This window comes from Diceros bicornis, chromosome 1 (genome assembly GCF_020826845.1).
Source record: "Diceros bicornis minor isolate mBicDic1 chromosome 1, mDicBic1.mat.cur, whole genome shotgun sequence".
Taxonomy (NCBI): Eukaryota; Metazoa; Chordata; class Mammalia; order Perissodactyla; family Rhinocerotidae; genus Diceros; species Diceros bicornis.
In genome coordinates, this window is record NC_080740.1 from 24,074,266 (window position 1) to 24,218,444 (window position 144,179).

The following is a 144,179-nucleotide window of genomic DNA, read 5'->3' on the forward strand; positions in this document are numbered from 1 at the left end:
CATGATTTAGGGATAGAATTGGAGCCTATCTTTGTATCCCAAGCTGGTGACAAAGGGCATTTATGCCTGTTACATAACTAGTACTAATAAACGAAACAAATGTAGCAAATTATTTATATTAGAAAAGTTAACATATTAACATTATTCAAGTTATCCTTTTATATCCTTTATATCACTTTTACTTGTTTTTGTTCTACTATTTTTATAAGAAGAGGTATAGATCTGAGTGTCTTTGGGGATAATTTTGAATGTTAATTAATGGGAACTTTTATATTTTGCAGTTATGTTTATAAAATAATTTAAAATTTTAATGTAAGCAAAAATAAGTATATTCTGGATCATCTGATTGATCATTTATATCTGGGAATGGCCCTGTGATTTCTGTGGAGTGTGCATTTATTTTTATGACTTATGTTTTACCCAGTAACGGCCAAATGACATCACGATGTGCTGTATGGATGAAATTTTCACAGTAGTTTAAATTGGGAAAAGTGACTGGAAAATTGTCTTCTTACGTGTGTGATCGTATCATATTAACATTGCAAAAAATCGTATTGTAAAAATCTCTAATTTATTTACCCACCACTTGGAGAATTCTCTTTGTACTAAGAGTAATAGTAAATATACAAAAGACTTTTTAATTAAATAGAAATTTTTACTTTTTAGTGTTGAATGTCAGCACTAGGTAATTGATTGATTCATCAAAAAATGATTGATAGGGGCCGGCCGGGTGGCGCAAGCGGTTAAGTGCGCGCGCTCCGCTGCGGCGGCCCGGGGTTCGCTGGTTCGGATCCCGGGCGCGCACCGACGCACTGCTTGGTAAGCCATGCTGTGGCGGCGTCCCATATAAAGTGGAGGAAGATGGGCACAGATGTTAGCCCAGGGCCGTCTTCCTCAGCAAAAAAAAGAGGAGGATTGGCGGATGTTAGCTCAGGGCTGATCTTCTCACAAAAAAAAAAAAAAATGATTGATAGTTTGAAAGAAATACACTATTTAAAAATAATAGAGCACAGAGGATTTTTAAAGCAGTGAAAATAATCTGTATGATATCACAATGATGGATATATGTCATTATACATCTGTCTAAACCCATAGAATGTGCAACACCAAGAGTGAACCTTAAGGTAAACTATGGACTTTGGGTGATTATGATGTGTCATGTAGGTTCATCTTTTCAGTAAAAAATGTACCATTCTGGGGTGTAGTGGTTAAGTGTGCACGCTCCGCTGTGGCGGCCTGGGGTTTGGATCCCGGGCGCGCACCGATGCACTGCTTGTCAAGCCGTGCTGTGGCAGTGTCCCATATAAAGTAGAGGAAGATGGGCACAGATGTTAGCCCAGGGCCAGTCTCTCTCAGCAAAAAGAGGAGGATTGGCGACAGATGTTAACTCAGGGCTAATCTTCCTCACACACACACGAAAAAACAAAGTACCATTCAGGTGAGAGAGGTTAATAATGGGGGAGGCTATGAATATGTGGGGGATGAGGTATATGAGAAATCTCTGTACCTCCCTCTCAGTTTTGTTGTAAACCTAAAACTGGTCTAAAAAAATAAAGTCTTTAAAAAAATTTAAAACTTCTCCCCGCAAAAAATGACAATAATAACTCAAATGAGGGATCATCATGCTTAAAATCAAAAGAATCAAGTTGAGCATTAGTTATCTATTGATGCATAATAAATTACCACAACCACAGCAGCTTTAAACAACCCACATTTATTATCTAACAGTTTCTGTGGGTCAGGAGTCTGAGCAGGTCTTTGTTGTGTCCTCTGCTTAGGGTTTCACAAGGCTTTAGTCAATGCTTCTGCTTGACTATGTCTCATCTGGAGGCTTGACTGGGGAAGAGTTCATTTCCAGGCTCACTCAGGTTGCTTACAGAGTTCATTTACTTGCAGTTGTAAGATTCACGGCAACTTGTTTCTTTAAAGCCAGCAGTAGAGAGAGAGAGTCTCTGGCAAGATGGAATCCTATATGACATACTGTAATTGTGGTAGTGATGTCCCATCACCTTTGCCATGTTCTTTTGGTTAGAAGAGAGTCACAGGTCCCACACTCAAGGGAAGGGGATTATACAAGGGTGTAATACCAGGAGGCGGGTATCTGAGGCCACCTATAAGTCTGTCCGTCCCACAATAAATGAAGTATAAAACTTGCAAATAATCTACTATTAACCCCAACAAGTGTCATTTATGTTCAGCAAAGCAATATCATCTATCATAAAACTAATATAATTAATAAAGTTTGTTTTTTTTTTTGTAATGACGATCAGCCGTGTGCTAACATCTGCCAATCCTCTTCTTTTTTTGCTGAGGAAGACTGGCCCTGGGCTAACATCCGTGCCCATCTTCCTCCACTTTATATGGGACGCTGCCACAGCATGGCTTGCCAAGCAGTGTGTCCGTGCGCGCCCGGGATCCAAACCGGCGAACCCCGGGCCACTGCAGTGGAGTGCGTGCACTTAACCGCTTGCGCCACCGGGCAGGCCCCTAAGATAGTTTTATCATTGGTAATAGGTGAGAATTTTTCTTCTTTAAAGAGAGATCTGTGTATTACTTAATCTAACCTGAAGAAACACTGTTTTCTTCAGAAGAAAAAGTTCTGTTACTGGGATGATCTATATAGTTATTCTTTAAATTAGCACCTGTATAAAAATATTAGTTTTCTAGGGCTGCTGTAACAAAGTATGAACAAACTTGGTGGCTTAAAACAACAGATTTATTCTTTCAAAGTTCTGGAGGCTAGAAATCTGAAAGCGAGGGCCATGCTCCCTCTGAAGGCTCTAGGGTAGGATCTTTCCTAGATTTTGGTGGTTGCTGGAAATCCTTGGCATCCCTTGGCTTGTAGGGGCATCACTCCAATCTCTGCCTCTGTTGTCACCTGGCATTCTCCCTGTATGTTTCTGTGTGTCTTCTTTTCTTATAAGGACACTGGTCATATTGGATTATAGGGCTGATCTCTACTCCAGTATGACATAAGTTTCACTTAATTACACCTGCAACAACCTTGTTTCCAAATAAGGTCACATTCTGAGGTGCTGAGAAGGATATGAATATTAGGGGGACACTATTCTACTCAGAAAACCCCTATAGTTTAGTAGTACTGGCACCACACGGTAGACCATCTCTGAAATAACTCTCAATGATCCCCACCTCCTGCTATTCACCCCTTGTATGATCCCCTCATCTTTTGTGTGAACTGGATCTAGTGGCTTTCTTCTAACAAATAGAACAGACAAAAGAGGTGTTACTTTGAGATTAGGTTGTAAAAGTCTGTGATTTCCATCTTTCTTGCAGACTCTCCCTTTGGCTCTTCTTACTCGCTTGCTCTGATAAAGCAAGCTGTCATGTGGTGAGCTACCCTATGGAGATGCCTGCATGATAAAGAGCTGAAGACGGCATCTGGCCAACAGTCAGTGAGCAACTGAGGCCCTTAATCCGAGAGCTGGAGAGGACTAAATTCTGCCAACAGCCCCTCTCGAGCTTAGAAATAGTTCCACCACCAGTCATGTTTTAAGGTGACTGCAGACCCAGTTGACAGCTTGATTGCCTTCCAAGATGATCCTCGTGAGAGATCCAGAGCTGAAGGATCCAGCTAAGCTGTGCCTCGATTCCTGATTTGCAGAAATAGTGAGATAATACTGTTGTATGGCACTCAATTTTGGGGTAATTTGTTACACTTCAATAGCTAAGTAATATTCACCATTTCTTCTGTATCATTCTCAACAAATACAATAAAACTTGAGGCTACGTTTTACATTTTCTTTTATTTAAAAAAGTCAAGCAAGTACGGTCTAGTGTAGCTTAATATAGCATATCACTAACAGTGTCACTGTAAGCTTTCTATGGATGATTTAATAATAGATGAAATTCTTGCCTGTTATGAACTCTGAAGAAATTCCCAGGGATTTGATCATTAAGCTTTAATTAGAGTTGATGGGATTAATTATTATAGTCATATCAACAACATAATTGTGCTGTGTGTTTGCTTTTAACTGAAGTGCTGGTGTTTTTGTTCTGGACATCTGAAATAAATGGAAATTTATTTCAATTTGGCCGTTTAGATTAGTTGAGTATTGGGCCAGCCCCATGGCTTAGCGGTTAAGTGCACACGCTCCGCTGCTGGCGGCCCGGGTTCGGATCCCAGGCGCGCACCGACACACCGCTTCTCCGGCCATGCTGAGGCCACGTCCCACATACAGCAACTAGAAGGATGTGCAGCTATGATATACAACTATCTACTGGGGCTTTGGGGGAAAAATAAATAAATAAATAAAAATTAGATTAGTTGAGTATGGTTTTATTATTGTCTTCTAGTGGTTGGGTTTCTAATGAAACAAACAATTAGCCATTCGACATACCACTCTTCTGTTTCTGTTTATTCTGAAAGAACCAGAAAAGCTAATTTTTTTAGCCAAGAAAATTTTTTTTTCTGTTTTCAATCCAAAGGCTACATAAACCTGCAATATAAAGCCTTGGGAAAAGGAGAATTGGATATAAATAAGTTCCATTTTGATTGTCTTCGATTATTCCACTGATATTAATACCTTTGAATGTAAAGACAATGGTAATGAATCTAGTGGTACACTAGGATGTTGAAAACAATTTTAAAGAAATTTCATTGTAATTTTCCATTAATTGAATCATTAAAACTCTTTCTGTGCTATCAATTTTCCCTTTAAGTAATAAAGCATTGATTATTTAATTTTGAAAAATTTCAAGCATTTCTTTGGTCAATTAACCCAGATTTTTATAAATAATTTATTCAGAACATCTCTTTAAATAAGTGTCTGTAGCATTATTAGTTGAATTACTTCGTTTAATATTGAACTTGAATAGATTCTCAACCCATTGGTTGAGGTCCAAATATAAATGGACTTAGGAGAAGTCTTGTAGAATTGGGAGGAGAAAACTGAGAATGATTCCTTGAATTTATATGGTGAGTTTTCTTTTAATTCAAAGCATTTTTTAACCTATATAATCTTTTGTGAGACAGGTATTAATATGCAACTGGTTTATTATTACAACAAATTAATATAAGAACTAGAACTAAACTGCTGACATGAGCCAACCCAAAATTGGTTGTGCCCATAATGGCAATTATCACATTTTTTCATCCTATTAGAGCCTTCCCAAGAGCTCCTATGACCTTCAATGTCATATTTCAATTTTATACCCATTGCAACAAAATAAATAAAATGTTGTTCCATTAATATTTATAATTTCTTTGAGACTGAATATTCTAGATATTTTAATTGCAATCAAATGGAAATTTCAGTGACACTAAATACAGACATAAGCCAATATTATATCCTATATATATATTATTTTTATGTATAAAAAATAGGCCAATTTTTAATTTTCTATTAAGTGTAGTGCCCAAATAATAGTTATTACCTGTATTGCTTCTGTAACCAAAGACAGGACACTTCTACTTGTGTAAGAGGTAGTGGGTCCTAAGATAGTGTTGTTGGTGCTGAGGTGAATGACTGGTGTGTGTGTGCTGATGTCTGGTGTCCATAGCCTCCAGCTGAACCTCTTCAGAGAATTCCTGGGCTACCAATCCAGCGAGGAAAGGGGTGTTTTTTCCATATGTTACTCTCACCTAAGGCAGAGGTTTTAGATCCATGCTAAATTTAACTGAAATCTCAGCTCATGGTCTAATCACACATGAGTATATGAATTATGTAGCCATACATTGAATAGGGTAAACCACCTGGATCTCTAAACAAAAGGTATTTCTTTTTTTTGCTGAGGAAGATTCACCCTGAGCTAACATCTGTTGCCAATCCTCTTTCTCTTTGCTTAAAGAAGATTAGCCCTGAGGTAACATCTGTGCCAATCTTCCTCCACTTTATATGTGGGTTGCCGCCTCAGCATTGCTGAAGAGTGGTGTAGGTCTGCACCTGGGATCTGAACCTGCAAACCCAGGCTGCTGAAGTGGAGTGCACCAACCTTAACCACTACACCACAGGGCCAGCCCCCTGCAAAGGTGTTTCAAGTGAAACACTTGTATATGTTATTGTGGTAGCTGGCATGAAGACGGCCCCCCATGATCCTTACCTCCTAGAATCCATGATCTTGTGTAGTCCCCTCCCACATGATTCAGGGCTGGTCTGTGTGACCAATAGAATTCGGCAGAAGTGAGAGTTTGGGACTTGCAAGCCTAGGTCATAACGCGCATTGAAGCTTCTGCCTTGGTCTTCTGGGTCTCTCATTCTGGGGAAGCCAACTGCCAACCCAGGCAGCCCTGAGGAGGCCCATGTAGAGAACAACTGGAGTCTCCTGCAACAGCCAGCACTAACTTGCCGGATAAATGAGTGAGCCACCTTGGAAGTATTGCCTGCAGTTCTAGTCAAGCCTTCTAATGGCTGCAGCATCGGTTAACATCTGACTGTGCCCTCATGAAAGACCCTGAGATAAAACTATCCAGGGCCGGCCCTGTGGCTTAGCGGTTAAGTGCGCGTGCTCTGCTACTGGTGGCCCGGGTTCAGATCCTGGGCGCGCACCAACGCACCGCTTCTCTGGCCATGCTGAGGCCGCATCCCACATACAGCAACTAGAAGGGTGTGCAACTATGACGTACAACTATCTACTGGGGCTTTGGGGGGGGGGAAGAAAAAAGAACTATCCAGTCAAGCTGCTCCAAAATTCCTGACCCACAGAAACCAGGACAATTTTTCTTGCTTTGAGCCTCTAAGTTTTGGGATGATTTGTTACAAAGCATTAAATGCTTACCACAGTTATTTATTCCCCTTCAATATGAAGATGCAAATATCTGATATGAAAGGTGACCTTTGGTGTACATAGCTCATAGTAGGTACTCAAAAATATTAATTGAATGAATTAATGAATACATAAATGTAAACAGTTAAAAATATAGCACTGGAATTTAGCTAAGATTTCATAAATGAATTTGCATTCTGATGACCAGAGAAATATCTTTATACTGTTAAAACATTTAGCCTCATGGCATGGGAGGAGATACATAGAATATGTTGAACAGTAGGATGTGACTATAATCTCCCATCGTATAGCAGAGATGTTTATTTCCACAGCAATATTATGAAGAGAAAATACGAAAAAAGGGCATTTAATCTGTGGCAGAGATAGTGTGATGGTTAGTTTTACATGACAACTTGGCTAGGCACGGGTATATGGTTATTAAATCAAGTTCTAGTCTAAGTATTGCTGTTAAGGTATTTTATAGATGTGGTTAACATCTACAATCAGTTGACTTTAAGTAATGTGGGTGGGCCTCATCCAGTTAAAGCCCTTAAGAACAAAAACGAAGGTTCTCTAAAGAAGAGCTCCTGCCTTAAGACTGTAGTATCAACTTCTGCCTGAGTTTCCAGCCTGCTGGCCTGTAGATTGCAGATTTACTGGTCCCCACAATTGTGTGAGCCAATTCCTTTAAATAAATCTCAATCTCTCTCTCTACACACACACACACACACACACACACACACACACCCTTATTGGTTCTTTTTCTCTGGAGAACCCAGGCTGTTATAGATAGTTACTGCTCAGGGAGTATAGATGTACTCCCTTACATCTTATAAACTCACCTGAGTTTGATGCCAAGTGATCAGATTGCTCAATGGGCTATGAGCAGTAGTGACCTGTGTCATATTTAGTTCAAGCCACTGAGAAGCCAGAATGCCTTCGCCTTCTCTCCCTTCTCAAACTAGGAGGGCCTTGGAAACTATGCACCCAAATAATATACCTATGCTGTAAAAGAAGGCAGCACAACTAGTATTGGACTGTGATGTGAACAAAATTAAATCTTTGTTGTGTTAAGCAACTGAGATTTCATTTGAATTTGTTATTTCACCAGAATTTATCCTATCTTGAATAATACACTATCTAAATGGAAAAAAATCAGGTCATGGGCGTATTACTTAGAGGTTTGTTGGTTGTAAGTGAATGAAAATCCATCTCAATCCATTTTTTAAAAAGAAAAGGAATTGCATGGCTTATATAATTGAATGATCCAAGAATAGATCTTCAGATTTAGTCACAGCCAAATCCAGAGAATCAAAAACAGTCATGAGGATTTGGGTCTCACTCTTAACTTACTTTACACTTTTATTCTTTTTTGTACCAACAAGGTCTAGGGAATGATTCTGATTTACCTGACTGGGTTATGTCCCTAATTCTGAACCATTCACTGTGGCTGGGTCACAGACTAGTCTCATTGGCCAAGTTGATTCATATGCCTATTCTTAGAGATGAAGTGGTTGGGGGACTGGTAAGATCAGACCCACTCCTATTACAAGGACTGAAAATGGGTTAGGGGAGATTCTCCAAAGGAAAATTGGGCTGCTGTGATTAGAAGTGGAAAGGAAGTCAGGCAGGCAAAAACAATAGATTTCTACTGCAGGGGAGTAGAAGTTTACATGCCTCTTATATCAGGAAAAAGGAAACTGGATCGCAGATATAGAAACACAAATATATTTGCTGAACATGGTTTTTAAAACCTCAGTGTTGTGGTAAATGAGCGGTAAGTTGGCTATGAGACTGACAATGGGGAGAGCAGCTGTTGCAATGTGATAATTCATTTTAATCAAAGATAAAAGAGAATTCGCCACATCAAGACCATGCATGTCAATAATACATCTATCAATGTACAGAAGATGTCACATCCGATTGAAAGCAATAGAAGTTATATTACACCTCTTAAGAAATAAAAGCAGAGGGCAGGTTATTCCGTATTGAAATCACACCCACAATTATTCATTATTTAGATAATAATGACACATTTAGAACTTGTTCAGAGAGCAATTAACAAGCTGACTGTTCAGCCACATCCTAATCTATTTTATATAATGTGAATAAAACTAGTCAAACAGAAAAATTGATTAAGTGGAAAGCTCCTTTCTTCTCAGTTCTATTATGGTATTTATATGAATAAGTGGCTAAGAGGGTATAAAGCATCTATATAGGAGTGTGTGTGTGTGTGTGTGTGTGTGTGTGTATCCATTATTGGTCTAGTTTTGTGATATATGTACTTCCATAATGAATAAAAATAAATAGAACTAAATATGAGCACAATTATAAATCTCATATATGTAATAGCACACTGAATATTTGCTAAAGACTTTAACATTTATAAGGAATGATTCATTTAAGAGATTCAAGAATAGTTTAATCAGCAGTTTGGATTGGTTGAGTGCCATAAAGAAGCAAAACATATTAAAATAGAGGCTGGCCCGGTGGCGCAGTGGTTAAGCGTGTGCTCTCCGCTTCGGTGGCACGGGGTTTGCAAGTTCAGATCCGGGGTGTGCACTGAAGTGTCGCTTGTCAAGCCATGCTGTGGCAGCGTCCCATATAAAGTAGAGGAAGATGGGCATGGATGTTAGCCCAGGGCCAATCTTCCTCAGCAAAAAGAGGAGCATTGGCATTGGATGTTAGCTCAGGGCCAGTCTTCCTCACACACACACACAAAAAAATTAAAATAACTTTTTTCCACTATCTTTTGCTTTAATTTTTTTAAAGCAAAAATATTGACTGCAAATATAGAAAACAGCGTCTACTAAAAGACTAGGGGAATGGTGAAATTTGGTACATGTTAATTTCCTGCCAAGTTTCAGAATCATGTTCCTGAATTTTAATGGGCACGACAGAACTGGATTTGGTAAGATCAAAATCTTATAGAAATTTGGAAATCAACAGAAATTTGGTAAATGTTGCAGAATATAACAAAATATACATACAAATATAAAAATTATAATAAAAGGTTAAGAAGCATCTGCTTTCAAAGCAAACCATGGTGAAAAACCTGCACCAACACATAATTCTTTTCCTGGATCATTTTCTTCAAGAAGCTTGCTGTGATGTTTTGATTTGTTGTGGCAGATTCTTTCCTAAGTTTTTAAATCAAGCTCACTGCACCTCTATTCAAAGTACGTTCATCTGGTACCTACCACGTCCTGGGCATATTACATACATTTCCCAAAGAAGCGGGAAGAATTCAGACCTGCCTAACTCCAAACCCCATTTATAGTTTCTCAATCTGCTGTGACGCCTCACCTGTCACACATGTTATGGGGTGTCATGGTTGTGCCGCCCTGTTCCTGATGATACTCTGTTCACTCCTCCCTATCATGCATAGGGCCCCCATGGATCACTTTCAGCCACCTGATCTCTGGCCCCCTGCATGGTTCCCAAAACTACAACATGAATCGTGCTTCCTAATACTGAATCACCCTGGCTCCTTTAGTCTCACAGGAATCAGAAAACCTGTGTTAGTATTTCAGTTCTCTCATACTCGCTAAGTGATCTTGGACAAATGGCTTAAGCTGTTAGTGCCTCAATCTTCATTCTTTTAATTCTTTTTTTTTTATTGTGGTAACATTGGTTTATAACATTGTATAAGTTTAAGGTGTATATCATTATACTTCTATTTCTGCATAGATTACATCATGTTCACCACCCAAATACTAATTATAATCCATCACCACACATATGTGCTCAATCCTCATTCTTTATTTCTCTCATTTACCCATGAGATTCTCTGACCCCTTCTCCCAGCTTTGTGGAATTTCTGATGATACCAATGAATTTGAACTCATTTTAAATTATCATGTATTTTCTGTCATTTTGTAATTCTTGTGTATTAGGTATGACTTTGCTCTGCAATTCTTGGGGAACAATATATAACATTTTTTTTTTTTTTTACAGCTTGAATGTGGATTTGAGCCCCCTACTTTTAGTCTAATTTTTTTTTTTGTAGGGGAGTGGTAGACTACTACCTCTCTTTAAGGTTGTGCAAATATTCCAGTTTGTGAAAAATGGAAGAAGACCCTGGTCCTTAGTCCACTGTGTTGGTTTTTGTTTAATAATCCTTCTATCAAGTGATGCTGCTGGGAAGATCTGGTTCTCTACCAGTATTCAGGCGCTGCTGCTCCAGAAGGACTCAGATGCCTTCACACAGGTTTTCTGTACTGACTTCAGGCTTCGTCACAGAGACTCTTTTCTCTGTGATGAAGAATCTCAGGACTTTGAGGCCAGGATTCCACAGAAGTCCAAAAGCTTTCAGTCCTCCCTAGTATCCGCCATCAGGACCAAGGGTTTGTGAATGTGCACCAGATATGAAAACCATAAAGTCCTCCTGTGCCTTCACTAGTCTCTCAGAAGCTATTCTTTCTTTTCTAGGATGGGCAATTTTCTAAAATTACTCCAAGCACAGCCTCTTCCCCTCTCCCCACTGGGATTACTCAACCTAGTAACCACAGGTGCTTTGAGTCCCAAACAAAAGCCTAAAAAGGAGTTGTCTCCTGGATGCCAGACAATCTCTGTTTCTGCCCCTGAAACCCAAAGCTGTTAACAAGCCTGAACACTAAAGGAAATTGGAGTACAATGCTGGAAGCCCCTATTTCTAAGGGTCTGGGTAACTGTAATGAAATTAAAGTTGCATTTCCTGTGAGAGTCTCATAGAGGAGTGGGAATAAGACAGAAATTATTATCTCAATAAATTATCCTGTAACATTGTTCTTCATGTATATTTTAGAAGGGTGTCAACTTAAAAATCTGGAGCAGGGATGGTGAATGCATGACTTTTGCAGCCACTGCTTTCTGTCTCATCTATGGCCGACATAGCTAATTAATCATTTCTACCAATGGTCTACACTTGCTTGTTAATTCTCAACATAATGGGTAAGACAGCCAGTACTAATGAATTTGAATCAGAAATTGAGATTCAAATACGCTTACCATCTGTTCCCTAAAGATTGTATAATGTGGAAAATTCTGGAATGTAACTATGATGCCAATGGGGTGGAGTGGAGTGGAAAGATGAAGGGTGGGGGAGAAGGAGAGAAGATTCAGAGAGGTCATATGGAGCAAGTACTCCATGGGAGCCCACCTTGAAACTAGAATTTGCTCTTTAGCCTTTGTTGTGAGCACCTGTGAATTGTGAATCCATTCAAGAACAACCAGGTTTTAGGAGACAGATACATTCTAAAGAAACTGATTTATTAATCTCACAAATCACTTGGTTAAAAATGAAATTGCTAGATGAGAAGTCTGGAAAATACATGTTCAGTGGTCTACCTATTCTTTTACTGTAACAGAGACTTCATGTGAAATCAAATTAATATCAGAAAGTTAATAAAAATATTTAAAGAAAATAAAAAAGAGATGGATATTCCTAAAGCATAATGTCTTCAGGATAAGATAGTGTTATGGACCCTTCTCTAAAATAGGAACGTATGTGATGAACAGACCAGTGAACTAATGTTGTGGATGGCTAGTATAGTAGGGTTCTCCAGAGAAACAGAACCAATGGGTCATATATATAAAAAATAGATTTATGATGAGAAATTGGCTCACGTGATTACAGAGGCTGACAAGCCCAAGATCTGCAGGGTGATCAGCAAGCTGGAGACCCAGGAGACCTGATGCTGTAGTTCCAGTATGAGGCTGAGGCCGGCAGGCTTTAGACCCAGAAAGAGCCAATGTTTCAGTTCGAGTCTGAAGGTGGGAAAAAGTTGAAGCCCAGCTTGAAGGCAGTCAGGTAGGACGAATTGTCTCTTCCTGGGGGAGGGTCATCATTTTTGTTCTCAGGCCTTCAACTGATTGGATGAGCCTGGCCCACCCACATTGGGGAGGGCAATCTGCTTTACTTAGACCAATTTAAATGTTAATCTCACCCCAGAACACTCACAGAAAGTCCCAGAATAATCTTTGACCAAATATCTGGGCACCCTGTGGCCCAGTCAATTTGACACATAAAGTTAACCATCACACCTAGGAACTCTGTTTCCTGAAAGGGCTGAACTAGAGACAAAGGAATTTTTACCTTTTGGGTCTAGTTTTTAAAAATGTCATACAGACTGCAGGTTATTTTTTTTTTTGTATTTATTTTTTTGTTTCCCTGAAAGGATTTTAATAGACTATTAAAATGCTAGATAAAATGCTATTAAAATGCTAGATTCACTAACATTACAATTACAAATGTTATTTCAGTGTGTTACTTATCCAGATAACTAATACTAATTTAATAAAAGCATATTCAATTCTAGTTCAGAAGATGACATTATCTAACCTAATTCCAAGAGGCAGCCTATTCAAAGCCTACAAACACCATTGCATTAATCATAGGTTTGCAACTTATTTACTTTATCTTATGTATCTCATCAATCTATCTAATTGATGTTATTTAAGGTGTGTCAGAAATCCACACACAGGCACTTGTATACACACATTTAAATCATGCAGTGAATTTTAAAGTAAAATTCCCCTGTAGAATTTTCCATGTGTCTGTATTACTCCTTTATGACCATTTTTTCTTTTCCCCAATTTATTTGAATGTCAGTTGAAAACTAACTTCATATACTTGGTAACCACGACTAAGATTTTTGGCTCTTTTTCCCCTTTATTTTCTAATGTAAAAGAAAGCAGCTGAGAGAAAACAGAACCAAATTTGGTTGGCACTGATACAAATTTCAACTATTTATACTCCACAGCTACCAACTAAACTTACTTTTAAGAAAATATTAACACCCTTAGCCACAATCTAAATTTGATCGTATCAGCAAACCTCATAAACTCTGAAATCACAACTAATTATAACGAGTTAAATCTAGTTTAGTGGGCATGTGAACTTACAAAATAACAAAAATCACAAGATAATTGTTACTTTTTCCAATTCATTTCTGGAAAATACATTATAAACACATTGCATTTTCCCACAGGAACCTAAAATTGCAATTGCATTCCTGCTCAGTTACTCACCATCAAATAAGTCAAGATTGTAACTAGCAACATTATAAAAGCAAAGATAAAATGATAAGCCTACAATAAACTTATTAATCAAATTATTTTATAAGTGCAATAAAATTAGAAAAATGTCTTCTCTATATTTTTTGAGATTCTACTCAAAAAATTCTACTCAACTTTAAAATGTTGGTAAGTCATTTAAAATTTAAAAAACACACACACACACCACAGTAGAGTGGTCAAAGAAAGCATATATACAACCCTATTGGGTGTCATTTTGTAACTTTCCTTGCAGTTCAACCTTCGACTTGAAAAAACAAACTGATGCTTAACAAAGTTAAATAACTTGTCAAACATTACACAGCAAGTCAGAGTAAGAGTTGGGACTAAAATTCAGTCCTTCTAAATTTAGCTAATGTTCCTTCTATGTCAGGGAGCGAACACTTGGAGATGCACTTTGAAAAATGGGTAAGACTGTGGGAAGAGAGGGCATTCTGGGCTGAAGGAACCCCCAGAGCAGGGCTTCACGTATCATGCAATCAGTGAAACCAGGCGATTTCTGAAATGTGGCAGGAAAATGAACTTGAGCTTATGAATGAGGGGAACCAACCATTCATTTATTTGCTTTCCACAGGCGGTGCTGCAGAAGAGGAGCAAGACAGGTTAAGGGCGATGAATTATGACCGCTGCTCACGACTCCTGCTGCGTGGTCTTTGTAATTCATTTATTCAAATGCATTTGTTTAATAGCTGCTATATTCTACATACTGTGGGGAGTATCAATGTAAAGACATGTTTTCTGACATTCAGAAATGGAAAAAACATAAAAAGTAAAGTTAACACACATTTGATATAGATAGAATCAAGATGCTAACTACAACAGCAACAAAACAGTTTACCAGTAATGTTGATCACCTTCTTAGAATGTAGCTGGGCTTTGGGGGCTGATTGGAACGAGGCAGGCAGCTTAAAAACTGTCCGTGAAGTTTTACTGCTGGCTTGTTTCTGATCAATTTCCTTGTCGCAAGTAGAGACATTTTAAATTATGCTGTTAACCTTACTGTATGCTTGATATTATGTTTGTCGATTTAAAATTTAGACAATGCAGCATTTAAACACTTAAAGGCATCATTGAGCACTTCAGTCATGGTGGGTGGAAGAGAGTTCCCATCTTACTCTTCTTCTCTTTGTTCTATCATTAGGCCTCTTCTCTACACTCACTTCAACCATGATGGACAGCTTTGAAAGGGAAATATTCAAGGAGGATTTGTTCAAGGGGAGACAGGCAGCCCCCCTAAGTCATATACAAACCGTTGCACAACACAGGACTTTCTTTAGCATAGCTGAGAGGTCTTCCTGCTGCTTTTCTTTCCCTCCTGAGCCTGGAGAAGATTTGTTAGACTTACCTTCTATGGAAACCATAGACTAGACTAATTAGGTAAAGGTGATGGGAAATGAAGTTCAAGTGTCAATTAGGCAGACTTGAATAAGCAAAGTCTTGAGTGTACTGGACAAAAAAGAAAATTGTGTCTGGTACTGTTTCCCAGTTGACAATTAAAATTATTCAGATTTTCCACTATATCTTCCAAACACTCTCTATTTTTAACAAGAGGAATTTTTCTTTTTCTATTTTTAACAGGCTTTTCTACTATAATAGACCCTACTTCATAATTACTGAGTTTGTGCTACTATCTATTCATGTATTGGTTTTAGATAAACATAGACATACAGTAATTATCTTTTTTTAGGTAAATGACTAATAGTTCCATTTATGTTTTCTGATATATGAGAAATGTTGATTTTCTCTGATGCAAATCCTAGGTTTGCATGTGAATTAACCACATGCCATATCCTTTTGTACATACATAATACTGAAGTGTCCTCATTAGATGATCTTTTCTCTGTCTGGGATTAATATAACATAGTGATTTGAATCCTGGCTCTGCCTCTTGCTAGCTGTGACCTTAGGCCAGTTACTTAACATCCATGTGCCTCAATTTCTCCAATTAAAAATGGGGATGATATGTGCAACTGTGACATCCAACTATCTACTGGGGCTTTGGGGGAAAAAAGGAGGAGGACTGGCAATAGATGTTAGCTCAGAGCTGGTCTTCCTCAGCAAAAAGAGGAGGATTAGCATGGACGTTAGCTCAGGGCTGATCTTCCTCACAAAAAAAAAAAAAATGGGGATGATAGTAATAACAATTTCTTATAAATTTTTATAGGAATTAAGTGAGTTAACATTATAAAACATCTAAACAGCACCAGACACATAAGTGCCATATGCATATTTGTTAAATAAATAAAATACTTTTCCCTATTTTACATGTATATGCAAATACCTTTCTAACTCCAAATTTCTTTTCAACTAATAGACTATTTACCTTCTTTTCGTTCTCTTCTTCTTCCCACTATTCTCATATTAGGCTTTAGAGGAGAATAAAATAAGAAATTACCTGGAAAGATTGGCCTGTGTGTGCCACCTTTTCAAACCTGAAAATACAGATTGTATCAGCATACTTTGGAAGTATGTAACAGAAAATTCAGTTCAATCCCACTAGTTTAAATTGGCTCACAAAGTAACATAGAAAGGCAGGATGGGTTTCAGGGCTGGCTTAACACCATGAGTACAACTCCTTTTCTTTGCAGTTTCCTTGGCTTTGTTCCTACTAGAATGATGGGATTTCCTTAGGCTGATTTGCCTCATGGTGGTATTGCCTCTAAAAATGCCTTTTAGAGGTTCTAGGCTCCATATAATGGAGAAGATGAAAGTACTCTATTTTGCTTCTAAAAGCTAAGAAGCTTCTTATCAGAAACATCCAGAAAACCCTCCTTCATGACTCATTGGTCCTTATTAGGTTACAAGCTAATTCCTGAACCAATTTTTGAGGCTAGGGGACTACCATGAACTAATGGGATTAGCTGAACCAATCTCTAGCATGGGGAATGGGATTACTTTTAGATAAGTAAAGCCCAACTCTGGTGCTGGGGTCCATCAAATTCCTTTTAAAAACATTGGTAATTGGGGCCGGCCCTGTGGCGTGGTGGTTAGGTGTGCACACTCTGCTGCTGGCAGCCTGGGTTCAGATCCCTGGCGAGCACAGACACACCGCTTGTCAGGCCATGCTGTGGCGGCATCCCATATAAAGAGGAGGAAGATGGGCACAGATGTTAGCTCAGGGCTGGTCTTCCTCAGCAAAAGAGAAGGATTGGCATGGATATTAGCTTAGGGCTGTCCTTCCTCAGACACACACAAACACAGTAAATAAATAAATAAATAAATAAAATAAATTTAAAAACATTGGTGATGGTGCGAGGAGTAGATGCCTAGGCAAGAGTGGGATTGTGTTAGAAAAGAGGAAGGAGGAATAGATACCGTGTAGACAACCATGGTGTCTACTACATAGGTTATGTTCTCTAGAGGAGGAGGTTAGAAATGCATCAGTGTCAGTAACAGATGTTGAAACGAGGAAACAGTTGTGGCTAGTGCACCTTCAAATTCCATCAAGTGGTCTTTTAACTTATACACATCTTTTTTGGGATTTGGTTATTAAGAACCAGGCATAATGAAGACAACATAATTAACCTTGTCTGTCCATGGTGCTGACTTTGGCACCAGAGCTACACAAATCTAACTGTAGTTTCTGGGTTTATTTTTTCAAAAAATTTAATCACAGTTTTGAGTGTTTTTATTTTAAAATAATTTTAAACTTGTAGAAAATTTGCAAGAATAGTACAATGAACTTTTTTTCTCTGAACTATTTGAAAGCAAGTTACTGACATAATGCCCGTTACGCTCCAATACTTAATGTGTAATTGCAAAAGCAAGGACATGCTCCCACCTAAATACCATATAATCATCAAAATCAGGAAATTAACATTGCTACATTACTTCTAGATAGTTGCCTACCCCCTCATGTTTTGGAAGTTGTCCCAATAACATGCTTTATAGCAAAAAGATCCAGTCAAGGACCACATGTTGCATTTAATTGTCATTTCTTTTTAATCTCATTCAATCTTGAATCTCAGTCATCCTTGACTTTCATGACCTTTACAGGCCAATTATTTGGTAGAATACTCCTCAATTTGGGTAGGTCTGATGTTTCCTTAGATTCAGATTATGTTACGTGGCAGGAATATCACAGAAACACAGAAGCGATGGTGTGTTCTTTTTATTGCATCCTATTAGGTGGTCTATGATTTTAATTTGCTCCATCATTGGTGATATTTAGTTTGAATCCATGATTGAGGTGGTCTCTATAAGGTTTGTCCATTCAAAAGTTACTCGATTCTCTTTATAATTAATAAGTATTTGGGGAGAGTTTCTATGCAGAGGGTAGATTAGACTTCAGGGCTAGCTTAATGCCATAATTATCTTTTTCTTTTTGCAATTTCTTTGGTTCTTTTAATATGTAAATATCTTATTCTTTGTCAAACTTTCACCCATTAATTTTAGTATCCGTTGATGTATTTTGGCTGAATTAATGGTATTATTATGATAATGGTTGCTAAATATTTGATTTTTCTGATTTAAGCATTCCTTCTATATTTACTAGTTTCCATTATAGTATAACATTCTCTTCTCCCTATTTATTTATTTATTTTTATTTATATGGATTCACAAACTCCTATTTTATAAAATGGGCTGTAATTTGTTGTTATTATTTATTTTGATGCTCTCATTGTTCTTGATTTGGTCAGTGGAAGTTCCTTTATATTGGCTTCTGTGTCAGTTTGACGTGTCCTTTTCATTCACTGAGTACTTTATTACTTTCTGGCTCAAAAAGATGTTCCAGACTCATCTTGTACTTTCCCAACTCCAGCCCCAGAATCAGACATTTCTCTAATGGGTGCTGCTTCTTTTAATGGAGAATGGTTTTAGAAAACAAGATTTGATTGCTAGATGTGCTCATTGTTATTGGGTATTGGGGTATCACTGTTCCTGGGATCTTTCAGTAGTCAGAGTAGAGAAAATATTTAAGTACAAACCAATATTTTGTTTCTCAATTCAGCATACCCCAAATCTAATTTTAGCTTTGTTAGAAGGAAAGTTCTCTTAATCATGTAGAGGATATTGGAATAACACACAAAATGCTTCCATGAAATGTCCAACTATTATTTTCATTTTTTTTTTTTTTGGTGAGGAAGATTAGTGCTGAGCTAACATCTGTTGCCAATCCTCTTCTTTTTGCTGAGGAAGATTGGCCCTGGGCTAACATCTGTGCCCATCTTCCTCTACTTTATATGGGATGCCACCACAACATAGCTTGATAAGCTGTGCGTAGGTCCGCCCCTGTGATTCGAACCTGTGAACCCTGGGCTGCTGAAGTGGAGCGTACAAACTTAACCACTACACCACTGGGCCAGCCCCAACTACTATTATTTTCTAATGGCTGCTATAACAAATTACCAGAAACTTGGTGGTTTAAATAACGCAAATGTATTCTCTTACAGTTATGGAGTCCAGAAGTACAAATCACTGGGCTAAGTCAAGATGTCAGCAGGGCTGATTCCTTCTGGAGGCTGTGGGGGGAGAATCTGTTTCCCTTTTCTAGAGGCCACCTGTATTCTTTGGCTCGTGGCCTGTTCCTCCATCTTCAAAGCTCATGCCTCTAATCTCTGCTTCCCTCTTCCAGTCTCTGCATCTGGCTTTCTCTCTTTCTGCTCTGACTCCTCCTGCTTCACTCTTATTAGGACCCTTGTGAATGCATTGGGCCTACCCAGATAATCGCCTCATCTCAAAATTCTTAATTTAATCACACCCACAAAGTTCCTTTTACCACGTAGGGTGGCATATTCACAAGTTCCAGGAATTAGGACATGAATGTCTTTGGAACCACTACCACACCAACACTCAGCTAATCTGTTTCAACTTTCTAACTACTTGTGTATAATAAATTTCACTTTTGAATTGCATTAATCAGGACACTTTCATTTGCAAGTGTTATTAAAAAAAACTCAATTTGGCTTAGACAAAAAAAGGGGCTTTATTGGTTCCCCTAAATGAAAGTCGAGGGGCTATGTTCTATAGACCCTGTTGTATCCAAGGGGTCAAAGATGTTGACAGGAATTTTTCTCTCCGTCTTGCAGCTCTGCTTTCTTTCGTGTTTATTCTCAGCCCGGCTCTCATCTTCTATGGGCAGGATGGCCTCTAGTAGCTCCTGGATTTATTCTTCCATTTTGGAACTCCAGGACATAGACAGATTTTTCCCCCTATAGTGTCAATAAAATCTAGTTAGTGAGTTTCATTGATCCAATTTTAATGAGACTCTGTAAATCAAAATGTTACCTGTTCTTACTGAAACTGCAACCATTTTGTATATTTTTAGTTTATTTACCACTTGATATACTATTAGCTTATTTGTTTATTTAAGGTTTTTCTCAACTTCTCCTCTTTTGCTCTATCCCCCTCCTTCTTTTTTCCTTCTCTTCTTTTTTAATATTCTCCTAATTTCAAAAAGAATCAGGTAGTATACCTATATAATTTTTTGTTGTTTTTTAAGTTTCTCTTTTAACATTTTTTACTTGTTTTTGGAGATAAAAATAATTTAGCAATAAAATATGATTGTAAGGTTTATTGCAGTTGATAATTTAATTATTTAATAATGACTTATTAATTAACTAATTTAATTGTTAATTATTAAATTTAATAAATTAGTTTTTGTTAAAATTATTTTTATAATAATGCATTTAAGTAAATTGTTTAAAAAGTCCATTTCTTATCTTGTGTTAGTGAACCCTGAGGTAAGAAAAAAATGCATAGTTGCTAAAGATATTTAGAAATATAAAAATATATGAAAAATATGTTTATATTAAAGAGGTTAAAAGCATCATATGCTGTTAGCAGTTTCTGTGGTGTTGATTTCTTTGGTTTTTATGTTGCTGTTTTCTTTTGTTTCTATAATTGAAATATTTATGAAGTGTAAATAGATTTGGGCCACCTGCTGATTTGAATAAATTAGATATGGTATCTTTACTTCTAGCTCTTTTTTAGGATTTTCTAGTATCAAATATCCTATTTTTTTAAAAAATAATTTTATTTATTTATTTTTCCCCCAAAGCCCCAGTAGATAGTTGTATGTCACAGCTGCACATCCTTCTAGTTGCTGTGTGTGGGACGCGGCCTCAGCATGGCCGGAGAAGCGGTGCGTCGGTGTGCACCCGGGATCCGAACCCGGGCGGCCAGCAGCAGAGTGTGTGCACTTAACCGCTAAGCCACGGGGCTGGCCCCTCAAATATCCTATTTATTTTCAGGAATAAGCACATGTCAAATTCAAACAAACCCAAGCTTATGTGAGTAATAAAACACACATTTTTAAAACTCAACTTTTCATAAAGTAAGCTTTCTTAACCTCTTCTAATATTCTTTTTTTTTTAAATTTCAATATCTGTATTGAACTTTTAATTGGAACCAGATCTTTTAAGTGTTTTAATGCTTCTTTAATCAGAATCTTTACTCCTTTGAGGGGGAGGGAAAGAGAAATGGACACATAGATGGAGCTTAATCAATACCTTTAGACTGATTGATATTCATATTATAAAGCTGAAGTCTGTTACTTAACAATGCCTCTTTAATTGAAGATCCATAATAAGAACTTGCCTTTTTCCTATTGTGGATATCCAATTGTTATTTGACAGACTATCACTGTCATACTTGATGCATTGTAGTCTACAGATGCTATTATATTTTGCCTAATAAAAATAACACTTTTCTTTTGGTTTAGTGTAGAATCATTATATTGAAGTAGTGGGACACAGAGGGAGTGTGCAATCATGAAGCAACTTAATTTTCATCTCCCATTATTCTATACAACTTTTTCTATGGGGCCAATTCTCCTCTTGCTCCATGGATAAACTTAAAGCTAGTTTCATAACTTTTCAGGTTACTTTTTGGTCCTGCAGACAATCTCAGGTCATTCAAATATTTATTTGCATGAAATAGAATTTTTAAGTTCATTGAAGTTAAAGATTCTCCCCTTCTTTAGATTGGCCACCAGCTGTGGAAAGAGGGGCCTAGTTAGCTTCTTTATTTCTCCACAGAGTGCTTCTCCTCCTTCCCCACTCTTGAGGTTGCCTCTCACTCTTTTTCTAGAGTTGAAAGAGGTGTGGGGAAGGCAGATATATTTATGGACACTACTTGTCTGGCACTGATTTGTGTTGGTTTCCTCTGGCCATGGCAGATGTGTAAAGTCAACTTTTACTGGCAAAAGTGTTCTGTGTGCCCTTTGGAGAGCACTGCACCTCCCCTCCTCCATCGTTGGAGATACTGCACCTACCTTTCCCTGAAGCTGATGAATACATTTTCTGGCTGACTGTGTATAGCTCCTCCTTTAGTTCTTAGGAATTTAGAAGGTTTACTCCCTGCTGGATTATCTCATGTGGGAAAACAATCTTCTTGAGCAGGACAACACCCAGGCCAATTGTCTCTTGTGTCAGGAACACATCGACTACAATGGAACAATCTCTCTTGATTCAGTCTTCAGAGAGATAGGCCAGCCATGGTCAGCCACCAGGCCAGGCAGATTTATCAGGCGTGAGTCTGATGTCAGGCAGGTGTGATCCCCAAATTCCAGAGCAAATATCTCAAGGTTTCTGACTACGCCATCAATGCCCCTCTCCACAGGCTTCAGGGTGGTGTTAGTGAATGCATAGTGGTCCACAGCAACCTCCTTCCTTCTCCTAATCTCTTCTAATCTTTGCCTTCCGTTTTCTCTTCAATCTCATTTTTTTTTTTTGGCTGGAGGTGACAGATTGGCTAAGGGGTCTGTGTGACCCCACATGATCCTGGGATGGGGGAGCAAAACAGTTTCTCGGATACCTTATTTGCATATCCAAATCCTGCTTAGGATTTGGTCCTGCTTTAACCTCCCTTTGGAATGTAGGACTGGTGCCATCTATTCTCCAAATCTGAGTTATCGAGTACTATTTAAATCCTGTCACATTCAAAGAATCACTTACTAGTTAAGAACATGATCCATTGCATTTTCCTATTCAGGGGCCAGTTATTTGATAGCTGAAATATGATGTGGGAAAATCTAAGTTATGATCGGGTTTTTTTCTGCCTATTTGACTACTGAGTATTAAATTTTGTTTGTTTGTTTGTTTTGTTTTGTTTTGGTGAGGAAGATTAGCCCTGAGCTAACATCTGTTGCCAATCCTCCTATTTTTGCTGAGGAAGATTGGCCCTGGGCTAACATCTGTGCCCATCTTCTTCCCTTTTCTATGTGGGACGCCTGCCACAGCCTGGCTTGATAAGTGGTGAGTAGGTCCGCACTCGGGATCTGAACCCATGAACCCCGGGGCTGCTGACGTGGAATGCGGGAACTTAACTCACCACCAGGCTGGCCCCCTGACTATTAAATTTTTGTTTCTCCAGTTCCTTCATTCATAATATTCCTACTTATCTCATGGTGAGATTACAACAATTATAGTAGTGTAAAGCGCCTGGAACTAATGTGGGGGAATCTAGTAGTTATCTGACATACATCCCATCATTTTTCTGCCAGGCAGCTATTATACAAGTGCTAACAAGTGATAGTAATCTGTATCTTGTCAATGGAGACATTGAGGCTAAAATGAATACTATTTTGGAATAACAGTGTATCAAACTTGGGATTTGGTTCCTAGAGCACTTACTTTCCAAAGTAGCTACAAAAGATCTGTAGGAGAAGAGAAAGAATAGCTTCATCCTCAAGTAAATATTTTTTGCATCAAGTAGTCTGCTCGAATGTTAAGGCATTTGCAAAATAAGTGGTTGATCAAGTTCATTCTGCTGAACAATTAGCCATTATTGGTACTGTAGTTTCATTCATCAACAGTTTGTAAATAACAACAAAAACAGCTTGTTTAAAAAATCTTAAAATGCACAATTGTTAGCAATAGTTTATTAATGGATACGAGGAAGCTGCAAAGAAAAATTGTCATTTTAACCATTACTTGAGTGAAAGGGGCAAATAGAATTATCAATGTACACTTGACTCCAAGATCAAGATAATCGCTTTTAAAAAAAAATACCTAGGTTAGTATGTTGTGAAATTTGTACATTATTTCTAGAATTTGTCATTTTGTATCAAACATTTACATCTGTATACCTTTTAAGTGAGCCATTGTACCTGTAGAAATTTTTCCTTAAAAAAATAGTCAGATAAGTATGATGTGTGTGTGAGTTATTGCCTTATTTTTTTAGTATAAAAAACCAGAAGGACCTGAATGTCCGTGGCTAGAGATTAAATAATAACCAGATTTATGATACGATAAATATATATAATACAATATTATACAACCACTAAAAATTGATGTATATCTTTATTTATTCACACTTAAATTACTTCTCAATATATTGTTAATTGGGGAAATGTCTACAATTGATGTGCATAATATTATTCCATTATTGTAAAAAATAGTATGAATATTTTTATACATACCTAGAAAAGTCTGGAAGCATATACACTTAAATTTTTGTAGTGGTTGCTTCTGAGTGGTGGAATTCATCTACATATATATTTCTTTAATTGGGACTGAGCATTATGCTAGGAACTGGGGATACAATGTAGAAAAAGAGGAAATTGTTGCTCTCACAGTTTATATTCTAGATACTAAACCGAATAAAAGTAAACTAATTAAAATTATTACAGACTGAGGCAGAGAGTATTTTATATAGGCAATAGCTGTATCTCATAAATTTCGATATGTTGTATTTTAATTATTTCAAAATATTTTATTATTTCCCTTTTGATGTATTCAGAACTGTGGGATATTGAGAACTGTGCTATTTAGTTTCCAAGTATTTGGGGATTTCCAGATATCTTTCTGTTATTGAATTCAAATTGAATTCCACTGTGGTCATAGAATATGCTTTCTATAACTTGATTCACAGCTTTTTAAAATGATAAGTAGTAGACGGGAATTAATCCTATTGATTCAGCTTATTTTCTTCTTAAAACCTTCCCTAACTCTTCTGGCCTTCTTGCCAGCTTGCTTTCTTCTCTTAAATCATCAACAAATGTTTATTCTTTTCCCATTGTTCATTCACCCAAGTAAATGGCTATATGTCCCTTTGGGGAAAGGCCTGGGAAAATCATCACCAGTATATAATGCAGGGTCTTCTTCCTAGGGGCCTGGCCATCTTTTCAGCCAATGGGTTCCAATTCTGGTCCTGAAAATCAGCTCAGGTCTGGAAACTGAGCAAGATTGTAAATTTTTATTGGAGCAGTCACCTTCAATGTGATGTCCTGTTCCTCCATTCTTGCTCCCCTCTCCCCTAACATTAGAGATGTTAACAGCACCTTGGTTGGCTGGGTGTCAATTTTGCTTTTTGGTTCACCATTCTCTATTTTTTATTCCCCCCCCCCCAAAGCCCCAGTAGATAGTTTGTATGTCATAGCTGCACATCCTTCTAGTTGCTGTACGTGGGACGCGGCCTCAGCATGGCCCGAGAAGCGGTGCGTCGTGCGTGCCCGGGATCTGAACTGGGGCCGCCAGCAGCAGAGTGCGTGCACTTAACCGCTAGGCCACGGGGCGACCCTCACCGTTCTCTATTAACCGTCTCAACTCCTTGCAGGTCCAGTAGCTTTGGCTACCCCTCTGACCTTGCTGGTCCTCATAGTAATTGTAGCCTTGTGGGTCCAGCAGTTGAGCATCACACCACCTGACCTCAATTACTTCAGGATCCCAACATCTCCTGAGATACAACTAGCCCAGTTCCGTGAAGGCCTTTCCTGCCACCATACCTGGTCTGCGAAGAGAGTTGCCACTGAATTTCTTAGTGGTGCGGGCGCCCCTCTCACCAGCACATTCCTGATGGCCTTGGTGAACAGTGTGGACTCTGGGCCCTCCCATGGAACATAATCCTCTGGTAGTTTTTCTGCCCTCACATATTATTCCACTTCTCCCAGTCTCTCTCTTCCTTTCTCTATTTTCTGCTAGGACAAATCAGGCATTTCCACTTTGTTGACAGTGGCTGTCATTTTTTCCAGCCCTCTAAGAGTCATCCCAGCAGTGCATTGGCCATTCCCTGGAGCCATTGCTAAGGTGCTAAATCCTGTGTCCCAAGAAAATGCCCCCATATCACTGAATTATTGCTTTTCCAGTCTTATATTCTTCCTTCACTTGATCAAATACCTCCAAAACCCCGTCCTAGGAGTTCTCCCTGAGCTCCTGCTGGCAAATGCTGACTAATTCTTGCAATTCTTTAGGTAAATCATCTCTTTCCTCTCTTATCTGATCCATTATGTATCCCATCTGGTTCTGCTGGGTTTTACCTCTGGTAGTTATCAGCCTGGTAGATCAAATAGGAAGTTCCTGAGAGGAGCACATAATGCTTTGTGAGGGAGAGCCCTCTGCAGCATGTTCTAGCAAGGCCGAAGTGATAGCTCTTATTAGGGAAGTGTGGACCATTTGTGTAAATCTGTAGGTCTCAGGGGTTGCAGAGTCAACATCCTCAGGGTCATCCATTCGGGATGTTTAAGGGCCCTAGGTTTTCCTACCAGGAAGCTGACTTTTACATAACACACCTGCCTTGGCTGAGCATTCATACATCTCTGCACATCCTTCTAGTTGCTGTATGTGGGACGAGGCCTCAGCATGGCCCGCGTCTTTAGCTTACTGCTCAGCTGTGTCTGTCTGCCCTTCTTCTATTTGAGATAAGGACATCCTGTGGGTTATTAGAGAGGACATAGTGCTTTCCCATTTAACCCTTAACGGCTTGTTAACATCTCTTAGTCTTTCATTATCCTTCTGCAGTGTGTCAAAACAACTTGGCAATGACTAGGATCATTTTTCAAATGCCTATCATTGCACATGGCATGGCATTCTCCTCCATTGGGACATTTCCCCAGGTTTCTACAGTTGAAATTTTAACATTTGTGCTGCCACCTTGTGTCAAGGACAATCTGTGCCCACCCTACTAACCAGATGACATCCTATTCAACTGCCAGGTAGCAGGGTAACCAACCCAAATTTTGATCTTACTGCCTTTATCTTGGTTTACTCTTGGTACAGCTGAGGTTAGTTTGAGTCATTTAAGAAACAGACACCAAGATAAGGTTAAATGTAGAAGAAATTCATTAATTAGGGAAATGCCTGGCCTCCAGCATGGCCTCAATAAAAATGTGATGGTTTCAGATTGCTGCTGGGGCCCTGAGTGAACTGACCGAGTTATACTGCCTGCAGGCAGAGATCTGAGAGGCCCATTCTCATGGCCATCACATATGCCAAATGCTAGAAGAAATAAGTTCTGGACATATTTTTATTTGAAAGCTATACAAGTGATACTAATATATATGTCTAACTTAGATACAATGGTGAATAATGAAATGAAGAAGGTTCAAAGGTAGAAAAAAATTAATCTTGGGTGACATCAATATTTTAGGGATGGTAAATTAGGAGTCACATGGAAAAAAAGAAGTGGCCAGAAAAGTCAGATCAAAACCAGAATAAAGTGGCCTCCAGCTATGTCTCTTCATCTCCATCACCACCAGCCTATTCTCAACCATCATCGTCTTTACTTGAACTATTACAGTAGCCTCCTATGTCGCCTGTCCACACTATCCAACCTACCAATGTTTTCTCCTGACTATAGCCAGGGTGGTCTTTAATAAACTATTTATATCACATCCTTCCTCAGTTTTCATCCTTTCTTCTTAGGATAAAATCTAAAGTCTTAAAAATGGTCTGCATTACCTAGTTTCTACCTATCTTTCCAGCTCACCTTCTGCTATGCTTACCCCTACTATCTATATTACAATCACAATGGCTATCCTTTAATTCTTTGATTCACTTCCCTTGTGCCCTGGAGTCTTTATATATATATATATATATATTTTTTTTTTCTTGCAAGCTTTCTGTTCCTTTTCCATTCCATCCTTCTCCAACACAAAAGCCAAGGAAGGAAAGAGTATCAATAAGATGATAGCAATCAATTTTTTGTCAAAACCAGCTCAAAAGTCCAGTAATTCAAAGCTGAGAAATTCCCATTGGGATTATTGATAAAAATGTCACTGGTTAAGTGGGCGATAATTATTTCAATGGCATAGAAGAAGTAGCAGGCACAGTGGAGTAGATTGAAGGATAAATAAGAGGTCAGAAAGTGGAGACAATTATTATAGACTGTCTTTGAGAAGTTTAACTGAGAAGAGATAGAATGGTGTCTATCTAAGTAGGACATAGAGTCAAGAAAAGTTTGGTTTATTCGTTTGGTATTTGAGAGACTTGGGATAGTCACATATATATATATCAGAGGAAAAAATCCAGTAGAAATGGAGATATGAAGACAAATAAGAATAGGGTATCATTGATTAAGTACAATTCCTGGGAAGTAGGATTGGATAGGATCTAAAATAAAGATGAAGGATTTGCCTTGGGAGAAAGGCACCTACCCTTTCTGTTACCCAATTTGTGAAGAATCAGCCCAGACTTGGATTTTTTTCATGTCTTCTCCCTCTTCTCCCTCTTAACAAGAGTCCTGGCATCTGTCTAAGAGCAAAAGGTTTGGGTCAACATACAAGTGGCACAACTTTGGGAAAGTCACTTAATACTCTGAGGCATGATTTTCTCATTTCTCGTTACTCTACACATGTTTTAGGGTAATTTTGATGACCACATGAGTGGTCTTTTGATGTAAAAACTCTTTTGAGAGCTATATAAATAAAGGGCAATGTTATGACCATTGTCACTTCAGGTGGGGGGAAAACTCTTATTTGCATTTCCTAGATAATTGATTACATTGTATTACTTTTGCCAACTCTCTTGATGAAGGTCTTTCTTCATTCTTAATGGGAGAAACATAGTTAAGAGAGAATAGTTTATAGGTCTCTAGAAAAAAACAGCAAGTTTATAATCTGTGTACGGTACGGAGAAGTTGGGCAAAATTGGTCTTTATATATCCAATTTTCTCACTAATAACCATTGGTAGTGGGAAAAGACAAGTTTACAAATTTTTTAAATAGACTATATTTTTTGGAGCAAGCATTCACAGTAAAAGTGATGAGAAGGTGTAGAGATTTTCCGTGTATTCCTTGTCCTGACATATGCATAGCCTCTTCCATTATCAACGTCCTCTACCAGAGTGGTGCATTTGTTACAACTGATGAACCTATATGAACAAATCATCATCACGCAAAGTCCATAGTTTACATTAGGGTTCGCTCTTGGTGTTGTACATGCTATGGGTTTTGACAAATGTATAATGACATGCATCCACCATTGTAGTATCACACTGAATAGTTTCACTCCTGTAAAAATCCTCTGTGCTCAGGTTTATGCATTTTATATATAACTTGCTGGCATAGTGTGTCCTTCCTAGCTTCATAAGATCTCTGCCAAAGATGTTCTTGAAAACATTCAAGATTTGCACTGAACATAGCTTCTTTTAGGAGGGCTGCACACCAGTTTTTGCAGGGCCAGCCCCAGCATACAACAAACCCTGAGTCTTGCAGATGGGAGAGGAAACCCCTTCACCGGCTCATCTCATTGGAATTGTCTCCTCATTTTAAATTTTTGTTTCTGAGTTCCATACTTGCCTAGCACTCCCTCTATTGACAGAATTCATGAATTTCACATTTTCCCTGGGTTCGATTTTTTTCAATGGCCTTGTCCTGTGATTTGTTCTACTTGTCCTAGGGATGTAATGTTTACCCAGCATCTTCATACCAAAAGAGAACTTATAATATGAATTAAGGCAGTGGTTTTCAAAGTTTTAAAAACAATATAACTCTTTATTCAAACAAAATGTCAACACATAAAACTGACAAAATCATGAGATAGCTCTGTAAAAGAAGACGTACGGGAGAAGTAGAGACTTACCCATGCACCTCATATTCTAGGAAGTTTCTAAGATACGGTTCCAGAAGCTGCAGGATTCCATGGACGATGAAAATTTCTGTACTAGCGTATACTAATATGATTATTGTATCACATGAATTAATGTATCGTGCTCCTAATTGAGAAATTAACATTTGTCTTATAAAGGGTCTCTTGGAAAGAATACAATGAAACTAATTAGAGAACATTTTAGACAGTGGTAAAAATATTTTAAGGCTAGTGGGCTATACCATTTAGCTTTTTTCAGTGTTTGTAAGATTGCTCTATCCCTTCAAAGAATTTGAGGACCTCCTTTTCTTGTTTAATTTTAAAATCAGATGGAGAAAGGAGATGATACTATTTCTTACTTCGATATCATAAGCCCTTCGTCTCCCAATAGTTTTTCTCTGATTGTGATTCTCTGGTTTGGAGTAGTAGACAGAGAATTAGATTTAGAGCTGGGAGACATGAGTATAAGTCTTGGTTCTTCTATATGGTCCACAACTTCTGTCTAAGCTTCAGGGTTTTTTCTAAGTTGGGGAAGATTATGACTACATCCCCTGCTCCCCCCAAATGGGAAAGTCATATCTACAAATGCATGACTTTAGTGAGAGTGACATAGAACAATGTACAAATAGGACAAGGAGTCTGATTTTCACTGTTAATCATAGAACAATGTTCATGCAAACATACACATACTCACACACATGCACAAATGCACACACACATATGCATACGCCATCTTTCCAACACATTTTTACCACTGCCTATTCAGAATGACCAGAGAGGGGTAACTTCAGATTTGATGCATCTCAAGAAGCACAATTTTTAAGACTCTTTTATATGCGGCAAGAAAACTAGATTAGACATATCTACTTGGCTCATATCATGTTGACCAATTGATATCCAGGGAAGTTAACACCTGGATAGGTTGGTGTTAGGATGGGATTCCTTTAATTAATATACACCCACCAGTCCATTCAGTAAGAACCACTTAGTGCAGTTGGTAGACAGAAAGGCCAGCAAGTGAGGCAGTTTCTCATATTTGACTCCTGTTTGTTTTGAAGTGAAAACTTGAATGGCCAGCTGATATTCTACAGGGCCACTTTCATCCTGTAGCTTGTTGTGTATCCATTTTAATCAGTAGAGTCTTCAGGAAATGTGTGGAAATCATCTCAGTGGCACCTCCACTTTGCCTCATTCTCCTTCCTCACTGAAACTTCAGCCTATGTTTTTACTGGCAGTGGAATACACTTGTTAATCTCTGCAAATGAAACAATTATATGTTTCAGGTTTGTTCTTCAACATCTTTACACGTTTCTTTTTTACATCTTTTTAAACAATAGCTATTACTAAAGTTACAATTGTATTTTGATACATAATGCTTTGCACATCTCTCATGATTATTGAGAAGATGGGGTTAAATATGGTCTGAGGAAGTGCTGTTGACCTAAGTAATCAGAGGGTGTGGAATTGGCAGCACGAGTGGGCAAAATATAGAATGATGGGTCAGAACTGAAAAGAAAATGACAGGGGGTTCATAGATGAGAAATGAGGTCTAGAAAAATTGAGATTCAGGAAGGCAAAGCACATCATGGAAATATAATAACATGTTGAAAAGAATGTGAATCTTTACAGACAGATAGGCCTTGTTTTGACTTTCTCTTCTGCCACTTATTATCTGTGTAACCTTGGGCAATTAACATCCCTTGGTCTTAGGCTCTTTGACCAATATGGTGAAATGGGGATATCTATCTCAGAGTACTATTGTAAAAAATAAATGAGACAATACTTTATAAAAATGTGCTTGTAAGTGAGTAGACACTCAATAAACACTAGTGTGGGAGCCAGCCTCTGAGATGACACCCAATGACCCCACCTCCTGGTGTTCACACCCTGGTGCAGTTCCTTCCTACACTGTGCCTGTGTTGGTCTGTGTGACAATCAAATACAGCAGAAGCATCACTTCTGAGATTAAGTGATAAAACGATTGCGGTTTCCATTTGAGGTTCTCTATCTCTCTTGGTATTACTTGCCATGGGGGAAGCCATGTTGTGTGCAGTCCCAGAGAGGCCCAGGTGGCGAGGAACTGGAGCTTCCTTCCGATAGCTCTCTGCTTGAGCTTGGAAGCAGATCCTCCTGACCCAGTCAAGCCTCGGATAACTGCAGCCCCACCTGACACTCCGACTGCAGCCTGATGGAGAGACGATGAGCCAGAACCATTGAGCTAAGCTGCTGCCCACCCAAACTGTGAGATAATAAATACTTCTCTTTTAAGTCACTAAGTTTGGGTTAATTTGTTAAGCAGCAATCAATAACTAATACATCTAGCTATTATTTTGTTAGGATTTTTTTTTTTTGGTGAGGAAGACTAGCTCTGAGCTAACATCTGTTGCCAATCCTCCTCTTTTTTTTTTTTTTTTTTTTTTGCTGAGGAAGATTGACCTTGGGCCAACATCTGTGCCCATCTTCCTCTACTTTATATGTGGGACGCCTGCCACAGCATGGCTTGATAAGCGGTGCACAGGTCCACACCTGCGATCTGAATCTGTGAACCCCAGGCTGCTGAAGCAGCGTGCATGAACTTAACTACTACACCCCTGGGCTCGCCCCATCTAGCTATTTTTTTTTTTTATTTTTTTATTTTTTTTTATAATTTTATTTATTTATTTTCCCCCAAAGCCCCAGTAGATAGTTGTATGTCATAGCTGCACCTCCTTCCAGTTGCTGTATGTGGGATGCGGCCTCAGCATGGCTGGAGAAGCGGTGCATCGGTGCACGCCCTGGATCCGAACCCAGGCCGCCAGCAGTGGAGTGCACACACACAACCGCTAAGCCACGGGGCCGGCCCTAGCTATTATTTTGAAGATCTGGGAAGTGAGGTTTAAAATCTAAACTAAGTTGGGGCTAGTGGTGGGAGTGAGAATTTTAAGTGGATTTGGGAGTGAGAAGGAAATTTAAGCCCTGGTATCCTAAGCCAGTTTGTAGTTTGTCATCTAGTGGAGGACTCTAAGGCAGGGCTTTCCAACAGGTATGCTGTGAATTGGGTATAGATATTTGGAGATATTGATTCTTCTCAGTCCTTGGGTTGTTTGGTGGGGTCTGGGGAGGCTGGGTTCTTGGGGCCGGTCACCTCTGGTCTTGAGAAGGTTTCTTTCTTTATGCCTGGGTGCCATGCAGTATTATTGTTTTCTATATGTGCCATCCTGTGAAAACAGTCAGACAGCACTGTCATTTACAAAGCTAGCCTCTTTGCTTTGAGTACAGAGATACGAGACAGACAATTTTATATAAAATGTGAATTGTGAAGGTTGGTCTAAGTCAGAAATTTTAAATCTGGGGTCCTATGGTCCCCTAAGATCTATAAATGGGATTGAGAGATTCCATAAGCAACACAAAATTTCATGCGTAATCGTGTGTGTCTGTTGCTGTGCCATCATGTGTGTTCATGCATTTTTCAGAGGACAAGTTTTATTCCTTTTAGCAAATTTTCAAATAAGTCTGTAAACCAAAAGAGATTAAGGAGCACCAGATTACATGTTCTCCAAGGCCCTGTCCAGCTCTTACATTTCTAGAATTCTAGATCTAATAGAATTGGGCTGTAGGAGATCTCTATCTGATTCAAGGTTATGCAGGGAACCTATAATTCTAGGATGGACCCTTTGGGACCAATTTTTGGGCTTGTTATGTTTTCTCATAATGTGAGATTAAGAGCATGAGCTGTGGATCCATACCGCATGGATTTGTACCTTCACTGAGTGACCTTGGGGAAGTGGCTCAATCTCTCTGTGCCTCAGTTTCCTTAATTATACTAGCAGTTTTATCCTATGCAGGATTGCTGTGATGATTACGTGAGTTATCCCATGTCAAGTGCTTAGGACTGTGCCTGCCTAGCACATACTTGGTGCTCAATAACGTTTGTCATGATTATTATTATTGCTCCTGCCCCTGAATCCAAACTTCCTCCTAGCAGCTTGAATGCTTGGAACCAAGCTCGGATTAGATCTTCCTGTATCCACAGCAGAACTGGGTTCTTGTGGCCCAGAGCTGCAACTCTGCTGTCCATGTCCCTTCTCTTGCTTGAGGAGATATGTCCCTAGAAGATGAGTGTCTCTGGGAGTTATCTGTTTGTTTCACCCTGACTTGGCAAGGACAGGTAGAGGCTCTTCTTCATCTCTATGGGTCTCAGATGTCTTCCTTGTAAAATGAAAGTGCTGGACTATACGTCTTCTAAGGTCTCTTTCAGTCGTAATAATACATGAATTTATGAATAGAAAGAATGCACAAGTAAGTGACATTAGGGTGAAGTGGAGTGAAGGGTTACCAGTCCAACTGCATTTTCAAGCTTTAAAAAATTACTCTGAACATTTAGATAAAAACTTGTCTTCCAAGGGTGTCTAGATATATATTACATATGAAACAAGTCTAGTTTCTGGAAAAATGAGAAATTTCTTAATAATTATGTTATTAAAATTTTATTCGAATTTGATACTAAATTCCATGTTCTGTGTCATGAGGATGTATCTATATCTATATATACACACTTCATCTAAATATATCTGTATGCAGCCACTATGTCAAATAAAAATGAAGTCATTATTCACGAACAAATTTAATTTGCTTTAAAACATTAATAATATTAAAATTAATATTTTCATCCAATAGTCTTACTTTTAATGTTTTTTTTTAAAAAAGTAAAGCAACTGTTGTGGAAATTAAAGACTCAAATTGCTGAAAGTGTGGTAGAACCAGTAATTAAAGCTTTAGGAAGGCAATTAAAGGATTCTAAGTAAAAAGGAATACTTCAGATTAAAGAGAGAGTTTCACCTTTCCTCTTGTCAGTATTATGGTTTAAAAAAAAATAATGCCTCAAAACTGCCAGCAGAGGTCCTCAGTCCCATAGTTTATCAATTGTATTTACTGAAAAATCTCTCTCCTTGTGGTATATAGCAAACTGATTTCAAGGACTCATTTGTTTACTTCAAATAACTAATCATAATGAATGGCCTACAGGTTTAAACTATTAATGCAAAAGAATACATTTATATTAAAAATGCAATTAATATGTACAACAGTGCATAATGTGTTGGAAAACATTATACAGACATAAAAGAACTAGAGAATAAAAGTGCAAGTTACATGTTTTTAAATTGATGATTTTCAGAAAAACTCAGCAGATAAAGGTGCAGAATGGTGAGGAAAAGAGTCAACTATTATGTGTGGGTCTAATTTTTTTTTAATCTTTTCAGTTTTGTTCTTTTCTCAGTTTGAACTATTCTACTTCTGGGAGAAAAATAAAAGAAAAGGATTCATATAGGATCTCCTCTAGGTAAAAATTCTGAATATTCTATATTTTTTTCATTAAAGATGAATTTTAAAGAGGAAATAAAACAATCAGATATAGAAATAAGTAGTGGGAGTTTATTTCATCTGAAATAATTAGATAAGGCTTTTTGAGTTGCCAGTCTTCCTCATCTCTGTTTCTTTTTTGTCTTTACACTGAGCTATCCCTGTAAATTCTTTTAAAAAGGAATAGTTAATAAGGTGACTGCCAGAGAAACTTGGGTATGTGTCTTGATAGAGCTTATTAGCTCCCTGGTGTTGCGTTAGAGTTAGTTGACAATATGTGCAAAATATCAAAACTTTACATTTGATCATAAGAAGACAATTAAATTTCAAGGCAATGGCCAAGGCTCAGTCTCTCTGGGCCTCAGTTTCCTAATCTAATATTCCTGATCAATTTCCTAATGCCTGAGGGTGTGGTCGTGGTTATGGAGGGTCTGTTTCAGGGAGTGAAGGCAGAAGGGTGTAACTAAATGATCTGACAGACATAAATGCTAGGCAGATTAAGTAGGTATTATCTTGTGGCCAAGAAGTAATATAACGGAAGTTAGATAAAGAAAAAGGAAAGATTCTAAAGAATGAAATTATGATAATCTCAAAGTAAAAGAAAAGAGAAAGACACTTCTAAGTCATTGTCTTTTCGTTCTTTTTAATTCTTCTTGAGTTTGCCTACGTTTTCTTTTTTTCTGATATTCTCTGCTCCCTACCTTTTTTTGTGGCCCCTGGCTGCCTTGAGAATTAGAGTCTTTTGAAATCAACCTAGAGACAAGCTAATGGAATATGAGAGACATTCTTAGCCTTTCTCAAGAGTTGATCTAGGAGACTCTAAGTATCTTTGAAAACTAAACAGCCTTTTAATATTTTTTTTAAGGCTTCTGCAGAGAAGGGGTGGGTGGCACTTAATTAAATTCATGGTAGCTTCTAGAGCAAGTAAACATCTTTGGAGAAGACTTGTTTATCTTCCTTCCTTCTATACCTTAACCAGCAAGAATGAACTGAGTGAGAAAGAATAACCAAAAGGAATGCTATTGTCATTTTTAATCTGTTTGTTGAGTGTGACTGTCCATTTTCTTTCTAAAAAGCAGGCTCTCAGATATTCTCAGTGCTACACAGAATGATTTGAGTAACTAATTTTCACGTACATGATAATAAAATAGGCATAGACATGCATAGAGGTTTGCAGAGCTAGTTATCAAAGGCTTTGGTATACATAAAGATGTTTGGGGTATATGTAATGTTTTATTAATTCAAATGTTGCATGTACATAGCACAGCATCTTTCCAGTGCATTAAAAATGCTGTTCAAGTGTATACATTTTATTAATCTTTGTCTTTTCTTTTCTCATAAAATTCTTTAAGTGCTATACTTTGAGGCATTCCATTATACCCAATATTTCTATGAACCACCTCTGAATAGTAATAACTATCTCTAAAATATTTGTTGACCAAGTAAAATTATTATATAACATATTGCAAAGAGTTATATAGAAACTCATAAACACATCTGTTTTATATACAAATTAGATCTTAAGAGCATATCCAACCATATTATAGAACCCTTAAAATAACATTTTGTTAGACTCAAGCTTTTATGTATTGTTTTGCAATTATACTCATATGCATTCTTAAATTCTCTCCATATAGGAAATGAATCTGTAAATTTCATGATTCACATTGGTAAATTATACTTCAATTCTTTGGCTGTTATCCTAGTCTGATTTGGTGTTTTTCTGTGACTTGATGAAGTTGAGGGGGTTGGATTTTATTTTCTCATTTCTCTATCTCTAAGCAACAGCAAATATCTTAAACTATGGATTAAAAAAATTTGATCCCCTTCTTGCTAACTAAACTCAAATAATATAAATCAGACTACCCGTTTATAGGGTAGGGCATTCGTTGTTCAAGAGGCACGAATGTTCTTTCTTCTGTATTTCTTAATTAGTGGGGCTTCCAATCTAGTGTGGTGTTTACTAGTCTTTAAGGGAAAAGAAAAGGCAGGAGAGCTGACCAGTGTCCCTAAGGGACTGGCATTGGAAATGCACTAAACATTGGCCAGAGCGTGATGAGAGCAACTTATGTTTCCTTCCTTACGCATGTAAATGTTACAAGACACATCTGGACTGTAGTATAATGGAAATTCTGAAATTAGTTTTAAGAAATGAGTTTAGAAGCATTATTTTCTTTTAGTGCTTGAAAATGTAATCTAGAATACCCAAGGAGTACAACCGTTCATTTCCACATATTTCAGAGCCATTTTGTACTCATTTACTCCTGTTTAGTTCCTAGGTGGTGAGTTACTCACAGTCTCTTAATCTTTCTCATTTCGTTAGTTTTCAGTTTTGCTCATCAAATATCTTCAATGATGACTGCTTCTTTTCCATAGAGAAATGCCGATGTGCTCAGGCTGTTACAGAGAAGAGTGGAAGGGGGAAAGAAATGGAGAGAAAGCTAATGGACAATTTCTCCCCCAAGGCCACCTAATTGGCAAAAGGATGGATTGGTTCCTAAGTCCCCACATTGGGGTTAGACTTTGGCATTCTAAAAGAAAGTGATAGTGGTGGTGCGGGAAAATTTGATCTTCTGGTTATATTAAAAATAGAAATAAATTTTAAAATGAAGTTTGAATTTTTAATTTTCACATTAATATTTGTTGCCAGTTCCCTTACATTAGATGGGCAAGAAGAATTATTCTGAAACCAAACCAAGCCAAACAGAAACCAAGAAAACTTATGTTTTATGATTGTGCTAAGAACTTTTACACTGAGATAGAGACAAATATCCTGGGCCAGTATCTAGTCCTGATTATTATTATCATTATTATTTTAAATCATATTTTTATGTCATTCTATCAGTAACTCAACACAGGTATGTGTGTGAATAAGGAGATTGTATTGTTTTTTTGATAAAGAGACAATTTGTAAATCTTCTCCTGCTCCTGAAATCATTTACTCCTTTTGGGTATTTATTATTTCTACTTTCTGAAAAAAAATATGAATGATAATCTCTTTCCAATGTTGTACTAACTTTGCCAGGATGGAAAAAGGGTTAAATCAAAGAAAGGTTAAATTTAACATTTGTTAAATAAGCATCAGATTAGATATGGTGGCATAGGGGATGAGCTGACTGGTAGGTATCCCATTGCTTCTGCTTTTATTCAGGTCTTGTTCCTAATATATGGCCAATAGTGGCAGTAAGACTGAATCTCCTTTTCAGCATTTTTTTGGTGGCTGTGGTGGGGGAATCTGGGAGGGAGTTTGTCCGTCTTATGATCAGACTGTTAAGGTTGGTCGACATTTACAGAGCGAATGAAAAGTTCAGAAAGGGAAGGTTCTGGTGGCCGTAAAAGATAAGAAGGAAGCTCATACCATATCAGTCTATATATTTGCCTCTCTCTGTAGTTTTGCTCTTCTACCTTTATCTAAAATGTATGAAGAATTACTTGGGGCAGAATACTGATAGGTCTATTTTCTAAATTGATTATTTTGTAATGCTAAGGCTTAAAAAGTAATTAAGGTTGACAAGGGGCTGGTGGAAAAGGATATATTTGTTTGTAAGCTCTTTTCTTCAAGCTTCCCTATTCTTTTCATTTTAGAAAATATCATGATAAATATTTTCCTGCACACTTAATTTTTTGTTATTTAAATGTTGTCACTATTAACATATAAAATATTTTATTTCAAATTTCATTAATTATGAATGAATATTAATTTGAAGAGGGGCTTAACTGAAATTTACTTTTATGTTTTCAATGAAAATTTTGCTAAGAAAATTAATAGTAAGTGAAATTTCAATGGCATATCTACCTAATTAGGCAAAATAATTATTTTCAGCCAGTTTAGAAACACTCTAAACTTAATATAGTATAATTGCTATTTATAAAATAAGTATATAAATTAGATTTCAGGTACTTCAATAATTTAATTAAAATTATTTTTATCTATTCATTAAAGTAGGACTTTAATGTTGAGTAGCTCAGTTAATGTAAACAACTGGATAATAAAGCCATACACTTAAAATTATACTATATTTATAATTAGATATATAATAATGGACACTTTTCATTAGATAAGATAGTTTTTTTTACAATTAATAAAAATTCGATGAAGTTTTATAGTACCAGTTTTTCAAAAGACAGTAAAGGACAAGGAAGATTTGGAAACACATCAGTTTATTCTTTTGTTAACTCCTTACAGTTAAAAAGATTACATTAGAAGTTACTTCTACATGCTGAAGTATAATATCGGCAAAATATTTTAAAATATCCCTAGAGATTACAGTATTGGTCATGTAAGTAATTGCTGGAAGTGTGAGTACTTTGATTAATTTTAATAGAAAACACTGCACAGTATAAAAATAGTATCAATGCTGTAGTAGTACAAAAACTGTATAATAGTACAAAATAGTATTAATTCATCTTGCGGCATTGATTGAGTCACTAAGCATCTCTGAGTCTCAATTTTCTAATCCAAAATATGAAGAATTTGGACTGAATGATCTCTAGGGTTACCTGTAATTCTAAAGTAATCTATATCTATAATATTACTATCACATAGCCTCAAAGAACGTCAGTGTCATGTAATTTTTAAGGATGTATTTATTTAAAACAGCAAGACTTCTGGGATATGAGTTTATTCATAAGGTTAGTTTATTAGATCAAAACATTTCATTTTGAGGAGATTGCTGAGATTGCATGATTGTTACTATTCAAGGAAAAGCTACTTTATTCCCTGGCAGAGGGAATGATATGCTATCTGGAAGTTTCATTCCGTTGCTGGCACTCACATTTTAGGGACACCTGGAGAAAGCAAAGTGGCTTTTTCATATTGGTTGTAGTTGGTACTGATGGTACCAAAGGATGTAATCAGTTATTTGGAGTGAGATGTTCAATACTTTCCTTCCTGCATGCAACATTTAAAAAACCTTGCTTGGAAGAGAAGTTTATTTTTCATACAGGAGCTGGTGATCCTTTTGAAATGGAATTATCTTCTTGTTGTCATGGCAACATGGGATTCCATGCTTCTGCTTTCTACAATGTGTATTTCTCTGAGTCTGGTTGTAAGTGTTTTATTCATTGGTGGCAGTGTGTGGTACTGGCATCAAGAAAATAGATCAGTCAGATGACATCTATAGTGCCTGTCAACTTTGTTTTTTATTGAAGCATAGTTGACATACATTATTATGTTAGTCTCGGGTGTACAACATAGTGATTCGACATTTAAATACATTATGAAATGATCACCACAGTAAGTCTAGTAACCATCTGTCATCATAGGAAATTTTACAATATTATTGACTATATTCCCTATGCTGTATATTTATATCCCCGTGACTTATTTATTTTATAGCTAGAAGTTTGTACCTCTTAATATCCTTCACCTATTTTGCCCAATCCCCCACTTCCCTCCCTTCTGGTAACCACCAGTTTGTTCTCTGTGTCTATGAGTCTGTTTCTGTTTTGTTTTGTTTGTTCATTTGTTTTGTTTTTTAGATTCCACATATGAGTGAAATCATACAGTATTTGTCTTTCTCTGTCTAACTTATTTCACTTAGCATAATACCTCTAGGTCTATCCATATTGTTGCAAATGGCACGATTTCATTCTTTTTTATGGCTGAGTGATATTCCTTGTATGTATATATATATATACCCCACAACTTCTTTATGGTATATAGAAGTGTCCGTCTATCCATGGACACTTAGGTTGCTTCCATATCTTGGCTATTGTAAATAATGTTTCAATTAACATAGGATACATATATCTTTTCAAATTAGTGTTTTTGTTTTCTTCAGATGAATATCCAGAAGTGGAATTGCTGGATCATATGGTAGTACTATTTTTAATTTTGGGGGGAATCTCCATACCGTTTTTTTTTTTTTTTTTTTTTTTTGTGAGGAAGATTAGCCCTGAGGTAACATCCCTTGCCAATCCTCCTCTTTTTGCTGGGGAAGACTGGCCCTGGGCTAACATCCATGCCCATCTTTTCTTTACTTCACATGGGATGCCTGCCACGGCATGGCTTGGTAAGTGGTGCATTGGTGTGCGCCTGGGATCCAAACCTGCAAATCCTGGGCTGCCGAAGTGGAGTGCATGAACTTAACTGCTACGCCACCAGGCCAGCTCCCCTCCATACTGTTTTTGATAGTGGATGCACCAATTTACATTCTTACCAAAAGTGCATGAGGGTTCCCTTTTCTCTATTTCCTTGCCAACACTTGTTATTTGTTGTCTTTTTAATGCTGGCCATTCTGACATTAAAAGGATCATGCACCAGGATCAAGTGAGATTTATCCCAAGGATGCAAGGATGGGATCAATATCCACAAATCAATCAATGTAATATACTTCATTAATAAAACAAAGAATAAAAATCAGACGCTCATCTCAATAGATGCAGAAAAAGCTTTTGACAAAATTCAACATCCATTTATGATAAAAACTCTCAATGAAGTTGGGAACATACCTCAACATAATAAAGGCCATATATGACAAACCTACAGCTAACGTCCTACTCAAGAGTGAAAAGCTGACAGCATTTCCTCTAAGATCAGGAACAATGCAGGATGCCCACTCTTGTCACTTTTATTCAACATAGTATTGAAAGTCCTGGTCACAGCAATTAGATAAGAAAAAGAAATAAAAGGCATCCACATTGGAAAGGAAGAAGTAAAACTCTAACTGTTTGTAGATGACGTGATACTATATACAGAAAACCCTAAAAGACTCCACCAAAAAACTATTAGAACTAAGAAATGAATTCAGTGAAGTTACAGGATACAAAATTAATATACAGAAATCTGTTGTACAGGATTTCTATATACTAATAACCATCTGTCAGAAAGGGAAATTAAAACAATCCCATTTACAATTGCGTTGAAAAGAATAAAATAGCTAAGAATATTTTTATCCAAGGAGGTGAAAGACTTGTACTCTGAAAACTATAAGACATTGATGAAAAAAATTGAAGACGACACAAATAAACGAAAACACCTACCGTGTTCATGGATTGGAAGAATTAATACTGTTGAAATGTCCATACTACCTAAAGCAATCTGAAGATTCAATGTAATCCCATCAAAATACCAATGACATTTTTAAAAGAACCAGAACAAATAAGCTAAAGCTTATATGGAACCACAAAAGACCTTGAATAGCCAAAGCAATCTTGAGAAAGAAGAATAAAGCTGGAGGTATCACACTCCCTGATTTCAAACTATACTACAAAACTATGGTAATCAAAACAGTATGATACTGGCCCTGAAACAGACACATGGATCAATGGAACAGAATAGAGAGCCTAGAAATAAAACCATGCTTATATGGTCAATTAATTTATGACAAAGGAGGCAAGAATATACAATGGGGAAAAGACAGTCTCTTCAATAAATGATGTTGGGAAAACTGGACAGCTACATGCAAAAGAATGAAACTGGACCACGTTCTTACACCATATACAAAAATAAACTCAAAATGGATTAAAGACTTAAATATAAGACCTGATACCATAAAACTCCCAGAAGAAAACATAGGCAGTAAACTCTTTGATATTGGTCTATGTAGGCAGTAAACTCTTTGACATTGGTCTATGTTGGCAGTAAACTCTTTGACATTGGTCTATGTAGGCAGTAAACTCTTTGACATTGGTCTATGTAGGCAGTAAACTCTTTGACATTGGTCTATGTTGGCAGTAAACTCTTTGACATCAGTCTTAGCAGCATATTTTTGGATTTGTCTCCTCAGGCAAGGGCAACAAAAGCAAAAATAAACAAATGGGACTACATCAAACTAAAAAGTTTTTGCACATAGAAGGAAACCATCAACAAAATGAAAAGGCAACCTACTGAGTGGGAGAAAATATTTTCAAATAATATATGCGATAATGGGTTAATATCTAAAATATATAAAGAACTCATAGAACTCAATATCAAAACAAAACAAACAAACAAACAACAATCCAATTAAAAAATGGACAGAGGACCTGAAAAGACATTTTTCCTAAGACATACAGATGGTCAACAGACGCGTGAAAAGACGCTGAATATCACTAATCATCAGGGTGCCTGCCAACTTCGAATTTCCAAGATACACTAAGCATTCCAAAAAAGGTGATTACAGTGTCTCTTTTAGGAAGGAGGTGGAATACTAATTTTTACTTTCTGTATTAGTCAGTGTATTAATGCTAGTGGCTGTAACGAGCAACTCTCATATGTCAGTGGCATAGCACAACACAGGATTTTTTTTCTTGCTCATGTCAGATGTGGACAGGGCAAATCTCTACCAGAAGATGACTCGTCTTTGTTGACCCTTAGAGGCTACTGGGAGTCCTCCACTGTATCTCTTTCATCTGCCTGGCTAAGAAGCAAAAAAGAGAAAGCATGCAGAATTGTATAGGTAGTTTTACAGCTAGCTTTTGAAGTGGTGCACATCAATTCTGAGCACATTCCATTGGCTGGAACCCAATCATGTAGCCCTGACTAACTGCAAGAGAGGCAGGGGTACGTAGTCTTACCAAGGCCCAGAAAGAGAAAATAGGATTGACAAGCATCCTGTCTCTGCCATAGTGCCTTTCTGTTTACAAATGTTTTATGTTTAAATGGAATATCTTTGGAGAAATTTAGATCTCTCTATTTAAAATTCACTCTGAATTATGAACAGGTGGTAGCTGATATATTAATTAAAATTTATCCTTGTTGCTTTTTCATGAAAGACTTATTCACTTTTTTTCCTTACAATTTAGAGTATTCTGAACATAACCATTAAGTTATTATTTTTATATTTATTGCTACCTTAGGATCTCACTTTAATTATCAAGCTCTTTGCTTCTGTTGAAGAGAACTCCATAACTTACCAAGTAATAATCATAACAGGAATTTTGTAATTCCTTAGAGGCCAGATGAACTTCATTTGAAGTAATTTAAAGTAAATTATTTTGTTCTGAAATATCACTTTTAGTTTAATTATCTGGTAATACAAAAAAAATGTTCTTAATGATCTCTTTGCTGTTCGTTACATCTGCAGTGAGTGTCTAGCCGTGTGTGGCCAATTAAAGGTGTTCGCAAATTCTTTGCCCCTTCTCCATTGAGAAGAGGAGTCCATGGCCTCTCCCCTTAAATCGGGGTGAGCTCTGTGACTACTTTGACAATAGAGTATGGCAGGGTTAGTACTGTGCCAGTTTTCAGGCCTACACCTTAAGAGAACAGCAGCTTCTACTTTTGATCTCTTGGACTAGACACTCTTGGAATAAAGCCACCTTACTCCAAAGCTTAAGCCACTATAGATGCCGTGTGTAGGAGCTCTGGATAACAGCTCCAGCCGATCTCCCATCCTGGAGCCAGTATCAGTTGTCAGCCATGTGGGTCAGCCATCTTGGATGTCAGTCCAATAGAGCTTTTAAATCAGTTCTGCTTGCTGAAAACAATCAATGAGAGACTCCAAGCAAAAACTGTCTGGCTGTTCCAGCCAAGTCAGAAATGTGAGGGGTCATAATAAATTGTTTTATGTGACAATAAAATCCTGGAATATGCTATTTTTCTGTATTAAGATTTTACTCCTAAAAAGCTTTCAGCACCATTCAAGTTTTCAATAACCTTTGAATATAGTTGAACAGCTTTTGAATTTGGAGAAATGAACATGAATCACTTTCCTATCTATTATCTATCTGTCTGTCTATCTATTATCTGTCTGTCTATCTATAATCTATTATCTGTCTATCATCTATCTATCTGTTTATGTTGGTTGCAATCTAGCTGGCAGCTGGGACAAGTGGGTGGAATAATATTTGAGTTTGAGTGACACTGCCAAGGACTGGGTTCAGTAAGTTATATTTCTCAAGGTTGGAAGTAGGCAATGTTCTTACAGTTTTCTGGGTCACTGTCATAAACTAGATTTCTAAGAACATAATAATTTAGTTTAAAGGAACATCAAGCTCACTAGTTTGTCCCTGGTGACAGTGTCAAAGTGTAGTTGGGGGGGAAAGCTTTGTCCTCAGGGGAAAACTGCACACTTGAAGCTGTGCAAGACGTAGGGGATGAAAACATTATCGTGTACATGTGAATGCACAATAATGCATGTGAATGCAAGGAGGTCAGGCTCTATGTAGCTTATAATGAGCTGATTCCTTATATTGGATGACTTGGAAGAACCGGTAAGGATCAGATTACCTTAAGTACTTCCCTCGTATAGGAGTCTAAATCCTGAAATATAGCCATTATAGTTTAGTCATTTGTTTTCTTTTCCTCCAAAACCACCATTAAAATGTCAATATTCTTTGGAGAATATTACTGGAACAAACTATATTCAGATATTAGGGATTTTCAGATATGATCTTTCTGCTTTGGGGAGAAGACTCTTCAAAGAGTTGGTGTTCTCCTTGTTTAAAGAGTCTTTCAACAGCTGGTGGTGTTCTTGGGAAGATGCTGAGTATTGAAATAGAGAAAAAGGAGAGGACATATATTGCATACTTCAAAATTGTATCAGAGCTTATGCTAAATGCACCGTGTACTTAGAATTCTACATATGCTGCATTCTGCTGGTCTCCTTTGAAGTCATATGCTCTTTGAGGAAGGTTCATATATTGTACATATTTTATAAAATAGTAATATAGTAAGTCAATAGCATTTATTAAAACCTACTGTTAACTGATAAACCTTTTATCAGCCTTATTCCAGGGCATATGTAAATTTTTGGAAAATGGCAATGTGAATTCTGAACAGACTATGACAGTGCTTTCTTCAACAGGCACGTGCTTAGAATTATAATTCTTTTGGCAGTTCCTTAATGTGTTATGTATAAATGGAATAATAACCCGAGAGAACAGTTTCTCTGGGTAGTACAGCTAAAGTAATTTCACTGGCAGACTCCCCTTCCTCCTACCATTCCATTTTCTCTTTCTTTGGGAGCACATAGCCACCTAGCTAGAGACTACATTTCCCAGAATTCTTTTGGTCAAGAGTGCCCACATGACTAAGTGATCGCTAGTAGAATGGGACTAGAAGAGATGTGGACAACTTCTGCCTCATTTGCTTAAAAATAAAAAAAATATTCTGGATTTCCTCTCTTTTTTCCCCCTTCTTGTGAGTAGGAACATAATGTGTTTGTGATCCAGCTTCAAGCATGCAGATGAAAATAATATTTCAGGGAAGTGATAGAGCAACAAGACGAAAGGGATCTATAATCCTGAAGGACTTTATGTATCAAAGCTGCCCCAACACCCTTGAATGCTCTCCTTGGGATTGTTATATGAAAGAGAAGTCAATTATATCTTATAGAAGCCACTGTGGTTTTTTCTTCTTTTTGAGGGAGATCAGCCCTGAGCTAACATCCACGCCAATCTTCCTCTTTTTGCTGAGGAGGACTGGCCCTGAGCTAACATCTATTGCCAATCCTCCTCCTTTTTCTCCCCAAAGCCCCAGTAGATAGTTGTATGTCATAGTTGCACATCCTTCTAGTTGCTGTATGTGGGACGCCGCCTCAGCGTGGCCGGAGAAGCGGTACATCGGTGCGCGCCCAGGATCCGAACCAGGGCTGCCAGTAGCGGAGCACGCGCCCTTAACCGCTAAGACACAGGGCCGGCCCGCCACTGTGTTTTTTTCCTAATCTCTTTGTTAAAGCACCTTACCCTTTACTGTAACTAAAATATCTTACCTTTTATGGTTAAAATAAATATTCTCTTCTATGAAAGAGTTCAACATATACCCTATGTGGTGGTTAATTGCCTCAGTAACACAATGATGTTAAAAAAAAGTTCTGAAAATGATGTACTTGGTTGAATGCTTTCATAAATGTAGTCATAAAACAGTATGTAAGTGACCCAATGAGCATATCTAATTCAGGATGTAGATCCAGTGGGAAGGCATCAAATTTCTTCCTGTCAAAATATTCCTTACTTTTGTTGTTCACTTATTTCTTTAAAACTTAGACTTCTATAGCTGCTTAATAAGTATCTCTTTCCTTCCCTTATTGTGTCCTACTTTGTTTTAAGTACTAGAGAAATCAAAGAAGTATTGGCTCTGATTTGAAGGAGAACATGCCCTTGTATGTTTTGATAAACATCATCTCCCAGAACTCAGAACAGTGCCTACCATGTAGGATACTTGACAAATATTTGAAGACTGAATAAATATAGTTGATGAGAAAAGATATATACGGAAAAACTTAGCAATACAAGGCAGGACTGGAATGATAAGTGGCCTTGAAATAACAGCCATGGAGTTTAGAATAGTGAGAGTTGACCATAGAAGTAGAAGTTCTGAAGGGTGTATGAGATTTTTCTGGAGAGAGTTCATGTTGGTTCCTGGGGATGGGAACAGATAGTATGCACAAATTTAAAAGCAGTATAGGTAATCTCTGTCCAATCGAACTTTCTGCAGTGATAGAAGAGTTTTATATCTGCACTGTCACATGTGGCTACTGAGTACTTGAAATAAAGCAAAGGTGACTGAGGAACTGAAATTTTAATTTTATATAATTTCAGTTAATTAAAATGAACATTTAAATAGCCGTGTGGCTAATAGCTACCATAGTGCGAGCACAGGTATAGATAATTCAAGTATAAGGGTGTATGAATAAAGATTTAGATATGAGAATGAGCCAGGTAAGGTTTGGGCTTAGTGAGTGTCTGAAATCACTAGCTAAAGTGCCTGAAGTGGGAGTACTGGAGTATAAAACTTAAAATAAGGCTGTAGAGCAACGAGAAGGATGTGCAACTATGACGTACAACTATCTACTGGGACTTTGGGGAAAAAAATGGAGGATTGGCAATAGATGTTAGCTCAGAGCCGGTCTTCCTCAGCAAAAAGAGGAAGATTAGCATGGATGTTAGCTCAGAGCTGATCTTCCTCACACACACAAAAATAAGGCAGTAGAAACGTACATGTCTTCAAGTCCCGTCTGGAAACTGCTAAGTTTGCATCGGATTTGCCGTAGTACTCCCTTAGTTGTACACTCACACACAAACACAGCCTTGAAATGAGAGTGATATATTGAAAGATGCTGAGAAAACTAAAGGAGATTGTCAAGATTTTTAAACCGAAGTCTGTGCTTTCTCCCTTTTAAATTCATTACTAGCTTTTTGAAAAATATAATTCTGAGATTGTGTGCATCAAGACATCTAAATTCCAATTACAGGAGTTTTCCTAAAATTATTTATTTCATGGAAAGCCATGACATGCTAGCTTACAGCATTCTTTTAGTCTAAATATTTTCCAGGAAATTATGGTATGTGAAAATAGAATCTAAAATACATTCCGTAAATCTAGTATAATTTATTTGAAAGTTGTACGTTATTGGTGTCAACTTGCCTAAAGAGATGTTTTTTATCCATAATAAGTGCTGGTAGTTAAAATTTAGTGAACACAATTCTGAAATATATTATAGTATGTTTAGTTTTGTACATTTATGTAAGAAAGAGAGAACTGAATGAGAAGGGAAGATAGAAAGGAAGAAAGGAAACATGAGGAAAAAACAGAACAGGGAATATATTTACTAATTTCTTTGATGGGATATTTACTTATATTGAATATTTGAGGCCAATTTCTCTCTTCTCTAGATGCATGCAAGTGAAATGAAACAAGAAGACCTCTCTAAACTGAGAAGTATCAGAATGTGATAAATCTCCCTCCCAGCTGTCATGGTGTACTGCATAGTATAAACAATGTGCAGTCTCTGTGATATGGGAAAATAGAAGCTGATGGTAAAATAGAGAGAATATTTTTTCTTCCAGATATTGAGGTCATTTTATGAGATGTAAAGACAGAAATGTTCCTGGGAGGCATTCTGCTCCCTCCCAGAGAGCTTTTTTATCGATCTACTGTAAAAAGCCAATTTGTACTTTCATATGTGTAGAACTCCTATTGAGGTTAAAGGTAAAGGACACACTTGGATCCAAAAAGGATGTTTTAGCTTGAATTTTCAGAAATAAATTTCAGCAGGAAAAAAGTTAGTATGAAATATTAAGCCCAGAAGATTCATTCCACACAGTGATATCTCTGTAAAGTTTCCTCCCTCTGCGGGAAACTTGATCCACTCTATATTTGTTTTGAATTGCTCTGTCCAACTATCTAACTTCCAAAGATTACCTTTATTCCCCTACTCAACTGTTTAAGGGAAAAGATAGAAAAGAAAAGGTCTAACACAAAGGCTGCTGGAAACTTGAGTTTTTAATGTCTTGCTATTTGTTTTACTGTTAAGTACTAACAGTTGAGTAGTTTGGGGCAAGGTACTTTCAACTCTTTGGTATTCAGATTTAGCAGCACTAGATTGGGCGTAATGATCCCTGTCAATTGTTGGCGAACGAATTCAATAGGGATTTTTATGTTGCTGTTTTTAAAAATATAACATACATGGTTTAAGCAAAGTCTCCAGATGAGCTTCTACGCCCTTCTATTCGCAAATTGCTTTCATTTATGTTAGGACAGTTATTGGGTGCTTACTCTGTTAAAGATATTCTGCAAGTCCCATTGGGAAGAAAAGTTTTGGGATTGGAATACAATCAGTTTCCTTAAGAAGCCCTAAAAAACATTTTCGGTTTATTGAGTAACTTTCTTTTTCAGTGAAACACATTTCTGAATATTTAATTGATTTCCTACATAAAAATTTATTCCCCACCATGCTGGAACATTTATATTTCTTTAGAACCTAAAAAATTTAATCCTATGGCTTTGGAATCTTGATAACTGATTCTTTAGCAGACAGTCCATCCCTGACCTATGGAGTCATCTGTTCCAAGATCTGGATCTGTAGAAGGGCTGTGGACATCCTCAGGATAATTTAATGTTGTAGTAATGGAATTACTCTCTCCTGGGGACAGTTATGATCCCTTTACTCTAAGCCTTCTGAAAAGTCTGCTGGGACTCTATATATCAAGGCTGAAAGCAAAGGGCCTTCTTGGTATTTCTGATAAAATTGGGGCTGTGGCATTATGTGCAGAATCAAGAGTCCACTTGAAAGACTGGCTAGGCATGTGATTTATGACTATGATGATTCACCTTGTTATCTCCTAAGCACAAGTTGGACTTAATCAGGTCTAAGGTACATCCCACCATAGTCTTGCTTCATTAGTCATCTTCCATTAGCAAGGTGCCATTGACAAGGGCTCTTCTCAGCATTAACTGAGGGGTCCTTTTGTTAGTGAGGGTATGTGTGTGGATATGTAAATTTACACCTTCTGTCTTCAGTTAACCAGCTGTTTTCCTCTCTATTGATCTATTTCATATAACCTCCCAAAGCCTATATTACTCAAAATTTGGAACCATTTAAAACAAGCCAAAACTTCCTTGTGTCCTTTCTTTTTCTCCCCAAGTTTCTTTGTTAACAATTGATTTTCTATATGTATCATTAAAGGGTAATAAAAATATTCAAAGCCGTTTTAAGAAATGGGACAGGTTAATTTTTTACATATATATTTAATTTTCTCGAAATGGAAATTCCCATATATACACAAAAGAAGGGAGAATAGTGTAATGAACTTATACCTAGCTTCAAAAATTATCAACTTTTGCCAAATGTTTTATCACTTTTTATCTTGCTGGTCTGTTTTAAAGCCAATCTGAAATATCATACCATTCTACATATAAATACACTGACATGTATTTCTTTTTTTTTTTTTTAATTTTTTGTTTATTGCAGTAACATTGGTTTATAACATTGTATAAATTTCAGAACAACCCAATTAAAAAATGGGCAAAAGACCTGAACAGACATTTCTCCAAAGAAGATATACAGATGGCCAACAGACACGTGAAAAGATGTTCAAAATCACTGACATGTATTTCGAATCTCTAAAGAGAAATTTAAAATTTAACTATCATGCAGTAATTATCTCTAACATGTTTAACAGTTATTCCTTCATATCATTTATATCTGGTCCTTATTTAAGGTTTTCTGATTATCTCAATGTTGTCATTTTGCTGTTGTTTTATTCAAATCAGCATCAAACATGGTCCATAGTGACATTTAGCTATGTCTCTCTTTCATTTTACTAAAGTCCTCCCTCATATACCATTTTTTTTTTTGATAATTGATTTGTTGGAGAAAGCAGTTCATTTGTCCAGTAGAATGTTTTACATTCTGGATTTGGCTGATTGCTTCCTTGTGGTCTTATTAAATGATTGCTCTATTCCGTTTCCTGATTACTATTCATTAGAACTAGAAGCATTATGAGATTCAGAACGGAATTTTGAGGGAAGAATACTTCATAGTGGCTACTGTGTGCTTCATATTGCATCACATCATGAAGCATATTCTCCTTTGTTGACTAATATTTAATGACAGTAAGATTGATCAGCTGGTTCAAGTGGCGTCAGCCTACACCATCCATCACAAAGAAGACCATATGGAAGCTTAAACTATAAGATACTGTATTTACAAGATAGACACCATATAGTTTTAGCATCCACTGTTGATTATTGTCTAGAGTCATCATTTAGTTGTGACTGCAAAACGGTGATTTCTTTCTTCTTTATTAAGTTTTTTGAATAAATCTTAAACTTATAGAAAAGTTGGAAGTATAGTGCAGAAAATTATTTTTTCATATAGTTCTGTAAGTTTGCTGATGATGTGATGCCCAACCATCCCCTAACACTTTAGCGTGTGTTTCCTGAAACAAGGACATTCTCCTACATGACCACAACTCGACCACCAAAATCAGCAAATTAATATTGACACATTACTGTCATCTACTCTTAGATCTCATTCAAGTTTTGCCAAATATCTCAGTAATGTCTTGCATAACAAAAGGCCCAGTTCGTAATCATGCGTTGTCTTGAGTTATCATGCTTCTTTAGCCTCCTTTGATCTGGAATAGTTTCTCGATCCTACCTTGACTTTCATGCCTTGGCTTTCTTGAAGATTGCAGGCCACTTATTTCTTAGTATGTCCTTCAATTTGCGTTTGGCTGGTATTTCCTGATGATGAAATTCAGGTTATGCATCTTTGGCAGGAATATCACAAAAGGCGTATCGTGTGCTCGTTGCATCCTCTCAGGTGGCTCACGGTTTTGCTTTGTCCTATTACTGATGATGTTCACTTTCATCACTTAATTAAGGTGGTGTCTGCCGGGCGTCTCCCCTGTGAAGTTACTCTTTATCCCTTGTAATTACTTGATATTTTAGGAAGAGGTAATTTGAAACTGTTTAAATATTCCACACTTCATGAAATTTTCAATTTATTTGTTGTTATTGCAGTACGGTATGTCGCAATCTCCTATTTTATTCAATGGGTTATAACCCACTAATATAATTTTTAATGTTGACACTCAAATTGATTTGGCCAGTCAGAGCCCCTTGAAAGTTGGCTCCTGTGTCCTTTTGACATGTCTTTGAGCACCTACCTACTTTCTGATACAAGATGATCCAGGTATATCATGACCTTTCATTGCCCAGCCTTGGCATTAGCCATTTATCCAAGGATCCCTGGTTTGATTTTGTGGAGATTATTATTTAAAAACCAAGATCTGGACACGAGGTGTGCTCATGGCTATTGGAATGTCACTATTCCCAGGCCTTCTCAGTGGACAGAGCTACATAGAGACATAGATGTATACACCCATATTTACATCTATATTTATTTCTCTGTGTATGTAAATACACTGAAACTCATTCCATTACTCCCATTGTCATCTAATATCACAGGAGTCATTCTAATTTTCTCCCTAACTCTCTTCTCTGAATGGGATTTTTTTCCCTTTTTTGATTAATCCCCTTGTATGTGCCCAGTTGCACCCTATTAACCCTTTTCTGTGCAGATGCTCTCCTCTCTCTACTGGTGCTCTGACATCTTAGCCAGTCAGTACCACATGGATATCTTCTTCACTCTGCCCCATCTCTGACACCCCTTGCCAGACCATCCCTCCACAAGGACACCTTTCTCACCATATTTGAGTTGTGACACCCCATGCCTCGCCATCCTTGGGGGTGAAGCTGTCTTCACAACTGTTCATGCTCTGACTCTCTATGCTGGTGTACCCCAGTGAGTGGATGTCCTCTTCTCTGCTCAGGCTCTGACATCTCCCCAGCGTGAGGATGTCTTCTTCACTCTGCTCAAACTCTGACATCCTCTCCATGTGAGGATGCCCTCCTCACACTCCTCAGGCTCGGACTCCCTGCAGCAAGTGCCTCACCTGCATGGAGTTTGGGTTCTGACACCCCAAACTTGGCAGCCCTCTTATATGAGCATATTCTTTATTGTGGTGGACATACTCCTAAGGAGCCCTCATGATTCCACCTCCTTGTATCTCTTTCCTTATATTATCCTCTCTTCTTGAGTGTCGGTGGGACCTGTGACTTGCTTCAAACCAATAGAATATGGCAAAGTTGATGGGATATATATTATCATGTGAATATGAGTATATAATTACATTATATAAGATTGTAGGGCCATCCTGCTGGAGTCTCTCTCTCTTGCTGGCTTTAAGTATGCAAGTTCCCGTGTTGGGGAACCCTGTGTAAAAAGGAACTGTGGGAAGCTTCTAGGAGCTGACGGTGGCCTCCTGTCAACAGCCAGCAAGAAATTGATGCCTTTGGTCAGATTGTTACAAAGAATTGAATCCTGCCAACAACTTGAGTGAGATGGAAATGAATCCCACCAAGTCAGATGAGACCACAGCTCCTGCTGAAAGCTTGATTTTGGCTTGTGAGACCCACAGCAGAGGACCCAGTTAAGCTCTGCCTGGAGTCCTGATGCACAGCAACTGTGAGATGGTAAATGTGTGGTTTTAAGTTTCTCAGTTTGTGGTAATTTGTTGTGTAGCTATAGATAACTAAAACACTTAACCTGCCTAGGACATTCCACTCTGGAACACTATGGTCTCCCCCTGCCCTCAAGCCTGGGTGCCTACTTGCAATGCCCATCTAATGACTTTGGGACCGAATTGTTTGGAAAGAAAAAAGAGGAGGAGGATATGAGAGGGAAGGGAAAGACAGGTGAAGTGAGAGGAAAGGGGGAAGAGAAAGGAAAGATAAGAGGAAGAATCAGAAAGATGATTTTCTGATTTGGTTATGACTCCTCTATTTTTTACCTGGAATTTTTCTTCAAAGAAAAGTATTACCTCAACTACTTTGTTAACCAGAATACTATCCGTACAGGAAAAATGATTAATTTTTCTTCTTTATTTGTCAATTTTCAGAATAAGAAGTTGGTGCCCTAGCAATATCTGATGGTGACCAATGAGTTTGTTTAAAAAAATACAATTATGAACTTATGACATTTTGTTTTTATATTTGAATTTGATGTGTTTCACTTTGATGTTGTTATTCCTCTTGATGTTTAAATTGTCCCCTTTTTAGGATGTTGTGGGCCCTTTTATGTTGGCTTCTATGTCCTTTTGACATTGACCCCATTCATCTTTGATAGCTTTTTGCTTTCTGGCACAGCAAAATGATCCAATCTGTGGTGTATGCTTCTTGTTCTAGGTATGGAATCAACCAAGAAGCCTAGCCAGAAGTGATATTTAAAAATCACAATCTGGGAGGTAGAGGTATTTGCTGCCACTGGGTAGTCATTGCTTCTAGGCCTTTTCAGTGGATAGAGTTAGGAAATGTATAAAAGTTATTTTTTAAGAGTAAAAAATCATAAATTCATACTTATGTTTTTGATTCAAATTTAGAATTTACGAGTACTCAGAGTTAGCTAAACTTGAGGCTAAAGGCACAATCATCCAGACTGCCAAATCTGCCCAAGACTTCTGACACTAGCTGCAGGTTTAGGGGTTCCCAGAGTCACCCTGACTTCAGATCAGCTGACTACAAAGTCGGAGTCCACATAGACTCTCTAAGGTTTGATAATTTGCTAGAACAAATCATAGAACTCATGAAAGTTCTGCACTTACGATTATCATTTTATTATAGCAAAATACACAAATCAGAATTGGACAAAGGAAGAGACACATTGGGAGGAATCTGGGACTGGGAGGGTTCCAAGCTTGAAGCTTCCTCAGTGACACATTGCCCTCACAGCATCAATGTGTGGCAATACACACATGCAGTATTGCCAACCCAGGAAGCTCACCTGAGCTCTGTGTCCAGAGTTTTTATCGACCTTTCATTACGTAGGCATCATTGATTGAATCATCACTCACATGGTTGAACTCAATCTCCAGTCCCCTCCCCTCCTTGGAGGTCAAGCTGATATCATATGGCTTTCCGATGTGGCTAGCCAATATCTTGAGTCATCTCATTAGTGCAATCTATTTATAGGCTCACCATGAATCTCCTGGGTAGCATAAACTATCAAGTGTGGTCTGGATAGCAAAGACACACCTATCATTCAGAAAATCCTAAGAGGTTAGAGGTTACCTCCCAGAAGTTGAGGTAGATCTCTCTTCGGGTAAACTTCATTCTTCACTACACGACAAGGTTTTTACTTAATGCTTTTGTTTTATGATCGTGACTCTTTTATGCTAAAACTCCTAGCTCAGGCTCAGGGATAAGATTATCTCTAGTTTAAGGAATGAAGGAGCTAGGAAGTGCAAGAAGGCCACCTATGAAACATTAAACCAAAAAATGAGGCCACAAATAAGTGTTGTAATGTACGCTATAATGTACAAGTGCTCGACGGGTGTGAATGAGAATGACCACAAGTGGTTTGATGGAAGAGGCAGATTAGGGTAAGTTGAATTGTTTTAACAAATGGAATCCCAAATGTAATGGTTCAAGCTTATTGCTTGCTCATGTAACAATCCAGGGGCTTCTTGGTTGGTAGGGGGATTTTGTTCCATATAGTCGTCAAGAATCCAGGCCAGTGGCAGAAGTTGTAGCTTTAACACATGGCTTCTAAAGTGGATCTGGATATTACCATCCTGGTAGCAGGAAAGAGCAGGAAGCAGTGGGTGCAGCACTTTTTGTGAGTTATGCCCAGGGGTGGATCATACTACTTCTACTCACATTCCATTGGCTAGCACTCATTCTTGGGCCCCAACTAGCAACAAGGGAGGCAGAGAAATGTGGTAAAGCTATATTCCCAGCAGAAAGGTAAGAATTAATTTGGTGGTTAGTCGGCAGTCTCTATCACATGGGGCTTGAGTTGAACTTTGAAGATGAAATACGATTTGGAGAGAGAAAAGGGAAAATGTGTTGGGGGACGCTGGAGAACAGAAAGCGAGGCAGACCAGAGTCAAGTTACACAATTGTGGAAAAGTAAATTGTTGGAAAGAGCTAGAGGAGGGATTCAATATGTTGTTCCTCAATTCACAAGGATTCATAAGTATTTGTTTACAAATTAGTTTATCCAACTAGACTATTACCTTCTAGCACACTGTCACATAGTGTATATCTAGTTAATGTTATAAAATCAGGATGCTAATTTGGATTACTTAGACACTTAGTTTAAATCAGAGCAATGCTCCCTTTGAGAAATAATTTATCTGTCATCTTCAGGACAGATCACTTTTAAAAGGGAGCTAATCAACTAATACTCTAATAGTTTTTTTTTTCAGCAGAGACTCTAGTATATTTCAGAATTATCTTACCTTGAGTTACCAGCTCTCTTTTCATAGTGTTTATTTGCTCTTCTGTTTATATACATTGAATTCATGCCTTTATGAGAGGGGTCAAAATTATCTGCATTTTACTGAAAGAGGTTGAAGTAAATTTTATTTACTGAAAACACAGGTCTTATATTTATGTATAGTGAAGGAAAATATCTTTAAAATGGTTAGAATACAAATGAGGCAACTTGAAAGAGGAAAAATGTGGAGAAAATGGAAAAATGGTGAATGATAATGAAAATATGTGAGATAAAAATATCTTTTTTTATTCTTATCTCTTTATTTAGCTAGGAGATGAAAAATCATTCTGAATAAAAGTACTTTGATTATTTTATTTACCACTATTTTTTAATCTACTGATGTGAGTTTTATCCTTTATTGTACTCAGGGCACAGAATTTAATAATAAAGCACAACACTAATAAGTTGCACTCTCAATACATAGCTTGACTTGCTTCTTAAGTATCTGCAAAGATGTAGGAAAAGATATTGTTAGGGAGAGGAAAAATATCTTTTCCTGGGAAAGGATATTTTGTGTGTTGTTTGGCCTGTGCATCTGACTGAACCCATCTATGAATGGGGGATTTCAGTTACTGTGCAATGCTTCTGACCATTCAGATCCACCATCTGTCCTTCTCTACTATGCACTGTACCCTGAGATGCTAAACTGGATAGACTGCATGGATGGGGTTTCCTGTTCTCTGGCTTCTGTTTGGGTTAGGACATGTAGTAGGTCAGATGGAGAGAGGAAAAATTTATTCGTCTAGTTTCTACCCTGTGGTATCTTGTCACAAACTGGATGCATCCTTTGCCTAAAAGTCATAGCTCCTTTCAGGTAGCCCTCTCCACACCATGCTCCTGTGCTCTCTCTCTCAATCTCTCTCTGTCTTTCTCTCTCAATCTCTGTCTTTCTCTCTGCCTCTGTCTCTGTCTCTCTCTCTCTCAATCTCTCTCTTTCTGGGTTTTGGTAGGCACTCCGGTCCCTCGTTGCTTCAGGCTTGGAGATGTTAACGTTGCCCAGTATTAGTAGCCCCAGGATACTGCACTACCCTTTGTGGCTTCTTTATACCTTGTTCACACTTTTGTAAACAGATCCATTTATGAAATTCTTCTCACATAACAAATTTGAGACTTCATTATTTTGGGCCAGGACCTGTCTATAGTAATTGGAACCGGGGGTAGGACGGATACTGGGAGTGAATTGCTCACAGAGTTCAAGAGAACCTTCTTGCTGGGGGGCATAGATCATGGATAATTATTGGCATGCAGTGGCAACATGATCATCTCAATATCCAAAGTAGCAGCACGGGATTAGGTGCAGGTAGAAAGCAAGGCATTGAGAGAGAACTGTGAAGTTAGTTGTTATGATGTCTAAAGTGATTATAAAAGTTATGGTCCTAGAGAGTGTATACAGGAAAATTGAGAATTTTAAAACTTAAAATATGCAAAGAAAAATCAAACAGCCTCAAAGGTTATTTAGGAGTGCCTTATTTCCTATTGTGGCAGGGCAGATATAGCTGAGGACAAAGAATAGGACCTAGCTGCAAAAGGTGCAGAAATTCAACCACAATTAAATGTTTAACGTTGTCAGGTCTATTATGCTAAGAGCAGTAAAGGGGAAGCACTGGGACACTGAAATATGGGAAAGAATCATTTGGGCAGACATAGACAAGGTTGAGAACTTGAGCACTCAAATCCCCCTGAACCTCTTATGCTGGTAGAGGCAGAATCTCTCCTTTGTCTGAAAGAACCAGCCTGACCCTGTAAAGAAGATTTTTGATGATGATATCTATTGCCCACAAGGAGATGTTCTGTAGCATGGGACTTCCTCTTACCAAGGCTGACCTAACAAATGCTACTGCTGTGTACCCATTCTGGACCATTCTCTGGGGTAAAAGGCAGTTACCTTGTGGAAGGTTGATTACACTGGATCCCTTTCATCGTGGAGGGGACAACTCTTTGTCTTTCATAATATGGGTATGGGTTTGCATTTCTTGCCCTATGTGCTTCTGCTAGCACCACTATTAGTGCATTTACAAGATGCCTTAGCCACTGCCTTGGTATTCTTCATGACATTACCTCCAATTAGAGGACTCATTTGATGAGAAAGGAAGTATAGCAATGGGCTAATTCCTACAGAATTAACTGGGTTAATCATATGCCCCATCAAAGAGAAGTAGCTAGATTATACAATGGTGGAATGGCTTGCTAAAACTCAGTTACAATTCCATTCGGGAAGTAATAAAACCCAGAGATAATGAGTCCTGCAATACTGCTTTATCCCTTATGATTTCTCACACCTCACCTTTTATCAAACTCTCTTTCACTTATCACATTGATTATGCCATCTATTTCTTTCCAGGATTGGCAAGATTACACAAGTTGGTCCCTTTTTACTCTTATTTTCTGTCTCTATACACAGCTTAATTTGTAACTGATCAGCTCAGATCAGGATGCATTTCTTGGGACTGATAAAACTAAACAGAGAAAGGGATAGTCGTGGAAGTTGGCTTTTTAGCTATAGAATACTGTGGGTGATTAACTACTGATAATTAGGAAGGTACTTCTAGGACAGCCCCAAATTCAATCTGAGAATTTGAGCTCAACTGATAAATGGAGAAAATTGTCCAAAGTGTTGTATCTTTGTTATTTTGACGTCAGGAATTTTTTTAAAAACAAAATTCAGATGAATTAGGACTTCGGACGTGTGGATCAGTGAAACAGTGATTTGGGACTCCACAGCTTTTGATCCCTATTTCAGAGACGGGGTAAAGTAGCCTCCCCAAGCTGCTTTTGTATGGTTTTTTGCTAAATCCCTGTTTCTTTTGTCTAAGCAGGAGTCAAGTTGGAAGGGGTTACAAATGCCTGGGTCTCAAATAGCAACCTCCATATGGGAATCACATAATTTTTCTCCTATTGGTGGTGGTGACAGTGGTGATGGTGTGGGAAATTGAGTTGTGTTGGTGGCACAAGTTCGTGAGGCTAAACTACCTAGGCTTGAAGGTTTATTTAAAATTAAAAAAATAATAACTTTCTGAAGTCAGTGCTGAATCATACTTTCTAGCCCAGTACTCTGCAACCTAGTCAATTTTGTTGAATTTTATGTACTTCTCTTAATAGGTGCACTCTTTTTTTTTGTCGTTCTATTCCTTTTGTTAGAGTTTATAACACTTAATGGTATCCCACAATCTTGAAAATTGTAGTTTTGAAAATCTACCTAACAATTTCTGATGGCCCTACAAACTTTATACTTTTCTCACATACAGGTAGAGCTGGGCTGGCTCCCTCAATGGCTGCCCTTTTACATACATCAACTCGAAATGCCTGGCCACTAGTGGTGAAAGTCTGGAGATATTAAAGGATAGTTGCACTTACAGCCCTAGACAGAGACCAACATATGCATTGTGTATTCAACTCTTAAAAACCAGGAGAAACTCTCCTGATCATATTTTACCAGAGGCTGTTCTCCTTGCAGCTCGTATTTTAGAGATTTGTGCAAGTCATTGACCTCTAACTTGAATGTATTCTTTTGTATTAAATTGATGCCAGGTAGAGTACTGATAAAGGCCCAAATCTAGTGGGCCAGCAGTGATGGACATATATGTCTTAGTGCAAGGTCCTGATGCTATCCATCAGACTCTGTAGTCCCACAGAGCCAGTTATGGTTTTTGCTTTGAGACATTATGCTCTCATTCCTTTCTCCCTTTAGCCTGAAATGTCCTTCTTCTTTTCTTCCTTCGTTTTGCAGATCCCATCCCATGGAATGCATTCTCCAATGGTTCAAGTCTGTGGCAGGTGTTCATCTAATGTGCCCTCATAGAGTGCATCTACTCTCTATTTTGCAGTTGACTATTTACTCTACTAAATTATACGCTCCTTGAGAGAAGGAACTGTCATTATTTATATTTGTATTCCTAGAGTCAGTTAATGGTTATGAGTATGACTTTTTCTGTCTGTGAGACCTGGGTTCAAGTTCCAATTTGCCATTCCAAAGGTACATGACCCTGGATGAACTATTTATACTTTTTGAGCCTTAGTTTCTTCATTTAAAAAGTGGTAAAAATAGTAGTACCTAATACAAGTATTTTGAAAATGAAATTTTATATAGACAAAGCACTTTGCTCAGAGCCTAGAGAATATTACACGCTCAATAATTATTATAGAGCATTCCCAACGGATGTAGAATAAATCTTTCGGTTCCCATACATACCTATTGGACTTGGATACTGACCAAAAGTGGAACTATGTAATCATCGTGAATCATTGACCCATAGGAAAAAGTGTTAAGCATGAAGCAGGTGAAAACGAAGGGCAATGAGCAAAATCTGACAGTTAGTTTTGGTTGCCATGCCATTGCAAACATTACCCTACTACCTACTCACATATCATCTCAGTGAATGTTATAATATTGATATACAGTTGCTTTCAAAATACTGAAATTGAGAGTTGTTGTAACAGCCTGCCCTGAGTAGTAAGGATATTGCTGAGAGAATAAAGTCCAAGCTCATTTTGATGGCACAACGATTTTTTCACGGTCCTTCTTCCATCTTCCTCTCCTACCCTAGCTCTCTGTGAGCTCTGTTCTACATTTTTGGGCTCCTGTCATATGCAGTTTTATTGTAAACACACTCATCCAATAGTTTCTGGTTCTCCCCATTTATATAGCAAACACTTAATCCTCTTTCAAGATCCAGTTCAGAAGTTATTTCTACTAAGAGTTTTCCAATATACTAGTATGTAATTTGCCATTTTATTTTTTGTGTTCCCACAATACCCTATAGACTTCATGGCACAGTTCTTCACATGACTATGTCTCCCTGTTAGACTATAAACCACATGAGGGCAACCATGGTATATAGCATGTACTTACCATATCTAAGCAAAGGAACAAATGATATAGTAATCAAGGCATTTTAAGGGACATTAGTAATGGGAATGCTTACATTTCAACTCAATGGAAACACAATGGAAACGTGGCCTCGCCTGTTTTGGTTGCTTCCTATATCTCCCCTGTGTTTGAGATGCAGATAACTTCTCTTTCTCCTGATCTGTCTTATCTACCCTCTCAGCCCTGATCGTATGAGCAAAGCTGAGTTATGGTTGCCTGTTTTGAAACACTCGTGTAATTGCTCCCTGCTCCTCCCCTGTCCAAGGAGTTGTTCACATGTGAAGGTTGAGACCTGAATTAAGTCCAGCCTCTACTCATTAGCAGTGTGATCTTGGACAAGTTTCTTAAACTCCTTGAAGCACAGTTTCTGCCTTTGCAAGATGAGATTACATCTCTTGACAGGGTGTTAGTGAAAACCAAATGGTAGAACGCACATGAAAGGAGTAAGTAAACTGCAAAACACTACACAAAGATGAGTTCAATGTTATAAATCGGTGGTAGACTCTGACCACCAGTAGGCAAGGACTGTCTTCTTTGCCTCTACCTCTCCAGTATTTTTCTTTTAAGGGTGGTGTTGGTAGAAGGGACCTGTTCTGTTACCACAAGTGGAGAGAGAGAATGTGAACTGGGGACATGTCATGTTGCCGTCCACTCACTGAACCACATCTGGGGTAATAGGGTGTCTGTAGACCCACATTTTCTGTGTAGCTGAGGGTTTAGTCTTTTAAATCTCAACACTTTAAAAATATTTCTTGATGGAAATATTTTGAAAATGTATTTAATGGGGAAGGAGCTAGTGAAGAAGGAGAGATGGATTATTTATTGTGAACAGAAGGAAATACAAAATATATTCTGCCTCTACCTTATTGCCTTGTAAAGAGCATACTCACCATAATTTTACATTTTATTGGTAGTTCAGGGACATCATTATGAATGTTAGTTATACTCTCCTTTAACACTATGATGACTTCAGGGAATATGCTGCATATTGGGTTGCTTTTATATCAAATAATTCCAAATTGTTGTGTATTTTGAAATTTGATTGTTTTTATAATTTTTATTTCCTCCTCTGCTGTCACTTTTCTTCGCTATGGGGCAATATCTATACTAAATATTTTCTCCCTTTTATTTGCTGCTTTCTCATAGAAGTCAAGAGTCAATGTGCTCCAAATAAGCCCACCTCTGTGTAGGACTCTCTCAGCGGAGGCTAGGTGGGCACTCCAGGACTCTGAGTATCCTAGAGGGAACTCCAACCTCCTCCAGCCCCATTTGACACTCAGAACCTTTCCCCTACAATGTGACATAGGACAGTCAAGACTAATAACTTTCCAGGAAATAGCTTTCAAAGAAATAACTCATTTCCTGAACTTTACTACTCTTTGTCCAAGATGTTTCCTCTTTGGCCCCATCTCTCACTCCTGCCCCCTCTTCTGAATCTCCTCCAACGTGCCCTCTGGAAGTCATGTTCAGTGAAGGAGTCAAAGTCTGTCTGGGACTGAAAGAGTGAATATCAGCTCAGACTGAAAAGAGAAGAAAGCATCCCTGCCATTCATCAGGCTGGGAGGACAGACAAGGATAAAGCCAGCTACAAAGTTAACAGGAAGTAGTATTTCTGCAGAGGTTATGCAGCAACTGTAAAATGCCACGAGGCTCCCCTCTTTGAATGATTACTGCTTTCTTATGCAGGACATCCTAGACCCACTTTGCTATACTCAGCTATTACTGGGGACACATCTCCAGCGGGCCTCAATGCTGACAAATTGTCTCACCCTATTCTCAAATCCATTTTACTCTCTCTCCTAGACTATTCTTTTATACCTTTTTCTATTTTTTCAAACCCACAACACTTCACTCTCAGCTGTGGCTCTTGCTTTCTATATTACTGAGAAATTAGAAGCAATCAAAAGAGAACTTCTATAAGATTCCACTGCTATACATGTAACTACCAATGAACATTAGCACCAATATACACTGTCTTCCTACTTCACACTCTCCATCTACTTTGCACCAGCTCACATCCCTTTTCATTATTACTCAAGATCATTCCTATAACAATTGTTCTCTCTTGCACACATCAGCAGGTTTCCTCATCTATTAGACCTTTCCCATCAATACACGACATACTGGAACTTCTCTTATCTTAAAAACAACAAAACTCTTCCCAATTTGCTTTCCATCCTACTACCACCAATTTTTCTTCTTACTTTTGGTAGTAAAACTCCTTGAAAACTTTCTCTATCCTTGCTGCCTCAATTTCTCTTAATTAGTTCTAATCTGTCTTTTACTCCTACCACTCCAATGAGACATCTCTTATCAAGGTCAGCAATTGATTTCCAAATGAGTAAATCCAATGAACACTTCTCAGTCCTCATGTTACTTGACCGGTCAAAAGCATTTGGCTCCACTGATCTCCTTCTCTTTGATGTACTTTTTCTCAGTTGGCTTCCTGGACAGCTACTGTTCCTGGTTTTTCTCCTATCCCACTGACCTTTTCTTATTTGTCTTCTATGCTGTTTTTTCCCCTCATTTCTCTGATTTTTAAATAATAGTGGGCCCATGTCCCAGTCCTTGGTCCTCTTTTAATTTCTATATAAACCCAACTCTTAATGAGCCTTAAAGATCTTAACAAGTCTCATGGATTATATGTTGATAATGGTCTGATGACTATGAAATTTATTTCCAAGATGATCTTTCCTCTGAATTCCAGATTTATATATTTAATTGACTACTTGAAACTTCTACTTACAGGTCTGATAGTTATCTCACACTTAGTGTGTTCCTAACTGAACTTTCCATGTTTTTTCCCAACCTTACTGCTCTCCTAATCTTTCGCCATCTTAGTAAATCGCAACTGCATTCTTCTAGTTGCTAAGGCAAAACATCTTGGAGTCATCTTTGATTTTTCTCCTTCTCTTACTACCTATATCCAAGCTATCAAGAAATCTTACTGGTGTACCTTCACAAGATAACCACAATCTGACCACCCTACATATCTTCTTCCTTCACCTCCTGTATGTCTTTACTCCAATGTCACTTTCTTTTTCTTTTTCTTTTTTTTTTGGTGAGGAAGATCAGCCCTGAGCTAACATCCGTGCTAATCCTCCTCTTTTTGCTGAGGAAGACCAGCTCTGAGCTAATATCTATTGCCAATCCTCCTCCTTTTACTCCCCAAAGCCCCGGTAGATAGTTGTATGTCATAGTTGCACATCCTTCTAGTTGCTGTATGTGGGACGCGGCCTCAGCACGGCCGGAGAAGTGGTGTGTCGGTGCACGCCCGGGATCTGAACCCGGGCCTCCAGTAGCGGAGGGCGCGCACTGAACCGCTAAGCCATGGGGCCGGCCCCAATGTCACTTTCTCAATGGAGGTCAAAATAGGTCACATTGGACCCTCACACCCAACCACAAGAGTCTCAATCCCCCTTTCCTGTTCTGCATTTATTCTTAGTCCACATTACTGTTTAACATACTGTACATTTTACTTCCGTACCTGTCATATTGTCCATGACAGCAAAGGTTTTTGCTTGTTTTGTTTCCTGCTGTATCCCCAATGCTTAAAACAGTGCCTGACACATAGTTGGAATTTAATAAATATTTGCTGGGTGAGTGAATAAAAAAATGAGTACTGAGAATTAGGAAAAGTAAGATATTTAGAGCCATATCTACAAGAGCAAATAGGCCCTTGGTTATTACCTCCATGGTTTTCCTGTGAGTAGAAGTTTAGTTTTATGAAGTAGCAGCTTAATAACAATAATAACAACGGAGTACTTATTATGTGCAGAAGCCATCCCACATGCTTTATTCACTTCTTATTTAAGCTGTACAACCATAAGAAATAGCTATCATTATCTCTGTTTTACAGATGAGGCTAAGCAACTTGTTCAAAGTCACCTTGCTTCGCAAGTGATTATGCTGGGATTCAAAATCAGTTCCATCTGACTCCAGAGTTCCATTTTTTTTCACTATAACACATGGCTTACTTTTTGGCTCTTGGCTGGTGTTTTGGTAAAAGGAGGTATTAACACAGGCCATAAACTAGGAAGAAAAACTGAATGATATGCCATTAAGCCTATTGAGTTCATCATTTTCTTTATTACACAAATTTCAGTATAATGTAATTTTAATATCTTCTTTATTTGTGGGGAGACCTGAATAGTCAAAATGTAGGGCAAGCGTTGTTCACTTTTTTAATTGAAAATTAAACGTTGCCCTGTATCAAAATGCATGCATGTAATACTAGAAACAGGTGCGCCTGACCTTTCTTAGTGTAATATTTGGTTGTTAAAAATGGAGTTTTATTTGGTTTGAATATCTTTCTTGCATATAGGAGGCAATAAAAAAGCCCTCCTGTAGCTAATTTAATAACAGCAAATTCTCGCAGGTGTAATACAAGTATCTGCTGTGAGGCAAAGCCTGCTTCCTTTTATGTATTTAGCCTGCATTCATTACATTGATTACACTGTTACGGAATTCAGGGACCCTAACAATGGAAAAGAAAGTTGGGTAGGTGTGTGTGAGAGAGAATTAGTGGACCATTTGTCCTGCATTCAGACCAGACATTGTGATTTTTGTTTTGAGTTCTGTAACTCATTCACTTTGAGATCATAAGCAACACAGATCTCACTCAATTTTGCAATGTAATTTGGAAGAGTTTTTTTTTCTTTTGACTTATTTTTAGTTATGTGATAAAATATGCTGATAAATTAGTCTACTTTCATGTATAAAACTTTGTTTATAGATCAAAGAAAATGTTCATTGTAAATCACACATACTTGAGTAATTTAACGGTTTAGGCGTTAGAAGAACTGATTCCTAGCTCCAACTTGTACATTTTCTTGATATCTCTCTGCCTTGATTTCTTCCTCTGAAAAGTGAGAATAATCCTCATCTGGTTTATTTTATGGACGCATTGAAACTTTCATCAGGTAATTTATGAGAAATCACTTTGTAAATTGGAGCCCCTATGTAAATGTTAAATGAGAGTCATTTTATTACTATTGTATGGCTTAAAGAGATTATGAACTGTTTTGTCAACTTTATACTTTCTCCAAAAATTGATGGTTTGAGATTATAACATTCACCTGTTTTGATTATTATTATTATATATTTATTTCCTTTTTGTGAGGAAGATCAGCCCTGAGCTAACATCCGATGCCAATCCTCCTCTTTTTTCCGAGGAAGACTGGCCCTGGGCTAACATCTGTGCCCATCTTCCTCTACTTTACATGGGACGCCGCCACAGCATGGGTTGACAAGCGGTGCGTCGGTGCACGCCCGGCATCCGAACCTGAGAACCCTTGGGCCGCCGCAGCGGAGCGCGTGCACTTAACCACTTCGCCACCTGGCCAGCCCCTGATTATTTTTTAGTTAACGCAAAATTTCCTGGAGTATAAGGTAAGCCAGTGGTGGATTTAAACTATAGTACTAGTAACTGATCAGCATCCTAACACTTATTCAGATTATTTTCTTTTTCACTTTCATTTTTCCTTTGTCACTAAAATAATTAATATTGATATTTATGTTGTTTCTAGTTTTTGTGGTTATAAATAAGGCAATAATGCACATTTGAGTGCATATGCCTTTGTATGTCTGTATAATTTAATCCCAAATTTTCTGGTTTACATGGTATGTACTTTACAAAGGCTTTTGCCTAGATCCTATCTGTGCTAAAATGGAAGGCCCTTTTGTTGGCCTCTCCCAGATTCTTCGTTTTAAATCTACAAGAGGATCATCTGAACATCACATTCCACAATATATGTAAGTACCGAAATATAAGCAATTTACGTGTCAAAAAAAGAAAAAGAAAAAATAAGACTTTCTGTTACTGATTTCTAATTTAATTCTATTGTGGTCAGAGAACATACTTTGTATGACCTGTGTCCTTGGTTTTAGGGCCCCAAATATGGTCTATCTTAGAAAATGTTCTATTTGTGCTTAAAAAGAATTCGTATTCTGCTGCTATTGGGTACAGTGTTCTATAAATGTCAATTCGGTCAAGTTGGTTGATAGTGTTGTTCTAGTTTTCTGTATCTGTATTAGTTTGCTAGGGCTTCCGTAACAAAATGCCACAAACTGAGTGTTTGAAAGTCTGAGGTCAGGGTGTTGGCAGAGCCATGCTTCCTCCAAAGGCTTCATTCCAGGCCTCTCCCCTAGCTTCTGGTGGTTCCTTGGCTTGTGGCAGCAGAACTCCAAACTTCACATAGCATTATCCCTGTGTGCTTGTCTCTGTGTCCAAATTTCCCTTTTTTATGAACCAATCCAATCCTATTGGATTAGGGGCCTATCCTATTATGGTATGTCCTCATCCTACCTTAACTAACCTCATCTGCAATGACTCTATTTCCAAATAATGTCACATTCTGAGATACTGAGTGTTAGGACTTCAACATGTGAGTTTGGTGGGGGGACACAATTCAACCCATAACAATATCCTTCCTGATTTTCTGTCAGCTTTTCCATATATTATTGAGACAGATGTTGAAATCTTCAACTCTAATTGTAGATTTGTCTATTTTTACATCTCTTTGGAATTCTATAGGATTTTGCCTTATGTATTTTGAAGCTCGATTATTAGGTGCATAAACTCTTAGAAATGTTATGTTCTCTTGATGAATTAACTATTTTATCATTATAAAATAACCTTCTTTATCCATAGTAAATATGTAATATTTTTTGTTCTGAAATCTACTTTGCCAAATATTAATATAGACACTCAAGCTTTCTTTCCTTCCTTCCTTCGTTCCTTCTTTCTTTTTCTTTCTTCCTTCGTTCCTTGTTCCTCCCTCCCTCCCTTCCTTCCCTCCCTCCCTCCCTCCCTCCCTCCCTCATTCCTTCCTTCCTTCCTTCCTTCCTTCCTTCCTTCCTTCCTTCCTTCCTTCCTTCCTTCCTTCCTTCCTTCCTTCCTTCCTTCCTTTCTAGGAAGATTAGCCCTGAGCTAAAATCTGATGCCAATCCTCCTCTTTTTGCTGAGGAAGATTGGCCCTGGGCTAACATCCACGCCCATCTTCCTCTATGTTATATGGGACCCTGCCACGTCATGGCTTGACAAACAGTGCACTGATCTGCATCAGGGATCTGAATCCGCGAACCCCGGGCCATGCAAGTGGAGTGCGCGAACTCAACTGCTACGCCACTGGGCTAGCCCCTCAAGCTTTCTTTTGATTTGTGTTTATCTATATCTATGTTTATCTATGTCTTCTTATAAGTCATATTCTCTGTTTTTTTTCTGCTTTCTCTGATTGGGTTTATAAGGTATGGATTCGTGGAAGTGTCTTGTCACACAGGCCCTCTAAAGATTTGGTATAAAATGTTTCATAGCTTAGGGGGCGGGCCTGTGGCATAGCGGTTAAGTGTGTGCGCTCTGCTACTGGCGGCCCGGGGTTCGGATCCCGGGCACTCACTGACGCACCACTTCTCCGGCCATGCTGAGGCCGCCTCCCACATACAGCAACTAGAAAGACGTGCAGCTATGACATACAACTATCTACTGGGGCTTTGGGGGGAAAAATAAAAATTAAAAAAAATATATATATTTCATAGCTTAAACACTCCTCACTGTGTGAACAGACTTACAAACCTTGCTTAGAGGCCTCATCTGTTGTTCTGAGCCGGACAGTGTGCATGTGGTGCATAAAGGACGGACCTGGGATGCCACGCGAGATGGCTGAGATCTCTCCCTGCTTTGACTGTGCTTCTTGACTGTACGTATCCTCGAAATTATTCAAGTTTGATGGTGAATAAGATCTCTGCTTTGTGGGAATCTGATCCTTTTGACGATGAGATCCTTTGTGTTGGCTCATACACTTAAACATTTAGACACATCTGCAAAAAAGAGAATTTCAAATTTTCTAAAACAATTTTGATTTCAAGGTCCCATTTTTCTTGGGAGAAGGCTTGGGGGATAGTAGGAGCACATAAACTTGCCAATTAAAGATTTATTACTCTCTTCACATTTAAAACAGATAAATAGTAACTTTAAAACTCATAATAGTTATTCCATTCAAAGTTCTAATTCCTAATAAGTCAATGAATTCTCTCCCCCTTCTATATTCTAATGTGAGTTCTGGAGGCGGGAAGAAGTTTACTTGCCCTCAGTGAGATGAGGGGTGATTTGTCTAAGTGAAGGTCCCTTGCTGTTATCTGAGTTCTCTCGTCTTGCCCAGTCAGTGTGCATTTGCTGGCCTATGCTATTGCACTATTGCACTGTGAGCTGGTGACACGCATCTTCTGAACCATCTGCAAAGCCAACAAACAGCAGAATGGCTGTCTCCGTCTGCTGACCTGGCCTCATCTTGGAACCTGCTGTTCCTGCAGGTTCTCTGAGACTCAGCCATGTCATCCCGCAAGCCCCAAGGCCTTGAATCACCTCACCCCACACCATAATAACCCTTTGGCAGACCCACTGGCTTTAGAGCATGTGTGAATGTCTAGGTATTTTTCTTAACCCAGGGAGCCAAAGGAGTCTTCCTCTGACCCACATTTTCTCCACACAATTTCTATTTTGCTGCAGTTGTTCCACATTGTGGTAGATGATTTTCTTCTAGAATCTCTAGTGGTAAGTGGGGCAAAAGCCTGTCTGATTTCAACTTTACCCTCTCTCGCGCTTTGATGTCATTGCCTCTTGCTAATTAACTGAGGGAGTAATAAGGAACCTGGCATCCTACATTTTTGCTCTGCTCTTGGCATCTCCTGTCCCTTTCAGCTTATCTCTGGCAAGCTCCTTCCTTGCTCTGCTGAATGGGAGTTTCCTTAGACATAAATTTTTACTCTTTTATTTCATGCACTTCTTTGAACCTACCCTCATCTTCCTGTTGCAGTAAACATCAAGGCTGAGCAGTGTAGGAGGACATGATTTATGGGGTCATGAACTGTATATTGGTTTAATATTTCCATAACTAGTGCCCCATTATGTAAAGCAAACCAACAGCAAATGAAGTTAACTGAAGATCAGATAGTATTCAGATTTTACTAATAATATTTCCAGGGGTGTTGGAAGTGGATGAAGTTGCAGGGACAAGTTACCATTTATCGAAAAAAAATTGCGTAGATGGGGAGCCAGAGGAAGGTGCAAAGGATAGGGCAATTAAATGAGACACCAGGGTCCTGCTGATCCTCTCTATGCACAAGACACTTCTCATAGCTTATTCTATAATGCTTTTATTAACCTTGTAAGTTAGATTTTTTTTTAACCTTCCTTTATATATGAAGAACGAGAGAAGAAAGTTATAGCTACACGTAGCAAGGACAGAATGTGAGCCCACAAATGCCCATTTTGTGAATCCCAAATCTGTGTTTATTCTATCAAATCCTTCTATAGGTGCTAGAAAAGACCCAAGGCTCGTGTCTGTAGGAACTACAGGCAGTCTGTAGTCTACCCCTACTAGCACCAACACAAAGGAGTAGTTAGGCTGTTATGCCCTTTGTGAATTTTTTCCCATTAAAGTTATACCTGTTCCCACCTATTTCTCCGATTAAAATCTTGTCAATAGACACATAGGTAGGGAGACTATTTTCGAATGCTGCATGTCTCTAGGAAAAAACCGAAATCTATAAGTGAGATAAAGTTTAGGATTCGTAAAAGAGATAGCTATAAATGTACACTGGTGTTTTGGGAGAAACAAAGCGAAAACATTTTTAGCAAAGGGTATCTTGGATGCTTGAAAATATGGCGCTACAAAAACTTAAATTGGGCTCAGCAATTCTTGAGACTTTGATCTAATCAAAAGGTTTTTGGACAGCTTATGGATTTTTTCTTCCCTGAAATTGTTGGAAGCCATCGATTTGAAAAGGAATTTGACACAGATATGATTATCACAGCACTGATAAACTGTTATCTCTAGAGAACAGAAGTAGGAAAGTCAGTGTTTTGTGGGACCAGGTTCCTCAGCCATGGAGAAATCAGAGGCTGGTGTGGGAAAGCTGCACTGAATACATGGGATATTATGCATGTTAAAGGGTCCACAATGAAATCTGATCAACATAACTTCACCAAGTCACTTAAGTGAAAACAAGATGGTTTGATATTGAATGGCTTGGAAAAGGGAATTTTTGCTCTTTCTCTACCAATTTTAATTTAACTAGAAAATATAGCTATGCAAACTAAAATGTCATCATCTGAAGCAATCATTTCCACGTTTTTCCAAATTGCATCTCTTATCAGTAAAACATTTTAAAGCACACTTCTCCAAATTAGGTATCTTTTGTTTATTTTTAAATTCTACATTGTGTTAATATACATTATAAAAAGTATACACAAATGGAAATTTAAAGCACAAATAAAATGAAATAAATAATGTTTAAAAATTAAAACATTTAAAAGGTATAACAAACTTTTTGCTTTTATTTAAAATACTAGTATCATTATTAATATAAATATAATTGAATGTTTCATTCTTTTTGAAAAACTTGGTTTAACACTTTGTAATCCAGTTATTTGAAGGCCTAATCCTAATATCAGTTTATTTCAGTAATTTCTTTTAAAAAATGTCACAGTGGAGCTGGTCGCATGGTGTAGTGGTTAAGTTGGACATGTTCTGCTTCGGTGGCCTGGGTTTGTGGGTTCAGATCCTGGGCGTGGACCTGCGCCACTTGGTGCAGTGGTGGTGCTGCTGCGCTGTGGTGGTGCCCCACATACAAAATAGAGGAAGATTAGCACAGATGTTAGCTCAGGGCTAATCTTCCTCAAGCAAAAAAGAAAAAAAGAGGAAGATTGGCAACAGATGTTAGCTCAGAGCCAATCTTCCTCAGTAAAAAAAAAAAGTGTCACAGCTGATAAAGATACCTCCCAAAGACAAATTGAAATAGAAGAAAGATATGTATCATTGGTTGCATTTATTAATCATGGAATTCATCTACCAATTTTGCAAGCTTTTATATTAAAAAATATTAAATTTCCATATTCCTTGATATCAATGCATTTTTTCTGACATATCAATTAACAGATGTTATTCTATATTAAAACAAAATAGTTATGATTATGATTTTGAAATCATTTCAGCTTTTTTATTTGCAAAATTTCAAAACACGTTAGAAATTTGTTTCTAAATTTTTGAGTGTGAAGATGTGACAGTTTTTTGTGATATTCACATTCATCACTTTTAGCAAGAAAATCACTTAAGCATGAAAACATTCCCAAGCATTCATTTTCAAAACGTTCCATTTTATTTTGAAAACAAGTTGGTCTCTCGACTATTGTTAAAACATCAACTTTATCTTGAAAGGACCTATTAAGTTTGTTTACTTTGTCAAAATATTTGCTAGATACAGATTATTGAAGGCCACTTATCCAGCAAAGGTGAGAAATTTTGGAACTCTCTTTTTTTATACAAGAACAATGCTTAACTCGTATTTAATTTGGCAAATCTTCTTAAGCACTTGGCTTGCACTAACCAGTGACTCTGTTGTGGTAGAAAAGAATTTTCTGGTTACTGCTCATATCATTACAGAATATTATAACTATTCTACTATTTAATATGCTTGTTTTTATAAATGCAACAACAGGATGACATTCCAAAGTAACTACAATCGCCCACAGAGGCTGCCAGTCAACGAATGTGGGAGGTGAGATCGTCAAATGCTCTTTGATGTAGAATTTACTTTTCCTTCAGTTTACTTCACAGCAGGGTACCTGGAATAACCAAAATATTAAATATGAGCAAAACTTTCTTTCTTATTTTTAGATTAAAAAATACGTAATTAAGAAGTTTAAATCCCAGTGGTTTATTATAAACATTAAGAAAGTACCCACTACCTGGGAGATCATAGAGCTGAAGTATTCTCAAACTTTAGTGTGTATAAGAATCATTTGGAAAGAGTACTAAATTGTATTTTTTTTTTTTTTTGTGAGGAAGATCAGCCCTGAGCTAACATCCATGCCAATTCTCCTCCTTTTGCTGAGGAAGACTGGCCCTGAGCTAACATCTATTGCCAGTCGTCCTCCTTTTTCTCCCCAAAGCCCCAGTAGATAGATGTATGTCATAGATGCACATCCCTCTAGTTGCTGTATGTGGGAAGCGGCCTCAGCATGGCTGGAGAAGCGGTGCATCGGTGCATTCCCGGGATCCGAACCCGGGCTGCCAGCAGCGGAGCACGTGCACTTAACTGCTAAGCCAGGGGGCCGGCCCCAAGAGTACTAAATTGTAGATGTCTAGGCCCCACCCAGAAAGATTCTGGTTTAATAGGTCTGAAGTGTGACTCGGAAATCTTACCAAACGTCTTGGATATTTCAAATGCAATTCCTTAGAAGACTGCACTTTGAGAAACCCAGACTAAAGGGACTAAAAGAATTTTGCATATTTTCCTCATGGTATCATTCTTGGTTTAAGGTTGGTAGTATAATCCTTGATTATTAGCACATCAAAGTTCAGTTTGAGACTTTGCATAAATACCTAGGGAATGAAAAGCAGTGAATGGGTAATGGCTCTTTAATATGTTTAATTAGAGAGCAATAATTAATAAGTAGACAAGATTACCAACATATACCTATCTAATATGTGCATTGTGAATTATAACCCAGATGCCAGCTAAGAATCCCATCCCCTGACTCCTATAGATACAATTTCCTTGAGCTTTCCTTCATACATTGTGGAGGAGATCCAATGCCAGAGCTAGATTTCTGCGAATTCTCGAGCAATTTCCAAGTTTTCATGATCACTTCTGGCTTTAAATTCCTATTCTTGTTGGGTTTCATTTCTAGTATTTGATCTCTTCACTCTGCTTTGTGTTCAGTGGAGAGAATCAACAAGTTTTCCTTTTCTTCAACCAAGCTGCGTTGTACTTATGCAATGCATTTGGATGTTAGACTTCCCTGCTCTTAAGTGTTGTTTGGCCATCCTGACATCAAGGCTTTCTCATTGACCACCTGTGCCCGGGCTCTAGCCTCTTACCAGTGGACTATTTTCTTTCTCCCCCGAAAATCCTTCTCTGATTGTTGTGCTTGGTAATTTACTGCTCTGGCTGCCGCTCACCTTCTTCCATCTCCAGTTATACTTCAGGGTGATTTGTTGTGACAAACCATTAGCCACACTGAAGAACTTACAGAGACTTTAACTTTCTTTTCTTTCTTCCTCCATCATCCATCTCTTAAGATGAAAGGGAAGGGGACCTAGACTCAGTTTTGCACTCTGAATGATGCCACTAGTTTCAGAAAGCAAAAACAGCTACAACCAGCCCATTTTAAAAAAAATTTTGAAGTTCACCTAAGTTATGAAATTCACATAACATAAAATTATCCCTTTTAAAGTGTGCAATTCAGTGGCACTTAGTACCTTCATAATGTTGTGCAACCACCACCTCTTTCTAGTGAGAAAACATTTTCATCACCCCAGATGAAACCTCATTCCTGTTAAGCAGTCATTCTCTATTTCCCCTTTCCCTCAGCCCGTGGCACCAATCTGCTTTCTGTCTCTATAGATTTACCTATTCTGGGTATTTTATATAAATGCAATCATATAATATATGACCTTCTGTGTCTGGTTTGTTACACGTAGCACAATGTTTTGAGATTCATCCATGTTGCAGCATGTATCAGCACTTAATTCCTTTTGATGGCTGAATGATATTCCATTGCCTGTAGATAACAATTTATTTATTCATTCATCTGTTGATGGACATTTGAGTTGTTTCTACCTTTTGGCTATTGTGAATAATGCTACTGTGAACATTTGTGTACAAATATTTGAGTACAATTTTGGTTTTAAATAATTTTTTTCATTCTTTAACACTAATTTCCCTTTTGTACATTTAATAAATTATTGCAGTGATCTGACATATGTTGGAGTATTTGAATTTTATACTGGTCACTATTTTGGCTCTTAATTTAGGTTGTTGACTTCTGTTTTAGCTTCTGGTGGTGTTTTCCTGGGGAGGCAGTAGAGACTAGGTTTGGCCAGTGATTTGTGTCCTGGATCAGCTTGCACCTCAGTATGTAAGTGGTGATGAAGGTTGGGCTGCCAGCTGAAGACGTGCTGTGTGAAGCCAATGCCAAAAGTGGTAATTTGAAGGAAAGAGCCAAGGAGTACTGGGCCTTGAAAGTTGAAGAAAAGGGAGCATTACATTAAAGCCTGGTTCTGGGCTTCAATGGACATGATTTAAGACAACGATACATTTCTGCCACACTCCTATATTGTTTTAGTGTGCGTGTCACATCTTTTTGTGGCTTGCCTTGTCTTTCTTAGGTTGACTGTATTCATCAGCTAGAGGTTGAGTGTTATATCTTCTTACCCCATGAATCAGAATCAGGAAACTACTATCATCACTTTTGTTAGTGATCAGTCATATTGAAAAAAAATTTACTTAAACTATGTCAGTTTTAGCATAAGGCTTCTTCTGTCCTATGTTGGATGAACACGGGGATAAAAAGTAAGAAGCAATTGAAAGAAGGCGAGAGCATTATTAACACTCAGTTACAACTTTTGAGTTAGGAGTTAACTGCTTGTCTACAAATCTTTGTGTTTTTTTCCAGCTAGTCAATTCCTCCTAAATCTTCCAGCAATCGTATAATCAATGTGGCTGCTTAAACACTTAAGGCAGACAGAGTCAATAAGATTTTCTAAAGAAATTGGAATTAACTCTGTGTTGCCTTTTATTATTTGGGAAAAAAGTTCCTGTTTATTGTCCATTTGACAGGTTTTTATTTGCAGGTTATTTTTAGGGAGTCAAAAATTAAAGAAAATAGACATTATTAAAGGAGAATGTTGCTTATAGTGAAGATTAAGAATATTAAGTGGATTATTTTTGTTGGTTGCCAATTTCTTTTGTTTTTTTTCCCAGCTTTATTGAAGTATAATTGACATAAAATTGTGTATATATAAGATGTACATGATGGTTTGATATGCATATTCATTTTGAAATGATTAGCAGAATCAAGTTAATTTACACATTCATTGCCTGACATAGTTACCTTTTTTTTTGGTGTAGTAACAATTAAGATCTACTCTCCTAGCAAATTTCGTATATACAATGCAGTATTATTAACTGTAGTCACCATACTGTACATTAGATCCCCAGAATTTATTCATCTTGTAACAGAAAGTTTATATCCTTTGACCAACATCTCCCCATTATCCCTACCCCCTATCACCTAGTAACCACCATTTTATTCTTTGGTTCTTAGTTCAACTTTTTAGATTCCACATATATCTGAGATCATACAGATTTGTTTTTCTCTGTCTGGCTTATTTTGCTTAGCATAATGTTCAATCCACGTTGTTGCAAATAGCAGTATTTCCTTCTTTCTCAAGGCTGAATAATATTCCATTGTGTATATATACCACATCTTCTTTATCCATTCATCTGTCAATGGACGCTTGGATTGTTTCCACATCTTGGCTATTGTGAATAATGCTGCAATGAGCATGGGAATGCAGATATCTCTTTGAGATGCTGATTTCATTTTCTTTGGATATATACCCAGAAGTGGGATTGCTGAATCATATGGTAGATCTATTTTTAATTTTTTGAGGAACCTCCGTACTATTTTCCACAGTGGCTGCACCAATTTACATTCTCACCAGCAGTGTACAAGGGTTCTCTTTTCTTCATGTCCTCATCACTCCTTGTTATCTCTTGTCTTTTTCCTAAAAGCCATCCTAACAGTTGTGAGGTGATATCTCATTGTGGTTTTGATTTGTATTTCCCACGTGATTAGTAATGTTGAACATTTTAGTTGACTGCATGTGTGTGGGTTTATTTATGGGCTCTTTATTCTATTCGGTTGGTTTATGTGTCTGTTTTTATGCCAGTCCCATACTGTTTTGATTACTATAGCTTTGTAATATAGTTTGAAATTAGGAAGAGTGATGCCTCCAGTATTGTTCTTCTCTCTGAAGATTGCTTTGGCTATTTGAGGTGTTTCGTGGTTCTATACAAATTTTAGGACCTTTTTTTTTTTTCTATTTCCATGAAAAATTCCATTAGAAATTGGATAGGGATTGCATCGAATCTATAGGTTACTTTGGGCAGTATGGACATTTTCACAATATTAATTTTTCCAATTCAAGAGCATAGGACATCTTTCCATTTATTTATGTTTTCTCACCTTTTTTCTTCAATGTCCTGTAGTTTTCAGTGTAGTGGCCTTTCACCTCCTTGGTTAAATTTATTCCTAAGTATCTTATTCTTTTTGATGCTATTGTAAATGGAATTGTTTTTTAAATTTCTTTTTCAGGTAATTTGTTGTTAGTGTATAGAAACACAACTGATTTTTGTGTGTTGATTTTGTATCCTGCAACTTTACTGAATTTGTGTATTAGTTCTAACAGTTTCGTGGTGGAGTTTTTCAGGTTTTCTATATGTAAGATCATGTCATCTGCAAACCGAGACAGTTGAACTTCTTTCTGATTGGATGTCTTTTATTTCTTTTTCTTGCCAAATTGCTCTGACTAGGATTTCCTATGTTAATACAAGTTGCCAATTTTTTTTAAAACATCTCAATTGAGGTATAATTTGCATATCATAAAATTCACATGTTTTTAAGTGTGCAATTCAAGGAACTTTGTTCGATATACAGAGTTGTGCAAACATCGCTTTTCAATTCGGTTTTAGAGCATTCCATCATCCCCAAAAGATTTCTCAAGCCCATTTGCAGTGAATTTCCACTCCTAACCTCAGCTTTAGGCAACCACTGAGGTACTTTCTATCTCTATAGATTTGTCTTTATGGAAATGGTCTATAAATATAATCATACAACATGAAGTATTTTGTATCTGTTTTTTTGTACTGAGCTTAATGATTTTGTGATTCATCTCTGTTATAGCATGTGTCAGTGTTTTTGTTTCTTTTTATTGCTGAATAATATTCCATTGTATGAATATAATACATTTTGTTTTTCCATTGGTGGATATTTGGAATGTTTTCACTTTTTGGCTACTATAAATAATGTTGCTATGAACATTTTCATATAAGTCTTTGTGTTGACATATATTTTCATTTCTCTTGTGCTGGTTCCTAGGAGTGGAGTTGCTGTATCATATGTAAATTTATATTTAATATTTCAAAAAACTGCTTTTGGTTTTCCAAAATATACCATTTTGTATTCCCTGTAGCAATGTATGAGGAGATTTCCAGTTTTTTTACGTCCTTATCAACACTTGTTATTATCTATCTTTCTGATATAACCATTCTAGTGAATGTGATGTGGTATCTCATTGCAGTTTTAATTTGCATTTTCCTAAAGACTAATGATGTTTTGCATCTTTCCATGTGCTTCTTAGTCATTCTTATATCTTCTTTGTGAAATGTCTATTCAAATATTTTGTTCATTTTTAATTGGGCTGTTTTTCTTCTTATTATTGAATTTTAAAAATCCTTTATATAGTCAAGATATAAGTTCTCTATTAGATATATAATTTGAATATTTTTCCCAATTTGTGGCTTGTCTTTTCATTTTTTTAATGGCGTATTTTGAAGGGTAAAAGTTTTTAATTTAGATGAAGTCTGATTTATCATTTTTTTTCTTTTATGAACTGTATTTTTGTTGTTGTATTTAAGAGATCTTTGCTTAACTCAAGGTCACAAAATTTTTCCCATGTTTTCTTCTAAAAGTTTTATGATTTTAGCTTACATTTAGGTCTATGATCTATTTTAATTTAGGTTTCCAATAATTTTTGTTAGGACAGAAATTATAATAGAAGCCATTGGATGTACTAGTTATACTGTTTTTTTGTTGTAAGAAGCGTAAACTCACTTAAGTGTTTCAAGTAAAAGCAAATCTATTGAACACATACTACAAAATCTGATGGAAGGTAGTTTTAGGAAGTATAGTCAGGTCTCATGAAACTGGACAGTCATCAGGCATCTTCTCTCTCTTTCTCATTTGTTCAGATAAACTCAGGTCTACAAGGCTTGTACTTTGGCCAAAACTTCCCTTTTCTTTACAGCCCTAGAAAACCAGGTCTGTTAGAGGCATTTGCTGTGGATTACTTCCCATGTGCTCTTTATTTTCTACCTTTTCTCTCACCTTCTTGGCTTCCAGATTATTGGTTTGGTATTCATTTTCTTATATGCCTTTGCTTTGTATACTTTTCTGATTTAGCAGATGTGAAACTTTAGTGAAAAGAATTCCTTTTCTAGTCTTATTCACATGGTTTTGCAGGAGCTAGATTAGCCCCATTACTTTCAGGTGAAAATGATCCAGATGTTTGCCAATTTTAAGGTGATGAATCTTAAACTTGCTTAAATTGTTAAAAAATGTTATCTTTTAATTGATGCACTATCATTAAAGAAGAATTAATGTGACTATTTCACAATGAATTGGCCTATATCTTGTTTTCCAGATTGACTGAACTTTTTTTTTTTATTTAAAATCCTTTATTCTCAGCAAAATCAAACATATCATTGAGTTTACATAGAAATACAATTTTCAACTGGATCTTCATAAAAATGCACTGGTGAAATAAATGTTCATAATTAATGACCAATTATGTACTATTGAATCATGCCAATAGCAGAATTGATTACCACTAAAAATTGGTAATGCAACATCTTAAATATGCAAATACCATCTTACTACACTCTATTGTGTTAACCATTGATAATAAATGGCCACTAAGTATATACCTATTACATAAAGCTTTTTAAAGTACAATAAAAATACAAATTCTATGTGTTAAAAAAAGCCATTGATATGGTTTCTAAACATCCTCATTATACAAATTCCGAAATACTATATGAGAAACAAAATTATAAAGACTCTTCTTTATGAAACATATACTACCCTCTAATTAAGGTACAACTTAGCAGATAACAGAAAACAAACAAGAAGGTTTACATATACCATACAATACTATGAAGATACGTACAAAGATAATATTGCATAAGCATATTTGATTTCTTTCCTAATGAAAATGTGCCTTTAGCACTTGATGAAAATTTCCATGAGTAAAAGAAAAATCTATTTTTGAGATCTACTGTGAATCCAAGCTCACATTTTCATTAATTTAATTTATTTTTCATATAATGTGATGAATCACATTATAAATTTGACCATACATTTTTGTTAGAGTGAGTACAAATTACAGTCTGTTACATAATGGGCAAAGGTATAGGAAACAAACATTTTTAAGGGTCTGGGTTTATCAGCACATCTAGAAATGAAGGGCAAGAAAATTTTATCGTTGATGTTAGACTAAACTAAGCAGCAACTTGATTTTTTGTGAGAAATGAGATTCTGACTTCAACAAAACAAATACAAATTAAATTTGCTGAGTATTGTTGATGATTCATATGGAATAGTTGCCATAGATTTTAAAGTGTCAAAACTAATGGAGCATCACAAAATAAGCTTTGGTGAGAAAATATCTTTATCAAAGGAGAAAATATTGGATAATCTTATTCAGTGAGAAAAAAATTTGGTAAAGTAAATATGGGTAATAGACATTGCAACTATAGACAGTATATATTTCAAGTGTTTTTTAGGAAACATCAGATTAGGTGATGTTTAGATGTTTAGCAATATAACTTATCTCATTAGAAATTAAATTTTAAGTGTTTTGTAAAAAGAAAATTTTCATTTTTTTCCACAATCTTTATTTATGAAATAAATAAAATATTTATAGTATAACTCATAATAACTAACATTATTACTTTGCTTTTACTAATAAATACTCTAAATATGTTTGGTTTAATTTTTATTGGAATTTGTATTTTTGTTATTTTACCTGCTGAAAATGACCTGGTGGCATTATATTCAAAGTTTACATTTTCCCAATGATATGAACAACATTTAATACATAAAATGACACCTGTCTAAGGAATGGTAACATGTTTATTGGTCTCAATATAGAATATATTTATTTTGATATTGGTATATCTCCTCAGGACTTTAAAAGATATCATTAAAGTATGGCTTTTGGGAATCAGTAATAAACTAGCAGCCTGGAGAATGAACACAAATTTCAAGATGCTATTATTTAGAACTCAGACACAAGGCAGATACTTGGATAATTTGTCTTTCGGTTATAAATTCACCTACAATGGAAACAGAAAGGAACATAAAAGTATGATTCACTTACAATAAGTTGTTTTTAAAATAAAACAATATAGATCAACAGTGAATATATGAGGAAATTTTACTGAAATAATTTTCAAAAAGTTAGATATTCCAAAATATATTGGCATATGTATAATACCTGTCATAAAGTAATAAAGAATGATATATATGTATATAAAACAAATTTATAAATCAGGATCTCTGATTCTTGGCATCAGCACCTGCTGTCCACTGGGTTGAGACAAAATACTGTGCCTTCAGGAGTTAGTCCCATTTTGAACCCCTCCTGCATCTCACTTAATTTTGATCAAATATTTGGAGGGAAATCCCCTGCTCCACAGTTGAATGGGTCAAAAGGTTCTGCTCCAAACAGGTCCCGTTTAATCTCAGTAGATCTAGTAGGTACCAGAGGTGGCTGTGTGCCATTGCGAGTAGGTATTGAAGACTAATGTGATATTTGAGGAAATGGAATCATATCAAAGATGTCAGTGGAGGGTGACTTAGATGTCACACTGCCTGCTGCGATAGTATAAGCAAGAGGCCAGAAAGAAGGTGCTGGTTCCATCAATGTCTCATTTTTAAAACCCCAGGGAATGGCACTGGGCAAAGGTCAGAAGTATCAGTGCAGAAGCAGGGCGTTGTCTCTCCGCTGAGGGAGCTCTAAACGTGACTGAACTTTTTAAACTTCCATTCAGAAAGTAGAGTCTGGATGGCCCTTGTCACTATAACGTGTTATATAGTGACTATAATGCTGGCCAGGGCATAGTTTAGGCATTAGATGACATATTTCTGTTGCAAATGCTAAATTCTTAACTCCAGTTTTAAGCCCTTAACTGCATTGGAAACTTTTTACAAACTTCCATGGTGGGCTGGCCACCTTCCATTTGTCCTTCTGGCTCTATTTTCCGCTCTTCTCCACCCTGCTTTGAGCCCCCTAAAAGCTGATTTACATGGATTCTATAAACAGTTCCCTAGATCTCTGGCTTTCAGTCAGGTTTGGCCATTTGGAAGTCCTGATGAAAGATGGGTACTTATCTTTTTTTTCACCACATAGAAAAGTCTGATTTGAGGCTACTGCTCTTTTCTCATGAAATCTGTTGCTGCATATGATCTGCTGAATGGTTGACGCAAAGCTGTTTCTTGTAAAGAAGTATCATCCATCAAGAATGCTATTGGCATTTTCTAGCAGACTATGTTCATCTTGCTATTGCTTCTTCTCCTTCTTTTCCTTTTCCTCCTCACCTTTCTCCTTTTTTGTTTTCGAAGTTGTGCCATACTGTGTACATAGAATTACCCATTGTATTCTGTGCTTGTGCTTGCCTGGCTTTAGCTCATCAGAGAGAGTTGTGCTGATTTCTGATTGTGTATCATTTTAGTCGAATGTGTGAAGAAGACCTTTCCTGCCTCAATTTTTACTAAGGCATCAATACAACTGATTTCCAATGCCAAAGTGAGTATGAGCTAAATCCTTGTATTCAGATATCACAGAGAAAACTATCAAGAAGCGTACTCATGACTCTTGGATCCCTTGGCCAGATCAAGGATATAGAAAGAAGTCAAAGAAGAGTGAGAAGGGCTTTGTGAGAAAATTTTCTCGGTAGACTGCTGTTGTCATTCTGTGAATCCCTACCTACATCCCAGACAACAAGGGGAAATATGAATTGAGGGGGCTGCCTGATGCATCGCTGACAAGCTAATGTAGCCTATAATTGCAGAATGGAAGTCAGCTTTTACCCAAAGTTTAACAGAATAAAGGAATTGTGAGTGTTCCCAGTGGTCCAGAGACCCTCTTATTGCACAAGAGAGAGAATGCCAGAATAAATCTGTTTTTGATCTTTTCCAAGAGAGAGAGTAAAGGGATTCATTCCAATGGTGAGAGTCTGTGTAGAGTGACAACCACACAACGAGGAGCAGAGCAGTGATGCAACAGAATATATCATCCGTGTCATGGGATTTGAAGTCAGAAGGGCATAGTAGAGGAGTTTCTGATGGGCTCGAGAAAGCATCCACAGGAGAAGGAATCAGCTTGAGATATCTGTCATGTATATTGCAGCTTAGTATGCAATACATTGTGAAGTGTTTTAGGTAGTATTTTCTGTTTGTAATATATAAAGTTAGAAATAATATTTTATCCTTATTATTATTGATTTCCTTTATGCCACTTATTTTTATTTACTTGGATTAACGTAAAGAATCATATGTTGAAGATTGCCATTCAAATTGTGTTTCTCCTTAGCTATCTTTGCATCTGATAGTCTTTGCTTTATAACTTGATTTTGTGAGGTTGTACATGAATGTTCAAAACTGCCATATCGTAATTATAAAAACTACTAAGATCCCAATAAGTAATTGGTAAAGGATGTGAAAAGCCCATTTATAAAAGAGAAAAAATAAATGCAAAAATGCATGTGCAAAAATGTTAAACCTGACTAATAACGAAAGGAGCAAATTAAAGTGCTCATTCAAAAATATCCATTAGCAAATATTTATTGATCACCTATTATGTGCTGACCACTGAACTATACGTGAGTAATATCAGATATGGTCCTTGTTCTCATTGTACAGGTGAAGAATAATAGTAGGTAATATTTTTGATATATTTTTATTCTGCCTATCAAATTAGCAAGTATTAAAAGATTATAATGCATAATGCTGATAATGCATACTTTTAAACCCAATTATTGTATTTCTAGGAATCTTTGCTAAGAAAATAATAAAAAAGAAGTTAAAAGCATGAAGAGCAGTTTTTGTTATAGCGCTATTTTATTACAGCAAATTTTTAATTTTTGGTGAGGAAGATTCGCCTTGAGCTAACATCTGTTGCCAATCTTCCTCTTTTTGCTGAGGAAGACTGGTCCTGAGCTAACATCTATGCCCATCTTCCTCTATTTTATGTGGGATGCCTGCCACAGTATGGCTTGATAAGCAGTGCGCAGGTCCGCGCCCGGGATCCGAAGCCGCAAACCCCAGGCCACTGAGGCAGAGTGAGCGAACTTAACCACTATGCCACCGGGCTGGCCCCTACTACAGCAAGTTATATAAAACTCCAATGTCTATATTATGGAATGCAATGATTTTTAAAATGCCTTTGATAAATTGCTAGGTAAAAAGTATAATATGAAATTGTATATGTAATTTCAACTATATAATATAATATATCTGTAAAAAATATAGAAAGAAAATACATTAAAATGATAACACATGTTAGATGACAAACTCTCCTTATGGTTTGGAGGTAGTCATGTAGACTCGCCTTCACTTACTAAACACATCTTTTTAAGATTTCAGTTATGAGGACTGTGAAGGAGGCATAGTGAAGATTCCACTCTGATGAGGGTGGGGAGACCCTCATGGCAAAGACACCACCAGCTTTCAGAGGCAGTAGAGGCAGGAGTCATAGTTCAGGGCACATTCTTCTATGAGCATGAGTTGTGAACTTCAATGTCTGTGTCCTGGGACGGCAGTGGAAGAGTCTCTGCTGAGCAAAGTGGCAGTACAATACAGGTACTGTTTTTTATGTAGGCTCCAAGCTCGATTCTCTAGCTCAGCTTGAGGTTCTACGGACTAAATATAAATATTTATTTATGTTATAGAGTGTATTTTATATTATAAAATATAAAACAGGATAATGGGATAACGATTAATGGAGGAGAGGAGAACCATTTTAGCCAGGGTGCTTAGGAGTTGAGAAGGAGGTGACATTTGCGCTGAGACCTAAATGATGAGAAAAATGTATGTTGTGGGCAGTATTCTAAGAGGTTCCTCAGGATTTCTGGTCCCTAGTGTACATACACCTTCTTCTGGTTGTTCAATCAAATGCAAATCTAGATACTGCTGTGAAGGGATTTTGCAGATGTAATTAAGATCTCAAATTAGTTGGTTTTAATCTACAGCAATTATCCAGGTGGGCCTGACCTAATTACATGAGCCCTTTAAAATTGGACCTAGAGGTCAGAGACAGAGAAATTCAGAAACTTGAAACTGCAGAGACATTTTCCTGCTGGCCTAAATGGAGTAACTGCCATGTTGTAGAGAGGGCCACATGGCAGGGAACAGTGGACAATATTTAGGAGCTGAGAATAGTCCCAGTCAACAGTCTGCAAGAAAATAGGGACTTCAGTCCTACAACCACAAGGAACTGGATTTGCCAACAACTTTGGAAGAGCACTCTAAGACTTAGATGAGATCATAGCTTGGTCAACACTTTGAGTTTAGCTGTGTGATGACGATTGAATTGGCCAAGGGTTGTAGCACTGAGTACAGTGAGAAATGGTTGGATTTGGGGGTAGAGTTGATAGGACTTATTGCCTCGCCATACTCTAGTTGGGTATGACTGAAAAGAAAAAGAGAGCTGAAAGGGAGAAATCAAGGATGACTCCTTGGTTTTTGGCTTGAGCAACTCGGTAAACGGTAGTGCCATGTACCGAGATGGGAAAGATGTGTAGAGGAGCCAGTGTGGGTGAAGGGGCAGAAATCAAGAGTCACATTTTGGGCCTATTAATTTTTAGATGCCTATCCAAATACAGATGTCAAGTGTAAGTTGGATAGATAAATTTTCAGTTTAAGCAAAGAAGTTAAGCCTGGAGAAGAAGACTTGAGGATCCCTGACATGTAGACAGAATTTAAAAAATATATATAGACCCAGAATAGCCAACACAATATTGAAGGAAAGAACAAACTTGGAGGACTAACACTACCCAACTATAAGACTTGCTATAAAGCTACAGTAATCAAGACAGTGAGTGTGGTATTGGTGCAAGAGTAGGCAATAGATTAATGGAACAGAATAGAGAGCCCAGAAATAGGCTCATATAAATATAATCAACTGATCTTTGACAAAGGAACAAAGGCAATATGATGGAGAAAAGATAGTCTTTTCAACAAATGGTGCTGGAACAATTGGACATCACATGCAAAAAATGAATCTAGACACAGACCTTACACACTTCACAAAAATTCACTCAAAATAGATCATAGACCTAAATGTAAAATGCAAAACTATAAAACACCTAAAAGATAACATAGGCGAAAATCTCTATGACCTTGGGTTTGGTGATGACTTTTTAGATACAATATCAAAGGCATGATCCATGAAAGAAATAATTGATAAGCTGGACTTCATTAAAATTAAAAATTTCTGCTCTGTGGAAGACACTGTCAAGAGAAGGAAGAGACAAGCCAGAGACTGGGAGAAAATACTTGCAAAGACATATATGATAAAACAGTATTATCCAAAATATACAAAGAACTCTTAAAATTCAGCAATAACAAAACGAATAGCTTGATTAAAAAATGGGCCAAAGATCTAAACAAACACCACACCAAAGAAAATATACAGATTAGGGAAATGCAAATTAAAACAATAATGAGAAAACACTACACACCTATTAGAACGGCCAAAACTAGAGCACCGACAACACCAAATGTTGACAAGGATGTGGAAAAACAGGAACTCTCATTCATTGCTGGTGAGAATGCAAAATGATACAGCCTCTTTGGAAGAAGTCTGGCAGCTTCTTACAATACTAAACATGCTCTTACTGTATGTTCCAGCAATTAGGCTCCTTGGTATTTACCCAAAGGAGTTGAAAATTTCTGTCCACACAAAATTCTGCACTAAGATGCTTATAGCAGCTTTATTCATAATTGGCAAAACTTGGAAGCAACTAAGGTGTCCTTCAGTAGGCAAATATATAAACAAACTGTGGTACATCCAGACAATGGAATGTTATTCAGTGCTTAAAAATAAAAAATGAGTTATCAAGCCATGAAGAAACATGGAGGAAACTTAAGTGCATATTACTATGTGAAAGAAGGTAATTTGAAAAATCATACTAGTGTGATCCCAAGTATATGACATTTTGGAAAAGGCAAAACTAACTATGGAGATAGTGAAAGGATCAGTGGTTGCCAGGGGTTCTGGGCGGGAGGGATGAATCGGTGGAGCACAGAGGGTTTTAGGGCAGTGAAACGATTCTGTAGGATACTATAATGATGGATACATGTCATTATAAATTTGTCCAAACCCACAGAACGTACAACACCAAGAGTGAACCCTAATGTAAACTATGGACTTTGGATGATAATGGTGTGTCAATGTAGATTCATCAGCTGTATCAAAGGTACCACTCTGTTGGGGGAAGCTGATAATGAGGGAGGGTATGCATGTGTGGGGCCAGGGGTTATTTGGGAAATCTCTGTACCTTCTGTTCAATTTTGCTGTGAACATAAAACTGCTCTAAAAAATAAAATCCATTATAGAATATGTATAAACTAGAGCCTCTGATGAAGTAAGTCTGGTTTTGTTGCTTCTTATTAATCTGTGGAGCTGGCACTTAGTCCTAAGTGTCAGATTTCTTTAGAATGTGAGGCACCTAATACCAGTTTGTCCTCAACTTTGGGGCCAAGTGATTTATTCCTGAGCAAAAGAAACATTTTTTTTTTTCAAAATTTCATTACATTAGTATTGTAGGAATCTATTTTAAAGCTATTTGCCCCCCTTAACAAGTTATTTAGTTTAAGGTAGATAATATATTCCATAAATCCATTAATCACGCACAGGTAAACTTCAATGCATTTAGCTAGGCTGTAAGTGGGGGTTTAGTACAAGTGAAGCCTCCGTTATTCCCTTCAGATATTTGGGGTGCACTCTGTGACTGTGATTATATGTCTGTGGGCCAAGTGGGAGCACCAGTGCCTAATGATTTATTAAATATGAAGTTTGTTTCTCATTTTAAAAATAAAAATAAATCTAAATGAGAAGTTTTGATATTTTCTTCCTGCACTCCTGTGGATCATCTTGCTCATCCTTAATGAGGACAAATATTGGAGAAGATAGGCAGCAGATATGGCTCAGAGATCAAGAAAAATGAGAATGAAGAGTTGTTCACAGGATTTAGCAAAGGTAGAGGTACTGGTGACCCTTTAGGAGCCATTCAATAGAGGGGAGGGGAGGAAACACTGAATGGAGAGAGTAGAAGAGGGAGTGTGAGGAGAGACTGAGATAAGTAGTATCATTTTTGAGAGGGGGATTTTCTGTGAACAGAAAGTAAATAAATGTATCAATAAGCTAGATGGGGTGTGAGGGGATCAAGGATTTTATTTTTTAAATATGTGTGAGATATAGATACGTATAATGTCTCCTCTATCTTCTGTCTATGTAGCCTATTTGAGAAGCAGTTTTAGCTTCAAATTGATGCTCTGTAGCTTGTGTCATCACGTTGCTGAGAGGATTATAGTAGACAGGCACAACCTTCTAATAGATCATTTTCAATTTCAAATGATGTTGAACTAGGCTTTGTCCTTCTCATTTTTCTTCACATACTTATAAGTTGCGTACAAGTTACTGCTTTGCTATAGCCTTTCGGGTGGCTTGATCCATTCTCAGGGGCAAAAGCAACCTGGAAAACAAGTATCTCCCTCCATGCCAATAGCATGGTTCATATTACTGTGGCATGATCTCAGGAACATGTCGATACTGTTGCTTAACTACTGCTAGAAATAATAGTTTAGGTTGGCAAACGGTAAAGTTGTAATACAAAATAGCCCTGTCTGTAGTCAGCTTGCTGGGGGACATTTTGTATCTAATGGCAGTGAAACTGACGGGAGGTGGTGCTATTCCAAAGCAGAGAGATGTAATCCTGAGACTTTTCCCTTTGGAGGTGGATGTCTATGACAGCTGCTGTTCTTTTTCCAGGTTAAAACCATTTCTCCTACGTTCTAGCTGTAGAATTTGGGTCTGTACTTCATTTGTTCACTTTAGACACTCTGGCAGACTCCATTTAGCAGTTTTGAGTCACTGAGGAATGCTCAGATAATATATAGGTCATAAAGTAGAAAATTGACAGGTTACACAAATATGGCACTAAGCTGCATTGTATGCTAAAATAGAAATTAAACCTGCAATTTTAGTCATTGTAACATCTAGACATTGCTTTGCAGATATTTCAAAAAGCTGTATACGTAGTACTATGGAAAATACAACAATTGCTATACTGTAGAGACAATTATTAGATAGAAAGAACTCCATTTATTGCTTTAAGTCAGCAAGAAAAATGTTCGAAAAGTGAATGTGATAATACGACTAATGTATAACTTGGGAATGAGCCTTTGAAACCAGTGAATTGTAGTTTGATCAACCTTTTTTTTTCTTTTTTGTCTATTACCTGACTTTACTGCTTAGTGAATATCACCCAAAAGAAAGCAAAGGGCGGAGAAAGAAAAAAAAGAGGTTGAATAAATAGCATATGGAAAACTGCATTCTTATTTAGGTATACTTACTTTCATATAGATGAAATACTAACTATGCCTTTATGTGTTCATGTCAAAATTATTAAACTTTTCAAAATTCCGAGGCCTCTCATCATAATTTTATGATATCTAAATATAATAAAAGATATCAAAGTGAACGTATCATCTGTGTACAATTAAATGTTTCACAAACCCTACCTGCTGGCCTAGTCATTTTAAACAGCATTCAAAACAACCAAAACTAAGATGTCCTAGATAACTAGGACAAACTAAGATGACAGACACTTGAGGTATATTTTAATGTAATGTAACCAGAAGCTAGTACTAAATCTCACCTCATTTGCTTGCTATTGCCTATTCAAAACTGTTGCCTTAACAGAACATCAGACATAGTCGTGACTGAAAATAAGGACATGGTAATCTGCTCCCAGAGCTTGAAGTGTAAGACTGTTAAGAGTGAATGCATAATGGATGAGATTAGCCAATTGAGGATGCCATCCAAGAAAGGATTTCTAAATATGTAGCTGGGAGACTTGGGGTTACTGGGGTGTAGAGTCAAGAAGGCATGAATAAGTGTGAATGTAACTTGGAAAGCTGAAGCCGCAGTCAGCTGTACTCTCCTGCAGTCAAAGGAAAATGAGATTAACAGACAAGGAGAAGGTTTGCTGAGAGCCTAGAAGAGAGGAGCTCAGACTTTCTGTTTATCTCTGCCTGGGACAGGAGAGAGTCCTGATAACCACCCAAGCATTCTGGTCGTCTTAACCTCTACCTCTATGTCAGGGATGCCTGCTTTGGCTATCACAGCTCAGTGGCTTATCAAGCAGTGAATCGTCTTATTCTGATTCTACAATTGTCAAGCAAAGTTTGTAGATTTAATTATAGAATTTTTATCAGGGAGACAAGTAACAGATCTTCCCTCCCCCAATATAAAAGAAATTAACTGAATAATTAGACAAATATTTATTGAGTATCTGTTTTACATCTGTGTCTAGATCTATATTACTCAATGAAATAAGCATAATCTCTACCTTCATGAAGCTTAAAAATATTCTTATTAATGGTTGTTTATCATTATTAAAAAATCTTTGACACAGTACTGTACTTATTGGGATTCATTTTTATTTATTTTTATTTGGACTCATATTTTGCTTAGCACATGTTAGTCACTCTAACTTGCTACTCTGTGAGCATTGTGAAAAATAAGTTTTTTGAGATGCAAGTGAGAACAGGATTCTTGACTGTAATGTCCCCCAAATGGTCGTATAGAACAAAGATATCTCTGCACGGCCAGCTTGTCACCTTCAATGATACCTCTACCTTCTTTCTTCCTACTTGAAACAAATAATATTTTCAGAAGTGGTCATGAGACAAGATTTCAAATGAAGTATGTCAAAAACTGAAAATGATCTCCACGCCCCTATTTCTGAATAAGGATAAGGTAAGGGAGAGGCATTAATAATCAGATTTCTTACACAAATTAGAATGAAAACAAGTTAAGTGACATTTTAAGTGATCTAATTTGGTTAAAAAAAGATACATTATTTATCCATTTATAAAATCAAAGCACAAATGTTACTTTATTTTATTTTATTTTTTTTGTGAGGAAGATCAGCCCTGTGCTAACATCTGCCAATCCTCCTCTTTTGTTGCTGGGGAAGACTGGCCCTGTGCTACCATCCATGCCCATCTTCCTCCACTTTATATGGGACGCCACCACAGCATGGCTTGCCAAGCGGCGCACGTACGCTGGGATCCAAACCGGAGAACCCCAAGGCGCCTCAGAGGAGCGCGTGCACTTAACTGCTTGCGCCACTGGGCCGGCCCCTACAAATGTTACTTTAAAGGAGTTTCTTTAAAACATCTTTGTTTATAATGTGAGATATTTTGTTTGAAATATATTTTTTCTTAACGCAGCTAAATATTTCAAATTAATTTTAATTTTTTAAGTAGATAAAAAAAGTTAAAATTATTTAAATATTGAAGAAAGCATACAGAACTAAACTAGAAAGACAAATAATAATGAAAACTTCTAAGAAAAGCAAGTAAATATTAGAATATAATAGATTTTGGAGTCTTTGATATCAACTCAAAATATCAAAATCCATGAGATATTAAAAAATGCTTCTATATACCCCTTTTCAGAACTATTTATTTTTGCATCTTCTGAACCTTGAGAATAGTGTTTATTTAGTAATTTTGAAATTTGATCTTCTATATATAAAATGGGCAAGAAAAATAAGATAGAAAGCATAGACAAATTGAGGATATTTAATTTGACTACGTATGTGTTAAAATTTGTTTTTATGTTTGACTTCAAATATTTAAATTTTAAAGCTTCAATTTTATATTGAGGCTTGCTCTAAATATAAAATAAATCTATATATTACAATTAAAAATCTATAAAAATAAAATTCTGATTCTGTGTCTAGCTTCTTAGAAAGGTCTGAACACAAATATAAAAAGACTTTAGAATAATTTGTTACCTATCCATGGTTCTCTGAAAGCTGCACTCTAATCTTGAGCTGCTGTTTACATTAGGGCCTCTGCATTCATATTTATAGCTTTCATTTCAACAACAGATCTCAATTCAGATTGTCCTTGGGGCAATCATGTCAGTCATTTGGGTGTTCTGGTGCCATGCACCACAGCATGCCTTCCTGTGCCTTTCCTCACATCATTCTTCTCTAGACACCCCCTTCCTCCCCTAGCCAGGGATGCCCTCCTCTCTTTGCTGTTCGTTTCAGGTCCTAGCCCAGAACAAGTCACATTTCCTTTTAGGAGCTTTGCTTGATCCTATCAACTCAAGAGATTTTGCTTTCTTTGATGAATTTCTGTAGAACTTTTTGTTATTACTACTGATTTAGAATTTGGCGTAAGTTAAGTTGTTGTACCTATTGATGTATGTCCTATCTTCTGAAATTAAATAAAATATTTACCAATAAGAGTTCTAATAAACTGTTCAGGGAAGTGAGAGACTGTGGTATTGGTGGCCTGAGGAATCTGGTCCTGATGAGGGGTTAGCTGACTCAAGGTTTCAGGACATTTCTCTGCTTTCCTCAGAGATTTCGAGATTCTAGACTAAGCTGTGTTTTGCAAACACCACTGTATCTACTGACTGCTTAGAATTGCAAAAGAATATTCTTATTTTAATTTCTACGTATTTCTTGTGTTATAATAGAGCAATATCATGAGACAGGAATATTAGCTTTATTTTGGCGATGTAATAAAGTACTACTTGTCCATCGATGAAAGTTCCTATGCTTTAATCCGCCTGCAGTTTTTCACTTAGGGCAGTTATATGACTAGCGAGGCAGATGAGAAGAGGGGGGGAAGGATGTTAAAAATGATGTTGGGCCCCCAGAAGAGCTCCTGTTGCTACTTCTCTCCCTCACGGTCCTGTTCTGGTGCTGCATGGCGTTGATTCCTTTGGTTTTGGTTTTTATGCCCGGTAGGCTTCAGCATATACTGACTCAGTTTGAGTCCCCTGAGGTAGAGCTGGAGGCCAGGACTTGGGTGAGGATGTTTACTTGTGAGGTGATACCGGAATTCAAGAGTAGGGAGAGTAGAGAGAAAAAGATAAGTCAATATAGGGTGTATTATGGAGATTGTTGCCTCAGGCCACGGGGCTTTGAACTATGAGAAGTCTATCTGGGAAAGATGCAGATGGAGCATTTGTCTTCCACGGCTTGAGGGTTGCCTGGGTGCATTAACTCCCTGCACATTCTGGGTTTCGCTTGCAGGCGGATTTGGTGCGCTTTCACAATGGTGGAAAAGATTCTGGGACTTGGTAGGAACCTGGAAGTGTCAGGTATCTGAACTCTGTCCCACAACTCTAGGTTAAAGGGGGATGTGACACAGGCCTGAGAGGTGTTTGCTGCATATTCCATTGAAGAAATCAGTGGTTTCAGATTGATGCCTCTGAGAGGGAACTGGCCCAAGCAGTTATAGTTTGGTGAAGGAAAGATTGAGAGCAGTTGTTTTTAACCTGTTCTCCTCGGAGTTCCTTCTGAAGGTGTGGGACAAAGGAGTAAGTTTAGATTTTCAACCCCTCACTTTCATTCAGCCAAGCCAGTCTGGTTCAAGTTTATCTATTATACATATTGAGCTTCTGAATGAGCTTTTTTTCTGAAGCTAAGAAAAAACTTGAAAACCACAGAGGGTGTGATTAAGAGTTCAGACTTAGGCTACAAGCCTGGGCTCCACCACTTAGCAGCTGTATGAATGTTGGCAAGTTATTTAAGCCTTAGGTTTCACAACCAATGACATTTAATTGCCTCATAGGCTTGTTGTGAAGATGACTTGGGATAATGCATGGAAAGGGCTGAGCATGGGGCGCGGTGCAGTGTTAATCATGCAATAAGCTGAGTAAGAAGCTTTGAGCAAGGGAGGCAAATGGAAGGTCTGGGGATCTGATGGGTAGGGCATCAAGGCAGGTAAAAAGCAAAGTAGAAATTTTACTATTAGGAGCTGCACACTTTGCTTCGGAGTGACACTGATTATGGGTGTCTAAGCGTTAGAGATACTGAAGAATTTTACACTTGACAAGTCAATGTCCATAATTTATATGTACTTTATAAACTTTGAAAAATGTACAGCCTTTTAATAATACTGTTGGATTCAATTGCTTTCTTCAAATATTATAATCATTTTTAATATAAAATCTCTGCACATTTCCTTGCATAGCTGTATATATATATATATATATATATATATATAGCTGGAGGAGAGAATTCGTTTTGGTGTATGTTGATGGTTATACAGTCAGTTATTCCATAATATTGATTAAATCTTTTTTGCTCTGAATATGTATTTAGCACACTAGCTTTCATTTTATACCAATTGTAATCCCATCCGAACCAAATTGAGGATAAATTAATATTCAACATATGCAAACTCATTTGGACAAAATGGCTTAAAAAAGACATTATTTTTTGAACACTGAAAGCAGACTTGAATATGTAACATTAAAATTTTTATTCTTCTAATTTGATCTTTGAATGTTCCTTTTATTTTTCCAGCTTTGGGATTGTAGCCATAATTTCTACTTCCTAGCTTTCATATGTTAATTGTAAGTTTCATTTATAAGGAAGTAATGCACTATTAAATATAGAAGAAATTATTAAATGTCTTCCTTATATGGAGCAATACACATAAAATAAATTGAATCATAAAACGTGTTTTCATTAAATAGATTAATATGCATATAGTTAACCATTTGTTCCTGTAATTAGGGATGGTTGTATAAATATTGAAGACTTGGGTTGCTGGTTGATACAGAGTTCCTCACTCTTCTATACTATCACAAAATCTCATATAATACATTTGCTACTACATACATACATCTAATCTTTGAACTATTTTTTTACCTATATTATCTCATTAATACAACATTCTTTGCAGTAGGTATTATTTCACCCATATTTAAAAGAGGAAATTGTCACACAAAATAATTAACTCAATGTCAGTCACATTGATGGTATCTGACAAAGAAGAAATTAGAACATAAATCTATTTGGCTTCTGAGCAATAACTGTGGTACACATCTCCAAAAGAGAAGAGATTCAATTTGTAAACCAACTTCAATATTTTTTGAGGTTGCTTTGTTATAGCCATTCAGCATAAATGAACATCCTTTTACTTTATTTCCAGCTGATTTATTCTTCGTGTGAAAAGAAATTTCAGACCATTCAGTATACCAGTTTTGGGACAATTTTTAGATCAGAACATCTTAAGCATATTGTCTATTTCACTTACTCATTATGCGACCATCTGTTAAATACCTCCTGTATCAGGACCTGTGTGATTGCTCGGAATATAAAGATGAGAGATGTATCCTCTGCCATACAGGATTTCACACTATAGTGAGGGATATGGATAAGAAAGGAACCAGACCATTGTTCAGTAGGTGGCAACCCTTATGATAGAGAAATAAACAAAGTGTGATTGTCAGATGTATACAAGGATGAGATAGCCTATGAAAAATTATTTTCCAAAGACAGCAATAGTGTAATGTGGGTTATTCAGCACTGTCCACTTGAGGGGACATATGAGTATACTGGAGGATGTCACCGTGTGGCAGTTCATAATGTTCGGGAAGATAATGGGGCAATAATTCATGTCACTTCTGGCTGATCCAAGGGCATTGGTGGAAGGCAGTCACCCGACAGCAGCTAGAACAGCTAAGATGTCTCTTTATCACAGGACAAGCGATGGGCGCTTTGTAGGTTTTGCTTCTACTAGCACAGATTTTCCTGGTGTGGATTCTGGATGGGGCTGGAAGTCTCTTATTGTAATTTCCTTCTTCCCACATACCTGCCTTCCCACTGCCACCAGATTGTGACTGTCCTAGAACTCACAACCAACCCAAATCCCCTTTTCCCTCCTAGCCAGATGATCTCACCCGGCCTCCTGGAGAAAGGCTCATCTGCCTTTTCCTCAAACTCTTTCTAGACTATTTTTATGACAAAAACATATCGGTGCTGACCTTCCATCCATGCCTTTCCTTCAACTCAAGGAGCTTTTCTTTCTGTCAACAAAAACATGCATTTTGCAAATCAAAAGCTTCACATTTGAAACTATTCTTTCTGATAATGGCTTCAGAAGCCTATTTTGAGGATGCCTCTGATGAGTACTAAGAATAGAAAGAAAGAGAAACAGAACTATAAATATTTTTTTGTTTTTTATTTTAGGAAAGTAATTCCTGTACATATTTATAAAATCGAATAGTTTTACAGGTCTTATGATGAAATACAGTTTCTTCTTCCTTCCCTCACCACCCTAAGTTTTTCTCTGGAGGTGCAACCGTTGTCAATCAGTTCTTTTGCATTTGTCTCTATATTTCAAAATAACATGCTAGATTTTCAGTTTTACATATTGTGATAGGCAGAAAATTGGCCCCCAAATATGTCTATATTCTAATTCCCAGAAACTATGAGTATGTTGTTAGTGGCAAGGAGCAATTAAGGTAATGGATGGAATTACAGGTGCTAATCAGGTGGCTTTAAGATCAGGAAATTAACCTGGGTTGTCCAGGTGGGCCCACTGTAATCACAGGTTCCTTTAAATGTGGAAGAGGGAGGCAGATGACTCAGCGCTCAAGTGATGTGTTGTGAGAAAGACTCACTGGCGTTTGCTGGCTTTGAAGCTGGAAGAAGGGGGCCGTGAGCTAAGGAATGGGGGTGGCATCTAGAAGCTGGAAAAGTCAAGAAAACAGATTTTCCCCTAGAACCTCCAGGAAAGAAGGCAGACGTGCTGCGCACTTTGGTTTTAGCCTAGTGAGACCCATTTTGGACTTCCGACTTCCAGAACATTAAGATACTAAATTTGTGTTGATTTAAACTGCTAAATTTGTGGTAATTTGTTTCACCAGCAATAGAAAACTAAAAGAGATTTTTATCAGTAGATTTCGTACTATGAAAGATAAACATTTAATTTTCTTTCATTTCCCCTTCTCAATTTTCACATTTCACAATATTGGTTAAATCTAAATTCAGTGTTTACATTTTTAGGGCCGCTTCATACTTTCACAGGTGAACCGTGTAATGTCTTGGACCAATGCTAATTTTCCCTGTGGTAATTGCTGCAGTTTTTCATTTCCTTTGTTTTTGAAATACCAGTACCTTTCTGAGAAAGCATAAATGAGAAATGCTTTTTTTGGGACCTGGAGTGTGATAAAAGTCTTTACGTTACCCTCGTGTTTGACAGATGTTTGGTTTGGTATAGAATTCTATATTAGAGAAAGGATATTTTTTTCACAATTTTGAATGCATTGCTTCAGCTTGCTCTGGTCTGTTGCATTTGTCATCACTTGTCTGTCTCCTTTGCTTTTAGCCTTTAAGTAATGATTTAGAACACACAGAAAGGAATATAAAGCATTCATGTATAGTAGAATAATTTAAAAGTGACAGTGGTTTAACCACCAGTCGGGTCAATATAGAACATCGCTGGATCCAAAGAAGACCTTGTATATGCCTTTGTGATTGTACTGCCTTCTCCTTTAAAGGCAGTCTCTCTCCCGATATTTTTGTTAATCACTGTCTTGCTTTTATTTGCATGCTTGCTACCTATGAATGCTTCTCTAAGCAATATGTTTTAGTTTTGCCCCCGTTCTGAGCTTGATATCAATGGAAATAGATTATATGTAATCATTTGGGTCTTACTTCTTTGCTGAATATTATCATTAGATTTATTCATGTTATGAGTTCTCCAGTCCATTTCATCAATTTCACTGCTGTGGGAGTATGCCATGGCTTGATCAGACCACGATTTATTTTTCTTTTCTGTGTTTGATGGGCATTTTGGATTGTTCCATGTCCCTCTGCTTTTTAGCTTCCAAAATCCTGTTTACTTTTCTTTCTGCTCTTGACTTTTCTTAATTCTCTTTGGTTGTCTATCTTAAATAGAATTCCTTATGCCTTTTTTTTCTTTTTAATGTTTTTTAACTTTCATTTTAGTAGGGGTGGGGAAAGATGGTTGGGAGGTAAACCCTATGTTTAAATGAAGCCAGGATTGTTAGATTAATATCTTACCTGGTACAGTAGCTATGGAGATTATTTTAAATACATTTTTATACACTTGAGTTCTCTGGTTCTTTCTGGTGTTGTAAAACCAGACTGACAACCTTGGGATTATGTTGAAGCCAAGTTTTGAAAAACCTAAAATTATGATTTGGTTAAGAGAGATATCTTAGTGTGTTCCATGTGGGATTCTGCTGCACAAAGAGAATGGAAATAGCTGCATCCATAAGAGGCAGGGCCACCACCAAGTATTTAACACTTGCCTTTGAATTTGTAATGTCTTCTAATCTCCAGTATCTTTTTTCTCTAATGTTCCCTTAAGAAATATTACCTGGAATGATTCTTTGTCCATGAAGAAATATACATTCTGCAATGACAAATATAAAAAAAAAAGGATATTTTGTTTCTTTCTTTTTGCTATTCTCTGACCTGCAGTGCATTTCAATATCTTCTGCTTTCAATGAACAGGCAGTTCTTTATCTTGATTGCTGTACCTCAATAGAGTTGAGCATACACAATGACCAATGGATGTTTTGGCCCTGGATAGTAATAATATCTGAGTACAGACCCAGATATAAAAATATTAAAAACATATATAAAAGATGATTTATTGTTTCTAGGCAGTAACACACAGCAAAAGGGAAAGTCTAGGCAATTAAATACAAGTTATATAAACATACTTTAATCTCTTGTGGCTAAATATATCACATGTATCATAAATTGAAAGTTTTATTTTGAAAAGAACAACCTAGTTATTTCTAAAGCTTTTTTTTTTAACCCCAGTCATGACCTTGGTGATTACACAGTTAAAGAAAGCTATATTTGAAGGAGTGTTTTTCCTTGTAAGGAGTATCTTTTTCACTGGTTCATTAAAGTCACTGCAAAACAGTTTTTCCTCTCTCAGATTGTTGAGATAATAGTAAATATATCTGCCTTAACATAAGCATCAATGGTTAATTGAAAAATAAGTTTGAACTCGAGAAAATGTGATACCTATTATTTGTAGGAGTGGTTGTTTTTTACTTAAAAATATTATACACAAATAAAGAAAAAAGCAGGTACCTTAAGGAAGAGCAAATCTATAAACTAGGAACTTTACCTGTTATATGGTGGTGTTGCAAAGACCATTTTTTATGGTGTCTCATACTGTCTGATATGGAAAGGAAAGTATTATCCTGTTGTCTTATTTACAGAAAAATAGGGTTACATGGAATCATGTTACGTCTACAAGAAAGACAGTCACCATCTTTCTTTCCATAGAAACGAAGAACTTTTCAGAATTTTGAAAGGATTTTCTAAAGCAGAAATCTTTTTTCTTGGAATGTTTTAATTAAGTCCAATAAGATCTCCTCTAGAACTTGAGACTTGGTTATTCTTTTTCTTTCCTTTTCTTTTTGGATGAATGGAGCCGGCATTCCTGTGGAGAACAGAAGGTGGCACTCTTCCTTCTATCTTGTGATATTTTCCACTTGAGTGTTTATTTTAATTCTTCTGTTAGGATTCGGAGCAGCACTCTGTTGGTGAGCTGATTGTTTCTTTGTGGTTAATGGTCACTTTTTCACTTATCAAAAGTCAAGGCCACATCCCATGAAGTGTAATATTGAATGTGAGGCACCAACTGTCATTGGCAATTCAATAGTAAACAGTGGTTAAAGTTTGACAAGGTCTCTTACTGTTTACTTGCCCGTGTGAGCAACTTGTCTCCTGAATGATTTTCTCCTCATTCTGTTTTATAGACATGGGTGATAAAAACATTTAAGTGTAAAGAGCACTTGGAAAAGATTTACTTTCACATGTACTGAAACTGATGGTTGATTAAATGAGCATATAGTGATGTAATCTGTGACCTTTCAGCCAATTGTCAGCCTTAAATTAAACTTCTTTTTGAAACTTGAATCTTGTTTTATTTTCATTGACTTGGTATCTAATCTAGGCTAGTTTATGAGGGTAAAGTTGAGATTACCTCATTGATGGCAATAAAAATCAATTTGATTGTTTTCCTTTGTGTTTCTGTTGTATTCTTTTCCAAAGGCGTGAAAGCAGCTACAGATACTCACCGTGTTGTCTAAATGATGTTACCTTTTAGTTAAAATTAATATATTCTATTTGTTTAATGTCATCTTTTTCATAATGCATATAAAACAGACGCAGATTTTCCTAGTGAGATCTACATATCAGGCTTCATTGTCATCTAATTAATTTTTTTTAAATAATTTGCTCCACTGTTTATATTATCAGTCTCAAACTAGTATATTTGAATTATAAACATCACTGTGTCCTGTTACAATATAAACTATTACGACATATGTGTTAGGAAGTTGTTAGTTATAGAAAGTTGGAGTCATGTGACTTGGTTCTATTTTTAACATTCTGCCTGGCCTCAGCATAGAGCCTGAAACCTGGCTTTGCTCAACTCCATTAGATATGGCCTTTGGAAAACTGCCCCTAGCTAAAGAGCATTAGGAAGCTGTGCTGTTTCTAAGGGCTATATGGGCATCTGGCATGATTCTACCTTTCACATCCAGGTAGCTGTGTTATTTCAATCACAGCACTCACTCTTATTAGCTAAACAGTTGCAGACTTACGCCTTGCTTCCTTGTAAAAGCACATCTATTAAGGGAGCAAACTGAAGTTCACAGTCAAAATAAAAAGCATTTGTTCCTTTATAGGAACTAGATAAAAACCAGTGAAATTTGTTCTGTTAGTGAGATACTGGACTAAAGTGAAACATGAAGATGGTATCTTTCAGTTTATGCCTGAAGTTATGGCTGGTAAGATATAGGAAAGGAGCAACAAAGTGTGGTTCTGATAACAGTGCCCCGAGAGAGTTGCTTGGATGTCATGATAATCATCTGTCTCCTAGCTTCACTTCCTTCATTGATAAGTGATAGAAAGAAGGGGTTGCAGAATTTAACTATTCAGATGACTGCCCTGTACAAACCCCTTACAGAATCTAGTCCTGCAGAATAACAGAGCTGTATAACCGAATCTTTGAATCAGGAATTTGGGAGCTACAGAGTCCAGATACCACTGTGTAACTATTCATTATATTGGGGTCCAGGGCATCAATGCAGTGGAAGTCCAGATTTTCCCCAATTGGAAGGCCAGTGATTTCGTTTGCAGGGCCTTTGAAAATGGTAGGTCCAGGCTGTGTAGCTGGTAGTCATGGTATGTTTTGCATGTGTCTAAGAGTGGCAGCAGCAGCCTCCAAGAATAAGGTCATGAAGCCTAGGAAAGTTTCCTAATGAAAATATTGATGTTCTATAGCAGGGGTCATCAAACTTTTTTTGTCAAGTGCCAGGTAATTAACATTTTAGTTTTTCTGGGTCAAGAGGCAACTCAAGAATATTATGTAGGTACTTGTATAACCATTTACAATGTAACCAGTACAATGTAATCATTTCAACCTAGTAGGCAGTACAAAGATAGGCAGCAGGCCTAATTTGGTCTGCAGCCCATAGTTTGTTCATCCTTAGAGGATTCAAACATTTTTTGCTGTGTCTACATTATTTTTAATAATTCAGGCTAGCATCCAAAACATTTGATTGGTCAGATATACAGGAGCACTGATATTCTTAGAGCTCTACTGTTTGTTTGGGTTTATAGAAGAACTGTGGCTGATCAGACAGACTAAAATTTTGGTTTGGTTGACTTGCCTGCACTTAAAGACAAAATTACATCTGGCAAACATAAAGTCAGATCCCCAATAATCAAATGGCATTTATTTAAACTGTTATGGAAATGTCAAAAGTCCCACTAGAGACAAGGAATCATTACAAAGGTTCTGATGTTTTACAATTCTAGGCTTGGGAAAGAACCTGATCTAGTTTAATAAGTTAAATCATTCAGGAAAATATAAGATATTATTGATTGAAAAGGAAAACTATAAAAGCATAGTTCAGGGATAAATTTTGTCTTGCAGTTGCAGAGGATCTTGAATGATTCCTTGGTCAGTACTAAGCCTTGGAGAATTTGCCTCCTATGTAACTTGTGGGAAAACTTCCGACAGATGGGCTGAAGGGCTTGTCCAGCAATTGAAAGAGTTGTTAGCACAAAAGGAAATCAGGTATCCAATCAGACAAACCCATGCCCTTGAGGCCCTGCACAACTGCTTCTCTGGATGGGAGATAATCCTCAGGCCATATGGGAGCTTTTAATGTCTGGCTGATAACTCCAGGAAGAGTTCAGTAAGTTGAGTCAATTATAGTTGGGCTAAGTCTTCCACTGTTTATTTGTCCCAAAATATCATTCCTTATTGGGAAATAAGGCTTAGACTCATCAGTGTCTCACTTGCCTTACAGAACACCTTTTTTCTTTTTTTGAGGAAGATCAGCCTTGAGCTAACATCCGACGCAAATCCTCCTCTTTTTTCTGCTGAGGAAGATTGGCTCTGGGCTAACATCCATGCCTGTCTTCCTCTACTTTATGTGGAACGCCGCCACAGCATGGCTTGACAAGCGGTGCATCAGTGCACACCCGGGATCCGAACCTGTGAACCCTGGGCTGCTATAAGCGGAGCGTGCGCACTTAACCACTGCGCCACTGGGCCAGCCCTCATTTGCCTTACAGAGTTCCCATGGCTATGAGCTGTTGCTCGCCTTAGGTTTGTCACCTATGGGAGGTGCTGTTGCTCTCTTCGTATCATGAACAGTGATTCATGATAATGAGGATACTTCTCCATTAGTTTTGTCCTGTCCATGCTCCTCTAGGGATGCAGTACATGTCTAGCATTTCTATTGTAGCTGATATATAACCAGTGTTTTTAGTTACTTTTAAATTTCATTTGTATGACAGAAACTATATGAAATTTAGTTGGGGACAAATGATGCAAAAGTTTAGCAAGTGCCTTCACCAAAGAAAGCAAACTCAGCATTTTTCTACTCATAGATCAGAATTCTAGTTCTAAAAAGTAACAGAGAAGTTTGTTCTAATTAAAATTAATTAACATTTACTGAATTGCTCAGTAAACATGTTTCAGCCATATGAATTTGATTTCAATGTATATTCTAGTTAGCATTTCTTTATAAGTTATGTTGGTATAACTTTAAGATACCGATATAAGGTCAAAGCCCTTTGAAATAATTGTCTCCAAAAATATACATCTTATTTAGGGAAGACTCTTATAAAGTCTTTCCCAATAATTGACAACTGGTAAGTCTTTAGTTAATCTAGAGAACATTTTATTATAAGGCACTATCATATTGCATCAGTTCTAAGGCATATTTTCTTTTTTTCACTTTTTGATGTCTTTGGAATTGGGATGTATCCTATAAGTGATAGCATGTTATGATATAATTGACAGTGTAGAGATGCTGAAAATGACAGTGCTTCTTAAAATTGATGGTGTCTTAGATTCAATGAAATGATTTCTGAAGTACCTTAGAACAAGCAAATAGATAAAAAATCATATAAAAGAATAGAAACAATCGTCATTGGGGATGTGGAGCTCAACTAAACAATAATCCAAAGTTCAATTGATTCTTAAAATGAGTATTCATTGGTGCCTATATTATGCATTAAGCTAGAAAACTAAGGAATATAGAGAAGGTATATGACACAATCCTGATCTCTAAGAAATTAGAATATATATTGGCAGATTCAGGACAAAGAAACATGAAATAGTGAAACACAAATTTTCTAGCCATTTTATAAATATTAAAAAAATTTATGTATATGTCTCTGTGTATATGCACATGCACACACACGTACACAAACACTATCTTGGGCTAGATTTGTTGAGCCATTTGGAATCTTCATCAACTTCACCATCACACCTAACGTTGATTGAGTCCATACTATAGATTGTACCAGGAACAGTGTAATGTAAGTTGTAAGTTTAGATCCTGAAAAAAGACTAGAATTTATCCAAAAAAAGACTAGATTTCTACAGGTCAGGACAAAAAGACATTCCAGATGGGGTGAAATGGCATCAAAAAATATCTTGAGTCAAGTTATGGGAGTAAACGGTTATGGTGACAGGAAGATGTGATTTTATGAGGTTCGAGACTAATGCTGGAGGCAGGGGCAATGAGGTTGACGAATAGGCTGGTACCAGATGTTAGGGAAAACTGCATGCCAGGATAGAGAAGGCCCTAGAAGCCATCAAGGACACTTGAGTGGGGGAAGGACATCTCCTTCGTCTTGAAAAAGCCTTCTCCTGCCTCTGCTGTTTCCTGTAGCTATTATTCTATTTTTTCATTCACTGCCAATCCTCAAAAAAAGGTCTCTATTCACTCTGTAACTCAGTGTGTTATACTTCTTAACTCCTTATACCTCACAGCTCTTTTCTTCCCCATTCTTCTGAAGCTGCTTTCAAGTTTCTGTACATGAAATCCATTTTACTTCAGCAATGCCATTTTAGGTACTGTTCAAAACTCCCATTTTAAAGATGAGAAAAAATGATGCCCATAAAGTTTATTTGACCTGCCCAAGGTTACTCAGCTCTATGTGTAAAATCTAGTCCTAAAACAAGACCTACTGACTCTCTTCCAGCTTTTTACCCGCACCAGAGTGCCTTTGTTTGCATTCACATTGCTGCCTGCCCAGGACTCTCAAGATCCCACTGAAGTACCGACACCTTGAGAGAGACCTAAGCAGAGAAGTCATTCAGTCATTCTGCCCTTTTCTTTACCTCCTCATAGCTATATGTTGACATCAAAATCCAAATAAAAGAGTTGGATCACGATATTAATTCTTATTGACTTTCCTAAAGCCTGAAGTACTTGAGAAAAACAATTACATCCATTTTTACAGTAATCCCAATGGGTAGATGTTATGTACCATGCTACAAAGGGAAAACAGGATTGGAGCTTTAAATAACTTATTTAATGACTTAATCAAACCAGTGGAAGCAGTTGCTAATGTTCTGTATGTGATTCATACTATTGCTCACGGATATTCTCAACAGAAGCTCTGTTTCAGTGGATGGGATCAATAAAGGTGAGCCCTAACTCCAAAGATTTTGATCCCTGTGTTACCTTTGTGTTTAATGTCTTAACCTAGAGGACACAGATTAAGAATTCTATTAATAACCTGATCTGGTAGATACCACTCTAGGAAAATTTGTTTTATTAAAATGTATAATGATTAAATGTCATGCGTATATCTTCTAAGCATGAAAAGCATAATGTTGTGTTAACATATTTATCAGAAACCCCAACATTGATATTTCCACAAGATGCCTGTGAATCCAGTGGTTTCCTTTTCCTCCTCAAGTCCTCATCCTTGTCAGCACTATCACTTCACTTGAGGTGACTCTAGATGACAGACTTTTTTTTTGTTTTTTACACAGCTTCTCTCTGCAACTCAACTCACTTTTAGGAGAGAGAAACTCTACTCTAATTAGATTTGGCAAAATTGGGAGTTTATCAGCTCCATAACCTAAAAGTATGGATCCATATGCTCAGTTTATACTGTGAAGATTCTGCCTATTTCTGTCTCTTGGGCAGGTGACAGTACTTCTGGTTTATCTGGGCTAGCCCAGATTTGTATTGTTTTCCTGACAGTCTGTTTAGCATTTGTCCTGGACAAAAGTGTTTTTTGTTTTACTTAGTGTGACCATATAATTTATTATCCAGTCTGTTGGTCCTTGAATTGGTCTTATGCATATGTCCCCTGTGGAGGTGAGGTGGGGTGTGCCTCAGGAATTCTAGTCTTAAATTGTAATAGCTCATACCAGCTTAGTCATCATGGCAGAAATGCTTCCTATGATGTGGGTCACGTGCCTTCCCTGAAGCAGTTATTTTGGTTAGATAAATGGAATGTGCTCATCAAGGGACCACTGCTCTTGTTGAGGGTGAGGTGGGGATGGTTTCAAACCATAAAGATGAGATATAGGAAAGAGTAGTCCTTCAAAGCACAATTTCCCCAAAGGTGATGTTTCTGGGGGAAAGGTAGACTGGACACTAGGTAAGAAAAAACTATATTGCTTCTTGAAAAAAGGAGATTTTTTTTCCCCCTCTGGACCAGGATTACCATAGAAATTTTCCTTAATAGTAACTTTTTACCTAGTTCTCCTAGTCTCCAGAGATTATGTGCTTCTTTTTGTGTTACTAACCTTTCCATATTGTCCTCCTTAAGACATTGCCCCATCAGTCACCTTCCTTCTCTATCTCTACCATCAGTTATTTCCTCTTGCTGATTATCTCTATCTTTTCTCCACTAGTTACTTTCCCTTAATTTAAATACATATTCAAAATTTCACATTATTAAAAAAAAAAACAAACCTGGATTTAATGTCACATCTCTCTTAACTACTTGTGGTCTCCTCTCTCTACTCGTTCAGCTTCTCAGTTAACTGGTGTACAATTTCTGTGTCTCCTTTTAAGTCTTGCTTTCTCTCAAGTCATCAATAAATTAATTGCTTGAGAATTTGGGCCTTTCTCCTGAACTTGGCACCATGGGTCACTTTTTCTCTACAGTGAAGGCAAAACTTAAATGCCCTGCTCTTTCTGTTCTCCTTCATCTTCCTGTTTATTCCATTTCCGAGTCCTAGGTGAGTTCCTTTTCCCTGGTCTTCCCCTCCATGTTGGGTCTTTGTTCCTGTGCCTTTCTTACCTATGCTTCCTACTAACTTTAGATAATTTCATCTTCTAATATTTTTATCTTTCATTTATATGCTATTTCCAAACTCATAAGCCTAGTCCAGACTTTGCCTCAGAGCCTCATGTTAATATATTCAACTGCTTACTGGAGATCTCCACCAGAATACACCTTTGATACCTCTAGTCATCATTTTCAGACTAAACTCATTATCTTCCCTCCTACATTGACTTCTGAGTTCTGTTATTGTCTACTTTGTACTCAGGTGCAAACTTGCAATACATCATTGAAATCTCCTTCTTTTCTCCTACGTTTAGTCAGTCAGGACTGTGATTTTTACCCTTGTGTTTTTTCTAATTCTCCCTGACTACTATTATTTCTAATTATGACTTCTTTATCTTACGACTTCAACTCTTCGACGCTACCACAATCATTTTCACTTTGGAATCCTTGCTTCCAATTTTGCTTCCTTCAAATCCATCTTCCACATGGTTGCTAAAGTCGTTTAAGATGCAAACCTAAACATGTACTGCTTCTCCTTCAAACCCTTCAAGAGCTCCTCATTGCTTGCGATGAAAAGTCCTAAGTCTTGAAGAAGACTGTGCTTTATCTGGCCTGAATACACACCACTCTTACCTTCTTGCTTTTTCACATGCTTATCTGTTTATATTACGTGAAAAATATGGGCAATAAGGAGCATGAAAATATATAGGCATTACCTGATGGGATGGGAATGGGGGGAAATAATTTCCTAGTCAATTATTTGTGACTGTTTAAAGATAGATTATAGATGAAGTCTTTCACAATTTATTTGATTCAAGAAACAAAGGTTTGGGATATAGACATCAGGTAAGGTTTTAAAAGGAAGTTAATAGGGCATTTAGAAATAAAGTGCCTTTGGAGTCAAAGCTTGGAGAAAAGAGTATCATCCCTCACTGAATAAACTATTGACTATATTTCCAGAAAGAAGGTAAGGAAGTGATGTTGCTCATGGGAAAAAATAAGAGATTTTAAAAAGTTGAATGTCAGGATTTTTTAGTATGTTAGACCAGGATTAGTCTTTAGCCGGTGTCTATTTCAATGTATTAATTTTACAATAAAATATATTTAGGTAGAAATATATGCAGATACCTGGATTTCTACTTTCTCTTCTAGTATTGCCAAGAGGGCTTGTAGGGAGGCAGATAATGCCCTGGTTTCTATACTGCTGTGTTGTCCTCCCCCTCTCTGTTCTAGGATTTTTTCCTCAGCTAATGGCACTCCTAAGTTGTTCACATGTTGTTGAATTGATTCACGGTAACCAGACTCTGAAGAGATGGATTTGTAAACCAGACTCTGGCTTATTTATAAAGGAAGATCCATCTAGTGCTATCTATAATGGTACCAGCTGTCCTCTCAGCACACCACTTTTTTGACATAAATATATGTGGGAAACCCAATTTGTTAGTAATAGATGGCTTTGGTAAGCATAGAATCAGCCACAGCAAGGGGAAAAGGATGGATTTAAGGGACATCGTTAAGTTGAGATAGAGCCTGAAGGAATTATATCTCCCCGTAATAAGGATAAATGCAATGGCTAATCAGTGCCTGTCATTCAGAGGCAGTGTCTCTGCTCTCCAGGTCAGTTCCTAGTAGACACTGGTAAAGTTCTTGTTCTTCCTGTTCCCAGCATTCCCACTGATCATAATGGATTCGTATTTTCTTATCCCTCCCCACCGCCCTCAGGACTGGTCCTAGGCAATATTGGGAAGTGGATAAAATTGTCTTTATGTATTTTGAATAATTTCTTCCTAAATCTCTTATTATTTGGTTTTAACTTTTTATTAAAGTATAATACAAAGGAAATCATACATAAATGTGCAGCTCGTTGGATTGCCAAAACATGAACACGTCTGTAAACGGCACTGAACTCCTACTCCTTTTTAATAAGTCCCATTTCGCATGTGATCTGTTATCATTTGATCTCCATCCCACCCTTTGGTTTTTGTATTTTAAAACAAGATCATAAAGAACACCAGTGCTTCACCCAAGGTGGTGAATTACTGAAGATGGAATGTCCTGCATACCAGGGAAGATAAATGCTGTGCAGAGTTGTCCAGTGTTTGCTTTGGACTGAGTGCTGGGAGGTGGGGAGGAGACAAAATACAATAAGAGTTGGGGAAAATTTTATGAAGAAATTGGGAATGAATCTTGAGTTAAGGGTAGAATCTATCTATTAGAAGGTAGGGGGAGAAAGAGTGCATAGAAATGAAGGGAACAACACAGTGTGGCACACTGTAGACATGGATGAGGGGAGAAGGACGGAGGCAAGCCAGGGGGACTGGGGTGGGGGATTCATGTCACGGCAGAGTAAGAGGCAAAGTTTCAGAGGTACAGACTCCAGCAAAAGGAAAACATTAAACACGAAGCAGAGGCTGTGGACTGAATCATGGCTTTCAGCAAGAAGGACAGTGGCAGACATGCTTTAGGAATAATGGTTTGAGAGCAATATGTTGAAGGGCTTTGAGGGGAAAGGAGGAAAGTTGAGAACAATGAGATTGTTGCTCTACCTAAGGTATGGTCTGATTTAGATTTGAACTATAGGAATGAAGAGAAATGAACAACTCATAGATATTTTGAAATAAGGATCAATAGAAAGGTTACATATTGTATAGGGGGTGTAGATATCAAGAAAGTAAAAATTAAAGATTTCAAGACTGTAGGATTGATTGTTAAGAGGAGTTGTTTTGGGGGCTAAGAGGATTTTAGTTTGGGATCTGATAGGTTTCCACAGCTGATAAGACATACAAGTGAAGGGCTCAGGTGAGCAGTTGGAAATGTGGGATGGAGGTATAAGAGGTTAAGATTAGAGCTGCATTTGGGAATTATATGCATGGAGAATTATGAGAGTGCATCAGCTGCCGTTTGAATGGTGAGATGGGCAGGAGAATATCCTAGACTTTGGGTCTAGACGTTGAAGACAAGATGCTTTAGGCATAAGAACTAAAGAAGTAAAGATTTATTGCCCAGTTTTTATATGCATGTACTATTCTAAGCATTTCAAGTGTGTTAGTTTATTAAATCCTCTTTATAGGAAAGGAAACTGAAGCACTAAGAAAAACCAGAGTGCAGAGTCTTAAAAATCAAGAAATTTCAAGTTTTCTATTTCTGCTAAATGCTACAGGAAAGTTAAATGACTAAGAAAGATCATTGTTGCATCTGAGGTAATAGTTTCATGAGTATCAGTACAGAAAGTAAATTTTAGAGAAATAAGTGGAACATATTTAGAAGCAGTATGAAGGGAACCTATATGCAATAAGTCTGGCTTTGAATGGAAGAAGAAAAACAGAATGAGGGCAAAACCAGAGTCCTTAAAAAGGAGAAGTTTAAATATAATTGAAGGGAGATGGGGAAAAAAGGTGTACGGAAGAGAAAATATTGCAGATCCATTGAGGGAGCCATTGTGAAAGGGACGTCCTGGGAAATATGAAAACAAATGGAATCTAGTGTATGCACGGAAGCATTAACTGCAGGAATAGGAGATGTGTTCTTGGTTAGTTTTATGGGAAGACAATGTGAGGGAACCTGGTAACAAAATAATCCTGTGATGACTCATTACATGAAGAACTCACAAAAGGGCTTACGCTGTCTTCATCAAGTAGGAAACAGAAGCAGACAGTACTGTGAATTAAACAAATAACAAGTATTAAGGAATGAAGGAGAGGGTAGGTAGGAGGAGGAAGCTAATGTTCATTGAGAATCTGCTTTGTGCCAGGTACTGTGATGAAAAACTGAGAAATCAGTTACTGTGAGTCTTTAATGCATCAGTTTTGTAAAATTGAATGTCTTCCTTCAGGTTATCTACCATTTTTCAGTCTTTACTTATTTTACTTGAGACAATTTGTTCTCTTCCCTCTTCTTCCTATATAATCTCCCATTGACTCTAGGCTGACTTATTTTATTCTGTATAAATTCTTCTCAGAGTGAATTCCAGTTTGGATGTTCTATGTACAAACATAATCTTGTGTACCAGCAATTTCCGTGTATATGAAGCTTGCATAAATAGTCACACTTTTGGGTTCTCCATCATCTGTTGAGTAGAAGTCTTCAATCTCCTTAATGCAAACTTTAAATTACTTTATGTCTGTTGAAATGTTCTTGTTTTATGTAGAAGTAGATGAGTTCTTATTCTTAGGAAGACTAAAAGAATTATGCTCTCAGGAATAAGAAAGAAATAATATTAAGTTTATTATGTACTTAACAGAATTTTACCTGGTATCTTTATCATCTTGAATATGATAGAATATTCAAGAGCTTCTCTTTTCTCTTTGATAAAATTACACTAGGCTGTAAAAATACAAAAGACTGCATTGCTGTATAGTTAAATTCATATTGCTTTTCTGTCTTTCACCCTTTTTTTCTGGCCATTGAGCACTGGTGCTTCTCCTGTATTTGAGCATTAAAAATGGTGTAAGCTACATGGGAAAGACACAGGTCAATAGTAGAGAGACTGGTCTTCAAATATCAATGAAAGGATTTTTAATGCTCAGTAACAGCGTTTTTTGGCCAATTTTTTCTCTTCTAAGCCCTGGAAAGCAAGTTGAGGGTAAATTTCTGCTCTTGTTTCTGCACAGGTTTTCCCCTTGGTATTGTCAGCAGTGATTGCTCTCTCTTGTGGATGTGCCCAGAGTCCTCAACAGCAATTTAAAAACATTTGCTTTTGGCCATAGAATTATCAGAATAGTGTTTGTAAGGATGAATATAAATCCAGTAACAACTATCCTAAGCCCCCCCTACTGCTATGAGATTAGCAGGAGCATTTTTACTAGGCAAGGCACAGGATTTTTAAAAAGTTACTCTGGTATGTATCAGAATCACAAATGTAGGCTCCGCTCTTAAAGATTCCTGTTCAATATATCTGAGAAACTTTGAGTATGCATGTTTTGAAAGATCTTCCTTGCTAATTTTGAGGTATTATAATTATTCAAGTGAAATTTTATATTTTACAATTCAGAATTATTGGACATTTTGTAAATAAAAATTTTAACTTTTTGATAGTTTTTTTAGTTTTCTAGTTGTCATGATACATTTCCTTACTTAGGCAGTTAAGTTGTTTAACTGATATAAAACACTTTCTTATGGTATCCACATTTGTGTGTGTGTTAATTTTTGGAATTTACTCACTAGGACTTTTTCTTTAAATCCTTAGAATACTAAAAAACAGTATAAGAAAAAGTAAAACAATTCTGATAGATAGCGTATAAACTGAGTTGCTGAAGAAAAGAAAGTAAAAAATAGTGACTCAAAGAAGGTAGAGACTTATTTCTCTCTCACGTGACAGATGAGAAACTATCCAAGGCATGTAGATGGTTTTGATCCAGAAGGGCATTCAAGGACTAGGCTCCTTTTGTTTGATGGTTACATCATTTTTCAGGTTGTTTGCCTTGTCTGCATGGATGAAGCTATCTCACCAGCACTGTATCTGCATTCAAGGCTATAGGAATGGGAAAGAGAGAGATGGGAATTCCTAAAGAGAAGGTGATCTGGAAGTTGCAATCACCATTGCTGCCCATTTCCCAGTGGCCTTAACTTAGTCACATAACCACACCTTGCTGCAAGAGAGTTTGGGGAATACAATCCTTTGCTAATATGGGCCATTAGCCCATCTGAAATTTATGAAGTTCTATTTCTTTCCTTCTTTTTTTTTTGGTGAGGAAGTTTTGCTCTGAGCTAACATCTGTTGCCAATCTTCCTCTCTTTTTGCTTGAGGAGGATTAGCCCTGAGCTAACATCTGTGCCAGTCTTCCTCTATTTTGTATGTGGGTCACTGCCACAGCATGGCTGATGAGTGGTGTGTTCACCTGGGATCTGAACTAGTGAACCTGGGCAGCCGAAGTGGAGTGCGCTGGACTTAACCACTACACCACGGGGCCCACCCTATGAGGTTCTATTTCTAAATAAAAAGAAAAATAGTAATGATAAATACTAGGGAGCACCTAGTAGTCTCTTCCAAAACACTCGGGCAAATTAATAACAACCCATGGACAAGAAATTTTGAAGAAATGAGAAGACATCAAATCATGAGGGGGAAAGTAGACAATTTTATAAATAGTGTGAAGCTTCAGCTTTGCATTAGGATTGTAATGCAATTTATCAGAACTCTTATTGCTCGGCTATTTGTAAATTAGAGAAACGCAAGAGACAATGTTAGCAGGTAGTGTTTTTTTTCTGGCTTTCAGGAAAAAATAACAATGCTGAAAAAGTAATTTTACAATCCCTGCCTACACATTTAGAGAAGACTCCTCAGTGCTTAACATTCATAACCTCATTTTTTCTTCCTTCTGACAACGTGCTAGACTCTGCTTTCATTGTGCTTCTAATCTGTCTGAATCGTAACAACTGGAAAACATTTGCAGTCTTGCTCAGTTCCTTATAAAGGCGGAGTGACAACTCTGACAGTGTAAGTTTAAAAAGCCAGTAAAAATTTCCCATAAAGCAATACCTGCAGTTAAAACAGTTTATCACTTTACATAAAAGAGCCAAGCTCAAACCTATGATGAATTTTGAAAGCATTTCTCTTAAAGCTGGGGAATAAAAAAGAGATTATAGATGAAAACATAAACACAGTTCAGTAACATGATCTTTACCTGTTTTCTTTCTTTCACAGTAAAGTGCTATCCTCACTTAATTTGCTTTTGCTGTGTAGTTGCTGGAAATGTCCAAGGCTTATCTGGCTTAGAATACACATGTAACCTTGATAGACTGTAGTCTGGTTTTATGTTCATTTTTGTGGTCTATTAGCTTTAATGGCTGCAATAATTCCTTCTTTCACTTATTTCTACCCTATGGACGTATGTATGCCCCCATATCTCTATTTATAGGGTCTTTATATTAATAGCAATATGATTAATAAAAAGACACTTTTCAGTTTACATTAAAGGTATTGACTCTTGGTGATTGGAGTCACTTGCTTTTCTCTGCTGGAACTGAAGGCTGGAGGAAAGACTAGCCAGTCTGATATATAAGTCTCACATTTCCTGCTCCATACTTAGAATTTCTCGCTATCACTCCTATTTTTTCCCCTCATTATAACCAATTTACTCCTTATAGTGAAGATGGAAAAGGGCAAATGTTCACGTTGGGAGTTTTAAGCAGACATTTCAAGCAGACTTGAGTACAAGGCTCACTGGTATCTAGCTGATCTCCTTTATTTCAACGTGTACATCCCATTTAATTACAGTGGTAGACAGACACTGCACAGCTCACAAAGACAGATAACTTGATTACATTTTATAATTTTCTTGACTTGACAAGTGTTGGCAAAGGCAATACATTTGTCTCGCTGTCTAGGGCATCAAATGTCATAGTGATAATGGGGTTTGGGACCACGTGTTTCCTTTGGTGACAGGCTGCCACATGCTGTTCTGTGGTTTTAGACTAGCGCTTGGAAGAGATGAGAGAAGGTTGCAAGGAGGTGAGAAGTACATGAATCTGTTCCTGGGATGTCCTGGGGCTCAGAAGAAAATGACTTGAAACAATTCCAGCTCTCACTTTTTTCCTTCAATCAATTCCCAGCTGGGCTGTGACAGAAGGCTGATGATGAGAAAAGAGAGGAGAGCAATAAAGTGCAGCCACTTTATAAAAGAAGAAGTTTCTCAAAGGGAAGGAGAGTGAAAAAGAAGCAAAGGACTGGGAGGAAAAAAAAAGGGAACAGAGCTTGCTTGGAGGAGTGGGAAGTACAGTAAAATCTTTAAATGTTCTAAACATCAGTAGTAACAGCTGTTAAGAAGTTGGAACAGATGTAATAGGGTTCGGTGGAACAGAGCTTCACCATAACTATACACTCTCACTATATTATCCAGTATTCATGTGCTTGTCAACAAAAAAACCTCATTGGTGAGTTGAAAATGAAGATATAAGAACCCTTCCCAATTGCCACATGAACTTCATGTACTCATTAAAAAGGCAGGATGATTTCTACATAAAATACGCAAGAAAGCAAGAATCCACCAGGGACTCCTGTCTTAAACTGAGAACACGTAATTTTATTTCATTTAATTCTAATGTTATGTGTTTTGGGGTTTTTTGGTAATGGCTTCATAAATGCAAATTATAGAGCACCAGCTTGATTTTACACGTTTTGAGTGGAAAAGCTGAGCTTCTGTGTCCCCTACAAGCTAAAGCACTGCTAGACGCAGGGAGGCACACCTTTACTTGTAACTAATAAGGCCAAAGAGTGGACATTCAAGAAATCACGCCATTACAAACGAATCACCCGAGTTTCTGTCATTCTCTGTGGATTACAAAGCAAAATCAGACCTAGGGGGATACAAAATACCTTCCACAGAACTTTGGAATAATGGGATATACGTTAAAGCTTAAAGAATAGTAATAATAATAACAATATTTAAAAGGAAATTAAGTTAAAGCATATTGAAAAGGAGTTAAAGCAATATTTGGAGAATATCTTTACATTGGGCGACTAAGGGAAACAGGAATGTTTTCACTATTTTTTCTTGGTAAGAAGATTTTCCAGTATGCTCTTGTGTAAGTCAGAACATTAGGGACATACCTGAAATTTCTGGGTTTCTTGGGGGAAGCAAATGATAAATGGTTATTTTCTCTGACTTTTCATAGCAAAAATGAATGACTCTAGCTTACAGAAGACAGAAAAGAGAATAGAGAGAGAGGGTAGAAGATTCATATCAAATAATCATGGCCTTACTCCCACATGACCAGGGATAGTAGCAGTAGTTCAGGTTTGTAGTAGTTCCAATGATGGCAGAATCTAGGTAACCTTACAGGACTTAACAAAGTAGTTATACCACTGCTTACTTTGTGTATATTTAAATTAAATGTACTTCTTCAAGGTACTCAAGGTCTTTGCTGGAAACACAGGGAAAGCTTTGCTTCCAATCCACAAAATTGTAGAGTGATGACTTGATTCTCTTTAATCTTGTCTCATCCAAAGACTTGGGAAATGCACAATCCTACACACAGCTAGATGTTCAGTAACTACTCTTTTTGGTTGATGAGGTGTGAGTCAGTCACCTACATACAAATGCTTACTTTGCACCATGAACATAGATTTATTTTTGTGGACTACGAGACTGTCAGCATTCTCTCTCTCTGTTTACCCCCACAGTCCTTACTAATATCACACTGAATAAAAAGCATTTTCCACAATTATGCCCCATCCCCAAAGAACCACACAATATGGATTAAAGTGGAGGCAGATCCTATTAATGTGCATATACCTCTGTTTAACTCTTATTTAAAGATATTTAATTTTATTTCTGTGTTTGAACTTAGAGTCCGGTCATTATTTTCTTAACAGTTATAGTGATTTTTGAAAGAATGTATTATATTGCTAAGGAGAAAGAGACATTTAGAAGCTTTCTAAATCTAGTTTTATCACTCTGAAGAATTAGAAATGGAGGTAGTTGAAAAGTTATGTTTTAAATGCAGAAATTTCCTCCCACAAAAATTTAGCTTATTGGGCAATTCCTTCAGCATTAGGAAGAATATTTGCCTATAAAAGAGTTTTTCTGTTGATTTTCAGATTTGTAGATTTTATCTTCCTATGTTTTTCATTTTTATTAATCTTCAGAGAGATTTACTAGTGGGCTGGGCTTAAGATCTGCAAATATGATAATGCAACAAAGCTAATAAAATGCAAATCCCACAAGACCCAATGATGACAAATAAACATCAGGTTTGTGCTAGATACGGGGAATAAAAAATCTAACAAGACCATTAATGGGGGGTGGGGAGAGGATTGCACTTTTTTTCCCAGAAGTAAAAGACTGATTTTCTTAAAAAAAAAATCATTGTTTTCTCTGGCTATAATTGTACATTGAACTAAGTTTGTGAATAACATAGTACTTAAATGCATTTCTTAGTTCAATGCAGAATTTTTTTTAACCTTGAAACCTTTCATCTTCTTTAGAAACCCCATTTCCTTATTCCATTACACAAATAATCCTTTCATGTTTTCTTTCAACCAAGATTGAATTCTGACTCTATAAGAAGTGTTCTGATAAATACCTATAAGAGAACAAAACATAGAGAAGTTTAATATCCACATGAACCAAAAGGACAAAATGACTGACGAGAGCATATCCTTCAATGTATTTTTGGGAAGAAATAAATTGCACTGCTCCTAATGTTGTAGTATCACATGCAGTCCAGAATCGCTGGGGTCAGGAAGATGCAGTGGTCATAACGAAAAAAATTTATTATGCATGAGTCAACTCCCTTATGTTGTGTCTGGAAGATGTTGTGCTTGACAGTAGGTGAACAGTGGGAATAGAGTTTTAAGTTCTTTTTCTGTAACCTTAAAATAAATTGGAAGTTGAACATGATGGTCTCACGTGGCAGAGCTCCTTTAATTCTTGTATCACATCAGTGGGAGCCCGATTCTCTTTAATTCATGGACATACATGCCAACTGACTGATAGAAAAGCTTTCCCAGAATCGTTATGACAACTTTATAGCCTGATTTATTCAGGGGTCCTTAGAAGGCTGTTTTTTAGCAATGGCATAAAAAAATATTTTCAGTTCACTAGGACTTGGGGATAATTTGTGGTTATCCCTCTTTGGGATATTCATATGGTTACGATGGTTTATTCTAAGTTGAAGCCTCTTGCAGGCAAGGATGATGTTTCAAGTTTTCAAACTGAATTGTTTACCTTCTATAAAAACATAGGGGCGCCGGCCTTCTGGTGTAGCGGTTAAGTGCTCGCGCTCCATTGCTGGATGCCCGGGTTCGGATCCCGGTCGGACACCGACGCACCGCTTGTCAGGCCATGCTGTGGCGACGTCCCACATAAAGTGGAGGAAGATCGGCACAGATGTTAGCTCAGGGCCAGTCTTCCTCAGCAAAAAGAGGAGGATTGGCATGGATGTTAGCTCAGGGCTGATCTTCCTCACAAAACAACAACAACAAAAAAACCATAGTGGATTTTCCTGGCTTTGAGTGTTAGCCCAAACTTTATTGAAAAGTTCTACACATTTCTGTCTATCAACTCCCTTATGGATACTTGAATGGTCCATCCTTCATATCCTTTTCCCATTTACCCTTTGCTCCATACAAGGGGCTCTCTCCTCTTAAAAATCTGATAATTTCTTCAGTATCCTTTTCTTACAACACTTGGAACACGCTGCCTTGCATTATGGTTATTAATGAGGATATCTGCTTCTCGTTAACAACGCACTCTTATTTCCTCTCTTCCTATTTGCCTTCCTATCCTTCTCCCATTCAAGCAGCAAGGTTGTCAACTGAGCCTTGCAGGGAAGGATGTGACAGAAGGGAAAGTACATACGAAGAGTTTTTCCTGACTTTGGTTTCTAGACTAGTAACCCCTCAGGGGAATGGAGAGAACTTCTGAGTTTAACCAGTATGTTAGAGGGTTTGGAGAGGGAGAGATTCCCTCTCGCCATTACTAGAAAAATTACCCTGGCGGTTTAGGGGAGCAGAAAAACGGTGGAGGGGGAGTGACTGAAGAACAGAAGTTGGTGGGTCGCAGGGGCCGCTGCTTCTGGGCCCTGCTTGGGTCCCTGGGGTCAGAGGGAGGAGCATTTGCCTATGAGTAGATAAACTCATGGAGAGTTCAGGGTGTGGAGTGACCTGGAAGGGGAACCATCAAGTAGGAGGAAGTAGCGGTCAGTTGGGAATGAGTTTCAAGTTCTTCTTCTGTAACCTTAAAATACAGCAAGTAGTTGAGAGACTCTCCAGACCCAAAGGGACAAGAGATGCAGGGGCATCTCAATTTGCTACCCGCTTAGATTAAGGATTAAGGAGAAGATGGGATGATGAGTGACTCAGGAGAGGACAGATGGTGGTGAAAACCAGAGATTTATTCCTGTCCTTCCCTCTCTTTGATGCCTTTGCATCTTTTAAGTCTTTAAGAACTTAGATACAAATTCAGATAAAGGACTGAATGTGGCCAGATAATTGACTGAAAGCAAATTAGCACCATCTTATTTGGAATGGGGGAAAGAGTAAATTTCTTTTAGTTCTAGCAAAATAAAGATGACTGTATTTTGGAAGTTTTTGGTGCACTTGAGTTTATGGGCTAAGCTTCATGTCTTATCTACGTTTAAAAAATTATTGAACATTTATGATGTATCAGATTTTCTTCTAAGTATTTTCCAAATAATTAATTCTCATCATTCCACCATGAAAAAATACTATCTTGCCTTATCCCCTTAATTTAAATAGATGAGGAAATTGAGGCAGAGGGTGATTATGGAACAGTTTAAGTGGCAGATGATGAGATCTGAAAGGTACTGAAAGGTGTGTCTCTGGAAGGTACTCTTGACAACTGCATTCCGCTGTCTCTCACACTCAGCAATTTTCTTAAGAGCAGGGCTATACTTCATCTACCTTTGCTTCACCCAGAGTCCCTGCTACGCTATTTTGCTAAATATTTATTGAAGTGAGTCTATTAAAACAAGGATAGTCGAAATAGTCAAGGGATGCTAAATAAATACAGAGGAAATTGAAAAAAAAAAAAAACAAGAAACTTGGGAGGGAAGTGTCATCCTGATTTCTGTATCATAAACCACTTGCATGCTGGCATGGAGATGTGCAGGGAAAGCCTCCAGATTTTGTGCATTAACCATACAACAAATAACATTTTTATTGCAGTTTTTTTCCCTTTTTTTGGTGGAAAGCTATATTGCATATTGTAGCAAAGTGGTAAGTGGTGCCATTGGATTTGCGCCAGAGCTATAAGTGCAAGTTAACAAAGCAATAGATACCACAGTGGAGCTGCGTTTGATGAACGGAATGAATGTGTGTCACCCAGGCCCTCTTATGTCTCAAGCTCTCAGCTATTTGTTTGGTTTGTTTATTTTTTTGGTTGCCTTGGATTTTTGAGGAAACAGTGATTAAGCGATTAAAAGATCTCACAAAGTGGTTCCAAGCTGCTTGTGGTCAGATATTATTGTAAATGACTTACTCTGTCATTCTCTCAGGCAATCAAAATAATTAACTTTGTCAAGGTGCAAACCCTGAATTAATTGTGACTTAGGCCAACTTTGATTGAAAGGACGTATTTAAAGCAGACTACAGTCAGCTGTTCTTCATCTCCACTGGGGCTGGAGCAAGAAGTTGAGCTTAGGTTGTAGCCAGAGGATTTGAGCTAGAAGGATGAAGCTTTCAGATACAGAAATGAGAGGCTTAGAGCTTTGGGGGAATCTCCTCCTTGAGGTCTTTAAGAAGAAGAATAGAGAAATCTGGGGATAGTTAAAGTCCGATCCTCTAGAGTTCTTCAACATTTCAGTTCTCTGGGTGGTGGTGTCTGGCATTTTCTAGTTGGGCTCACTGAAACATTCTGTTTGACTTGTAAAGTTTAGGAGTTTGTGTCTCTAGAGCACGACTTTGTGTCCTCTGGCCTTGATATTCAAAGCATATCCCCAGAATTGCAGCACTCGAGTCACTGAGGACCTTGTTAGACACGCAGACTCTCAGGCTCTTGCTAGCCCTACTCCGTTGAAATCTGCATTTGAACAAGATCCTCAGGTGATTCATTTGCACATTAAACTGGGAAGCCCTCAGCCGACCCCGTGGCTGCGCTCCGCTGCTGGCGGCCCGGGTTCGGATCCCAGGCACGCACAGACGCACCGCTTCTCCGGCCATGCTGAGGCCGCGTCCCACAAACAGCAACTAGAAGGATGTGCAGCTATGACATACAGCTATCTACTGGGGCTTTGGGGAAAAAGAAATAAATAAGTAAAATTATTAAACTGGATTTCTGTGGAAATCCTTTGTCTTCCCCTATGACACGATGCCACAGGAGATGCCCTTAAATCTTGTCTAGTATAATGACAGCAGAGGTGAAGACTGGCTTGAAACCCACTTCAAGGATTTTCTATAATTGCCCACACTTTCCCTTTGATTTAATATTCTCAAACTGTAACATGCATCAGAATCATCTGGACTTGTTCAAAAACATTGTTGGGCCCCATCCCTCTAGTTTCTGATTCAGTAGGTCAGGGATGGGTGTGAGAATTTGTATTTTCTAGAATGTTTTCAAGTGATGCTGGTGCTGACGCTACTGGTTCAGAACCACAGCTCTGAAATCAAGTGTTGATCCCTGGTTTATGTTGGCTGTAACTAATCCATACTGCAAAACCCAGGGAAGACAATGTTGTAGAGCAGAGGGAGTAACTCTGCTACCTTTGGACTATGTGGCCTTGGAATTTATTTGATCTTTCTGAGCCTTAATCTTTTCATCTGTCCAATGGGGATGAATTGAGGTAACAAAGATAAAGAGAGAGCATGTGTGTAACAAAACTAACACAGTGCCTGGCAAGGAGTGAGTTCTCAATATGTTATTCACCTTACTCTTCTCCCATCAGATTTAATTGCATTTAAAATGACTGAACATTACCTGTCCTCACTTTAATCTTCCTCTAGTTGTCCTCCAATTAAACACCTTGCATTAAATCCTAAACTCCAGCACTAACAAACTTTTTGAGGATTTTCGGATATACCCTATTTGTTGTGTTTTTCTCTTGTATGGTGCTAATGTCTTTGTTCTCCTCTGATTTTCATAAACAGATCATTGGACAATATTCAGTCATACAATCTCTGCTAACTCACCACTCCATTCATGTAGATTTTATTATTCCTTCCTCTATGCTAAAAGTGGAGCTTGTTCATTTCTGTATTGCTGAATTTAAAACATTGCGTTTAATTGATTAGTAAATTCATTTAATCATTTATTCATTTATCTTTCCCTCCATGGTACTCTTCTCTTTATAGCAAGGTTGCAACTCTTTTGTATTCTGAACACAGGCCTCATTGTTTGATCCACATTCTGTGTTCAATGGATGGGCAAGGATAGAAGCAGCCTATATGATATCTTAATTCCTTGTTTGGGGTTCTCTGTTGGGAACTCAAGGGCAAGGAGATCCCCAGCTGAGGTTTTAATGAATTGGCAGAGACGTGGCTTTCAAGGGAGCTGAGATAAGATTGCAATCTTTAAAGCAGAGAATCTTGCAGATGAATATGGTATTGAACATCATATTTAAAGACTATATAACAGCTGAAATAAAATCCATGGGAAATTAAATGCAAAATTTATTAATATACCCATGCAAAAAATTTAAATATGTTTAATAAAATTATTTTCTACATGCCTATAATAAATTTACTATATGCTTATCTACTGCTGTCTTTTATTAGAATTTCTAAGCACGAGACTTATCTCACTGAATTGCAAAAAAGATGAGTATTGAAGAAATTACAAGAACAAGTATTGAAGAAATTACAATACATTTTTCAGAGTTGGAATGAAGAATGGATTGTTAACAAACTTGCAGAACTTGCTTAAATCTCATAACTTATAAGACTATGTAAATTCTATGACATAAGCATATGTATGACAAACTAAAGGCTTTCCACCATGCACAAGTTATGATAGCTATAAAATGTCTTAATAGAAGCAGCAGTGAAATGGCATTAGACATTTTAGTGGTGGTCCATCTGATTCAAGACCAATATATTTTTTTTTTTCAAAAGTTGGTAAAACAACCTAGCCTAGAATTCTTGAATGAAAGGGGCTGCGTAAAACGTATCTTGTCCTGAAGAAATGTCTCTACTTGTCCCTTAATTCTTTTTGAACACAGAGAATATCATTTTTAGCAAGTGTTTATTCAACCAATAATGACCTTGATTTCCTATTATCAAAAAATCCTCTGAAATTCGATGTTTATTCATAGGTGTTTCTTGTTGAAAGAAAGTTACATACCAACAAAACTATAAACAAGTTTCTCTCTTCTTTTTTTTTTATAGAAGAGCTGAAAAGGAAGTTCTATTCTGATTCTTCTTTAAATATAGAATTGGAGATGAGTCTCATAGGAAAAAGAAAAGTCTACTGATAAGCTGAAATGAAAACTATGGCTAAGGAAGGCAGTAGGTACAGCTCTGTGTCCATGAATTACTGGATATGCTACTGAACCAAGTGGGTTCACCTCTTGGCAGAGTTAAAATTAGACTCTTGACCAGAAGCAGTTGTCACACAAAGCAGAACTTATTTGCAGCAAATAGGAGGCAACTTGGAATCATATCCAAAGTCCTGGCATCCCTGAACAAAGGGAAGCAGGGGCCTTTTATTTTGGATGGAGAATGAATATTCAAAAGGAAGAGGTGGGCATTCACTTGCACAGGCTCAGTTGGAAACCATGCTCCCACACACACTGCAGGTTAAGGTCATAGGGCCTAACATCCTCCCAGAGAGGAGATTTTAGCATTAAAAACGAGGCAAAGGTCATAGGCCTTGCTCTTGTGGTGAGGCTTGGTCTGGTTCAGGGTGGTTGGTGATTGTATCTCTTAAACAGTTAAAAGCTTTGGAACCCACCCTTGAGTTCCTTGGGGCCATTAGTCAGTGACAAATATTGTAGCCGTTTTTAGCATTTGAATGTCTCTGAGGTAGTTTCTTTTCTTGTTCAGCCATTGCCTAGCACTCTAAATTCATCAAAACAAATCTGTAGAAGAATCAGCCAAAAGGGATATTTCCACGTATATAATGTTGCCTGTACAGGATATGCAATGAGAAATGCACTATTTTGTCAGAACAGTGGTTTATCTGTTTCAATAATCATTTATTCGCTCTGTTAGAACCAAGTCTCTTTGGTTGCTGACTTTGCTTAGGAATATTTAAAAGTATACTGGGTTAGGTTTTTTGTTTGTTTTTAGAAGAATCCACTTGGGCATTCATAGGAACAATGTCCTTCCCCAGACCCATCCATGTAAGTATGGCCCCAAAGACAGTCTGTGTCTTTGGGCATAGGCTATGCATGTGCACAGATATCCTTCCAAGTGTGCTCAACTACCTATAATATTCCTGGAGGCAGATGGAGAAGAAACAGCTAGGATATTAGGAGTCTGAGCATGAGCACACAGGTGTTAATACCAATGCTATGACCTTTATAGCTAATGAGGCAGGGTCAGCCTTTTCTGAATCCTTTGGATGATTTATAGACTGTTTCTAGTATCCCCATTGGTCTCTTCTTTGGCCTTATGTTTATATCCCTCTTAGGAACTAAGTATAATTACTTCAACTGCAGAGTCACAGTTTTTCCTTTTATTTAGTGCAAATTAATTCTATAAATCAGTTTTCAACACATCGGTTTACTTTAACAAGCAATACATGTCTGCTATGTGTCAGGCACATATTGGAAATTGAGGATTCTAGGATGATTAGCACTAACTCGCTGCCAATGAGCTGAAGGCCTAATGAGGAGGGAGCAAAGCAAACAATCTGTGGCTGCTTGATGAAAGTGTGTGCAGGGAGCTGTGGGAACACATAGGAGGAGCACCCAGCCTCACCGAGGGGAGAGAGAAATCTTTCCAAAGGAGATGATGCCTAAACCAAGTCCTGAAGAAGTAGGAGTTAGTAAGGCAGAGAATGGAGGAAGGTTAATATGTCCTGGCAGAGGAGAAGCATCTATAAATATTTGGGGGAAAGAAGGAGAAAAGGAGTGAGAGAGAAATCTCACACTTGAGGGGGGAGAAGCAGTTCTACTTTGCTGGTGCAGATGGAGCTTAAGGATAGTGACAAGAGATGAGGGTAGAGGCTAACTAGAGTCTGCGTATGAAGGACTTTGTGTGCCGAGTAATGAATTTAGACTTTATCTTGAAGGATTTTAAAGATGGCAGATACATAACAGACATTTCTTTTTGGTTACAGCTTTATTGAGGTACACTGTGTGGGGGAAGAGGAGAATCCCCCTCTGCCCCTTCCCTTAAGTTTCTTATGGCTGGCCAAATAATTAATAAGACAGGTTAGCAGGAGAAAATATTACCAAGTTTCATAACATGTATACACGGGAGAAAGCAGGGACACTTCGTTTCTCAACACAATAGCAGAAATTCTCGTCTTAAATACCATGTTCAGCCAATGACAAAGGAGGATGTTGGGGGTGGGGGGAGTCAGTTACAGGAGATTACCACTAAAGCACAGTAAACAAGAGTAAGGTTATTATGCAGATTTAAGGCCTCACCTTCCACACCGATAAGTCTCTAGAAATGAGGCCATCCCTCCTCTTCCCAATACAGAGAGGGAAATACCTTTACAAATGGAGATTTCCCTTATAAATGTGAATGTTTTTCTGGCAACCCCTCACCGGGCCATCCAGAGAATCTGGCCAGAGAGACATAAGATGGGCTTGTTGGTGCCTTTTCTATTGTAACATCTATTTTACATTATATTACAGCCATCAGATAGAAGATCTGTTCCAGGAAGGAGTTACTATGTCAAATTCTTTAGGCAGGTAGTTGGGGAGGTCAGATGTCCGTCAGAGAAAACAATTAAGGTAAAGAGATATATTTCAGGGTGGCCAAATCTTGATCTTCCACACTTGACATACAGTACACTGCACACATTTAAAATATATACTCTTGGTAAGTTTTGACATCCACATACGTGCACACTCCTGCCTACGAAACCATCACAACAAGCAAGGTAATTATTTGCATTTTAGATAGATTGATCTAGTAGCAATATGAAAAATGTATTGGAGAAAGGCATTCCTGGGGTCAGGTGGCAATTGTGAGGCTGTTGTCGGATAATGAAGACTTCACTAGAGTAGTGGCATTGAGGCTGGAGAGATGTTGTGTTGGAAGATACTAAAGAGGGATTGACTGCGTAATTTATTGGTCCATCTGGATAGGCAGAAGAAAGAATCGAGGTTGTACTTCTAAGTTTATGTCTTGGTCAACTGAGCAAATGGTATCATTTTTCCTGGGTGGGGAATGTAGGAGGGAGAAGAGGTGAGTTCAGCTTTGGACATGTGTTTTGGGAGTTTGAGCTGGAGTCATGGAATATCAGCAGGTAGGAAGGGGATGAAATGGTTTAGCAAATAAATAGAGTGAAAAGAGAAGAGAATAGATTCTAGGGAAGAGTAGGGAGAGTAGTTGGTGAATGTATGGAAGTAATGGACAGAAATGTCACAGTCTCACACTTATGCCAGTATTCCCTCCATCTCTGATACATTGTGGTTTTTGTTTGTTGCCTCCCCTTTTCTATATGTTTTTTAATTCTCTTATCGTTTTGTTTGCCAATCGTGGTGATTTATTGCACAAGTTACCCTGTCTCTGATAGTTAGCTTCCCCAAGGATGCCATAAAAGCAAAATTGTAATTTATTATTAAACGTTTAAATGATCTGACTTTACTTTTTTTAGGCTTCTAATATATGTAGAAGAATTGATTTTTCAATCTTGCATTTTCTTTCATTTCTCACTATAGTTGACGTTTGCTTTGGCTTCTAGATAAGGGCGTCCCATTTATTTTAGATAACCCACTTACATCAGATAACCCATTAAATTAAAAGATTTACTTTTAAAAAGGGAAAAACTGTTAAAATTTTAGTTGCTCAGGGCAGGGTCTCTTTGTTTCAGGTAAATCCTCTTCTTTCACTATACATTTCCCAAAAAGTCTATCAATTCCTGGTATATTTTTATTCATGCAGGTTTGCTGGGAAAGTCCCTTTCTCCTTGCCAACTTCTTGCCTTGGTGTTGGGAGAGACGGTGGCGTGTGAGTCATTCATTATCCTCATAAATTGATGGTGACTGGAGTCTGACTAGGAACATAATTATGTGCCATGCTAATGAATTTGGACTTTCTCATGAAGGAATTTAAGTATGGTGGGGACATGAGTAGATTTACTTTTTAGATAGATTGATCTAGTAACAACATATATCTTGACTTATTTCCATTTTACAGGATGAGGAATTTGGTCATGGAACATCATTGATTGCCAGGGCCTCTCTAGGTGACTGTGTGCCTCAGTGTAGATTTTCTCTAGATACTGTTTGAGGAATTTTTTTTCCTTCTGCAAAAGACCTGCCTACTCCAAAGTATTTCTTTCCCCAATTTGTCTTAATCTTCTTCCTTTCTGGCTCACAAGTTTTCCCTTTCATTATATAGGTGATGTAGCATACTATAGTAATACCTACCTATAATAGGCATTAAACAAAGGCTTACAGAATGAATGAGTGAATGAATGCTATCCTGCTGTCTCTGTATACTCTAGGACACCAGAGTGACATAAGTGATTCTCCTAAAGAAATCTTTTCTTTTTATACTGTAGAGTATCTTAAAATTTAGCCAAAATTTGAAACAGATAAAAATTCTATAAACTGGCACAATTACCAAAAGTTTTATAAGTAAAATTATAGTAATAGTTAGTGTTCAAAGGTGAAAATGTGGGTTATTTTCTTGCAAACTGTTTTTGCAACCCAAACTCTTTTACTGGTACATGGTTACATTAGTATGTTTTCACCCTTGTTTTTAATAGCCTCTGTACTTCCTAGGTCACTATCTTTAACTTTAGCAAACTACTTTGGAAAATGACGTTTCCACTTTTTGCCCTCACCAAATTGATGTCACATAATTTTAAATTAGGTTTTATACATCTTCTGCAAGAGGAGTTGTGCCAAATATTAATGCTTAAATAGAAAGAACTCTCTTTCAAGAAGGAATGGTTTTCATATGGTAATCAGTTCAGTTCTAAACAATCAAAAGCAATGGTTATGCTTATAATTGCCTGATTTCATGAATATTTATGACTAGTCATTATACTCACTATTTTGTTTTCTAGGTGATCTAGAATAACATTTACTATGTCCCTCTGGTAAAATAAGTTATCTTGTTAAACAAGGACACCTTGCTATTCGGGATAGAAACTCAGTGAGTGACATCTGCTTCACATTTTCCAAGTTGACTGTAATTCTCTTCCTTCTAAATGCAGATCATATAATAACCTTTGCTGTTATATAAATGCTTAGCCCTGCTTTCTTTTCTTGTCTCTTGAAAATGCTTCTTATTACAATCTCATATGAAGTCAGGTGTGTTTTAACCTAATTTTCCTCCCCTCCTTCTAGTGAGAGACAGACAGAAATAAAATGCAGTTAAATAAGAGAGAGAATGGCTAGATATTGGTGAATCTCCCTTCATGTCTTTCTAACTCTAGTCGAAGTCATTTTAAGCATACCAGGAGATTCAAGATTTGAACAGAAATTAAAATGATTTCCTTTACCCAATTTCAAGCAAAAGGAGTGAATATTTTCTGAAAATACTGAACAAAAGGCTCAAACATTAAACCCATGAATTACAATGATTAATTAAATTTGCCTTAATCATATAACTTTGGTTCAATTTCAAAGTAAAGGAAATTGTATTCATATCATTGACAGTCCAAGGTTTATTGTATATAACAAAATATCACTTAAAAAAGAAGGTTGGGTAAAAGATGTAATAAGTACAAACTTCAATGTGTGTGTGTGCAGGTGTACACTGCTTGAACATGTATAAAGATTGTCAATATTTTGTGTGTGTATATGTCTGTGAAGTTTTCCCTCTTTAGTGGTTTACAACCCTTTCAAGAATAAGGAATTTTTTTTTTTTTTTTGTGAGGAAGATCAGCCCTGAGCTAACATCCATGCTAATCCTCCTCTTTTTGCTGAGGAGGACCGGCTCTGAGCTAACATCTATTGCCAATCCCCCTCCTTTTTTTTAACCCCAAAGCCCTAGTAGATAGTTGTATGACATAGTTGCACATCCTTCTAGTTGCTGTATGTGGGATACGGCCTCAGCATGGCCAGACAAGCGGTGCGTCAGTGCGCGCCCGGGATCTGAACCCAGGCCACCAGTAGTGGAGCGCTCAGACTTAACCGCTAAGCCACGGGGCTGGCCCAAGAATAAGGAATTTTTAATATTACGAAAAATAATTAGAATCTTATTTTAAAGTAGTAGTACTTTTAATATCCATTGACTGAGAAAATACATAATAATGGTGAAAAAATTTGTAGCATTTATGTAGTGCCAACCAAATATCAGAAACGTACTCAGCATGTGAAAAACCTTAAGCCACTTAATCCTCATCTCAACTCTAATATACTCCTTTTTCATATGAGAATACTGAGGTTCAGAGAGGTTTGTAACTTGTACGAGGCCACACAGTTAGTAAGTGATGAAGCTGGAATTCAAACCCAGGTTGACTCCAAACTTTTTCCTTACATCTATACTATACTGCCACCATAAATTCAGTAGTATTTTAAAATTTGTATTTTACATATTTGTAAAAGATATTTACATATATTTTAAATGTAGTACATATATGTCAGAAATGATTCTTCTGGTACATTTACTGATGATACTTAATGTCTCTGTGTTTTAGTATGTCCTTGCCTCATGTTTGAACTCAAGCTGGCTGAGCCTGAATGGAATCTGCCACAGGGTCAATATGCTTCCAACCCTGTGTTAAATATTTATTCAATATACTTCAGTACAAACTACCATTTGGCTGGAAATTTGCAAGTCTAAACAGGATTAGCGTCTGACTCCTTAGTACAATTGTGAAATGCATCATTTTTTTTTTTTACCATTCTCTCAGATTTGCTACTTTCTTCCTCAGCACTTCTTCCATGGGTACCCATTAGCTTTCTTTAATCAAAATCTTAAAATTATAACTTTACTTCTAAAAGGCAGTAAATATTGTTACTTTCCACGACGGAGATTTTCATTTTACCAGGAAAAGCTAAAAGAATATAGCTTTTAGACAGGATATCAATTCTGAGAGAACACCTTTCTTCAAACCAACCTTCCTCCCTCTCTCCCTCACTCCTTGCTTTTATCTTCCACCCTTCCACATTATCTTCTGCCCTCCCCTTCTCCCTTATATTCATCTCTTTGTCTCTTTCTCTATAAACAAGTGGAATCTCTCCATCACCTTGACATCACACCACATAGACTGTGATCAACCTTGACATCAGGGAAGTACAAATCTGACTAGGGCTAACTCAATCCATAGACTGACCAGCTGGACCAATCTGTAATGAAGTCTGCTAAGACACTAAAGTGTTTTGAAGAAAGGCACCTTCTTACTCCATTCACTGTTCAGGTAAGCAACCAAAATACGCTGCCCAACTGTGGTAGGCAGACATCTTCCAGATTTTGGTAATGTGTCAAGTGCTAAGGCTACAGGCCAGTGAGATTCTGGCTCGAGAAGGTGACCAATAAGATATCCTGATTGTCTTCCGTGTCAAGAAGGATACTTTGTAGGCTCTGGGGAAGATATGAATGATAGCAGCAGAGCCGACCTCTCACAGGGTGGTGTTGAGCAGAAGTGTCAAGCACTTAGAGCTGATTAATGATGATATTTAAGGAAGTCTGCTGCTAAGTATAAAAACAAAATGTAAATGCTAACTAGTAATTGGGGCTACAATAATATTTTAATGTCTAGAAAAATGTATCTCAAGTCAAGTCACTGGAAAAATGTTCACCAAGTAAATTCTAACATTCACTTGTGTACTTTAGAAAAATGAAGGACCTTAGTGATCTTGACAAAATGTCATCTTGCAGTTGCAGGGATTTTAACGTGTAAATAGTTCATGTAGATCAGTAAATTATCCCTGATGGCAGGGATATTTTAGAAATGATAACCTCAAAAAGAAAAAGAACAGTATATTTTCAAGTTAACATTTAATCATAACAAATAGTTTTCCAATGTAAATGAAGAAGCAACTGAGTACAAGTCTTGAGAAGTTAATTTTCAGCACAAAAACATGAGTTCTAGTAACCTTTCTATCAATTTCCGTATCCATCACTTGTTTTAAAACATGTGCTATATATAACTGGAAGGTGTAAAATTATTCTTAAAAACAAATGTCTGATGGTTAATTTTATGTGTTAACTTGGCTGGGCCATGGTGCCCAGATATTTGGTCAAACACTACTCTGGATGTTCCTGTGAAGGTGTATTTTTATGGATGAGATTAACATTTAAATCAGTGGACTTTATGTAACGCAGATTCTCTTCCATAATGTGGATGAGCCTCATCCAATCAGTTGAAGCCCTTAATAGAACAAAGACTGACCACTCTTGAGCCAGCAAAGGAGAAATTCTGCCAGCCCATCGCCTTTGGACTTGAGCTGTAACATTGGTTCTTCCTGAGTCTCCAGCCTGCGGGCGCACCCTGCAGATTTTGGACTTGTCAGCTTTCATAATTGCATGAGCCAATTTCTTAAAATAACTCTCTCTCTCTATATATATACACATCCTATTGGTTCTGTTTCTCGAGAGAACCTCAACAAATATGAAGTGACATTTCCATATTTCCCTTGCTTAAGTATCTTATTGAAATATCTTTCTGAATTCCAAAGTGACTATTGGTATAAAATGATTGTTTATGGTTTTAACATATATTTTTTGTGCTCGTTTTAATAACATGACAAATGATAATGTCCTTAACAATTTAGTTATATGGTCTGTAAATTTTAGATTCCTAGTAATAGTTAACACATGCCTTTTCCCCTATGCTCATTTTTATATAGGTGTATATTTTCATCTATTTTTGTAAATAGGAAAACTAATCTGATTATAGTATAGAATACACGGTCAATCGTTATGCTAAAAATTTTGTGAACAGAAAGCATGTAAAAGTACAATAGATAAGGCTGTTGCAGGATTTTTCACAATCCTACATGAAAATACAAATTCACAATGCCTTTCTGAGATGCTCCCTTGCCTTCACAGTGTGAATCCCTTGAACTTTGCTCTCCCTTTCCTTTGTAGTTTATCTTTTGATGTGGAGTTCTCTCAGCCTCAGTAGGACCTCAGAGTAGTGAGACTTACTACTCCTCTTTGTCTGAGTGCACACTCACAACAGGGGCACAGCCACCCCAGAAACGGGTTATAACGATGCAGAAAAGGAGGGCATATTCTTCAAAAAGGTCACTCTTGCCCACTGTATAGCAATTTCCTTTTATTTCTAATTTTCTTTTTTGTTAACTCCATCCTAAATCCTTCTAAGAAGAACCTTCTATACCAAATACTGCATAATTTACCTGGAGAGCAACTCAATAAATGTTGTTTAGTGGTGATCTACAATACATATAGATCAGCAACGATTGCTTAATTTTCTTTTGGAAATCTCTACTTGATTGATTGTGATATCCACTGGAAAAACACGCTGAATGAGAGTGTTTTGTTTTGTTTTTTAGCATAATTTTAGATCTATGAAGTATGTAAGACAGTCAGTTCTTAGATACGCCTAGAATTCTTGGGCCTTAAGATACCTCGGCTTTAAAAATAACTACACTTAAACAAGTACCATTACCCTTTTTATTCTACAAGATGATAAAACTTCTCAAACTAAAGTTTGGCATCTTTTTTTTGGAATTAAATTAACATTAATGAAATTTCTGTTTGTCATTTTTTCGGGTAACTTGCAAAGACTCCTAGAAATTTGTGTTTCCTAGTTCCTTAATATCTAAACTCTGCTCCAGGACACAGCCAGAGGTTTTAAATTGGACTAGACCTGCAAATTGACCCTGGTGGTGACCTTTGCGGTACCAGCAGTGACCAGACTGCTTGGACTGGGCAGTAGGTGAGGCCACATTGGGATTTTAAGGAACCCTAAACACCTAGTTTATAGATTGAGTTACACTAAGCAGACTGGAGTAACAAGATCAGTTCTAATAGTCTATTTTTTGTACGTCATTTAACTCTTCATTCACTATGGGAAGTAGCATGTTTCAACTCGAAGGAGCTGACTGTATGTGCAGAACTCAAGACAGGGTATGCATTCGTCACCGGAGTCCACAGCCTGCCTTTTTGGCTTGAGTAGTTGTGGGTGAGATATCTGGGGAACTTTCTTTTTTTCGAGCCTCCCTGAGCTTTGTGTCATCACCTATACTCCACTGCAATTGGTTCTAAAGTATGCAGACAGGTTTCATGGAAATGTAGGGTCGTTGTTATTAGAGTTTTGTAGTTTATTCACCTTGAAAGCTAACAAAATCTATATCTAGGATCTGATTTACATAAAAGTTCTTGTTTGGGCCTTATGAAGAGAAAATCATGACAGTTTCTAACTCCTGTGAATATCTGAATTCAGGGAACTCCAGGGGGAATGCTGGTCAGTATAAAGCTACACTCTGCTGGAGACTGTCAGAAATAGGAATAAACAGAGGGAGATCTCCTTTGGGGCCTCCAAGAAGGAGGTGGCATCTCCCCTGAAGCATTTTAATAACTGACTGTTGCGTGGTAGCCTGGCTTTGTTACTCACTAGCTCTGTGACCTTGGATAAACATTTTAACTTTTCTATGCCTCAATTTCTTATCCGTAAGAGAAGCATAATACCTCATACAGCTGTTTGCATATTACAGGAGTGAATTTGTAACTCACATATAAAGCAGTGCTTAGATGTTCAAGAACTTAGAACTCTTTGCTGGCATTTTTATAGCTGCATTAGAGGATTCAGCAATGACACTGTGAGCTGGCCTCCAGTGGCATTGCTGGGAGAGAGCAAACCTGAGCAGTGTAACTGTACATCCTTTCACTAAATGCGAAATGTGTGTTAGTTTTATTTTTTCTATAACTGAAAATAACTTAGTTTCAGAAGCTCAAATTTTCACCCTTCAAGGTAAATCATTTACTTGCAGTTTAAAATGTTGTTTTGTTTAATTATTCATTCACCTCAGGATTTCTACTCAATCTATTCCAAATTCCCATGCTCTCTCAGGGTTGTCTTCTCTGACATGTCATCTTCCTCCTCAAGTGGTCTCTCGGTACAGAAGTAATTGTGAGTACAGTAGGGCAGTGTGGAGAGGTCTTTAGTGGCCTCCACCAAGGGTGATGGCCATCTCTCTCCCTTTGTAGTTTCACCCCTGTTCCCACAGTTCATTCTCTGGTAAGGCAGCTTCTAGCTTGTTTTCCCAGAGCTGGTTGTATATGGTGCTCACTCTCAGGGAACATCTTTCCTGCTCAGACTTCAGCACTTGCAGAAACCACTTATCTGATGCTCAGCCATATTTTCTGCCCATTCCCCACCTTGGCCTTTGTATCCCACATTGTCTGCTATGGAACCCTTTCCCCCTGCACAACAGAAATTCCCTGGCAGGTACACGAGGAGCTTCTGTTGCTGCTGCCATTTGTTCTCTACCCTAGCCGCACAAGTTTTGGGCTAGAGTGTAGAGCATCTTTCTCCTTAGAGTTTTAAAAGAGAGACACCTTCTGTTCTCTGGATCCTCTGAGTTTTTTGAGGGCACAGAGACTCCTTTAAGGACACTCACCTTTATCTTTTGCAATATTTTTTTGAAATTTATTTTTATAGTAAATTTCTTTTATTCTTTTTTCTCCCTTTCTTTCTAGGCTCTTCTGCAGTCCAGGGAGGGATTATTTTTATATCCTTTGAGGTGGAAAACCGTTCTTATATTACATCTTACCTCCTTCTTTATTCTGTGGTCAGCATTTATAAACTCTATGCTCTAGACCAGGAGTTGGGCTAACTACAGTCTGTGGGCCAAATCTGGTCCACTGCCTGTTTTTGTAAAGTTTTATTGGAACACAGCCATGCTTATTAGTTTATGTATTATTTATGACTGATTTTGTACTACAACAGCAGAGTGAATAGTTTTGATAGAGATCCTATGGCTCACAAAGCCTAAAATATTTCCTATCAGGGACTGTACAGAAAAAGTTTGACTCCTGCTCTGGACCTCCAGGGTCTGATCTTATCTTCCAAGCCAAGAGATTTTGAAATTCATAATAAATCCATTCATATGTTAAGTGCCTTATTCTTTCAAATAAAAGACACCATGTTTTTAGACTATTGTACTTGCTGTGAGTTTTAAGAACTCTTTTAGCACTTTAGTTGGTTTCTTTGTTCCAGACTGTTCAGACTTCCCCTTGAGGCTATAAGTGCCATAAAACCAATGGATGGAGAATCACAGGATATCAATAATATTTCTCAGGAAAAACAACTACTCAGTTTATAATCTCCAAATAGTGTCTTGCTATCGCTCACTCACTCACTGATTGATTCAGTTATCAATCAATCATTAAAATTTAATTAGCTCGACAGGCCAGGCACTGTACTAGGTGCTAGAAGTACATCCATTAACAAAACATAAAAATATTTCCTTGATCTCAAGAAGATCAAAGACTGTTATAACAGGATAGAAAAAATTATAATTGTATGAATTATTTGTTGCTTGTTTCTTCCTTTCATGTTGCAGGCAGACAACTAGGCTCTTTGTAATTGCATCAGGCACACTTTCAGGATAGAGAGCCATCTAGTGTAAAGTCAATAATGCTTTTGGTTTTCTATAAAAATACAAGTCTGGGGGGCTAGCCCCTTGGGTTAAGTTCTGTGCACTCTGCTTTGGTGGCCTGGATTTGGTTCCCAGGCATGAACCTACACCACTCATCAGTAGTCATGTTGTGGTGGTGACCCACATACAAAATAGAGGAAGACTGGCACAGATGTGAGCTCAGGGCTAATCTTCCACAGGAAAAAAAAAAAAGACCACAGATCCATTGAAAAGACAATATTAGCAGTTCTGGAAGGGAGTCCGTGTGGGGGGGATGGAACATCTTTAAATGAAGGGAGGAACCATAGGGTTCAAAATGGAATGAGTAGGTCTGCAGCCATGGGTTCTGGAGTCACAGAGGCCCAGAGCACCACCCATGATAGCGCTTTAGAAGGGTGGAAGACCTGTAAAACAGTAACTTGATGGCTCTTCTGGAGAGGAAACAGTAGGGATCAGTTTTCCAAACTCACCAGATTTTTGTGTTCTCTGCATGTGGAATAAAAGCTGAGAGCTGCTTACTTCAAGGAACTGTTAAAAACTTGGAAAATGAGTATGTCAATTTAAGACCATGATATAAATGGTGATTAAAGATCTTTCCCACCTTTTTTCTTTTTTCAGCACTGCATAATTTTGGTGTGATCCTAAAGGGATTTTGGTGTGACACTAAAGGGAAGCAGGGCAATGATGACTGTCTGAGATTGAATTTCCTGCTGTTCTGGTTGAGCAGGGGCTAGGGTTCAAGTTTAATTTAGTTGAATGAGAAGCTAGAAATGAATATTTTTGAAACATCTGAGCATATGGTCTAAGATTTATATCCAGTGAACGAAAAAGAAATTTAATCCCCTAATGACAATACTTTTATTAAACTCCTGCCATGCAGTTAGACACATTCAATGAATTGCAGTTGGATAAGATCAAGAAGTTACTGATTCATGCCACACAGCAAACACATGATTGGGTTGAGATTTTAAACCCAAGTCTGAGTATTTGTAAGCCAGAGTGCTTTCCCACATGACCCCTTGACACCTGTTGGAACTGGAGCTAAGCAGGTAGCTAGGGAAGCTTCCCCAGGGAGTGTCACTGAATTGTTGCAACCACTGATGACAGAAGATTGAGCATTAAATTAGGTAACTGTTTCTCCTTGGAGAGTTTCATCCCTTTCTTCTATCCTTACATAAATGCATTGTTGAATTTCTTTTTTTTTTTTTGTGAGGGAGATCAGCCTAACATCCATGCTAATCCTCCTCTTTTTGCTGAGGAAGACCGGCTCTGAGCTAACATCTATTGCCAATCCTCCTCCTTTTTTTTATCCCCCCAAAGCCCCAGTAGATAGTTGTAAGTCATAGATGCACATCCTTCTAGTTGCTATATGTGGGACGCGGCCTCAGCATGGCCGGAGAAGCAGTGCGTCGGTGTGCGCCTGGGATCTGAACCAGGGCCGCCAATAGCGGAGCATGCGCACTTAACCACTAAGCCACCGGGCCGGCCCTTGAATTTCTTAACATCTATTATTGAGGAAGGCAAGTAGTGGAAGACACTGAGACAAGAAAATAACTTTTCATCAGGATACCTGATGAGTTTGGGGTAGGGCCCCCAAATCTTTGAGTAGAACAGATTATAGAAAACAGTAATGTATGATTCCATGTCTGGCTGAATGATATGGCCTGGGGAAGTGGGTTATAATTAAATCCACTAAATCATGGCCAGGTTTATGCAGCTCTGACCTATATTAACAACGAATTTCATGGATCTTCGTTTAAATATAGTGTTATGAATGAACATAGTAAAAGAATGAGTGCTTTTAAAATAGCTCCAGTTTAGCATGCTGCAGCTGAGCTAATGAAAGCAGAATTTGTTTGAGGGTAATATTGCCAATAGCCTTTTGGATGCCATCTTTGGCAATATGCCACTTTTTAAAAATAAGTGTTTTTCTAGAAAAAAAATTGAATCTGTGTATTTCATCATGCAACATGGCAATTCTTCAGTTACTTTCATGGGTGAGACCGTTAATTGTCAAGCCAAAAAAATGACTGTAGATTTCTCGTGAGTTCTCATACACTCAATTCCGATCTGAAGTGCCAGATTTTTATAGTATACTTTGTCATAAATTTCTGGTATTAGACATATGTTTAATATTCTAAGTGTCAGAGGGTAGGGGCAGGTAACAGAGAAGGACTTGGAATCTTTGATTAAACCTTTAGTCGTTCCTTTCAGTTGACTATTTCAGAATAAAATTATATATATTTATGGAGATATAGATTCAAACTGGAATTTGTACTCTTGTATGCCAGGCGTTGTTCTAGGTAACATAATAAATGTTGTAGATATCTTAGGTAGAGGTGGACATCTTTAAATTTAGAATATTAGTATTCCAAGGAAATGGAGAGATTTTGTTCAACATCCTTGTTTTATAAATGGGAAAACTCAGGTCCACAGTGTTTAAAATATCTCCAGTCCTGGCTAGCTAGTTGTGTGACCATACATGACCCAAATTTCCTGATTCTCATTACAATCAGCTTTCTGTCATATCACACTTTCCATATAAATATTTTCATAGTCATTCTCAAACTGTACAGGGAACAGTACAGGGAACACACTCTACTGTCATGTTCTGTTTGTGTTCATGATTAGGAAAAAATAGTTTTACATAAATTTTATAATCAGGAATAAATAGTTTTATATTTTCCCAGGAAAAGAAATAAAATTAAATAAGCTAACAAGTTTGTATTCAAAATATGATTTAATTTTTGCAAGTTTAATTGGTTGAAGTTTAATTGATTGAATCAGGCCAGGTAAATTTAATCTCGACTAACATTTGGAGGGTTAAGTTTTATGACATATTATATAATGGACTGATCAAGCACTTGCAGTCATGTCTTCATTTGGTCGCACGTATCTGTATAAATGACAAAAAGAAGCAAATGAACACTCAAAGATGGAAAAAGTTAAGGCAGATATTGAATGAGTGGGACAAAATTCTAAGCAAACTCTGACTGTAATATACAATCGAGACTGATGCCTAGCTGATTTTTTTGTAGAAGTAGGCATATGAATAGTGTATTAAAATAAATATGAAGGAAAACAATCTGATAGAAAGCAGGTGATGTGAGTAAAATCTCCAACGTAAAACCATCTGTCTGTAGTTCTAGTAACTCATCAATAAAAGGGAAATATTTGGTATTTCTTAAAGTTATGTCGATTTTTAGCCCCAAACAAAGGTTAACCTAAGGGTTAGCAAACTAACAGTGTTATTCTGGTACCCTCTCAGCTAATGAAGTAAACGTGACTGATACCTGATGTAAACGTGGCTGGATCATGCTACCTTGGCCATTTCTGTGCTTATCTCAATGGTTAACACAGAACACTTCTGTTGAGATTCTAATATATTTCATATTTGTCCCTGTTTAGTCTATCTACATAAACTACTTATGAACAAAAATGATTGCCTTATTTCAGAAAGTCCAAAAAAATCTTACACAATTTTGTTTGATTAATTAGCAGATAACCATTTAAGCAATGTATCAGATTCTTACAGATTTAAAAATCTATGTTATTGTTATAAACTGGACCAAAAAAAAGGCAAGTCAAAGTCGTTACAAATACCCGTTAAAATCATCTCTTAAACACTATTAAATTTTTTTAATTCTATTCTCAATTCTCTTCTATGATATATCAGCTGCTTATGTTAGATCTAAGTGAAAATTTTGAAGAGAAATGGATTTGAGTATAACATATATTCAGGTTTGCATAGATTAATACTTTTGTAAAGGACTGATTGGTTTCACATACCTAAAATTCCAATTTTCCCAGGGTGCAAAAATGTATTGACATTAATGTTTTATTGTTCAGGGTATGTGTTGGCATTCTCCGTGTGGGATAAACGCCAGCCAGATGGTCTGTGGCAATCTAGCAGAGAGGCAGCTGGACTGCGCTCGCTCTATATACGTGGTTTAGCAACCATGCAATAGGCATTTGTTTTCTTTGCACCTTGAAAAGTGAAGACAAATAGATCCAGGGTATAGCTCAGACATTGCAAATGAGCACCCTGGGCTTTAAATTCATTATATAAATAATGACCAGAAAATCTGAGTCATGTTAATATATTTGCTCATGTTGTGTGATAGCTAGGTTACCTTCACAGGAAAAACAACAACAAGAAAAGAAACACAAAAACCTCCCCAAATCTCATTTATGCCAAATATTTTTCATTTAAAAATATATTGCAAAATGGATGACTGTATTTCATAAGAAAATATTCTTCCTAACTTCACTTGAGGCAAGTTTCTGCATAGTGATATGTTTATTTCACATGTTAATAGTTATTAACTATTGCATGATAGCTAATAAGAAAGTAAAAGAGATAACAGAAAATGTGCTACTTCAGGAACTAGGCTCCTGAATTCTGGTGCACAAATCATCTTGTTTATAACTCATTATTTATGTTAGGACCTCCATTAACTTTCAAATTTCGTGATGACAAAAATTTAATGGATAACAGTGAAAAATTTCTGTTGATGTCTAGATTTATGAGGTTCAACCATGCACATGCTCTTTAGACAAGGGGATGGAGTTTAGGATAAAGTCCTGGTTCTCATACTGTGGTATACATCAGAATAAACTGTGATGTGGCTTTAAAAACATAAATTAAAAAAAAACATAGATTTTGAAGCAGTGGGTTTGAGATGAGCCCCAGGAATCTTTTTTTAACAAGCATCTCCAGTAATTCTGATATAGGATCCATATTTGAAAATTAAGCTCAAAAGATGGTTAGTAAGTTTCATTGCTCGTGTTCCTTTAGTATTAATAATTTTAATTATTTTACCCATTTTGTTTGCTTGCTTGCTTTTAATAGGTGCTAGGACATCAGAAAATGGGAGGAGAGATACCGTGTTTTCCTGATTAAAGGAGAGTCATATACATGGATAAAAGACATGTGGGTGGCAGTGTGAGAAACTGTTATGTAAATTGACAAGCCAGATGAGCCACAGCTGTGTGGAAAGACAGTGGATTTTGGAATCAGTGGGACCTCTTTACAAATTCGAGTTCTGATAAGACTAGCTGTGTGATCTTGTAAGTTATTTCATTGTGCTAAGCATCTATATTCTATTACCTGTATTTTTTAGGGTAACACTAATGCTGTAATAGATAAATCCTGAACTTTCAGCGGGTTTAACATAATAAAAATGTGGTAAGGGAGGGTCTCCAACAGTTATTCAGGGACCTAAGCTGACAGAGTCTCTGCCATCTAACAGTGTGATCATCAGCAAGTGGCTCCAGAGGTGACCCTGGGCATTGACCTCTAGCTGGCAGTTGACGAAAGAGAGAATGGAGGATCTTACAAATTCTCACTGATTGTGGAGGTATAAAAATACAAACCCGGCGTATAGTTCTCTGAATACCCTATAGTAAGCTGGCCTGAGCGACTCACTCTAGTCTCCATTTGCCTTGCACGTGACCCTTGGTTTGATATCCATGAGACGGTCCTTCCCAATTAACTGAGCGGGAATGAAGAGAGGAGAGAAACAATTCCTAAAAGAGAAAGATGTGTTCAATTTGGAGCATGCAAGTTTTGACAAGACAGAAGGGTGTTAAGTTGGAGATATTTTCTTGGCAGTAATGTATATGATTTGATGCAAAAAGGCAGTAAGTTTTATAATTTTTATTTTATTTTATTTATTATTTTTTTCCCCCAAAGCCCCAGTAGATAGTTGTATGTCATAGCTGCACATCCTTCTAGTTGCTGTATGTGGGACGCGGCCTCAGCATGGCCGGAGAAGCGGCGTGTCGGTGCGCGCCCAGGATCCGAACCAGGGCGGCCAGCAGCGGAGCGCGCGCACTCAACCGCTAAGCCACGGGGCCGGCCCAGAAAGGCAGTAAGTTTTTATGTGCTCACATACTCAAACATAATCAACACTTAAGCAACGTTTGAAGTAGTCATGGAAATCAGTGAGATCAGATGTGGAATGAATGCACACAACAAAAGGGTCAAGGATCCCAGGGATTTGCAACAGTTAAGGAGCAGGGAGAGGGAGAGGAGGAGAATGAGAGTCACAAAGAAAAGTTTCAGAAAGAAGACAAGGACAGGAGGGATTCAGTGCTACAGAAAATCTGTTAGGAAAGCTGGGAGAGAGCCACTGGTTTTGGCAAGGAGGAGATCAGTGGTGATTATCATAAATATCTTTTTCATTGCTGTTTTGAGGGAGAAACCCGATTGCAAGGGAGATAAGAAATTGTTGGGGGCGTGGGGAAAGACAGGCAGTAGGCATAGACTCTCCTTTGAGGAGCTGATGTTGGAGGAGATGAAAGAAAGAAGAAGAACAGAAGAATAACAAGTAGATGGAGTAAGAGATTATTGAACGTGAGGAGATTTCAATAGGAACGAAACTGAAGCCACAGATGCATGGGAAATTTTGTTTCATTCTATTCTTTAAATTTAATCCATATTCAAGTACCCCTCCTACGTGGCTGGGGGGAATTCAATCTCTGTCTTTATGTGACTTCCTCTCCCATGTTCCCAGGGCTGAGCAAAGATCTCCAAGCGGGAGCGGGACGTTTTGCTGACGCTGGAAATTCTCATTTCTCTCTTAAGTGATCCAGCCACTCTCCTGGGAGTTCCTGCTGCTCCCCCCTAAGGGTTCTTCCAGATAATGGAGTGTGAGTCTGATTCTGTGATCCTTGAGACCTGCTGACCACAGTCCTGCTTGTGGCCTGAAGAATTCGGCCCACACGTGCTACCCCAACATTCTTCCCTTTCTCTTCCTCTTTGGGGAAGATAATGTGAACATCCCAAGATGGGAGGATCATTTAACTTCTAAGAACTTCTGATTTCTACCCTACAAGGACAGGGACCATGTAAAGCAAAAGAATACAAATGAAATGGGGCCTCTGAAAGGGTAAACACAAACCAATGAATCATCTCATCACATATATGGTGAATTTCATACTGAGTACTATAGGAAAAGCAATCAAAGGATTTCAAGGGGAACTAGAGGCTGGACATGAATGACAAATCATAATACCAAAATATGTCATGGGTTATGTGCCACCACAGTTCTCTGTCTTCTCAGCTTCTTGCCTTAATTCAGGAAAGGCAGCTGTGGGGAATAAAGCCTTGGTGAGGGGCAGGGTATCATTAACCTGTGCTTGGAGTTCTCTATGTCTTCGATGGCTAAGAGGCAGGGAGATTGCTTTATGAAAATAATAACTAGAGCAATGCATTCTGATGATGCATTAGATGTAAAAAGATACTTCTAATTTTCTCTTAGAGGCTCATTTCTTTGCTTCTTTATTAATTGTAGTGGATTTCTGACAAAAGACAAATGTCCCTGTGAGAAGTTTTTGCAGTATTTTATCTGTGATGGTATTTTCTAAAATAAATTATGTATTCTTATACAAAACTATCTTGTCTGTGACTGTATAAGGTGGTGAAGAAAAGCATGACTTTTAGTTACTTCCAATTTGCAATATTTTTGCTGCATATCTATTTTATGTAGGTCAAGATTAAGATTTAAGCACATTTGGTCAGTTCAGAAAATTGTAGAGAAAAAAATACAGTTGTAAAGAAAAATTATAGTCTCATGTTATCTCCAGAGACACCACAATCCATAGGTGTTATAGTAATACAAAAAAGTGGTTGTAAGATATAGTATACAGTCATATTTTATTAGCATCATTACTTCACACCACTTTTATACATTGCAGTCATTTACCTTTCTATATATTTTATTATTATTTTATTTTTTGTTAACATGGCTTATTTAAATCCTAATGTGAAAAAATTTACAATTATTTCTACCCACTCCACCACTACAGCTTTTTGTTTGCTTTTTATAGCATTGATAAAGATTTACTTCTGTTGCATAGTCAACCTAGGTATGAAGCAATGTTTTGGTCCAGATTATGACAGATGGACAAATTGAGGCTGAATGATAGTAGGTGACTTGCCCAAGGACACACAGCTAGGAAGTAGCAGAGTTAGGATGGAGAAGCATTTTTCTGCATATACTTATGATATCCCTATTTCAAAATGAAAGCAGGGACTAAAATTGACGAAAATGTCTATAATTTTAGCCTATTCAGTTTCAGGATATATTTTCTTCATTTCACAGTTATAGTTAATGAGTCTATCAAGGAAAGGTTGTCACAGAACAACAAGAAAACATTTTTGAGAAATGAAAAACAACAAGCAGGCTTTCTAATGAATTGGAAATAAGAGAGTAAAAGAACAAGACTCACAGCCTTATTATATGATGGTAATGACTCAATTAAATGAGGTAAAATATGTTTATGGTTTTGATTCTTTAATACTCTCTGCACCCCCTAAACTATAAGATATTTAGAAGGAAGAAAGATTTAGCCATCTAGCCTTATAATATCATTATTAATGACAGATAAAAAGTCGATAATAAAAACTCAATGAATTTAAATGAGTTTTAGTCATTTGAAGATGTCTACAAGTATTTTATGAAGCAGAAATAACATAAAACTGGTTGGAAACTTTCAGTTTTCTTTATTTTTATTTCTTGTGATAGAAAGCTAAAAGTCTGAAGGAGAGAACTTCTGTTATTTTTGTCATAGAAATAACCCTGGGACATTGTCCTCACTTCTTTCTTTTTCTTTTCTGCCTCTGATCTTTTGCAGAGTTTGTAAGAACTATCTAAATCCGCTTTCAGATCTGCCGCTAATTGCTGCCCTTGTTGGCCGCCTAGTAGTGAGGCCAAAGTTTAAGTGGTTGTGGAGACTAGATTTCTGTCCTATTCTGAGCATTGCGCTACAGGTCGAGGCTGAATTATGTTGACAGGATAGAGTTGTCAAGACAATCACAGTTTTCTAAACTCTGTCAGCAAAGTCTCAACTGCTTCAGGAAGGAATATAGTATGTGAACTACAATGAACCAAATTCAAAGAATGAAAATTGAAAGAATGTGCTCTAAGAGAAATTGCCAAGAGTTGTTTTATTCCCAGTAAGCACAAGCAAAGAGTTCCTAATAATGGATAACAAGAACAAAGCTGGCAGGCAGGGAATGAGTGCTCTGGGCATCCCTTTGTTGGGAGAGGTCCTGAAAGAATGAAGGATATAAACTACTTAGTGACATTTCACAAACATATGTCAGGCTTCCCAGAACAGATGATAGATCCTAAAAACATGGGCTAACCATGACTGGAAAAGGTACAAAACAAAATGAGATACAAAGAGCTGTTAAAAACGCATGTGTACTTACAACTCACCCACTCTATTATTAGCTGGCAATATCTTAATGTCAAATGGGTGTGAATATCAGCCCTTTGTTTTCATTTCTAGGTGGTTGGATCAGAGTTTCTTTGTTAAGCTAACATGTCTCCAACCTTAAGGTCAGTTTGAGTACCTTGGGGACGAGTGTTAAAAATGGAAAGGTATATGGGCCGGCCCCACGCGTAGTGGTTAAGTCCAGCGTGCTCTGCTTCGGCGGCCTGGGTTTGTGGGTTCAGATCCCGGGTGCAGACCACTCGTCAAGCCATGCTGTGGCAGCAACACACATACAAAATAAAGGAAGATTGGCACAGATGTTAGCTCAGGGCTAATCTTCCTCTAGCGAAAAAAGAG